Below are 144,179 nucleotides of genomic sequence, written 5' to 3'. Positions count from 1 at the left end.
ACCAAAAAATGTTATGTAATGGTAAACAACAAAAATTCTATGTATTTACAAATTTTTAATGACAACATATCACTCTACAATTTGCTTGTTTTACTCTATAGTTTTGATGTTTACTCTTAACTACTACTTTTTTTTACTACTATATATTATTCCATTGTATGGTTATGTAGCAATTTATCATTCTTAATTTGAGTCTTTCTGGTATTTACAAATTATATAAAAATCAACCAATGCAGATAGTTGAGTTTTACTACTGTATATCTCTAGAATTTGATTTTAGGGTGGTAGAGTGTACTGCACATTCAATACTACCGTAATATGGTTTTACCAATTAAATTCTGTACATAAATACACAGGTTGTACCTCTAAATCCCAAGCAAGCATGAGATTGCTAGGATAAGGATTCATTATCAAATCTGAATGTATCATACACGCAATACACTTACACAGTGTTGGCAATTGTGTATAGAAGGTAAACAGCTTACTTAAACAGTAAACAAGAACAGATTACTTATAGAAGGCAAATAGTAAACAACAGGAACAGATTTGAAGTGAACTGATCTCCTTCCTCTCTACAAGTACTCCACTTAGCATCATAGGGGAAGAACTCACTTATGTATAAAAGGGGACACACTCACCCTTCCCAATTTACCCATGTCCATTTCTGTGTCACCAGGAGGGCATGCCACCACTTGTCTGTCAGTTTATCACATTGTGGTGGCTTACATGTTGCTGTGATGGTGGAAGGTATGTCACAGGTATTTCAAATACCAGCAGGGTCAACCAAGGTGGACAGGTCTCAGCTGAGCTTCCAGACTAAGACAGACTAGGAAGAAGGACCTGGCAATCCACATCTAAAAACAATCGGCAAGGGAAAATCTCATAAACAACAGTGGAACATTGTCTGATATAGTGTCGGAAGATGAGCCCCTCAGGTTGACAGGCACTCAAATTACCACTGAGAAAGAGCTGCCTCCTCAAAGTAGAGTCAGCCTTAATGATTTGGGTGGGGTAAAATTTGCGGGATCTTCATTTGCTGATGTGGTACAACTCAAAATAAGAAGACACAGATGCAAACATCCATTAATAATTGGAACATAGAATACAGGAAGTATGAATCTAGGAAAATTGGAAGTCATTAAAAATGAAATAGAAAGCATAAACATTGATATCCCAGGCATTAATGAGCTGAAATGGACTGGTATTGGCCATTTTGAATTGGACAATCATATGGTCTAATATGCCTGGAATGACAAATTGAAGAGGAATGGCATCACATTCATTATCAAAAGGAACATTTTTCAAGATCTATCCTGAAGTACAACGCTGACAGTGATAGGATAATATCCACATGCCTATAGGGAAGATCAGTTCATCTAAATATTGTTTAAATTTACACACCGACCTCAAAGGCCAAGATGAAGAATGTGAAGATTTTCATCAACTTCAACAGTCTGAAATTGATCAAACAAGCAATCAAGAAGGAATGATAATTACTGGTGATTGGAAAGTGAAAATTGGAAACAAAGAAGAACCAGTAGTTGAAAAATATGGCCTTGGTGGTATAAACAACACCAGGAATCACATGATAGGATTTTGCAATACCAAAGAATTATTTGTTATAAATAGTCTTTTTCCAATAATATAAATAAGGACCTCACCTGATGAAATACACAGAAACCAAATTGACAACATCTATGGGTAGAGACAATGAAGAAGCACAGTATCATCAGTCAGAACAAGACCAGGGGCTGACTGTGGAACAGACCATCAACTCTTCATACATAAGTTCAAGCTGAAGCTGAAGAATATTAAAATAAGTCCACAAAAACCAAAGTACAACCTTGAATATATTCCACCTGAATTTACAGACCATCTCAAGAATAGATTTGACACATAAAACAGTAATGACCAAGAACAGACAACCTGTAAAATGATAATAAGGATACCATACACAAAGTAAGCAAGAGGTCATTAAAAAGAGAAGAAAGAAAGAAAAGACAAAATGGATACCAGAAGAGACTCTGAAACTTGCCATTGAACATAGAGTAGCTAAAGCAAATGGAAGAAATAATGAAGTAAAAGAGCTGAACAGAAGATTTCAAAGGGTAGCTGGAGAAGACAAAGTAAAGCATTATAATGAGATTGCAATGTCCTGGAGTTAGAAAACTAAGAATGAAGAAAACACTTGGCATTTCTCAAGCAGAAAGAACTGAAGAAAAAATTCAAGCCTCTAGTTGCAACACTGAATGATTCTATGGGTAAAATATTTAATGATGCAGGAAGCATCAAGAGAGGATGGAAGGAATACAGAATCACTGTACCAAAAAAGAATTGGCCAACATTCAACCATTTTGTGAGGAAGCATATAATCAAGAACCGATGGTACTGGAGGAAGAAGTCCAAGCTGCACTGAAGGCACTGGGGAAAAACAAGGCTCCAGAAACTGTAGGAATACCAACAGAGATGTTTCAACAACTGAGTGCAACACTGGAAGCACTCACTTATCTATGCCAAGAAATTTGGAAAACGGCTACCCGGACAATAGAATGGAAGAGATCCATATTTGTGCCTATTCCAAAGAAAGACAATTAATTCAACAAAATGCAGAAATTATCAAACAATATCATTAATATCGCACACAAGTAAAATGTTGCCAAAGACAATTCAAAGGAAGTTGCAGCACCACATAAACAGGAAACCATCAGAAGATCAAGCAGGACTGAGAGTAGGATGTGGAATGAGGGCTATCATTGCTGATGTCAGATGGATCATTGCCAAAAGCAGAGAATACTAGAAGGATGTTTACCAGTGTTTTATTGACTATGGGTCATAACAAACTATGTACACAACATTGAGAAAAATGGGAAATCCAGAATACTTAATTGTGCTCATAAAAACAAGGAACCCGTTTATAGACCAAGAGCCAGTCTTTAGAACAGAACAAGTGGATACTGTGTGGTTTAAAATTAGAAAAGGTGTATATGTATCAGGCTTGTATCTTTTCACCATACTTACTCAATGTGTATGTTCTTGTTATTAGGTGCCGTCCAGTATATTCCAACTCATAGTGACACTGCGTACAACAGAACGAAACACTGTCAGGTCCTCCCATCCTCACAGTTGTTGTTATGCTTGAACCCATTGTTGCAGCCACTGTGTCAATCTATTTTCCTTGAGGGTCTTCTTCTTTTTCACTGACCCTCTACCAAGCACGATGTCCTTCTCCATTGACTGGTCCCTCCTGATAATGTGTCCAAAGTATGTGAAACTTAGTCTCACCGTCTTTGCTTCTAAGGATCATTCTGGTTGTACTTCTTCCAATATTCTTCGCCAACACCACAATTCAAAGGCATCAATTCTTCTTCAGTCTTCCTTATTTGTTGTCCAGCTTTCTCAAGCAAATGAGGTGATAAAAAAAAAAAAAAACATGGCTTGTGTCAAGTGCACCTTAGTCTTCAAGGTGACATCTTTGCTTTTAAACATTTTAAAGGGGTCTTTTGCAGCAAATTTGTCTAACGCAATGAGTCTTTTTGTTTCTTGACTGCTGCTTCCATGGGTGTTGATTGTGGATCCAAGTAAAACAAAATCCTTGAAGACTTCAATATTTTCTGTTTATCATGATATTGGTTATTGGTCCACTTGTGAGGATTTTTGTTTTCTTTATGCTGATGTGTAATCCATACCGAAGGCTGTGGTCTTTGATCTTCATCAATAAGTGCTTCAAGTCCTCTTCAATTCCAGTAAGAAAGGTTGTGTCGTCTACCTAATACAGGTTATTAATGGGTCTTCCTCCAATCCTGATACTGTGTTCTTCTTCATACAGTCCAGCTTCTTGGATTATTATCTCAGCATACTAACTGAATAGGTATGGTGAAAGGACACAACCCTGATGCACACCTTTCTTGACTTGAAACCACGAAGTATCCCCTTGTTCTGTTCAAAAAACTGCCTCTTGATCTATGTACTGGTTCCTCATAAGCACAGTTAAGTGTTCTGGAATTCCTATTCTTTCCACTGTTACCCATAATATGTTATGATCCACAGTCAAATGCCTTTGCATAGTCAATAAAGCATAGGTAAACATCTTGCTGGTATTTTCTGCTTTCATCCAGGATCCATCTGACATCAGCTATTATATCTCCAAGCCCTCTTCTGAATCTGGCTTGAATTTCTGGCAGTTCCCTGTCAATATACTGCTGCAGCTACTTTTGAATGATCTTCAGCAAAATTTTACTTGCATGTGATATTAATGATATTGTTCAGTAATCTCTGCTTTCAGTTGAATCACCTTTCTTCAGTTGAATCTGCTTTCAGTTGAATCTCTTCCAGTTGGTTGGCCAGGTAGCTATCTTCCAAATTTCTTGGCATAGACAAGTAAGCGCTTCCAGCACTGCATCTGTCTGTTGAAACATCTCAATTGGTATTCCACCAATTCGTGGAGCCTTGTTTTTCACCAATGCCTTCAGTGCAACTTGCACGTCTTCCTTCAGTACCATTGGTTCCTGATTGTGTACTACTGTCAACCAATTCTTTTTGGTATAGTGACCCTGTGTATTCCTTCCATAATTTTTTGATGCTTCCTGTATTGTTTAATATTTCCCCCCACAGAATTCTTCAATATTGCAACTCAAGGCTCGAATTTTTTCTTCAGTTCTTTCAGCTTGAGAATTGCCAAGCGTGTTCTTCCCTTTTCATTTTCGAACTCCAAGTTTTTGAGCATGTAATTATAATCATTTGTCTTCTCCAGGTGCCCTTCGAAATTTTCTTTTCAGCTCTTCATCATTTCTTCCTTTTGCATTAGCTATTCAAGGTTCAAGAGTAAGTTTTAGAGCCTCTTTTGACATCCATTTTGGTCTTTTTTTTCTTTCCTGTCTTTTTATGACTTCTTGATTTCTTCATGTATGATGTCCTACATGTCATTCCACAGCTCGTCTGGTCTTTGGTCAATGCATCAAATCTATTCTTGAGATGGTCCCTAAATTCAGGTGAAATATTTGCAAGGTTGCATTTTGGCTCTCATGGGTTTATTCTAATTTTCTTCAGCTTCAACTTGAACTTGCATGTGAGGAATCGATGGTCAGTTCCCCAGTTGGCCCCTGGTGTCGTTCTGATGGATATTAGTCTTTTCCATTGTCTGTTTCCACAGATGTAGTTAATTCGATTCCTCTGTATTCCACCTGATGAGGTCCATGCGTATAGTCACTGTTTATATTGTTAAAAAAGGTATTTGAAAGGAAGTCATTGGTCTTGCAAAATTCTATCATGTGATCTTTGGCATCCTTTCTATTACAAAGGCCATATTTTCCAACTACTGATCCTTCTTGTTTCCAACTTTTGCATTCCAATCACCAGTAATTACCAATGCATCCTGATTGCATGTTCGATCACTTTCAGAATGCGGAAGTTGGTAATAATCTTCAATTTCTTCATCTTTGGCCTCAGTGGTTGGTGCATAAATTTGAATAATACAATTATTTGAAAAACAGCAGTTTTAACTAATCTTCCTTGTAGGAGAGGTCCACCACCAAGAACAGAGAGAAGCCAGACTACATGAAGAAGAATGCAGCACCAGGATTGGAGGAAGGCTCGTTAACCACCTTCAATATGGAGATATTATAACATTGCTTGGTGAAAGTGAAGAGGACTTGAAGCAGCTCCCGATGAAGATCAAAGACTACAGCCTTCAGTGTCAATTACACCTCAACACAAAGAAAACTAAAATCCTCACAAGTGGACCAATAAGCAACATCATGATAAATGGAGAAAATATTGAAGTTCTCGAAGATCTTGTTTTACTTGGATCTACCATCAATGCTCACGGAAGCAGCAGTCAGGAAATTAAATGCATTACACAAATCTGTTATAAAAGGACCTCTTTAAAGTGTTAAAAAAGCAAATATGTCACTTTGAGGACTAAGATGCCCCTGATCCAAGCCATGGTATTTTCAATCACGTTACATGGTTGTGAAAGCTGGACAATGAATTAAGGAAGACCTAAGAAAAATTAAAGCCTTTGAATTATGGTGTTGGCAAAGAATATTGAATGGATGGCCAGAAGAATGAACAAATCTGTCTTGGAGGAAGCACATCCAGAATACTCATTAGAAGTGAGGATGGCGAGTCTGCATCTCACATACTTTGCACACGTTGTCAGGAGGGACCAGTCCCTGCAGAAGGACATCATGCTTGGTAAAGTGGAGGGTCAGTGAAAAAGAAGAAGATCCTCAAGGAGATGGATTGACACCGTGGCTGCTACAATTGGCTCAAACATAGCAACAATTGCGAGGATGGTGCAGGACCAGGCAGTGTTTCGTTCTGTTGTACATGGGGTCAGTCTGAATCAGAAGTGGCTCAAGAGCACCTAACAACTTCAACAACAACAAAAATTGATGTCTTTGGATTATGGCATTGGTGAATAATATTGAATATACCATGTACTGCCAGAATGAACAAATGTGTCTTAGAAGTAGTATAGCCAGAATGCTTCTTAGAAGGGAGGAATGTGAGACTTTGTCTCATCTACTTTGGACATGTTACCAGGAGTATCCAGTCCATGGAGAAGTACACCATGTTTGTTAAAGTAAAGGGTTATCAAAAAATAGGAAGACCCTCAATGAGATGGACTGACAGTGGCTGCAACAATGGCTTCAAACTTAGCAATGATTGTGAGGATATCACAAGAGTGTGCAGTGTTTCCTTCTGTTGTGCGCTGGGTCACTATGAATGGAACAGACTCCGTGACACCTAACAACAACAGGACAATATGCTGTGGACCAGATGTTAGCGGGTGTCTCTCTTTCAGCAGGTGTACCTTCAGGTCAGGTCAGGTATTGATGACTGTGTTTGTTCTCTCTTCTTCTCTGTGGCTTTTCTTGGCTGGGTCTGTCTCCTTGTGCTTACTGGTTCAGCTTTGGGATAACCCTGTGACAGTGCCAAGGTTAGGCTGGTATTAGAACATCTTTCAGGGCAAAATTGATTTATGGACAACACCTGTGCAGTGTATGCCCAAGACTCTGCTCCATTGGCCACCTCCTGTCTGGAGGTTCCCAGCTCCATTCCGTGGGATGACTCTACTAAACTGCTATCTATCTGCCAGTTTCCACTGTTTATGCGTGTCCTTATTTCTCTGCAGCTTGGCTCCTGCAGTGTTTGCCACAATTTCTATCAATTTACCGTGTTAACAGCTCAGTGATTATTACCAGCTCAGTGTTAACAGCCCTTATAGGAGGTTCTCAGCACAGGGTCCCATGTCCAAGGGACAGTATCCCCTCCTGGTGCTCCTCTATCAGGAAGCCCAATCTGAGCTTATGTTTTAGTGTTTTTATCAGTCACTGGGAAGGCTTCCCATAAAATCTTGTAAGAGCCAACTATTGGGTGAGGCCCCCCAGCCAGTCTGTGTAAAGGTGGATCATAAACCCACCAATCTTTGCAAGCCATTTATGCAGATAGTAAATGGACCAATCCCTTGGAAGCTGCTTATGTGGGTAACAAACCAACCAATCACTTGTCAGATTGCTGCTCAAGTAATCATTTTGGGAAAATTACAAACCCAAGGCCAGAAAAGTCACATAAAATAAAACACATTGCAATGCACCAATATACTATCCAATACCATTCTTTTAGAGTTCCCAATCCCTTTCATTCACCACCCATCTGTCAGTTTGTCATACTGTGGTGACTCATGTGTTGTTATGATGCTGGAATCTATTTCACTGGTATTTCAAATACCAGCATACTCACCTATGGTGGACAGGTTTCAGTGGAGCTTCCAGCCTAAGACAGGCTAGAAAGAAAGGCCTGACAACCTACTGCTGAAAATTTGCCCATGAAAACCCTATAGATCACAGCAGACTATTGTAACAATAACGATAACTGTTCCATTCATGGCTAATCCTGGGCAATATCAGATTTTTATAATTTAGATAATTTTTATCTGTGTCAATTGGTATTTCATTGCGTTTCAGATTTCATATTCCTGGTTATTAGAAAAATTTAGATTTCTCATATGTTTTTCGGCCAATAAGGTATGTTTTTTTTTTTCTGTGAATAACTTATACAAACTCTTTCACCATTTTTGTATTAAATTGCTTGTCTACTTGTAATTTCTAAAATTTCCTTATATACTCTGGTTATATTTCTTTATTGGTTATATGCCTATCTTTATCTGTGTCTATTTTTAACTTCTAATGGGGACCTTTGTTAGATACTAATTTTTATTTTAATTATTCAAATTATTCTTTTTCTATAATTTTTTGTGCCTTTTGTATTTTATGTAGAAAAAAATTCCCTATACCGATGCCATTAATATACTCATTTTTTTTTAAGTATTAAAATTTTGCTTTCAGTATGTAGGTCTTTAATTCATGCAGAAATTATATATGATTTATGGTTAAAGTAGAGATTTAATTGCAGTATTTCCTATATGGTTAGGAATTATTTCAATTTATTTATTGAATAGGTCATGTTCTCACATTCCTCTCTCATACATCATGATCCCATACACAACTGGGAATGTAGAATCCATTCTCTTCTATTTGTTTATCACTGTACAAATATAATCTGAGCTCTATCATTAAACTCACCATTAAGTCTTCATATCTAGCCAGGCAACTTGCTCCTTTTTCTTAAAAACATACATATTTGCTATGTTGAGCTCTTTCTGCAATTTTTTACAGTTTGCCAAGTTTATCAAAATTTATGGAGGAAATTTGTTTGGAATTATATAACAATTATGGAGGAGAATGGGCATCTTTATAGTATTGAGTTTTCCCATGTGTGGACAAGATATATATATCCATTTCAAGGAGGAAAGGTTTTCTACATATAACCTTAACAATATGTTAATATTTTTCTCTCATAAAAATTTCATACATTGGGGCGGAGCCAAGATGGCGGACTAGGCAGACGCTACCTCGGATCCCTCTTACAACAAAGACACGGAAAAACAAGTGAATCGATCACATACATAACAATCTACAAACCCTGAACAACAAACACAGATTTAGAGACGGAGAACGAACTAATACGGGGAAGCAGCAATTGTTTCCAGAGCCTGGAGCCAGTGTACCAGTCAGGTACGGCACAAGCACAGAGAGCTGCTCCACCCCCCTGAACTAACCCCAGGAGGGGGACCAGCCGGTACCACGGGCGGCGTGGGACGCAGCCGGTAGGAGAAGTCCCTGGGAGGCAGTGACTGGTCTTGGAGCAGAAAGAGCAGCGTCCGAGCCAGGGAACCGTCCCGCAGGGATTTGGACTGGACGCAGCGGATTTTCTGGAAAAACTAGTTTCCCAGTGATGGCTCGGAGACAACAATCCATATCAAACCACTTAAAGAAGCAGACCATGACAGCTTCTCCAACCCCCCAAACAAAAGAATCAAAATCTTTCCCAAATGAAGATACAATCTTGGAATTATCAGATACAGAATATAAAAAACTAATTTACAGAATGCTTAATGATATCACAAATGAAATTAGGATAACTGCAGAAAAAGCCAAGGAACACACTGATAAAACTGTTGAAGAACTCAAAAAGATTATTCAAGAACATACTGGAAAAATTAATAAGTTGCAAGAATCCATAGAGAGACAACATGTAGAAATCCAAAAGATTAACAATAAAATAACAGAATTAGACAACGCACTAGGAAGTCAGAGGAGCAGACTCGAGCAATTAGAATGCAGACTGGGACATCTGGAGGACCAGGGAATCAACACCAACATAGCTGAAAAAAAATCAGATAAAAGAATTAAAAAAAATGAAGAAACCCTAAGAATTATGTGGGACTCTATCAAGAAGGATAACCTGCGGGTGACTGGAGTCCCAGAACAGGGAGGGGGGACAGAAAACACAGAGAAAATAGTTGAAGAACTCCTGACAGAAAACTTCCCTGACATCATGAAAGACGAAAGGATATCTATCCAAGATGCTCATCGAACCCCATTTAAGATTGATCCAAAAAGAAAAACATCAAGACATATTATCATCAAACTCACCAAAACCAAAGATAAACAGAAAATTTTAAAAGCAGCCAGGGAGAAAAGAAAGGTTTCCTTCAAGGGAGAATCAATAAGAATAAGTTCAGACTACTCAGCAGAAACCATGCAGGCAAGAAGGGAATGGGACGACATATAGAGAACACTGAAGGAGAAAAACTGCCAGCCAAGGATCATATATCCAGCAAAACTCTCTCTGAAATATGAAGGCGAAATTAAGATTTTTACAGACAAACACAAGTTTAGAGAATTTGCAAAAACCAAACCAAAGCTACAAGAAATACTAAAGGATATTGTTTGGTCAGAGAACCAATAATATCAGATATCAGCACAACACAAGGTCACAAAACAGAACGTCCTGATATCAACTCAAATAGGGAAATCACAAAAACAAACAAATTAAGATTAATTAAAAAAAAAATACACATAACAGGGAATCATGGAAGTCAATATGTAAAAGATCACAATAATCAAAAAGAGGGACTAAATACAGGAGGCATTGAACTGCCATATGGAGAGTGATACAAGGCGATATAGAACAATACAAGTCAGGTTTTTACTTAGAAAAATAGGGGTAAATAATAAGGTAACCACAAAAAGGTATAACAACTCTATAACTCAAGATAAAAACCAAGAAAAACGTAACGACTCAACTAACATAAAGTCAAGCACTATGAAAATGAGGATCTCACAATTTACTAAGAAAAACGCCTCAGCACAAAAAAGTATGTGGAAAAATGAAATTGTCAACAACACACACAAAAAGGCATCAAAATGACAGCACTAAAAACTTATTTATCTATAATTACGCTGAATGTAAATGGACTAAATGCACCAATAAAGAGACAGAGAGTCACAGACTGGATAAAGAAACACGGTCCATCTATATGCTGCCTATAAGAGACACACCTTAGACTTAGAGACACAAACAAACTAAAACTCAAAGGATGGAAAAAAGTATATCAAGCAAACAATAAGCAAAAAAGAAGAGGAGTAGCAATATTAATTTCTGACAAAATAGACTTTAGACTTAAATCCACCACAAAGGATAAAGAAGGACACTATATAATGATAAAAGGGACAATTGATCAGGAAGACATAACCATATTAAATATTTATGCACCCAATGACAGGGCTGCAAGATACATAAATCAAGTTTTAACAGAATTGAAAAGCGACATAGATACCTCCACAATTATAGTAGGAGACTTCAACACACCACTTTCGGAGAACGACAGGACATCCAGTAAGAAGCTCAACAGAGACACGGAAGATCTAATTACAACAATCAACCAAATTGACCTCATTGACTTATACAGAACTCTCCACCCAACTGCTGCAAAATATACTTTTTTTTCTAGCGCACATGGAACATTCTCTAGAATAGACCACATATTAGGTCATAAAACAAACCTTTGCAGAGTCCAAAACATCGAAATATTACAAAGCATCTTCTCAGACCACAAGGCCATAAAAGTGAAATCAATAACAGAAAAACTAGGGAAAAGAAATCAAATACTTGGAAAATGAACAATACCCTCCTGAAAAAAGACTGGGTTATAGAAGACATCAAGGAGGGAATAAGGAAATTCATAGAAAGCAACGAGAATGAAAATACTTCCTATCAAAACCTCTGGGACACAGCAAAAGCAGTGCTCAGAGGCCAATTTATATCAATAAATGCACACATACAAAAAGAAGAAAGAGCCAAAATCAGAGAACTGTCCCTACAACTTGAACAAATAGAAAGTGAGCAACAAAATAATCCATCAGGCACCAGAAGAAAACAAATCATAAAAATTAGAGCTGAACTAAATGAATTAGAGAACAGAAAAACAATTGAAAGAATTAACAAAGCCAAAAGCTGGTTCTTTGAAAAAATTAACAAAATTGATAAACCATTGGCTAGACTGACTAAAGAAAAACAGGAAAGGAAACAAATAACCCGAATAAGAAATGAGAAGGACCACATCACAACAGAACCAAATGAAATTAAAAGAATCATTTCAGATTATTATGAAAAATTGTACTCTAACAAATTTGAAAACCTAGAAGAAATGGGTGAATTCCTGGAAAAACACTACTACCTAAACTAACACATTCAAAAGTAGAACAACTAACTAGACCCATAACAAAAAAAGAGATTGAAACGGTAATCAAAAAACTCCCAACAAAAAAAAGCCCTGGCCCGGATGGCTTCACTGCAGAGTTCTACCAAACTTTCAGAGAAGAGTTAACACCACTACTACTAAAGATATTCCAAAGCATAGAAAATGACGGAATACTACCCAACTCATTCTATGAAGCCACCATCTCCCTGATACCAAAACCAGGTAAAGACATTACAAAAAAAGAAAATTATAGACCTATATCCCTCATGAACATTGATGCAAATATCCTCAACAAAATTCTAGCCAATAGAATCCAACAACACATCAAAAAAATAATTCACCCTGATCAAGTGGGATTTATACCACGTATGCAAGGCTGGTTTAATATCAGAAAAACCATTAATGTAATCCATCACATAAATAAAACAAAAGACAAAAACCACATGATCTTATCAATTGATGCAGAAAAGGCATTTGACAAAGTCCAACACCCATTCATGATAAAAACTCTTACCAAAATAGGAATTGAAGGAAAATTCCTCAACATAATAAAGGGCATCTATGCAAAGCCAACAGCCAATATCACTCTAAATGGAGAGAACGTGAAAGCATTTCCCTTGAGAACGGGAACCAGACAAGGATGCCCTTTATCACCGCTCTTATTCAACATCGTGTTGGAAGTCTTAGCCAGGGCAATTAGGCTAGACAAAGAAATAAACGGTATCCGGATTGGCAAGGAAGAAGTAAAGTTATCACTATTTGCAGATGACATGATTATATACACAGAAAACCCTAAGGAATCCTCCAGAAAACTACTGAAACTAATAGAAGAGTTTGGCAGAGTCTCAGGTTATAAAATAAACATACAAAAATCACTTGGACTCCTCTACATCAACAAAAAGAACACCGAAGAGGAAATAACCAAATCAATACCATTCACAGTAGCCCCCAAGAAGATAAGATACTTAGGAATAAATCTTACCAAAGATGTAAAAGACCTATACAAAGAAAACTACAAAGCTCTACTACAAGAAATTCAAAAGGACATGCTTAAGTGGAAAAACATACCCTGCTCATGGATAGGAAGACTTACCATAGTAAAAATGTCTATTCTACCAAAAGCCATCTATACATTTAATGCACTTCCGATCCAAATTCCAATGTCATATTTTAAGGGGATAGAGAAACAAATCACCAATTTCATATGGAAGGGAAAGAAGCCCCGGATAAGCAAAGCACTACTGAAAAAGAAGAAGAAAGTGGGAGGCCTCACCTTACCTGACTTCAGAACCTATCATACAGCCACAGTAGTCAAAACAGCCTGGTATTGGTACAACAACAGACACATAGACCAATGGAACAGAATTGAGAACCCAGACATAGATCCACCCACGTATGAGGAGCTGATATTTGACAAAGGACCAGTGTCAATTAACTGGGGAAAAGATAGCCTTTTTAACAAATGGTGCTGGCATAACTGGATATCCCTTTGCAAAAAAATGAAACAGGACCCATACCTCACACCATGCACAAAAACTAACTCCAAGTGGATTAAAGACAAACATAAAGACTAAAACGATAAAGATCATGGAAGAAAAAATTGGGACAACCCTAGGAGCCCTAATACAAGGTATAAACAGAATACAAAACATTACCAAAAATGATGAAGAGAAACCGAATAACTGGGAGCTCCTAAAAATCAAACACCTATGCTCATCTGAAGACTTCACCAAAAGTGTAAAAAGACCACCTACAGACTGGGAAAGAATTTTCAGCTATGACATCTCTGACCAGTGCCTGATCTCTAAAAGCTACATGATTCTGTCAAAACTCAACCACAAAAAGACAAACAACCCAATCAAGAAGTGGGCAAAGGATATGAACACACATTTCACTAAAGAAGATATTCAGGCAGCCAACAGATACATGAGAAAATGCTCTCGATCATTAGCCATTAGAGAAATGCAAATGCAAACTACGATGAGATTCCATCTCACACCAGCAAGGCTGGCATTAATCCAAAAAACACAAAATAATAAATGTTGGAGAGGCTGTGGAGAGATTGGAACTCTCATACACTGCTGGTGGGAATGTAAAATGGTACAACCACTTTGGAAATCTATCTGGCGTTATCTTAAACAGTTAGCAATAGAACTACCATACAACCCAGAAATCCCACTCCTGGGAATATACCCTAGAGAAACAAGAGCCTTCATACAAACAGATATATGCACACCCATGTTTATTGCAGCTCTGTTTACAATAGCAAAAAGCTGGAAGCAACCAAGGTGTCCATCAACGGATGAATGGGTAAATAAATTGTGGTATATTCACACAATGGAATACTACGCATCGATAAAGAACAGTGACGAATCTCTGAAACATTTCGTAACGTGGAGGAACCTGGAAGGCATTGTGCTGAGCGAAATGAGTCAGAGGCAAAAGGACAAATATTGTATAAGACCACTATTATAAGATCTCGAGAAATAGTAAACCTGAGAAGAACATATACTTTTGTGGTTACGAGGGGGGGAGGGAGGGAGGGTGGGAGAGGGTTTTTTATTGATTGATCAGTAGATAAGAACTGCTTTAGGTGAAGGAAAAGACAACACTCAATACATGGAAGGTCAGCTCAATTGGACTGGACCAAAAGCAAGGAAGTTTCCGGGATAAAATGAATGCTTCAAAGGTCAGCGGAGCAAGGGCGGGGGTCTGGGAAACATGGTTTGCGGGGACTTCTAAGTCAATTGGCAAAATAATTCTATTATGAAATCATTCTGCATCCCACTTTGAAATGTGGCGTCTGGGGTCTTAAATGCTAACAAGCAGCCATCTAAGATGCAGCAATTGGTCTCAACCCACCTGGAGCAAAGGAAAATGAAGAACACCAAGGCCACACGACAACTAAGAGCCCAAGAGACAGAAAGGGCCACATGAACCAGAGACCTACATCATCCTGAGACCGGAAGAACTAGTTGGTGCCCGGTCACAATCGATGACTGCCCTGACGGGGAGCACAGCAGAGGACCCCTGAGGGAGCAGGAGATCAGTGGGATGCAGACCCCAAATTCTCATAAAAAGACCAAACTTAATGGTCTGACTGAGACTGGAGGAATCCCGGCGGCCATGCTCCCCAGACCTTCTGTTGACACAGGACAGGAACCATCCCGGAAGACAACTCATCAGAAATGAAAGGAACTGGTCAGCGGGTGGGAGAGAGACGCTGATGAAGAGTGAGCTAATTATATCAGGTGGACACTTGAGATTGTGTTGGCAACTCTTGTCTGGAGCGGGGATGGGAGGATAGAGAGAGAGGGAAGCAGGCAAAATTGTCAAGAAAGGAGAGACTGAAAGGGCTGACTCAAGAGGGGGAGAGCAAGTGGGAGTAGGGAGTGAGATGTATGTAAACTTGTATGTGACAGACTGATTGGATTTGTAAACATTCACTTGAAGCTTAATAAAAGTTATTAAAAAAAAAAAAGTTTCATACATTGTTAGAATTATCCCCAGGTTCCTTATAGAGATATTTCAAAGAATTAGGTTTTGTTTTTGTTTCTTCCTTTTGTGTTGTATTTATTTCATTTATTTTTGCTTTCATTTCTACAATTTCCTATGTTCTATTTTATTTTTTTTTTTTCTGTCATTTGTTTTCTCAGTTCTTAAATGGGATTCTTGGCTCTTTATATTTTATTTTTCTCTAGCAACCATTTAGGGATAAGAATTTCCTTTTAATATCAATTCAGTTACAAGTGATTTGTAAATCTCCATCTTTAAGGGGCAATCAAATTTTTTTTTATTTCTAATTGTACTAAAACGTGTTTCAGAGAACTTGGCCTGCATTATAAATTATTTGATATTTACTACTTCTTGCTTTGTGACCTAGTAAGTGTTCAGTTTTTGAAGATGTCCCTGTTTCTCTCCTTTGGGGACTCAGAGTTTTATATATTTCTATTAGATCAAGCTTACTTATTATGCTTTTTTCAAATCATCTACATTTCTATTTTTTAAATTTGTTTAATGGGTGAATTTCTCTGAGAAATGCATAAAAATCTGTATTTGTCAAATTATCTCAGCTTATAATTTTACAAGTATTTGCTTTATATGTTTAAAATTTAAGTATCTGGTGCCTATGGATGACAGATTATTGTATACGTCAATGAAAGTAATGCTTCTATTGTTAAGTAATGATCCTCTTTATCCCTAATATTGATTTTATCCTACATCTATTGTTACCTAGCTCTATTTTAACTGGCATTTGTCTGCTGTAACTTTTCCAATGCTGTGTTTTTAAAATTTCTTTTATTTTTTAGGAGTATCTCTTTTAAACATCTTATAGCTTTTTTCCATCCAATTTGTTAATCTCTAATTTTAATGGTATTTGATGCATTTAATTCAGACAGATTCAGTTTGATCTTATTGTTTTTTGAATTTTTTGATATATCTGGGTTTATTCCTGGCACAAAATTCTGTGTTTTCTTTTACTGAATTTTCTTTTTTTCCTTTTCCGCTTTCTATTGGATTTACTAAATATTTCTCTTTTTTTTTCTATCTACTCATTTGGAAGTAACAAGGTCTATTCATTTGTATTTACTTCAAATTTGTAACTTTCTAAACCTGATACACTCTAGAATAAATTATCTCTCTACCCTCTTCCAGAGCAATACAAAGACTTTATAATACTTTAACTTTGATCAACTACCTCCCAAATTCCATGTGATTGTTGTCTAGCATTTTAATTCTGTATTATTTCAAACCGCTTAAACTAGTCCAATTTAATACTAGCCAAGTCAGTTTTACAGCCTGTTCTTATTCTGACATGGCCTTTGCACCAAATTCTATCATTTTATTTGTTCACTCGAGCTTTTTATGACCTACTATTTCTTTTGGGCTCAACGGCCTCTTTCCAGAAGTGTATCATTTAATAATTCTTTCACCAAAGGTCTGTGATATATAAAATGTTTTCCCCCGAAAAGGGGTTTATATGACTCTATGGCAATAAAAATTATGTCTACTTCCTCTTTGAAAGTCAAAAGTATATCATTAAGTCTAGTTTCTGCCAATTCATTGATATCTATTGCTTTTCTCTAGAATTTATCCTTTTGCATCAGAAATTAAATGGAGCCCTGGTGGTGCAGTGGTTAAGAGCTATGGTGAGCTACAGCTGCTAACCAAAAGGTCAGCAGTTCAAATTCACCAGCTGTTCCTTGGAAACTCTATAGGGCAGTTCTACTCTGTCCTATAGGGTCGCTATGAGTCAGAATCGACTAGATGGAAATGGGGTTTTTTTTGGTTATGGTGGTGAAATATGTTTTAGAAACTCATAGAAATCCTAATATATATTTAATATAGGTGATAGGAATAGGTCATAAGTGATATTTATCATTTCAGAGGTTACTTAAACTAAATCTAGGACAAACTTACTGATTAACATCATTAGTATTTCCCCACCCAGACCTATGTGCTTTGTTCTCCAGCAATATAAATATTTCACAGCAGCATTTAGTGTTTGCAATGGCTAATTTTCATTTCCTATCTCCCTACAGTATCTGTTTACAAGCTTGAAAAAAAAAGTTATTTGAACTGAAAAACCGGAATGTACAATCTGTAATTAACATTACAGGCAGTTCCTGGGTTACTATCATTCAAATTACAAACAACTCATACTTGACCTTTTACGTTACATAAATTTGCCCTTACTTTGAAATGACAGAACCAGCCCCAACTCACAACAAATTCTTCATCACAATCACCTCCACTTGCTGCATGTGCAGCTTTTATATCACTGGAAAGTCTTTGAGCCTTTTCTTGTACTAAAGTAAGCCTAAATAAGAACTGTATTTACTTGTTCTGACTTACCTACCAATTCTTAAAGACACACTCAGAAACAGATCTCATTTGTAACCTGGGACTGTCTGTATTCAAAATTTTCATTCTTAAAAGAAACTTTAGCTGGGCATAGAAATCTAAATTGTCATCTAATTAGTTTGAGTAAATGATTGTTTTCTCTTTTTTACTGATGAGAAGTCCACTGCCAGCCTGGTTGTTGTCTGGTTGTATATGTACATGTTTTTATTTTTAATTTTGGATTTAGGATTCCGTTTCCTTCTTCAAAGTGAAAATCTACGACTTTCATTAATTCTGGAAAGCTATCATTGAATTTTGCTTTCTTCTGTTATCTCCTTCTGGAATTTCTCTGGGATTTATGTTACAACTTGAATTTATAGCCTCAATATGTTTAAACATTTCAAATGTTCTATCTGTTTCCTTGTTGCTATATTCTGCTTAATTTCTTTACATGTATCTTTCAGTTAACTAATTCCCTCTTCTTTGTGTTTAATTTGCTGCTTAACACAACCACTTAGTGTTTCATTTTAATAATGTTACGCTTCTTTGTTACAGACACTTAAGTTGGTTCTTTTAAAAATTTTGGGTTTTTTTTTTCCCCCATTTTTATTGTGGTTCATTTTCTCATAATTATTTCTTTATTAATTTTAGGCATATATATTTTATATTCTATCAGGATCTTCAATTATCTCAAGTTCTTCCTTGGAATTCTAATCCTGACGTGATGGGTGTGCTAGTTCTCCATCATAGTGCTTTTCTACAGAAATGGGGGATTTCATATTTAGCAAATTTTGTTTCTGCTGTTGGTGTTTCCTTTTAAATATGACTTCTGTGTACCTTGGATTAAAAGAGTGTCCTTGCAGAGTAATTTTGAGTTTTTTTTTTTTAAATCAGGTGCTCCCAAACTTTCATTGATCAGGGGCCAGTTTTTACAATATTCCTCAGCTTTAGGTTCCAGCACATAAAAAAGTAAAAATTCAAATTTCTCTTGCACTTGTAGCACCAACTTGCCTCATTTTTTCTTATGGAATATTTATTACCCTGCCCATTTTTCAAGTTTCAGATAAAATTCTTGTTTCTTTTCTGGGCTGGTGTATCAAGTTTATGCAGGGTATTCTTCACTGAAGGTGTATTCATTCCAAACCCCAGTTTTATTTAGAATTCTCACTTCTAGCTTCTGACCTCATGTGGGCCAAAAGATATGTCTTCTCCAATGCTTAGGAGATAAAACATCAGGCCCTAGCTGTAAGAATCTCAAATAAATAAATTAAAAATTTCTTTATTCATCTAAATCACTGAAGAAACATGTCTAGTAGTGTAAAACTCTTAATGACAAAATATCAGGACGGATGGATGTCAGAAGACCAGTTTTAAGCCATAGTTCTACTATCAACAAACTAGTTATAGCAACTTCCAAAAGCATACAATGTACTTATAAAAAAAAAGAGAGAGATTATGTAGTAAAAAAATAAAAATAAAAGATTATATTATAATTTGTAACAAACTTTCCCACATATTACCTCATGTGATTTTTTTCCCTAAAATTTAGTGAAACTTGAAAGACAGAAATACATATTTTCTTTTGGGTACTCTCCATGTCTTTTGTGTTGTTGTTGTTGCCCACTAATATAGATTTATATACACCATAGTTTTAACAATTTCTGCATGAAATAAATTCCATGTGTGTAGCTATTTGCAGAGAATAGTTTGTAAGGTCTATAAACAGATTACCCTTTCAAGTCATATTTTCTTGAAATTTGTAATAACAGTTTGTATATCTTTTGTCAATGTTCAAAATTTAAACAGAACAGAAATCTGAAGAATTGTTGTACAGAGAAGGGCTAAAGTGCATCTGATAGATTTAAGGAGGTAATCAATGGTAAAACCATTACTTGACATGAAGTCTCATGGTCATTAAAATAAGTTTCTATATACTTAGCATTATCAGTAAATTTCCATTACATGAAAAATCATACTGTGAATGTGATCACCTAATAAGAACAGACTGAAAAGTGATGTTAAGATACAGATTGTACTAAGACACAGCAAGATTAATTATTTGCCTGATTATATTTAGTAACTGCAGTAATACACAGACAATCCAGTACTTAGCTAAATGTCAGGCTATTTGGAATTACATTCTTAATCCAGTTCCAAAACAGAAGTGAATCTATGTGTTTCACAATTTCTACATGTGGCTTTTGACTTTATTTCTTTCCCTTCCTGTCTTTTTTTTAAAAAAAAAAAAAAGGATTTAAATGTTAGCTTTTGTGAAATCATTCTGGGATATAAAAATAAAGTTTCAAAGAAACATCAGGGAAGGAACTGTCTGGAAATGTTGCAAAGAGGATAAAGGGAAAGAAGACATAGAAGATAGAAAATTGTGAAGGCAAAAAGAAGGGGGGAGAAGGTCAGATTACCCTGGGACTGAAGGTGAGACTCTGCTGGGGGAGGTGCCTCAGGTTGCTCATCTTTAACTCCTATCTCAGAAGTCATTTATGATCTCAAAAAGTGCTCTTCGTATGATTGTTATGTTTTATAAGAAGCTTATTTTTTTCTTTAAACAGGTTCTTTGCATTGTAGGGAGCTTTTCAAATTATGTTTACATAATTACCCCCAAATAATAGAAACAATTAATTTCTATCTTGTATTGAATGTTTTAGAGAGAGAATATGGGGACAAATGGCAGAGTAGTCAGACGCTTCCTGTGGGCCCTCTTAAAACAAAGATCTGACAAATAAGTGAATTGATTATACATGACAATCTGGAAGCCCTGAATATCAAAGGTAAAGTTGAGGAATCAGACTGAATGGATGGGGGAGGGGCAGAGAGTTCAGAAACAGCAAGGAGTTGCCAGACCTGACCTGGCGGGAACCAGCACTCTGCAGGTTGGATCGGCTAGCATGCATGGTGTGGCAAACTGTGGTGCTGGGGACACACTTCCCACAGTAGGAAAGATCGAATGACAAAGAGTCTGTTCAACCCTCCAGAACCAGCAAGAAAGGGACCTCAATCAGCCAAAGATAAGTACATGCATCTAATCTACTAGGCAAATCAAAAAACACTCCCTTTGGGAAGAACTTCTTTCCCATTTATCTGTTCCCACCCCACTCTACACAATGTCCAGGCTGGCTTCAGCAATTGCTGTGTCTCCTGGGCTGGGAGTAGGACCTCTTATGCACTCTAAGCCATTCTCCTTTCTTTGGAGATGGAAAAAATAACCTGCCAGCTGGCAGCATTGGGTGCAGAAAGCCTAGCTGCAAAATCCATCCACCTATACACTCTAGGGAACAGGGACATGCTTTCCTCTCAGCCCCAAGCCTTGCTCAGTGCCTGAACGCCAACTACAGCCAGATACTTGTGCCTAGTCCAATCGCCCCTGCCCACCTAAGATTGTAGGTGAAAGCCTCCACCACACAGTTGGTGACTGACTACCTGGACACCTGAGCTGAATCCACATAAGAAAAGTAAATGGACTGTGCTCATGTACCTAGTAACAGCTCCAACCACCTGGTGACAGGATATTAGAGATTCAAAGGCATAAAAATCAAACTATCTCACACAAGCAGCCTATTTGGGCATATCAAAACAAAACACAAAGCTAGACCACAGTACGCAAACATAAAATAAATAAATATAATAACTTATTGATGGCTCAGAGACAATAGCCAATATCCATTCACATAAAGAGGCAGACCACGATGGCTTCAGCAAGCACCCAAAACAAAGAATGAAGAAATCTGCTGGAGGAAGGGAAGTTCTTGGAATTACCAGTGGTAGAATTCAAAAGATTAATATACAGAGCTCTTGAAGAGATCAGGAAGGAAATCAGGCAAAATGCAGAACAAGCCAAGGAACACATAGACAAAGCATTAAAAGAACTCAAGAAGGTTATTCAAGAGCATAATGACAAATTTAACAGGCTGAAAAAATCCATAGAGAGACAACAAACAGAAATCCAAAAGATTAACAAAAAAATCTCAGAATTAGACAACTCAATAGAAAGTCATAGAAGCAGAATTGAGGAAATGAAAGTAGGAATTAGTAAGACTGAAGATAAAGTACTTGGAACCAACTTATTTGAGGAAAAAATCAGATAAAAGAATTAAAAAAAATAAATATACCCTAAGACTAGGTGGGACTCTATCATGAGAATAACCTACAAGTGATTGGAGTGCCAGAACAGGGTGATAACAGAAAATACAAGAGAATTGTTGGAGATTTGTTGGCAGAAAACTTCCCTGATATCGTGAAAGATGAGAAGATTATGTATCCAAGAAGCAGCTAGGGATCGGTTTTTTTTTTTACTCAACAGAAACCATACAGGCAAGAAGGCAATGGGATGACTTATATAAAGAATTGAAGGAAAAAATTGCCAGCCAAGAATCATATATTCAGCAAAACTATCTCTCAAATATGAAGGTGAAATTAGGACATTTCCACATAAACAGAAGTTTGGGGAATTTGTAAAAACCAAACCAAAACTACAAGAAATACTAAAGGGAGTTCTTTGGTTAGAAAATCAATAATATCAGATACCAAGACCAGAACACTGGGCAGAGCAATCAGATGTCAACCCTTTAAAGGAAACCACAAAAAATAAATCAAGATAAAAAAAACGCTTAAAGGGTAACAGCGATGTTATTATGTAAAAGAAGACAATATTAAAAAAATAAAGAGGGAATAAGAAATGTCATAGATCTTTCATATGGAGAGGAAGACAAGGCAATATAATGAAATAAAAGTTAGGTTTATATTTAGAAAAATAGGAGTAAATATTAAGGTAACCACAAAGGAGACTAACTATCCTATACATCAAAGTAAAATACAAGAAAAAAAGGGAGACTCAGCAGAAACAAAATCAACAACGAATAAGAGGAAAAGCCAAAAAAAAAAAAAACTACTCAGCACAAAAAATTAAGTGGGAAAAAGAAACTGTCAACAACGCACAAAAAAGAAATCAAAATGATGGCACTAAATTCATACCTATCTATAAATACGCAGAGCGTAAATGGACTAAATGCACCAACAAAGAGACAGAGAGTGGCAGGACATCAGGAAATAAAAGAATGGTTTAAACTTAGGAACATAGGAGTAAATATTGAGGTAACCACAAAGGAACCCAAAAATTCTGCACATCAAAATGAAAAACATAAAGGCTCAGCAAATACAAAATCAACATCAATGACAAGAATGAAAAGAAAATACATAAATAATAATGATTCAGCCCAGAAAATTAAGTGAAACAAAGAAACTGTCAACAACACGCACACACAAACCATCAAAATGACAGCACAAAACTCTTACCTATCAATAATTATGCTGAATGTAAATGGATTAAATGCTCCAATAAAGAGACAGAGAGGGGCAGAGTGGATAAAAAGGAAACACGATCCATCTATATGCTGCCTACAAGAGACACACATTAGACTTAAAAACACAAACAAACTAAAACGCAAAGGATAGAAAATATATATATCAAGCAAACAATCAAAAAAGAGCAGGAGTGGCAATATTTTTCTCTGAGAAAATAGACTTTGAACTAAAATCCACCACAAAGGATAAGGAAAGACAATACATAATGATTAAAGGGATAATACACCAGAAGGACATAATCATAATAAATATTTACACACCCAACCACAGGGCTCTTAAGTACATAAAACAAACTCTAACAGCATTGAAAAGAGGAATAGACGGCTCCACAATAATAGTAGGAGACTTCAGAAAACCACTTTTGGTGAAGGACAGAACATCTAGAAAGAAGCTCCATAAAGACACAGAAGATCTAAATGCCACAATCAATTAACTTGACCACATAGACATATACAGAACACTCCACCCAATAGCAGCCAAGTTCCAATGCACATGGAACATTCTCTAGAATAGACCACATATTAGGCCATACAGCAAGCCTTAACAGAATCCAAAGCATCAAAATATTACAAAGTATCTTTCCTGACCACGAAGTCATAAAGAAATCAACAACAGAAAAAGCAATGGAAAAAAAAAAAATCAAACATATGGAAACTGTACACCTTGCTCAAAAACTACTGGGTTATAGAAGAAATTAAGGACAGAATAAAGAAATTTACAGAATTGAATGAGAATGAAGACACATCCTACCAGAACCATTGAGACACAGCAAAAACAGTGCTCACAGGTCAACTTCAGCAATAAATGCACACATTCAAAAAGAAGAAAGGGCCAAAATCAAAACATTAACCCTATATCTCGTACAAATAGAAAGAAAGCAACAACAAAAAAAAGCCTTTGGGCACAAGAAGAAAGCAAATAATAAAAATTAGAGCAGAATTAAATGAAACAGAGAATAGAAAAACAATTGAAAGAGTTAACAACACCAAAAGCTTGTTCCTTTAAAAGATCAACAAAATCAATAAACCACTGGCCGAACAGACCAAAGAAATGCAGGAAAGGAAGCAAATAAGCTGAATAAGAAATGAGATGGGCAATCACAACAGACCGAACTGAAATTAAAAGAATCATATTATGAAGTTAAAAGAATCATACTATGAAAAATTATTCTCTTACAAATTTGACAACCTAGATGAAATGGACAAATCTCTAGAAACACACTGCCTACCTAAACTAACACAAACAGAAGTAGAACAACCAAATAAATCTATAACAAGAGATGAGATTGAGAAAATGTAATTTAAAAAATCCCAACAACAACAACAAAAAATAACCCTGGCCCAATTCACTTGAGAATTCTACCAAACGTTCGAGAAGAGTTAACACCACTACTGCTAAAGGTATTTCAGAGCATAGAAACAGAAGGAACACTCCCAAACTCGTTCTATGAAGCCAGCATAACCCTGATACCAAAATCAGGTAAAGATACCACACACACACACACACACACACAATTACAGGCCAATATTCCCCATGAACATAGATACAAAAATCATCAACAAAATTCTAGCCAATAGAATTCAACAACATATCAAAAAAATAACTCACCATGACCAAGTGGAATTCATTCCAGTTATGCAGGGCAGGGCTGGTTCAACATTAGAAAAACAATCAATGTAATCTATCACATAAAATAAAACAAAAGATAAGAACCACATGATCTTATCAATTGATGCAGGAAAGGCATTAAACAAAGTCTAACACCCATTCATGATAGAAACTCTCAGCAAACTAGGAATAGAAGGGAAATTCCTCAACATAATAAAGGGCATTTATACAAAGCCAACAGCCAACATCATCCTAAATGGAGAGACTGAAAGCATTTCCCTTGAGAACGGGAACTAGACAAGGATGCCCTTTATCACCATTTTTATTTCAACACTGTGCTGGAGGTCCTAGCCAGAGCAATTTGGTTAGGAAAAGAAATGAAGGGCATCCAAATTGGTAAGGAAGAAGTAAAAGTACCTCTATTTCAGATAATACGATCGTATACACAGAAAACTCCAAAGAATCCACAAGAAAACTATTAGAACTAACAGAAGATTTCAGCAAAGTAATTGGATACAAGATAAACATACAAAAATCAGTTGGATTTCTCTACACCAACAAAGAGAATGTTGAAGAGGAAATCACCAAATCAATACCATTTACAACAGCCCCTGGGGAAGATAAAATACTTAGGAATAGATCTAACCAGAGACATAAAAGACCTATACAAAAAAAAAAAAACTACAAGATCTACTGCAAGAAACCAAAAAAGACCTGCAGAAGTGGAAAAACATACCTTGCTCACAAGGAATATATTAGCCTGAGGGACAAAAAAACCACCTAAACCAGAGACTCCATCAGCCTGAGACCGTAAGAACGAGATGTTGCCTGGCTACCACTAATGAAGGCCCTGACAGGGAACACAACGAAGAGTGCCTGATGGAGCAAGAGAAAAGTGGGGTGCAGAACTCAAATTCTAGTAAAAGACCAGGCTTAATGGTCTGACTGAGACTGGAGGAAGCCCAGAAGACATGTCCCCCTACTCTTTATTAGCCCAAAACTAAAACCATTCCTGAATCCATTTCCTCAAAGATTAGACTGTACTATAAGACATAAAATGATACTTATGAAGAGTGTGCGTCTTAGCTCAAGTAGATGTTGTTGTTGTTGTTAGGTGCCGTTGAGTCGGTTCCGACTGATAGCGATCCTATGCACAACAGAGCAAAACACTGCCCGGTCCTGCGCCATCCTTAGAATCGTTGTTATGCTTGAGCTCATTGATGCAGCCACTGTGTCCATCCACCTCTTTGAGGGTCTTCCTCTTTTCCGCTGATCCTGTACTCTGCCAAGCATGATGTCATTCTCCAGGGACTGATCCCTCCTGACAACATGTCCAAAGTACGTAAGATGCAGTCTCGCCATCCTTGCCTCTAAGGAGCATTCTGGCTGCACTTCTTCCAAGACAGATTTGTTCGTTCTTTTGGCAGTCCGTGGTATATTCAATATTCTTCGCCAACACCACAATTAGATACATGAGACTAAATGGGCAGCTCCTGTCCGGAGGCAAGATGAAAAGGCAGAAAGGGGCAGGAGCTGGTTGAATGGACACAGGAAATCCAGGGCAGAAAGGAGGAGCGTGATGCACATTATAGGGAGAGCAACTAGGGTCATATAACAATGTGTGTGTAAATTTTTGTATGAGAAAATAACTTGAACTGTAAACTTTCACTGAAAGCACAAAAAAAAAAAAAAGGAAGAGAAAAAAATGTTTTGGAGAATAGGGAAGAGGCAAAACTTTCCAATTCAAATTACAGAAATACAGAAAGGAAGCAAAATGTTACAATTTCTCACCTCACAAAGATAGTCGTTAGCTGCAGTCAATCACCCCTGACTCACGGTAGCCCCATTCACAACAGAATGAATAGCTGCCTGGTCCTGCACCATCACCATGATTGATTGTACTTCTGACTTTTGTGATCCATAGTAGCCCATCCATTTTGTTTTACACTAAGTAATTTTCAGCATTCTTTATCTTGTCTCAGTCCAGCTCTGTTCATTTTTGGAGAATTTCTCTATTATACATTAGTGCATGCACGTCCACACACACACACATATATATCTTTGTAGCAGAGTCATTGAAAGCAATGTTGGTCTCTACAAAGAGCTTGACGATTCTCATGATGGATTTAAGCCTCATCTCAAATAGCACACCTTCCTGTCTTTTCTATGCCTTTACCTCTCGAACATTCTACTCTTTAGGGTGCTGCCCACATTGGCTTGCTCTTTAACTTGTGTTTGTTCCCCCCAACAAGCTCCTTCATCAGCTGGTGTGTTAACACAGAAACTTCTTATATGCATGCATGGTCCCTTAATACATTGTAGGTTAGGGAACAAAGAGGACCATGGGACTCAAGGCTTATATAGTTGAGATGGAAAGGAACTAGGAGAGGTCTATGTGCTGAGGAAAAGGAGAAGGGGAATATAAGAAAGCCTCCTTGATGAAGTCTGTGCTCAAGATATGTGATGGTCTTGTGGTCAGCTTTGATGGAGTCAAAGAAAAAAAAATTACCTACTCTTCTGGGATCTAAGATTAGAATTTGCAAGAATGCAATCATACTGTTAATCATAAATCTCTAGGAAAAGTTACAGCTAAAGCTTTGGGGGAGGGGGTCTGCCTTTTCTAGGGTATATTCTGTCAGTGCAGTTTGTGTGTAAGGGCCATACAGGAAGTGGAGGGCAAAACTGTTTTCTGCTACCCTGCACTTGGCTTTAAAAAGGATATGGGCAGGCGACAACACATGTGCAAGGCAAATACATAGTGAAGGTCTGCGACTCCCAACCCTGACTTCTAAATGCCTAGTCACTCTGCCTTTGGGATTCTTAAAAACATGCTGAATTATCTCATAGGGTGATCATAAGAGATCTTCAAGTACTTGCGAAGTCATTACTGGCAGATCTTATAGCCCTTAGATGACTTTAGAGATAAGGTTTCCTTTGGTTATTTGAAGGAATTTTCCGAAATGACAACTGACTTGTTATTTATGCACACCCTATGGGCAGTTAGGAAACGCTGGTGGTGTAGTGGTTAAGTGCTACAGCTCCTAACCAATGGGATGGCGGTTCAAATCCACCAGGTACTCCTTGGAAACTCTATGGGGCAGTTCTACTCTGTCCTATAGGGTTGCTATGAGTCGGAATCGACTCGACGGCACTGGGTTTGGTTTTTTTTGGAATGGGCATATATCACTACAATGACATCCAGTTAGAACAGGTGATATTAAATGTATTCCTCTCTTTAGATAAAGTATCTAAGATACCAATTCAGTCTTGTATTCAGGTAAGCCTCAGCTTATTGGTCAGGGTTGTTTTTGATGATAAAATCACCCCAAACTTTCTCCTTGTGGGCTAAAGTGGAGTCTGCACAATTGCTAATACATTCTGCCGTACCTGGATTAATGCCTTGAGTCAACTAGGAGGGGAAATGCCGAACAAGAAGTAAGCTCCTGCCATTCTAAGGTACACCCAGATGGTTTAACATATTCATTCAAATGCATAGTCCAGAACACTGGGTGGTATGTTTGAGATCAAATCTGCAGTTTGGTCACATCTTTCTTTTTGGAATCCTATTGCTAGTACCCTCATTTAAATGCTGTTTGGGATGAATAAATTGACTTGGTCCCAGCTTCTGTCAGTCACATTAATCACAGTATCTGACAGAGTTACATACTCATGGGAGAATTCAGCCAAAACAGTGTAGAATTGAGGTTAGATATGGGTGGGACAACATTTTCCATGGGACTTGAGTTTCTGTACATAATGTGATCAGAGGTATATACAACCTTTATTTTATATTATCTCTTCAAAGATATTTCTATATAGAACAATCGTGGAATTTATAGAAAGTGTCTTATTCTGGAAAAAAGGATAGGCTCATTTGAAGCCTTGATGGATAGAGTTATTGGCACCTTTAGAGCAAAGGGAAGGAATGCATACTGCCCATTATAAAATATTTGGGTTCCTTAAACTCAGGGTTTCTTACCTGTAATGCAGTCTACTAAGTATGCAGATGTTGCCTGTCCCTATTTACATTGCTTTTGGAAACTAGGGCTTAAGAAACTTGTGCAAGAAATGCTGATGCTCCGGGTACTGTTATCATGTTTTTACTGACCCAGGAATCTCATGTCTTCTGTCAGCATCCATGAAACTATGCCAAACTAACTTGCTAGCTTGCAAGTAGGGTAAAAGCTCACGCCCTTCCCAATTATTATTAGCTTTTGTGTAAGAAATAAGAAGGAATAAGAAAACATAATGCATAAGCTTTTTTTTTTCAAAAAATAAGAAAAAGGAAAGGAAAGAAAAAGAAGAAACAGGAAAGAAAAGGAAGGATAAGCTAGGAAGTTTCATTACCTATGGGGATGCATGGGTAATGAGTTACATTATTACAGCTTATAGTTACACTACTCCCCATAGTTTTAACTTTTTGAAACGTATTAGTGTTTATATATTAATATAAACTAAAACCAAACCAAACTCACCGCCATTGTGTAGAGGCTGACTCATAGCAACCCTATAGGACACAGTAGAACTGTCTCATAGGATTTCCAAGGAGATTCAAACTGATGGCTTTTTCATTAGCAGCCAAGCTCTTAACTGCTGTGCCACCAGGGCTCCACATATTAATATATTACATATTAAATACTGAATAAAAACCAATAAATAATGGGAAAAACTGAAGATGGACTAAAACCCAAACAAAAATTAACTATATTCACATAAATAATATAAACATACTGAAGGGGTTTTAGGTTTGTTAATATATTCAAAGTGCTTGCCACATTCCTATTATTATTATCAAAGAATTATAAAATGTTGCAATAAACTATAGCATGCCCAAATGATGAAATGTCACTGTCACTGAAATATTTTAACAGAAAGTTAATATTATGAAATAAACAAAAAAGCAGGAAACAAAATTATGAAAACAACCCATTTTACTACTGTTATATATAAGTAGCTATATCTAGCCTGGTGGCGTAGTGGTTACGTGCTACGGTTGCTACCCCAAGGGTCGGCAGTTCGAATCCACCAGGCACTCCTTGGAAACTCTATGGGTCAACTCTACTCTGTCCTATAGAGTCACTATGAGTTGGAATCGACTCAACGGCACTGGGTATATCTAGCCACATGCACTTAGTTTAAAAGACAAAAATATAAAACCTCAAATGATCTTTTCCTCTCACTGTAGCATGTAAAATGTAGAAATATACTTTTCTTTAAATTCCATATTTTATTCATAAGAATACATTGGCCTTGTAATAAAACCAAAAACATTAATAAAGATCAGGGCACTTGTGTGGCATCAGTGTGTCTAAGAAAAACTGATGTCTAATATGAGTTAATGTTTTCCACATTGTCTCAAATTTCCTTGAGTGTTGCTATGTAGAAGAAAATCAGCCTGCTGGTAACTGACAAAATAAAGCCACCATGAGAGCTAAGTATGAAAGAGCAGAGTCAAGACCAGAAGGGTTGTCCTGCTCAAGCTTCAGCATATATAGTCACAAAAACTGAGCAGACTCTTAATACCATATCAAGTGTCCTGTGGTATTTCATTAGTGACACTTATAAGGCACACTCAACATTTAATGACATGATTATTAAACATCGCAACTATGAAGTAATGGAATATTACTTACCCATGAACACGAAACAAGCCTTCTTTGTGTGACCTGCATCTCCCACTGTATACATGTAAAAAACTGCTGACAAAACAGAAAATAAGCAGCTGCTGTATGTTGAATGGAAACCCTGGTGGCATAGTGGTTAAGTGCTACGGCTGCTAACCAAGAGGTAGGCAGTTCAAATCTGCCAGGTGCTCCTTGGAAACTCTATGGTACAATTCTACTCTGTCCTATAGGGTCGCTATGAGTTGGAATCGATTCGACAGCAGTGGGTTTTGGTGGGTATGTTGAATAGCAAAGAAAGGAGCTCAAATAAAACAGAAAGAAATGCTTTAATAATGTATCAAAATAATGTATCAAATGATGTGGTATAGCTTGGAAATCATGAGAGAAAATGAACTAAAGGGGCAGAAATAAAGGTGGTCCACTGAAGCAAAAACACTGAGTGAGGAAAAAATTGTCAGGTTTTTTAAACAGTTGATATTGCTAGAAAACCATTTAAACAACACATGTTTAGAAGAAGAATCTGCTTGTTACAGATTATTCTATTATTTAGTATCATATACAAACATAAAAAGAAAATATGTGTATATATACACATATATGTATGATATATTTTACATGTGTATGTATGATGTGTGTATGATACATTATATATGTATATATATATAGATGTATGTACATATATATACATCTATGTATGTATATGCATGATACAACTGATAAGGTAAATTGATATCAGGAGCCTGAAAAACTCTCTCTGTCAAATTCAATAACATAAATAAACGTAGAATTTGAGAATAAGATCAATACGATGCTAGCACAAAGAAAAAATAATGAAGTGGATTTTTTATTGCAGAGAAGTTTCACATTTGGAAAGAAATCACGCATATTAAACCAACGGGATTCTTTCACATGGGCCACCAGAACGATTAAATTTTAAAAAGAAACCTCTTCACTTTATGAACTATTGCATCATTGTCAGTGCACTTTTTTAAAAAAGCCTCCCTAGACCCTCTTACATAGACGGACCTTGTATTCTGTAAGTCTTTTGTAACTAGGTTGTCATTATGAAAACTATATTCTAATTACTTTACGATACAGCGCTATATTTGTGATTGTCAGGTTTACTATCTAATCAATATCTCTTATATACCAACTTTCGCATAAAATACAAATTTAAAAGACCAAAATGGGTATCTTGGATACAGTTTACATGAGTAGATCAAAATTCTGACTTGAACAACTCCTTATTGTAGAATACATACTAAGCTTTGATCTTTATAAGCCTTAGTTTCCTCAACTGCAAATTGTGGGTAGTACTTCTGCATCTGTTGTAATAAAATTTTAAAAAATTATGTAAATTGCTCAGTATAAGAACTAGCACAAGGAGGACTCAAAACAAATGAGTTTTTATATCTGTGTGTTTGAAGTTTTAAGGAACTAATTTAAAAAAAAAAAAAGGCTCACCTACAGCTCATGCTTACTGTTTAGTCTGCTAGTGAGCCCAAACTGAGAGATTTAAAAGTAAAACTATAATCAGCAAGAGATTAAGAATCTAACTTCATTGAGAATTACACATTAAACAAATACCTATTTCAGGAATATATACCCAAAAGACATAAATACTTCCTGGAATGCTCTCACAGTGCTGGCTTGCTAATCTATACTGAGTTTGGGGAAGACCGTTCAGTTTATTTTCCCTGTCCTGACCACAAACGCGTGGTTTCTCATTACACTTTACTGCTTTCAGGGCCCCTTGAATAGTAAATTACCAATGCTGGCATTTGTGTCACTTAAATTAACTGTTGAGAGTGGGTTGGGAAGGAAGACATATCAGAGACATTCATTCATTAGTTAATATAACTAATCTTTCGATTTGCATCGCTTTATCTAGAGTATTTCCTTTGCTATGTTCTCTTTTACTAACCTTTATAACCGCATGATTGGCACAGGTCGAAGCAGCAAAGAATTTCAATAATAGCATTTCTTCAGAACTATATGTACATCTTTAACTCTTAAAAGAAGCGTAAGATAAGCATAAAAAAAAATTCTATAAAAGAAATAAAACACTGATAAGATAAAAAAGTTCTGATAGTGTTTTTTAAAACTTGCAGTTTCTGTTAAATTTTAGCTTCTTTTAGTCAAAGAAGCTTCTGTATCTTTTCCCTTCCCTCTTAGACAAGCGCCTGCAATCCTAAAGCATGAATCCGGCAATACTTTTGTAAATGAATCTCTATTGCATTCATACCGTTAGCCTCTGAACAGATGTCAGAAAGTAAAGGTTGGCTGCCTCCAGATCAAGTTGCTGCTGCCAACTCTCGCGAGCTTTGTCAGTAACAGTTGATTATAATGTCAGTGCAGTCCAATTTACAGACTAGGGCAGCGGCTGCATCTTGAGTTTCCCTGAAATATTAGATGATCTCAACTCCTTGCAAACTTTATTATCTTTGTTACACCGAGTCGGGTAAGTTGCTCTGAATTTACATCTTCGCGTGGGCAAGTTACTATGAAGCTCGTTCTGTAGGATTGTGATCCTTCACGGGTTTGCTGTGCCGTTTTGGAGCTCTGTGGGGGACAGTCACTGAAGCTTGCAAAGGGGACAAATCTTCCTGTTATTCAGAGTACACAGACTAAGTCCATTTAACTGCTGAAGAAATGATACAAAACCGTAACACTGTAGAATCCCTGTGATGTACGTTCTTATGGAGCTACCTAAGTAGAAAATATTTTATGCTGAGTTTTAACCATAAATGTATTGTTTAGTGACTCTCTCCCTAGAAGAATAACAAAAGCACTGTTTGACTAGTCTTGCGTTCTTTTTTCTTTTTCTTTTTTTTTTTTTTTAATGGAGTGAAAAGAATAGTTCTATTGTCTGGCTTAACTACTTTTCTTAGTCTTCACTTTGTCATTTGAAACTTTAACAGAAAAAAAGGGAGTAGCAAATGAAAGGTCTGAGTTTCTTTTATTTAAAAGAAAAAAATCTGTTTACTACAAACTTTGCCCTTTTGTCTTCTTTGTATTTGTGTTTAAATGGTAGCAACATATTTTACATTTGTTATTATATTTATACTATTTGTAGACATACTAAGCAAATACAGACTTTTTACTTACCTGTCATCTCTTTCACCTACTTTAATGATATTAATTTCTGTTTAATTAGGGGAGTAAATATTAAGAGTGTGTAATGTACAAATAATTAAAACTAAATTGCAGTATGAAAAATGCTATTTGATTATGCTTCTATTTGTAATATTGGTTTTTTAATTGTGAGTACACTTTCCAAATTCTTATGAATTTGCTTTATGTTAATAAGCTTAATTAGGAATCATTATCACAGTCTGTGTAAAGCTTTTCTTAATATAAACTGTCTTCTGTTGTTTGATAAATATTATTATAATTCACTTAAGTTGTTACTTGTTTTAAAGGCACATAGGAGATTTTAAAACCTGGCTTTATGACTTAGAATGAAAATCTCTAGAATTATCTGTCTAGAGGTGAAATGGCATGGCCTTTTGGAGGCAAATTGAATTTTCTAATTGGGTTTGCAAATTTCTGTTCCGTTCCCCTAGTGGTTTGTGTTTTTTAATGTCCTGCTTCTTTAATTGTAAGAAAAAATCCAGGGAATTCACGATTCCATTTTTCACTTTCATAAAAGGTAAGCTAATGCTATCTTAGCCTTCTACATCTGATTTGTAAATTTACTTCCTGCTTTTGATTGGCTTTTTGATAACAGGGTGGTAATATTTAAATTAAATATTCTCTTCATTTTAATGCTTTCATGACAATATCTGCTTGTTCTTAGCGAAACTGGACTGTCCAGATAGATATTTGAGAAGTATAACTGAACACGTTAACTTAAAACCTGCTTCATCTTTTAAAAAGATGCAAAAAAATCTAATTATTAGATGTTCATATTGCTCAGTTGTTCACATACTGAAGAGTTTGTACATCCCACCTAATATATTGTCTCCTATCTGTACCCACCCTTTAACTGCCTGATGAGTGTCTGACGGGTGCCAGAAAGACAGTGGTGTAGTCTATTTATAAACATGCTTCCTCAGTTTCATCCTGCACTTAGCCTGCAACAAAACAAGCTTTTAGGTTTGGCATAAAGGCTTAGTTGTTTTAATTTGACCAAACATATTTTAATGGTGATTGCTCTAGATCATATTAGATTTACTTAGATGACTCTTTTCCCGTCATTTTAAGAGATTTCATTTTCATATAGGAATATATAATTTATTATATTTTTCAATAGGTAGAAAAATCACCAACAGAAGGTGTTCTAAACTCAGAGAAAAATGTTATAAACATTTGGTGGACCATACTTTAAGAAATCTCAGACCAAATATTTTGAAAGTTTGTTAGCTGTCCAATTATGGCAATTAAATGCACATAAATAGCTCTTCATATGAATCATTTTATTATATCTATGTCTTACAGCATAACATTTTATATTTCTTCTTAAAATTGGCCAGAGAATTTTGATGCTGCTTTCAGAATTGAATTAGAAATACAATAAAAAAGGATACATTACTTTTTGCCTTCTCTTTTTTAAGTAATATTTTTAAAGTTTTAGAGTGCTTTCTGAAAATTGCCAGTAGATTTTTATTTTCTAGAATATTGAATAAACTTGGAACACTCTGTTATTTGTCTTCAGTTTTATTCCCCCTCAATTCCCATAATTCACTTTCTTTTGCAATTCCAAGCAGAAGCTCTCTCCTTCCATTAAAGCAATAAACATTATGCCAATATGTTCATTTATCTAAAATCTGATGCATAGCTGTACTTGTGAAAATCTGATTCATTCTTTTGGACAAAAATATTACGTATTATCAGAGTTTATTAATGATGACAGTACAAAACTCACACTAGAACTTATAGGAGGGAAACCATTGAAGTTTTTTGAACATTTTAATTATCAGTATGGATTCAAAGATATATAAATAACATTTTCTTAATCTCCATTTATTTAGTTATTATGCTTTTGATTGTCTGATTTTTTAATAATATGATAACATATACTAAAAATTCAAAATCTCTTAATAGAAAAACTACAGAGTAACATATTGGACTAGAGAGTACCAGATTCTAAAAATGATAGTGATGCTTATTTAATATATTTAAATAAAGTTTTTGGCTACATATAAAAATATTAACCTATATTAATGATCAGTATGTGAACATATGCATATTTTAATATTAAAGTATAGATTTAATTATATAGTATAGAATACTCCCCGGCACATAGCATGAATCCGAATTGTCATTATATTGCTATTCTTGCAATGAGCTCAAAATTACAAAGGTTGTTTTGAACATTATTTAACTACATTATTTACAAGGTAGATAACTCACAGATATCCTTGTTGAAAAAACATTCACATAGGTAACACTATGTAACATTAAGATCTTAGAAGCAATGATGGAGAGACAGTCTTACATACTTTGGAAATGTTGTCAGGAGGGATCAGTCCCTGGGGAAGGACATCATGCTTGGCAGAGTACAGGGTCAGCAGAAAAGAGGAAGACCCTCAACGAGGTAGATTGACACAGTGGCTGCAACAATGAGCTCAAGCGTAACAACGGTTACAAGGATGGCCCAGGACCAGGCAGTGTTTTGTTGTGTTGTGCATAGGGTTGCTTTGAGTCAGAACGCACTAGACCGCACCTGACAACAACAACAACATTAAGATCTACTCAATGCAAAATATAAATAAATAAAAGCTCAAACATTTGTGTAAATAAAAACTAAGTGACATCAGAATTATATAAACTTTTCAGATGTTATATCAACTGTTTTTAAACATATAAAATAAAAATTATCACATTTATTAATTACATATAAACTTAAATATATTTTGGCAGTAATTATGCTTATTTTGGAATAAAATTAAACTATTCATAGAACCAAAGTTTGAAAATTATCAGAGATTAAAAAGTGTTTGAAATTTTTGGTTTATAAAGACAAAATAATATTAAATAGAACCAAGGAGGGGAGGAACAAAAACAGAAACAGACTCAGAGAACACTAAGCTCAGCAAATGGGGGAGGGGGAGGGAGAACGAGCACAACAGGGGGCACTGCAGTTACTCCAATGAAACCACAACTTAGTGGTAGTCATTTTTGAATCTTAGTTTCTACTTCTTTTTAAAAATGGAACCCTGGTGGCACAGCGGTTAAGAGCTTGGATGCTAACCAAAAGGTTGGTGGTTCAAATTCACCAGTTATTTCCTGAAAGCCCTATGGGACAGTTCTACTCTGTCCTGTAGGGTCAGTGTGAGTTGAAATCGACTTCACCTTAATAGTTTGGTTTTGTTGTTTTCCAAAATAGGTTTCTTAAAAAGCAAAAACAATTCCTCACAGCACTTCATTCTTCTCCAAATATCCACCCTGATTACTTAAGGGAAAAGGGCTTATTTATTGTCAGGAAGAAAGAACTATAGTAGCAGTGTCTTTAAAACTCCTAAACTGTCAGAAATACAAAGTTTTATTAGCAAGTATCAAGTCTACAGCCGTCTTTACGTTACTAATACATTTTATTGACTTATTTACAATATAATAAATTATATTTATAATATCTAAATATAATAGTATAGAAATAGTGTAAATATTATGTATTTCAATATTTTATTGATCTTATCCCAAAGCAAATTCTATCAAACTGAGAAAATTAAAAATAATATTCTCATGATTTGAGAAAAATGCCCTTATTATTATAGTAATCACTATACATCTTTACCTATATCTATTTCTCTGCATATGTATCTATAAGTATCAACACTGAAGAAAATACTGTAAATCATGCACTAATTTACTCAGAGATTTCTTGGTGCCAAAAGTTACTTGCTGACCACTAGCTATATAATGAACAACAGTAAATTCATCTTATTTAAAATGTGATGTGAGTATCTAGTTCTGGGCTGTAGTTATAGAGATATTGCCTTATTCTGACTTCTAAAACCATCTAAATTAAAAACAAAAAACACTAATACAAATGTTCAATACTCACAGAATTATGTCCTTGGTCACATAGATAGGATTTACAATCACAGTGTCAAAAAAAAAAAAAAAAAAAAAACCCTGAAAGAAAGACTTTATACGCATGTATCTTTGTTAAATAAATGAGAATCAGTGTTTTTAATTGATTATTTAATTTTTTTTTCAGTTATATACAGTTGTTGTTGTTGTTGTTAGGTGCCATTGAGTCTCTTCCAACTCATAGCGACCCTGTGTACAACAGAAGGAAACACTGCCAAGTCCTGAGCCATTTTCATGTTGTTATTCTTGAGACCATTGTTGCAGCCACTGTGTCAATGGGTCTCTTTGAGGGTCTTCCTCTTTTTTGCTGACCCTCTACTTTACCAAGCATGATGTCCTTCTCCAGGGACTGATCTGTCCTGATAACATGTCCAAAGTAAGCAAGATGAAGTCTCACTATACTTGTTTCTAAGGAGTATTCTGGCTGTACTTCTTCCAAGGCAGATTTGTTCATTTTTTGGCAGTCCATGGTGAATTCAATATTCTTCGCCAACACCATAATTCCAAGGCATCAGTTATTCTTGGGTCTTCCTTATTCATTGCCCAGATGTCCCAAGCATATGAGGAGATTGAAAACACCATGGCTTGGGTCAGGCCCATCTTAGTATTTGAAGTGACATTTTTACTTTTTAATACTTTAAAGAAGTCTTTTGCAGCAGATTTGCCCAAAGCAATGCATCCTTTGATTTCCTTTTTCTTCTTCTTCTTCTTTTTTTTGTGCTTTAGGTGAAACTTTACAGCTCAAGTTAATTTCTCACATAAAAATTTATACAGATATTGTTATGTGACATTAGTTGCAAAGCCTACAATGTGACAGCACACCCCAAATTTCTTGTGTTCATTCAACTGCTTCTTATCCCTTCCTGCCTTCCGATCCTGCCTCTGGATAGGAGCCACCCATTTGGTCTCATGTATCTGATTGAACTAAGAAGCACACTACCACAGGTATTATTTTTTTGTATTTCAGTCCAGTCTAATCTCTGTCTGAAGAGCAGGCTTCGGGGATGGCTTTAGTTCTGAGTTAACAGAGTGTCCAGAGGCCATAGCTTCAGGGGTTCTTCCAGTCTCTGTCTGACCTTTGAGTCTGGTTTTTTTACTAAAACTTGAGTTTAGGTCCACACTTTTCTCCTGCTTCTTCTGAGACTTTCTGATGCATTCCCTGTCAGGGCAGCCATTGGTGGTAGCCAGGCACCATCTAGTTTTTCTGGTCTCAGGCTGATGGATATTCTGGTTTATGTGGACCTTCTGTCTCTTGAGCTAATATTTTCCCTGTTCTTCATTCTTCTTTGCTCCAAGTGAGTTGGGACCAATGCATGCATCTTAGATAGCCACTCCCAAGCTATTAAGACCCTAGACGCCATTCACCAAAGTGAGAGGCAGAACATTTTCTTAATAAACTTTGTTATGCCAGTTGACCTAGATTTCCCCAAAACTATGGTTCCTAGGCCCCAGCCCCAGCAACTCTGTCCCTCAAAGTGTTTGGATGTATTCAGAAAGCTTCTTAGCTTTTCGTTTGGTCCAGTTATTCTGACTTCCCCTGTATTGTGTGCTGTCCTTTGTTTCACTGAAGATACTCCTCCCTCTCCACATTCTTAAGCATCAAATAATGCTTTCTTCTGTTTAAACCTTTTCTGGAGTTCTTAAAATGGTGGCTTCATACAATATTTGTCCTTACGTGATTAATTTAATTCAGCATAACGCCTTCCAGACTCATCCATGTTGTGAGGTGTTTCTCAGATTAATCATCATTCCTTATCGTTGTATAGTATCCCATTTTGTGTATATACCATAGTTTTTTTTAACCATTCGTCTGTTGATGGGCACCTATGTTGATTCCATTTTTTGCTATTGTGAACAGTACTGCAGTGAACATGGGTGTGCATATATCTATTTGTGTGACGACTCTTATTTCTCCAGGATATTTTCTTAGGAGTGGGATTGCTGTATCGTATGATACTTCTATCTCTAGCTTTTTAAGGAAGCACCAAATAATTTTCCAAAGAGGTTATACCATTTTACAGTCCCACCAGAAGTGCATAAGTGTTCCAGTCTCTCCATAACCTCTCTAACATTTATTATTTTGTGTTTTTTGAATTAATGCCAGCCTTGTTGGGGTGAAATGGTATCTCATTGTAGTTTTGATTTGCATTTCCCTAATGGCTAATGATCTTGAGCATTTCCTCATGTATCTGTAGCTGCCTGAATGTCTTCTTTGGTGAAGTGTCTGTTCATATCCTTTTCCCATTTTTTAATTGGGTTGTCTTTTTGTTGCTGAGGTGTTGCAGTGCCTTGTAGCTTTTAGAGATTAGACCCTTATGGGATATGTCATAGCCAAATTTTTTTTCCCAGTCTGTAGGTTCTCTTTTTACTCCTTTGGTGAAGTCTGTTGATGAGCATAAATCTTTGATTTTTTGGAGCTCCCATTTATCTAGTTTCTCTTCTGGTGCTTCTGTATTGTTGGTTATGGTTTGTATTCTTTTTATGCCATGTATTAGGGTTCCTAGTGTTGTCCCTGTTTTTCATTCCATGACCTTTATCTTTTTAGATTTTCTATTTAGGTCTTTAATCCATGTTGCATAATGTGAGGTATGGGTCCTGTTTCATTTTTTTTTTTGCAGATGGATATACAGTTATGCCAGCACCATTTCTTAAAGAGGTTGTTTTTCCCCATTTAACAGACTTAGGACCTTTGTCAAATACCAGCTGCACATAGGTGTATGGGTTTGCATATGTTACTCAGTTCTGTTCCACTGGTCTATGTACTGTGGTTGTATATATAACAGGTTCTAAAATCAGACAGTGTGAGGACTCCCACTTTGTTCTTCTTCAGTAATGCTTCACTTATCCGGAGTCTCATTTCTTTTCATATGAAGTTGGTGATTTTTTTCTCCATCTCATTGAAAAACTGTTGTTGGAATTTGGATCAGAATTGCATTTTAACTGTAGATTGCTTCTGGTCGAATTGACATTTTCACAATGTTGAGTCTTCCTATCCATGAGCATGGTGTGTTTTTCCACTTATGTAAGTTTATTTCAGTTTCTTGCAGTAGCATCTTGTAGTTTTCTTTGTATAGGTCTTTTAAGTTTTTGGTTAGGTTTATTCCTAAGTACTTCATCTTCTTGGGGGTTATTGTAATTGGTATTGATTTGGTGATTTCCGTATCAAAGTTCTCTTTGTTGGTGTAGAGGAAACAACTAATTTTTATATGTTTATCTTGTATCCTGATACTTTGCTGAAATTTTCTATTAGTTCCAGTAATTTTCTTGTAGATCCTTTAGGGTTTTTTGTTTATAAGATCATATCATCTGCAAATAGTGATACTTGTACTTCTTCCTTACCAATTCGAATGTCCTCTATTCCTTTTCCTTACCTTATTGCTCTGGCTTGGAACTCCAGCAGAATGTTGAATAAGATTGGCGATAAAGAGCATCCTTGTCTGATTCCCATTCTCAAGGGCAATGCTTTCAGACTCTTTTGTTTAGAATGATGTTGGCTGTTGGCTTTGTGTAAATGCTGTTTATTATGTCAAGAAATTTCCCTTTTATTCCTATTTTGCTGAGTGTTTTTTATCAGGAATGGTTGTTGGACTTTGTCAAATGCTTTGTCAGCATCAATTGATAAGATCATGTGGTTCTTTTATTTATGTGATAGATTACATTGATTATTTTTCTAATGTTGAAGCATCCCTGCATACCTGGTAGGCATCCCAGTTGGTCATGATCATTTTTTTTTTTTTTTTTTTGATATGCTGTTGAATTCTATTGGCTAGGAATTTGTTGAGAATTCTTGCTTTTTATGTTCATGAGGGGTATTGGTTTGTAATTTGGTTTGTAATTTTCTTTTTTTGTGGTGACATTACTTGGCTTTGGTATTGGGCTTATGCTGGCTTCATGGAATGAATTTGGGAGTATTCTTTCCTTTCTTTGCTCTGATATACCTTTAGTAGTACTGGTGTTAACTCCTCTGAAAGTTGGTAGAATTCTCCAGTGAAAACATCAGGGTGAGGGCTTTTTTTTCTTGGAATTTTTTTTTTTTTAACCTTTTCAATCTCTTCTATTATTTAGCTTTTCTACCTCTCTTTGTGTTAGTTAGGTATGTAGTATGTTTTTGGAAATTTGTCCAGTTCCTCTAGGTTTTAAAATTTGCTGGAGTACAGTTTTTCATAGTGTTCTGTTATAATTCTTTTTATTTCAGTTGAGTCTGTTGTGATATTGCCTATCTCATTTCTTATTCTGGTTATTTGCTTCCTGTCCTGTTTTTCTTTTGTCAGTTTGGCCAATGATTTATTGATTTTGTTGATCTTTTCAATGAACCAGGTTTTGGTCTTGTTAACTGTTTTAAGTGTTTTTTTTCTATTCTCCATTTTACTTTTTTCTACTCCAATCTTTGTTATATCCTTTCTTCTTGTACATGAAGGCTTCTTTTGCTGCTCTCTTTCTATTTGTTCGAATCGTAGGGTTAATGTTTTTATTTTGGCCTTTTTTTCTTTTTGGATGTGTGCTTTTTGCTACAAATTGACCTCTGAGAACTGCTTTTGATGTATCCCAAATGTCCTGGTAAGATGTGTTTTCATTCTCATTTGATTCTGTGAATTTCTTTATTCCATCCTTGATTTCTTCTATAACCCAGTAGTTTTTGAGCAAGGTGTTGTTCAGTTTCCAAGTATTTGATTTTTTTCCTTGCTGTTTCTGTTATTAATTTATACTTTTATGGCTTTATGGTCAGAAAAGATGCTCTGTAGTATTTAAATGTTTTGGATGCTGTTAAGGCTTGCTTTGTTGCCTGGTCCATTCTGGAGAATGTTCCATGTTCACTGGGAAGGAATGTATACTTGACTGCTGTTGGGTGGATTGTTCTGTGTATGTCTATGTGGTCAAGTTGATTGTGGCATTTCGATCTTCCATGTCTTTATTGAGTTTCTTTCTAAATGTTCTATCCTTCATCAAAAGTGTTCTGTTGAAGTCTCCTACTATTATTGTGTTGCTGCCTACTTCTTGTTTCGATGCTGTTAGAATTTGTTTTATGTATTTTGGAGCCCTGTCATTGGGTGTGTATATATTTATATGGTGTATTGACCCTTTAATCATTATATAGTGTCTTTTCTTATCCTTTGTTTTGGATTTTACTTTAAAATCTATTTTGTCAGGGATTAATATTGCCACTTGTGCTGTTCTATGGTTTTTGTTTGCATGATATGTTTTTTTCCATCCTTTCTGTTTTAGTTTGTCTGTATCTTTGAGTCTAAAGTGTGTCTCTTATAGGCAGCATATATATGGATTTTTTTTTTAATCCATTCCGCCACTCTCTGTCTTTTTATTGGTACATTTAGTCCATTTGCATTCAGTGTAATTATTGATAGGTATGAGTTTATTGCTGTCATTTTCAAGTTTTTTGTTTTTTTTTTTTTTTTGGTGGTGTTAACAGTTTCTTTGTTATACTTAATTTTCTTTGATAAGTCATCTTTTTTTAATGTATTTTCTTTCATCTTTTTCATTATTGTAGATTTTGTTTGCTGAGTATGTTTTTCTTCTTTTTTTACTTTGATGGGTAGATTTGTTATTTTTCTGTGCGTTTACCTTAAAATTTACCTCTGTTTTTCCACGTTTAAACCAGTCTTTTATTTCTTGATATTGCCTTAACTTCTTCTCCATGTGGAAGTTCTATGACTATGCTATTTAGTCCCTCATTTTTGTTTTAATTTTGTCATCGCTTACATATTGATGTCTCTGTGTCCCTATTTTCAGTCTTTTAGCTTTGACTTATTTTTGTGACTTCACTATCTGGGTTGATATCTGGTTGTTCTGTCCCGTGTTCTAGTCTTGGCTTGTTGTCTGATATTGTTCATTCTCTAGCCAGAGGAATTGTTTTAATATTTCTTGTAATTTTGGTTTTGGTTTTTACAAATCCCCTTAACTTCTGTTTATCTGGAAATGCTCTAATTCGCCATCATATTTGAGAGACTGTTTTGCTGGATATATAATTCTTGGCTGGCAGTTTTGTTTTGTTTTCCTTCAAGTCTTTATATATGTCATTCTATTGTCTTCTTGCCTGCCTAGGTTCTCCTGAGTGGTTGGAGCTTAGTCTTATTCACTGTCCTTTTTAGGTGACTTTTTTTTTTTTAATCCCTAGATGCTCTTAACATTTTTTTTTTTCTTGGTTTTGGCAAGTTTGGTTATTATATATCTTGGTGACTTTCTTTTGCAATCTACCCTGTGTGGGGTTTGATGAGCTTCTTGGATAGACATCTCGTTTTTCATGATATCAGAAAAATTTTCTGCCAGCAAATGTTCAACAATTCTCTCTGTATTTTCTGTTATCCCCCCTGTTCTGTTACTCAGTCACTTGTAGGCTTTTCTTCTTGATAGTGTCACACATAATTCTTAGGGTTTCTTCATATTTTTTTTTAATTATTTTATTTGATTTTCCTCAAATAAATTAATGGAAAGGGTTTATTTTCAATTTCTCAGTAATTCTGACTTCCATTGCATCAATTCTCCTCCTATGACCATCTGTTGAATTGTCTAATTCTGAAATTTTATTGTTAATTTTTTAGATTTCTAGCTGTTGTCTGTGGTTCCTAGCAGCCTGTTAAAGTTGTCATTCCGTTCCTGTAATATTTCCCTGAATTCCTCTATTGCTTTGTTTGTGTGTTCCTTGGCTTGATTACCTTCCTAATTTCTTGAAGAGCTCTGTATGTTAATCTTTTGAATTCTAACTCCAGTAACTCCAAGACTTTATCTTCCTCTGAAAGGTTTTCTGCTTCCTTGTTTTGGTTGCTTGCTGGAGCCATCTTGACCTGCTTCTTTATGTGATTTGATATTGACTGTTGTCACAAAAAAAATTTTTTTCGTTGTCACCAAGCCATTGATAAGTTATTATATTTATTTAACGTATGTTTAGTTATTGTGCCCTAGCTTTTTGCTTTCTTTTGTTTTAATATGCTCAAGTAGGCTGGGCATGCAACCTACTTTTGTTATTGGCATCTTTGAAGCTCTCACGTCTTGTCACCAGGTGGTTAGAATAGCTACTAGCTGTGTGAAGAGCCTGTTCACTTGTCTTGTGCGGATTCAGCTCAGGTGTCCAGGTCGTTAGTCACTGAGTGTGTGTTTTAGGCTCTCATCTACAGTCCTAGATGGGCAGAGCTCTGTAGGGGTGTTTGAAGCAGGCACAAATATCTGGCTACAGTAGGGGGCTATTTGCTGAGCAAGGGTGGGTGCTGACAGCTGCCTCTGAGTGCCTGGATGGAAGGTGTGTCTCTGTCCCCTAAAGCATGTACGTGGGTGGGTTTTGCAGCCAGACTTTGGGCACCCAAAGCTGTTGGCCATAAGGACTGGGAGGCACCAATTGTTCTCAGATCCCTTCCTGGGTGGATAGATGAAAAGGATGATATCACCAGCCATGAAGCTGCTAATATGGGTGTGTAAGGACCTTTCTTAATGGGCAGAGTGGTGGCAAAGGTCTGCAACTCCACCTTTGGCTTCTGAAGATGAAGCGTCTTTAGGCATATGCCCTGTTTTTCTATGCTAATGAGGGCCTATGCTTTGAATCAACTACACAGGTCTAGGCAGGGATAAAAGTCATTAGAAGTCTGTAGACCCCTTATGTCAGCTTTGGTTTGGACATGAATCATCTTCAGTTACTGGCTTGGGGGCTTGGTGTTTCTTTTTTTCTGTTTTTCTCAAGCTGTAAGACTGGTTTGGGTGTGGGTAGTCCTTAGGGGTGTGGCATTTGTTGAATACTGCCAGACTGCTGTTGGAGGAAGCAGGGAGAGGGCTGGATGAGGGAGAAATGGTACTTCTTTGCTGCAAAAGTCCCAGTGGGGGAGAGGTCATTTTGACCCTACATGGTAGGTTTAGACACTTGCCTAAACTTTCGCAGATCTAGCCCCTCTTTCCCCTGGCTCTGGAGGCTTGTGTAGACTCTCTGCCTCTCTGTCTATCCTGATGAGGCGAAATGCATCACGTGTTGCTGCTCACCTCAGCCGATGGGCACCAGCCGACCCACCCTGCAGGGTGCCAGCTACCTCACAACTGGCACTTCTTTTCTGTTTCTGAACTGTCTCTCCCTCCCCCTGCTACTCAGTCCAATTCCTCAACTTTTTCTTTGATGATCTGGGCTCTTAGATTGTCATATATAATCGATTCACTTGTTTTCTCGGGTCTTTGTCGTAAGAGGGATAACAAGAAGCATCTGACAATTTTGCCACCTTGGCCCCGCCTCCCCATCTTTTGATTTCTCAACTGCTGCTTCCATGGGTGTTGATTATGGATACAAGTAAAATAAAATCGTTGGCAAATTCAATCTTTTCTACATTTATCATGAAGTTACTTATTAGTCCAGTTGTGAGAGTTTTTGTTTTCTTTATGGTAGGTATAATCCATACTGAAGGCTGAGGTCTTTGATCTTCAGCAATAAGTGCTTCAAGTCCTCTTCACTTTCATCAAGATTGTGTCATCTGAATATCACAGGGTGTTAATGAGCCTTCCTCCAATCTTGATTCCTGTTCTTCTTCACACAGTCCAGTTTCTCAGATTATTTACTCAGCATACAGATTGAGTAAATATGGTAAAAGGATACAACGCTGATGCACACCTTTCCTGACTTACAACCATGCTCTATCTCCTTGGTCTGTTTAATTGACTGCCTCTTGATCTATGTACAGGTTCCTCATGATCACAATTAAGTGTTTTGGAATTCCCGTTCTTCACAGTTATCCATAATTTGTTATCAATGCAGTTGAACGACTTCACATAGTCAATAAAACACAGGTAAACATCTTTGTGTATTCTCTGCTTTCATCCATGATCCATCTGACATCAGCAATTATATCCCTCATTTCACATCCTCTTCTGAATCTGGCTTGAATTTTTGGCAGTTCGCTGTCAGTGTACTCCTGTAAATGCTTTTGAATGATCTTCAGCAAAATTTTACTTGCTTGTGATATTAATAATGTTATTCAATAATTTCCCCATTCTGTTGGATCACTTTTCTTTGGAATAGTCATAAATATAGATCTCTTCCAGTTGATTGACAAGGTAGCTATCTTCCAAATTTCTTGGCATAGATGAGTTAGTACTTCTGGGACTGCATCAATTAGTTGAAACATCTCAATTGGTATTCTGTCAATTTCTGCAGACTTGTTTTTCCCCAGTGCCTTTAGTGCTTTTTGAAATTATTCCTTCAATCATTGGTTCTTGAACATATGCTACCTCCTGAAATGATTGAATGTTTCCCAATTCTTTTTGATATAGTGACTCTGTGTATTCCTTCTATCTTCTTTTGATGCTTCTTTTGGCATTTTGTCCATAGAATCCTTCAGTATTGAAACTCGAGGCTTGAATTTTTTCTTCAGTTCTTTCAACTTGAGAAACGCCAGCATGTTCATCCCTTTTGGTTTTCTAACTCCAGGTCTTTGTACATGTCATTATAATACTTTACTTTTTCTTCTCAAGCTGCCCATTGGAATCTTCTGTTCAGCTCTTTTACTTCATCATTTCTTTCATTCACTTTAGTTACTTGACATTCAAAAGCAAGTTCAGAGTCTCTTCTGACATCCTTTTTGGACTTTTCTTTTTTTCCTGTCTTTTTAATGACCTCTTTCTTTCTTCATATATGATGCCTTTCTCTGATGTCATTCCACAACTCATCTGGTCTTCAGTCATTAGTGTTTAATGTGTCATATCTATTCCTAAGATGTTCTCTAAATTCAATTCATACTCAAGGTCATACTTTGGCTCTTGTGGACTTGTTCTACTTTTCTTCAGCTTCTAATTAAACTTGCAAAGGAGTAATTGATGGTCTGTTCTGCAGTCAACCCTTGGCCTTGTCCTGACTGATGATATTGACCTTTTCCATCATCTTTTGCCACAGATGTAGTTGATATGATTCCTGTATACCCCACCTGGTGAGGTCCGTATGTAGCCATTTATGTTGTTGAAAGAAGATATTTCTTGCTATTAAGAAGTCATTAGTCTTGTAGAATGCTGTCATGTGATCTACGGCATCATTTCTGTCACCAAGGCCAAATTTTCTGAGCACTAATCCTTTGTTTTTTCCAACTTGTGCATTCCAATCACCAGTAATTGTCAATACAACTAGATTGCATATTTGATCAATTTCAGGCTGCAGAAGTTGTTAAAAGTCTTCATTTTTTTTCATCTTTGACCTTAGTGGTTGGTGCATAAATCTGAAGAATAGTCCTGTTAATTGGTCTTCCTTGTAGGTATATAGATATTATCCTATCACTGATAGCATTGTACTTCTGAATATATGAAATGTCCTTTTTGGTAATGAATGTGATGCTATTCCTCTTCAGTTCTTCATTCCCAGCATATTAGAGCATATGATTGTCCAATTCAGAATGGTTAATAGTAGTCCATTTAAGCTCACTGATGCCTAGGATATCAATGTTTATGCATTCTATTTCATTTTTGACAACTTCCAATTTTCCTGGATACATACTTCATACATCCCATGTTCTGATTATTAATGGACATTTGCAGCTCTGTCTTCTCATTTTGAGTCATGCCACATCAGCAAAAGAAGATCCCAAAAGCTTGTCTTCATCCACATCATTGAAATTGACTCTACTTTGAGGAGGCAGCTCTTCCGTTGTAGTATTTTGAGTGTCTTCCATCCTGAGGGGCTTCTCTTCCCGCACTATATCAGACAGTGTTCCACTGTTATTCATAAGGTTTTCACTGGCTAATTTTTTTTTTTCAAAAGTAGATTTCCAGGTCCGTCTACTACTCTGTCTTAGTCTGGAATCTCAGCTGAAACCTGTTCATGGGTGACCCTGCCGGTGTTTGAATACCGATGGCATAGCTTCCAGCATCACAGCAATATGCAAGTGACAAAATGACCCATGCATGGAGGATAAAGTTGTTGGTTCCTTAAATTATATTTGCATTAATTTTTGTCTGTTTATCACATGTAGTTTTCAGAGTCTGATTTTTAAAATTTGTTTATTTAACAGAAACTCAAGTACACATAACTTTTTGATAAAACTTTGATCTCCCCTTACTATCTCACCCCGGTATTACTGACACGAATCAAGAAAATAGAAAGTAACAAATATTAGAGAGGTTGCAGAGAGATTGGAACTTTTACGCATCGCTGGTGGGAATGCAAAATGATACAACTGTTTTGGAAAATGGTATGGCGCTGCCTTAGAAAGCTAAAAAGGAAATAGAAATATCACATGACCCAGCAATCCCACTCTTGGGAATACATCCTAGAGAAATAACAGTTGTCACACAAATAGACACATGCACATCCATATTCATTGCAGCATTGTTCACAATAGCAAAAAGATTGAAACCTAGATGCCCATCAACAGATGAATGGATACATAAACTATGGTACATACACACAATGGAGTATTATGCAATGATAAAGGACAATGACAAATCTTCGAAACATCTCAACATGGATGAATCTGGAGGGCATCATGCTGAGTGATATAAGTCAATCACAAAAGGACAAATATTGTATGAGACCATTACTGTAAAAACTCATGAAAAGGTTTACAACCAAAAATAAACAATCTTTGATGGTTATGAGGGAAGGTAGGGGTGGGAATGGAAAAAAACTAAATAGACAATAGAAAAGTGGTAATTTTAGTGAAGATAAGACAGTACACAATACTGGAGAAGCCAGCACAACTTGTAGAAGGCAGGGTCATGAAACTTCATAGACACATTCAAACTCCCTGAGGGACTGAATTTCTGGGCTGAGGGCTGTGGGGACCATGGTCTCAGGGAACATCTAGCTCAATTGGCATAGCACAGTTTATAAAGAGAATGTTCGACATTCTACTTTGGTAAGTAGCGTCTGGGGTGTTAAAAGCCTATGAGTGGCCATCGAAGGCACTCCACTGGTCTCATCCCTTCAGAAGCAAGAGAGAATGAAGAAAATTAAAGATACAAGGAAAGATTAGTCCAAAGAACTAATGGACCATGCCTACCACAGCCTACACTAGCCTGAGTCCTGTACGAGTAGATGTTGCCTGGCTACCACCATTGACTGCTTTGAAAGGGATCACGATAGAGAGTCCTGGATGAAGCTGGAGAAAAATGTAGAACAAAATTCTAACTCATATGAAAACACCAAATGTATATGCCTAACAGAGACTGGAGAAGCTCCAAGAGTATGGCCCCAGATACCCTTTTAGCTGGGTAATGAAGTCACTCCTGAGTTTCACCCTTCATCCAAAGATTAGACAGGCCCATAAGACAAAATGAGGCTAAAGGGGCACAACAGCCTGGGGACTAAAGGACTAGAAGGCAGGAGGAGACAGGAAAGTTTGTAAATAGAAAACCCAAGGTCGAGAAGGTAGAGTGTTGACATGTCATGGGGTTGTTAACCAATGTCATAAAACAATGTATGTACTGTTTATTGAGAAGCTAGTTCTGTAAAACTTCATCTAAAGTACAAAAAAAAAAAAAAAAACTTCGATCTCCCCAAATAGTCTCTTCATATGATCAAATAGAGTTATATCTATTTGATAAATATCAAGTAGTTATTATTTTGACAATCTCAGCTATTACTTTTGCTTCCCCCACTCTTCCTGGTATTTTTCAGCTTCAGTTCTCTGATGTCAGGCATTTCATCCACTATCGAAATGTAACTATCCTAACAGATATAAATATGTATATAGCATATATACATATAAACTTATAAGTTGCATACACTTAATCATCAATCAACAAATTAACATGTTCTTGAGAAATCCCTGAGTGTAAAATTCCTTCTAAGGTAGTATCTTTTGTCACGCATACATTCCCAACCACTGGTTCTCACCATTGAGATTTTAAGTGCAGAAGCCGTTCATGATTATTAAAAGTCAGAAGAATAGTATGATTAAAAAGAATTTTGTGTTTATTCCCAACACTTTTCTATTTTTTCCTCCATAAGCTTTTACAAATAGTGGTAGCATATTCATTGATTTTCATAACTTGTAAACAACTAGTATATTTTTATTACTTAATATTCTATGAATAGAATACCCATATTCTTCTCTCCTGACCATAGATTGGGATCATAGGGAGGAAGAAACCATTAGGCAAAAAGGGTCACAGAAAGTATCATGGAAACATAAAAAGAAAATGATAGAAGCCTACGAATCCTTTAAGGCCCTTCACTTACTTTACAGTTCTTCTAAGAGCTGGCCAGCCATGATTAGAACCATACACATTTCGGAGAAAGCACCTGCTAGTACTTCCTCCTCTAGTCAAGCTTTTAAGTAGAGTACCTCTTAATGTCACCTTTGGTGGGCCTATGTATAGCACAGAATTAATATTATGTATCCCTGGGACAGACTTCCTGTTTTGAATTGGACTATTACTCTGATTATTAACAACCATAAATGGTGTCTCTACCTGGATTTCAATTTTGGATTTTGGTTTTAAGTTTTCTTTCTGACATTCTATCATGTCTTATGTCACATTGAGGCATCTCAACACTCTCCTTCATCTCCAGATTGATATAACATGTTCCTGTTAAGTGTTTGTTTCTCTGTGACTCAATCCTTAAAATACATAAATCTTATATTACTAAAATACTAAATCTTCCTTTGAGAAATTTGATAAGAATTTTTCCAAAGTAAGATAATTTCTAATTTTCCATTCCACTTGTTTTCTAATTTGAAAACTAAAATATATGCAACTCTTTTCTATTCTTTTTCCTACATAGACCTTTATTGTGGTAGAAGATTTATTAGTTTTCATAATTTGAAGGACTAATAAGAAATGCAATATTTACTTAACATCAGTAAATAATAACATTACATGCATGAAGCTGCTAAACTTCCCACTTACCTCTCTTCCAGAAATCAATATGCAGAGCAAGGACACAATCATATGCATCAGATTTCTCTTGTGGTTTCTTTTCCTCTGTGTGCTTATCAAGAAGTCATACACTGAAGAAGACGTCATAATTACAACCAGGAATGGAAGAGTCAGAGGAATGGACTTGCCAGTTCTTGGTGGAACAGTAACAGCATTTCTTGGAATTCCCTATGCACAACCACCTCTTGGTAGACTTCGATTCAAAAAGCCACAGTCTCTGACAAAGTGGTCTGATATTTGGAATGCCACAAAATATGCAAACACTTGCTATCAGAACACAGATCAGAGTTTCCCAGGCTTCATTGGATCAGAAATGTGGAACCCAAACACAGACCTTAGTGAAGACTGCCTATATCTAAATGTATGGACTCCAGTGCCTAAACCCAAAAATGCCACTGTAATGGTATGGATCTATGGTGGTGGTTTTCAAACTGGAACATCATCTTTACAAGTTTATGATGGCAAGTTTTTGGCTCGGGTGGAAAGAGTTATTGTAGTGTCGATGAACTATAGGGTGGGTGCCCTAGGATTCTTAGCTTTACCAGGAAATCATGAGGCACCAGGGAACATGGGCTTATTTGATCAACAATTGGCACTTCAGTGGGTCCAAAAAAATATAGCAGCCTTTGGTGGAAATCCTAAAAGTATAACTCTCTTTGGTGAAAGTGCAGGAGCAGCTTCTGTTAGCTTTCATTTACTTTCTCCTAGAAGCCACCCATTTTTCACCAGGGCCATTCTGCAGAGTGGATCTTCTAATGCTCCTTGGGCAGTAATGTCTGTCTATGAAGCTAGAAACAGAACATTAACCTTAGCTAAGTTTCTTGGTTGCTCAAGAGAAAATGAGACTGAGATAATTAAATGCCTTCAAAATAAAGATCCCCAGGAAATTCTTCTGAATGAAGTATTTGTTGTGCCCTATGAGTCTCTCTTGTCAGTAAATTTTGGCCCAACAGTGGATGGTGATTTTCTCACTGACATGCCAGACACGCTACTCCAGCTTGGACAATTCAAAAAAACCCAGATCATGGTGGGTGTTAATAAAGATGAAGGAACAGCTTTTTTGGTATATGGTGCACCTGGGTTCAGCAAAGATAACAACAGCATCATAACTAGAAAACAATTTCAAGAAGGTTTAAAAATATTTTTTCCAGGAGTGAGTGACTTTGGAAAAGAATCAATCCTTTTCCATTATACAGATTGGCTAGATGACCAGAGACCTGAACATTACCGGGAGGCCTTAGATGATGTTGTTGGGGATTACAATATCATATGCCCTGCGTTGGAGTTCACCAGAAAATTCTCAGAAATGGGAAATAATGCCTTTTTCTACTACTTTGAACATCGATCCTCCAAACTTCCTTGGCCAGAATGGATGGGAGTGATGCATGGTTATGAAATTGAGTTTGTCTTTGGTTTACCCCTGGAAAGAAGAATCAACTACACAAAAGCTGAAGAAATTTTGAGTAGATCCATAATGAAACGCTGGGCAAATTTTGCAAAATATGGGTAAGTGCTGGTTTTGTAATTGTTCTTTAGGGTTTGTTTTGTTTGGTCTTGAGTGTAGACTTCATTAAAAGCACAGATGAGATATAATTTCTTATTTTCTTTTCACCTATGCTGGCTTTACTTTTTATACATAGTGAATTTCAATATCTTGTGTTAGAAGTGCTTAAAAACCCTCACATAACCTTTAGGGAAAAAATTTTCTGATTTCATCTCCAAAATCTGCAAAGTATTTAACCATATTAGCCTAATATCCTACATAAATCTGTGTTTGTTTACCTTGGAAACTCTACTGTGATCGTGGTTTTTAACCTCCAAGTTTACAATGTTCACAAGCTTAGGAAAGAGTGGGAATATATCTTCTCTTCTTGCTGTTATGCAGTGGTATAGTGGTCCTTGATACATCAGGAAACACATATCTGCTCCTGAAAAGGAAAGGGCAAAATGGTGATGGATGGAGTTGGATTTTAGATTGCCCAAAATGCAGAGTTTGCCATTTTATGATTTATTTTTCTAAAAGTTTGTTCAGTGTTCTCTAGTTACTCGGGCTACCCAGGAGTTATGAGGGCCCTCTTGTTCGGCTAAGCAGTTCTCTAAGCAGTCATATGAATGACATTAGATAATTGGAGAAATTATAAAAATACACACATTCCCTTATTTGTTATATATGTTATATATATATGTATGTATGTATATTATTTATGTATGCATGTATGTATATGGATAAACAAAAAAAACCAAACCATTGCCGTTGAGTCAATTCTGACTCATAGCGACCCTATAGGACAGAGTAGAACTGCCCCACAGAGTTTCCAAGGAGTGCCTGGTGGATTTGAACTGCCAAACTTTAGGTTAGCAGCCATAGCACTTAACCACTACGTCACCAGGGTTTCCATATATATGGATATATTTTCTAAATGTGTGTATGTAGAAAGTTTTTGTTTGTTCGTTTCTTTTTAATTCCCACTATACTTGTCAACCAAAAATGAATTTTATATATTGGAGTAATTTCTGGGGTTGTGAATAATGAAAAAAAAAGAAAAGAAATTTGAGCATCTATTTTTTAAAAGGAGTGCTTACAGAAGCTCACAATTTGATTGATGAATTAATCCAATCTGTCATACACTCTTCAATAATTGAAAAATATGTTGACAGTAATGTTATTGTTTTGGGATTTTCTTTCTGCCCTCCATTCCTACTTCATTGTATTCCATGTTATTACATGTGTCTGTCTACAATACAACTTCCATGATTCTTCTCAAAATCTTTTAATACGTGTCTACTGTATATAAAGTTAAAATTCTTCCACTTGGCATTAAAGTTTCTCTACAAGAAACTATCCCTGCAAGAAAAGAAATAGACCATTCCTGGAGCAACTCAGAGATCAGCAGAACTGTTGGAAGATGAATGAGAAGTGAGGCCTTCTTGGTTTCTGAGGGTGGGGCCACTATCTTCTGGATTTCAAAGGTTGGAACCACAGCCTCCTACGTCTCAAAGATTCAGATATTCACCAACTCAGTTTGGAAGTGTGGAGCTGCTGTTAAGATGTGTGAGGGGGCTGGGGCCACCACCCAAAACAGGGTGCAGGGGCGCCATGCCCAAAGGGAAGAAGAATGGGGCCTGCTGGGGCTGAGGAGGTGAGGTCACCACTCAGATGGACTAGGAGAATGGGGACACCTAAAGCTGAGGGACCAGAGTTGCTGTCCCAGAGGGCCTGGAAGGTGGAGCTGAAGCCCAGGGCTGAGTGGCCTCCACCCAGAATCCAGAGAGCATGGCCAGCACTCAAAGTCTGTAGGGCAAGGCCATTGCCCAGATGGTCTCAGTATAGGCAGGATTATTTTCAAGTCTTGAGTGCTAATGTAATTTGTTCTGCTGGGTTTTAGACTTGCTTAGTGCCTGTTATCCCTTCTTTCCCTCCAGTTTCTCCCATTTGTAATGGAAATGCCTACCTTGTACCTGTTCTACCCTTGTACTTTGGAAAAGATAACTTACATTGTAGATTTTACAGGGTCACAGATAAAGAGGAATTTTGCTCCAGGATGGAATACTTCTAAACTTTCACTCATATTTCTTTAGGTAATTCAGAAGATGAGATTTTGGACTTGGAGTTGTTTTAAGACTTACGTGATGAGGTGAATGTGTTTTGCATGTGGAAAGGAGATGAATTTGGGGGGGCCAAAGGGTGGAATGTTATGGGTTGAATTGTGTCCCTAAAAAATATATGTGTTGTAAATCCTAACCTTTATGCCTATGGTTATAATCCCATTTGGGAATGGGTTGTCTTTCTCATGTTAATGAGTCAAGATTAGTGTAGGGTGTATCTTGAGTCAATCTCTTTTGAGATATAAAAGAGATTAAACAAGTGAGCAGAGGAGAGATGGAGTACGATAGATGCCAAGGCACTTGGAGCTCTCCAGGGAACCAGGAAGCAGAAGCTGAAGAAACAAGGACCTTCCTCCAGAGCTGAAGAGAGAGAAAGCCTTCCCCTAGATCTGGTGCTCTGAATTTGGACTTCTAGCCTCCTAAACTGTGAGAAAAGAAAGCCATCATTTGTGGTATTTCTGTTACAGCAGCACTAGGTAACTAAACAGTAAGTGATTTTTTCTGCTTTTTACAGCCCAGATTTGCACGATTTAACAGAGATAATATGTGTTGAGAATTGACTTGATGGCAAATGTAGTGATAATCTGCTGGTGTGCATTATCCTTTTTCACAGTATACCTATGAATACCAGAACTCCATCTAACTACATACACGATGTGCTAACCCTGTTGTTCTCAAAGGAGTGATTTTGGCCCCCTCTCCAGGCGATAGTCAGCAATATACAGCAGATGCCAGAAATACTGCTAAGCATCCCAAGATGCACAAGACAGTCCCCCACAACAAATGATTAATCAGTCCAAAATGTCAATAATGCCAAAGTTGAGAAACCCTGGTAGGTTTTCTACTTCCACCAACCCAAAAGCAATAAATTAAGAAAGTAAAAAAGTAGAACACGGAGCTGTAATTAACATCCGGGAAAATGAGTGTTCAAGTGCGTGATTCATAAAATGTTTTAATAATTTTTGATCTTAAACAGTAAGCCCATGTGTATTATTTATGAATTTTGTTGGAATACAATTTATATATAGTAAAATGCAAACACTTTAAGCATACAGATCAGCAAGTTTTGATGAGCATGTACAACCCAAACATACTACCACCCTATTCAAGATATAAGAATTCCATTGCCTCAGAAAATTTTCTCCGGCCTCTGCATTCAGTACCCCTTTACTCCCCATTCCCAGTCAGCCAAGGATTATATTTCTATCATTATAGATTAGTTTTGTTTTTTCTAGACCTTCATATTACTGGAATGATATAGAATATACTCTTGTATCTGACTTCTTTTGCTTGTTGTTGCTGTTGTTAGGTGCCCTTGAATTGGTTCTGATTCATAGCAGCCCCATATGCAACAGAATGAAACACTGCCCTGTCCTGTACCCATTCTCACAATCGCTGCTACACTTGAGCCCATTGTTGCAACCACTGTGTCAATGCATCTCGTTGAAGGTCTTCCTTTTTTTTTTGCTGAATGTCTATTTTACCAAGCATGATGTCCTCCCCCTGGAACTGGTCCATCCTGATAATATGTCCAAAGTACGTGAGACGAAATTTTGACATCCTTGCTTTCTAAGAAGCATTCTGGCAGTACTTCTTCCAAGACAGGTTTGTTTGCTCTTCTAAGGAGCATTCTGGCTGTACTTCTTCTAAGACAGGTTTGTTATGTTCTTCGCCAACAAAATAATTCCTGATTTGCTTAGCATAACATATTTGTGTTTCATCTGTGTCATTGCATGTATCAGTTTATAACGAAAGCAATGAACCTGTTGCGATAGAGTCAATTCTGACTCAGGGAGTCTCCATTTGCTACAGAGTAGAACTTCCATAAGGTTTTCTTGTCTGTGATTTTTACAGAAGCAGATCCTTAAGCCTTTCTTCTGTGGTGCTATTGGGTAAGTTCAAACTGCCAACCTTTAGATTAGTAGTTGAGCGCAAACCATTTGCACTACCCAGGGAACATATCAGTATTTTAATTGCTATTAATTGCTAAGTACTATTTCCATCGAAGTTGTAAAGGATTTCATTTTACTTGGATCCACAATCAACAGCCATGGAAGCAGCAGTCAAGAAATCAAAAGACATATTGCATTAGGCAAATCTGCTGCAAAAGACATCTTTAAAGTGTTCAAAAGCAAAGATGTCACTTTGAGGACTAAGGTGGGCCCGACTCAAGCCATGATATTTTCAATCACCTCATATGCATGCAAAAGCTGTGCCATGAATAAGGAAGACTAAAGAAGAATTGATGACCTTGAATTATGGCGTTGATGAAGAATATTGAATATACAATGGACTGCCAGAAGAATGAACAAGTCTGTCTTGGAAGAAATACTGCGAGGGTGCTTCCTGGAAGCTAGGATGGTGAGACTTCATCTCATGTACTTAGGACATGTTATCAGGAGGGACTATTCCCTGGAGAAGGACATCATTGGTAAGGTGGAGGGTCAGCAAAAGAGGAAGACCCTCAATGAGATGGACTGACACAGTGGCTGTAGCAATGGGATCAAACATAGCAACAATTGTGAGAACGGCACAGGACGGGGTAGGGCTTCATTCTGTTGTGCATAGGGTCACTATGAGTCCGAACACCTCCATTGGCCGGATTTGCCAGAGTTTGTTTATATATTCACTTATTGATAGGCCTTTAGGTTGCTTTCTGCTTGGGGATACTTTGAATAAAGTTTTTCTTAATAGCCTTGTACCAATCTTTTGTTGATACATGTTTTTACTTCTTTTGGGTAAATAACTAGGAAAGGAAGTACTGGGACTTATGGTAAGTGTATGCTTAATTTTGTAAGAAACTGTCAAACTATGTTCTGTATTAGCTGAGAATTTTACACTCCCAGTAGCAACATTTGAAAGCCTCAGTTGATTCACAGCCTCAGTGACACTTGGAATTGTCAGACTTTTTAAATTTTAGCAATTTTACTTAGTGTGTAGTGTATCATAATGTGGTTTTACTCTGCCTTTCTCTGATGACTAATGATGTTGGACATCTATTCATATGCTTATTGATCATTTATCTTCTAATGTGAAGTGCCTGTTTAAGTCTTTTATATTTTTTTAAATAGGGTTTTTACTTCCCATTAAAATTTAAAGGTTCTTTATATATTCAGGATGTAAGTTCCATATATTGTGAAATTTGTCTCCCGATATGAAGCCTAGCTTTTGTATTTTCACATTGATTTTTTAATGTTCTAATATATTGAAGAGCAGATTTTAAAAATTTTGATGAAATCTAATCCATTAATTTTTTATGATTGTTGCTTTCTGTGTTCTATGTAAGAAATCTGTCTATCCCAAAATTTGTGAAGATTTTTTTTTTTTCTGTATTTTCTTCCAGAAGCTTTAGAGTTTTAGTTTTTGTGTTTTGGTGCATAATCCATTTGAATTATTGCTCATGTACGTTGTAAAGTAGGGGTCAAGGTCCATTTTTTTTTTCCATCTAAGTATCCATATATTCCAAAATTATTTGTTGAAACACTATCATTTCCTCATTGAATTACCCTGACAACTTTATCGAAAATCAATTGATCATATGTATGTAGATCTATTTGAGGACTCTGTTCTGTTCCACTGATTGATCTAATATCTATTCTTAAGCCAATCTCAGAGTGTCTTCAGTAGTGTACTTTAGAGTATGTTTTGGCCTCAGCTTAAAGGAATTCATTTTGTTTCCCTTTTCAAAGCTATGATGTCTATTTTAGGTTTACATTTCCAAACAAATTTCGAATTGGCTTCTCAGATTCTTTAAAAATCCTGTAGTGTATTAAAATTATTGATAAATTTGGGAAGAATGGTCATCTTAATATTTCTGGTTTTCAAATTCATGATCATGATATGTTGTTCCTTTTATTTTGCTGTTTTTTAGTTTCTTAAACTGTCTAGAATTTTATGTGCAGAAGTCTTGCATATGTTTACTTAAGTTTAATCCTAAGAGTTTTATGTATTTTAAAATTTCATTTTCTGACTGTTTTTACTAGTGTGAGAAGTGCAGTTGAGTTTTACATTGACCTTGTACCAGGTAACCTTGCTAAATTCACTTATTGATTTTAGTCACATCTGGAGATTTACTCAGGTTCATTACACTGAAAACAAAACAAAAAGTTAATTGTGGCAACAGATTTGCTTCTTCCTTTTCAATCTTTATGTTTGTTACCATTGTTGTTTTTATTATTTTGCTGTTGGTTCTGCTATTATAAAAAAAAATATACTATCTAGGAATTCAAGCCCATCCTTTTATTTTCAACTTAATGATATTTTAAAAACTCCTGCCTTATAATCGGAGTGATCAGTCCATTTGACATATAACGTAGTTGTTGATTTGGTTGTGTTTAAGTGTCCAACATTGACTTTTTTTTTAATTTATCTTTTCTATTTCTTCTTTATAGCTTTTTTTTTTTGCATCCACTGACTTTTTTTTTTTTAGTATTCCATTTTTTATGTAGACTTTTTAGGTTTTCCATTAATTTTTTTTTCAATGCTTGCTCTAGGGCTAACTATATGCTTCCTTAAATTATAAGAGTATACTCCTGAGTTAATATTAAAAAATGAGTTGATATTGAACTTCATATTTCACACTTGAAACTTTCTATTTTCTTCTTCAGAGTTCAAGCTTCCCATTTTTTACTTCACTCATACCATTTCAGAAATGTAAGGAACTTAAGACAATATAAATCCCATGCATTCACCACCATGATTTTTTATATGTTTACATTGACAAATAATATAAATTCGACCTTAAAATATCATATGTTTACATTGACAAATAATATAAATTCGACCTTAAAATATTATTGGCTTTAAATAGTTTGTTGTATTTTGTAATTTAGGGAGAGAAAAAAAACAGTACTTTATTTTTATCCATGTTTACCATTTCCATTTTTTTTTTTTTTTTTTAATTTTATTAATTCCTGAGATAGTAATTTCTTTCTGCATTATTTCCCTTCATGCTAAAGAATATTCTTTAGGAATTCTCATTGTGCAGATCGGCTAGTTAGAAATTTTCTCAGCTTTCTTTTATTTAAAATGGCTTCAATTTTAAAGGATATTATATTAAGAATAAAGAATTCTGAGATAGCTCCCTCCCTTAATCAGTTTAAAGATGTTCTCTATTATCTTTTTGTCTCTACTATTTATATATATATATATTTCCCCTTCTGGTTAATTTCAAGATTATCTATTTTTGGTTTTCAACACACTATCATTGTAAAGGTGTGATTTATTTGTATTTTTCTTATTCTTATCTAGGTTTCACTGAGGTTGTTGCCTCTGTAAATTGATATTTTATGTAAAATATTGGAAATTTCTGGCGAGTATTTCTCCATTTTTTTTTTTTTTTCTGCCCCACTCTCACGATTATTTCCTACTTGCATGCTCTTGTTTTCGTTGTGTGCCCTCAAGTCAATTCCAACTCCTAGCGACCTTATTGGACAGAATAGAACTGCCCCATAGGGTTTCCTAGACTGTAATCCTTAAAGGTATCACCAGGTCTTTTCTCCCATGCAGCAGATGGTGAGTATGAAACACTGACATTTTGGTTAGCACCTGACCATTCATTGTACAACCATGCTAGACTGTTTAATATTATTTCACAGATCACTGAGATTCTGTTCGTTTTTCTTCAATTGTGTTCCTGTTTTTCAGATTATTGATTTGTCTTAATGCTCACTGACTCTTTTTTGTACTTTCTCCAATCTGTGATTAAGCTTATCCAGGGATTTTTTTCTTTTTTTATTTCACTTAGCTTAGATTTCAGATCTAAAATTTCCTTTTTTTTTTTTTTTTTATTAAATAGTTTATATTTTTCTGCTAAGAGGCCCTCCTAGCCCTGCAGCATTTTCTCTGTGGTCAGCTTCTCATATTCCATTTTGTATTTATGCACCCTAGACCTCAGCCAAAATTCTACGGGGAACCCCTGCAGTGAATTCTAGTTCACACTATTTGCCTAGCTCCGTCTTCTCTGGGATTGTGCCCTGCAGATTTCAGTTTCTTTAGTAGTCCGGAGTTCTGATTTCTGTCTCAGAAGCTCAGTGGTGCTATCGTTCTCTTCTTAGGCTTAAACTTTTTGTACTTTAAACAAGAAATTATCTCCAAGTAAAGAGCCACAGTAAGCATGGGACTTACTTAGGAGTTTCTGTTCTCTCAAAGATTATTGGCTTGTGCTGTTAGCTAGTGCATGGAATTCATTCTCTTGTTTGTTTTGTCCAGTTCTATAATTGTTTATGGTGGGAGGGGTAATCTAGTGTCAGTCACTCCATCATGGATAGAAAGTTGAAGGCTTACATCCTCATTCGTATTTTAAGGAAATTTAAACTCTTAGATTTCTCATTCCATTGTAAAGAACTCATTTATTTTTAGTTACTTTTAAAGTTTATCAATCTCCAACATGTATGAAAAACTTTTAAAGCTGGCTTATTATTAAAAAAAAAAATCTATGAGAACACTAAAGGATGTTAAAATATGAAATCTTCAGTTGCAGTGTTTATGATTCCTAACAAAATAGATGCCACAATATAATTTAGGACTTTGCTGATTGGAATTACTATCTCTCTATATATTTTTTGTTCCTGTTATGCTCCCAATTCATTTATAAACATGAAGTTGAAACTTTACCCAGATTACACACAGACCTCTAAGTGAACTGTATCTAATATCCTATAATAATATAAGTTGAATTATCAGTACAACGTATACATGCACCAGTTACTTATTGAAGCAAGAATCTGAGGGCTAACAAATTAAATTAAGCAGCATTTATGATATATGGCCAGCAATATACCAGTGATATAGGAAATAGGTGTAAACAATTTAGTTGGTTTATCAGAGTGACCAGAACAGCAAAGGATGGAAAATGGGCCAAATACAATTATTAACATAACATAAAATAGAAGCAATCAAAAAACCAAACCCACTGCCGTTGAGTCGATTCTGACTCATAGCGACCCTATAGAACAGAGTAAAACTACCCCATAGAGCTTCCAAGGAGCACCTGGTGGATTTGAACTTCTGATCTCTTGGTTAGCAGCTGTAGCACTTAACCACTACACCACCAGGGTTTCCGTAAAATAGAGGAGGATCATTAATGTAGGACTTCTCAAGTAGCTCCCTGCTGTTGCAGAGCATCTTTGTTTTACTTTATCCTCCTTGGATCCTGTCTTCAGAGTTTTCAGTGTACAACATCAAGAGGAATCATTCACATTGCAGTTACATAGTCTTCCACATGGTATGTACAGCCCAGAATGTGTCCAGTGTTACTCTTTCCACAGATCCTTCATATACATAATCTTAAGCAAGTTGCTTAAACTTCCACTACATCTTTTTTTTTTTTTTTTTTCCTGATCTGTAAAATGGGGAATACGAAGATACCTACTTCATAAGACTGCTGTGAAGATTAAAAAGTACTATCTGTGAAAATTGCCAGCCAAGCATCTGGTGCTATAAACTACTATTAATATTAGCTATGCTTTTTATTCTTTTAATCAGTTCATTCTCATGTGCTTATCATTGACAGGTCATTATATTCTTCCTCTCTATTAAAAAAATCAATATTTCCCATACCAGGCATAAAGCTACTTCAATTTGACCTCACCCAAGATTAAACTTGGTTCCCCCCAAAAACATACAGTTGTTCAATGTTCTTACTCAAAACCGATTAATTAATCAATTAAATTTTCAAACAAAGTAAGCTTCAAAACTGAGGCAATTAACTTCCTTCTATCTGTTTGCTGCCAATTTTTTATTCATGGTCTCTCCAAAGTGGGGAATGTTTCCTATTGCTTTTTAATGGATATGACACAAGTCACTTTTATTCTGACCCTGTTTTGATACCATAAAACCAAAAAGTTAGTAAACAAAGTTTTTTAAGTGTAAATAACCTCACAGCATGTGTGCTGCTATTCTCATGTATTTTATTTATTTATTTATTATCTCCTTACACTTTAAGAAGCTTTAACACATTAGAATAATTTATTAATTTGGCACAAAAAAATATATTACTAAACTTTTCACTTCCATGGTTCAATGATCTGTAAAAAGTAAATAAGAAAAGCTCTTGACTTTTATACTGAGGAGTGAGTTTAAATTAAATGTTAAGTCATATTTTCTTAGTGCACAAGATTTTTTGAAATAATTAGGACACTTTTAAAATATGCATGTTTTTGTGTACTAATTTGCAATTGTAATAATTAAAAATTACAGATCTGACAGATTTCAAAAGCAATGGACTTTGTTTCTGATTTGGAATATAAAAATACAGGTAATTACATGTATTTTTATATTCCAAATCAGGGTGGTTACTTCATATAGCCATAACTTTATTTTTCATATTATAAGGAATGCACTCAATAATAACGCATTCCAACATTATCAGTGTGAAAACTGATTTAATAATGCTTTGTATTTAGTGAATATGACTATCTGGTTTTCTTATATGTCATAAAAAATAATTCAAATAACAATATTTCATCTCTAGTTATTTTCCAAATGGGTATATTTTCTTTGTGTGCTCTTTCTTTTCTTCTGAAATATTTTGTTTTTAAACAGCAGTAGAAAAACTAGGCAAAAAGTCAGAGAGATTGTGAGTGGAGAACTAGTGCTACTTCATTCTATATCTCTGTATAGAACTTTTGCATGTATCTGCAGCAGTGGTTAAGAGCTATAGCTGCTAAACAAAAGATTGGCAGTTCATATCAACGGACCATTCCTTGGAAACCCTAGGGAACAGTTCTACTCTGTCCTATAGGGTTGCTATGAGTGAGAATCAACTCTACAGCAAGGAGTTGTACTCTACTCATTACATTTATGCAAATCTCTTGATTAAGAAATTCGTTATCAAATTATACTTGAATTTATTCTGTATTATATTTATCAATTTATAAAATAAATTTTCCAGAACTTCACTATAACACACTGCATAAGAAATGTCTTTAATACACCAAAGAGAAATCAGTTAATGATGATTTTAACATGAACAGTACCATTCCAATGACAAGGAATGAAGTATATAGGTTCTAAAATTAGAGTGAAAAAATACTGAAAGGATGAGGTTATATAACATTTTCCAGATGAGAAATTGTGGTCCAGAGAAAAAAAGTGACAGTAGCTAAACAGTAATAGAGCAAAGATTAACTATGACTTAAGACTATTAACTTTCATTTCATTGTATTACCCATTCATCAGGCTGCCTTCACCGTGAATTATTGAAAGCAATCATTAAATATGATTAGGAAATGCATTTGGATGCAAACTTGTAATTTCAACATGTTAGCATGCTCATACCTGCGTGGTTAATGTTACAGAGTTAAGGGCAGAGAACAGACTAAAATTAGACATCATGACATACAGAGACAAGTTTAAGCTTGTAAAAGACTGTCATCTGGCCATCCAGTCCAATTATGATCAGGCTTATGATTAGATTCTCTGACAGATAATAGTTCATGTGGTTTGTAAAGTGGAGAAAAAACTTCTTACCCTCTGATTTCATAATTATTTATGGTACAATGTCATAATTAACCCAACTGGAACATTTTGATGACTTTGCAGAAGGGTCAGGACTCAAATCCCCATGGATTTATTTTATTGCTATCATGACAGCAACAGTGTTCTATCACTTCAGGTATTTTTCTACCTTAGGAAGTGAGGAGTTACACAACAATGAATAAAACAAAAAATGCCTACCTGCAGCGATCCTATAATTTACCTCAAGTTTAAACATAAATTAAGTATAAATGAAGGTTTAAAAAAACTGATATGTATTAGCATAACATATTTGAAAAGGAAGAACTACCATATGGGACAATTTAGAGTGTACATAAGATCACTTGTAAAACCATTTCAGAGTGCAGCAATATTTTACCATCAATGACAGTTGAATAAAATAGAGAAATCAGATCTTCCAAAGGGCGACATCTATGAAGATAGCTTCTAAGATTCGCTTGATCAGATATTTCAGAATACTCTATTACAGTGCAGTAAAGGAAAACAAATGCTTTCTTAGTAAAAATAAAGTCTCATTAAAATATGAAAATTCATATTCATAGGAAGCATTTACCTGGAGATGGCTTAGTTGATTTGTTCTCTATTTTTCCAAAAGTTTTCTGTATTTGTAAAAATTATAGTATTGAGTTCCACGCTTATATTTTAACTCCAGTCTGAAAATGAACTAATCAATCAGTTTTAAATTATTTTTTAAATGATAATTTCAGGCATACACATATAAATGTGTTGCTTCAAAAAACCTGTTAGATACAAAATAATAACTTTAAATATCACAAAATAACAAAACCCACCACCATGTGTCTGTCAGTTTGCCCTACTGTGGGGGCTTGCATGTTGCCGTGATGCTGGAAGTTATGCCACTGGTATTCAGATAACAGCAGGATCACCCACGGAGGACAGGTTTCAGCTGAGCTTCCAGACTAAGACAGACTAGGAAGAAGGACCAGGCAGTATACTTCTGAAAAGCATTAGCCAGTGAAAACCTTATGAATATCAGCAGAACATTGTCTGATATAGTGCTGGAAGATGAGCCCCCCAGGTTGGAAGGCACTCAAAAGATGACTGGGGAAGAGCTGCCTCCTCAAAGTAGAGCCGACCTTAATGACATGGATGGAGTAAAGCCTTCGAGACCTTCATTTGTTGATATGGCACGGCTCAAAATAAGAAGAAAAAGCTGCAAACATCCATTAATAATCGGAACCTGGAATGTACGAAGTATGAACCTAGGAAAATTGGAAATCGTCAAAAATGAAATGGAATACATAAACATCGATATCCTAGGCATTAGTGAGCTGAAATGGACTGGTATTGGCCATTTTGAATAGGACAATCTTATAGTCTACTATGCTGGGAATGAGAACTCAAAGAAGAATGGCATTGCATTCATCGTCAAAAAGAATGTTTCAAGATCTATCCTGAAGTTACAACGCTGTCAGTGATAGGATAATATCCATACGCCTACAAGGAAGACCAGTTAATATGACTATTATTCAAATTTACAGACTAACCACTAGGGCCAAAGATGAAGAAAAAGAAGATTTTTATCAGCTGCTGCAGTCTGAAATTGGTCAAACATGCAATCAGGATGCATTGATAATTACTGGTGATTGGAATGCAAAAGTTAAAAACAAAGAAGAAGGATCAGTAGTTAGAAAATATGGTCTTGGTGGTAGAAACAATGCTGGAGATTGAATGATAGAATTTTGCAATACCAACGACTTCTTCATTGCAAATACCCTCTTTCACCAACATAAACAGTGACTATACACATAAACCTCACTGGATGGAACACACAGAAATCAAATTGACTACATCTGTGGAAAGAGACGATGGAAAAGCTCAATATCATCAGTCAGGACAAGGCCAGGGGACAAGAGTGGAACAGACCATCAATTGCTCATATGGAAGTTCAAGCTGAAACTGAAGAAAATCAGAGCAAGTCCATGAGAGCCAAAATATGACCTTGAGTATATCCCACCTGAATTCAGAGACCATCTGAAGAATAGATTTGAGGCATTGACCACTAGTGACTGCAGACCAGAGGAGTTGTGGAATGACATCAAGGACACCATACATGAAGAAAGCAAGAGGTAATTGAAAAGACGAGAAAGAAAGAAAAGACCAAGATGAATGCCAGAGGAGACTCTGAAACGTGCTCTTGAATGTCTAGCAGCTAAAGCAAAAGGAAGAATTAACGAAGTAAAAGAACTGAACAGGAGATTTCGAAGGGTGGATCAAGAAGGCAAAGTTAAGTATTATAATAGCGTGTGCAAAGAGCTGGAGATGGAAAACCAAAAGGGAAGAACAGGTTTGGCATTTCTCAAGCTGAAAGAACTGAAGAAAAAATTCAAGCCTCGAGTTGCAATAGGGAAGGATTCCATGGGGAAAATATTAAACGATGCAGGAAGCATCAAAAGTAGATGGAAGGAATACACAGAGTCATTATACCAAAAAGAATTAGTTGATATTCAAGAATTTCGAGAGGTGTCATATGATCAGGAGCTGATGGTACTGAAGGAAGAAGCCTAAGCTGCTCTGAAGGCATTGGCAAAAAACAAAGCTCCAGGAATTGGTGGAATATCAGTTGAGATGTTTCAACAAACAGATGCAGCACTGGAGGTGCTCGCTCATCTATGCCAAGAAATATGGAAGACAGCTTCCTGGCCAACTGACTGAAAGAGATCCATATTTATGCCTATTCCCAAGAAAGGTGATTAATATCACACGCAAGCAAAATTTTGCTGAAGATCATTCAAAAATGCCTGCAGCAGTATATCGACAGGGAACTGCCAGAAATTCAGGCCAGTTTCAGAAGAGGACGTGGAACCAGGGATATCATTGCTGATGTCAGCTGGGTTCTGGCTGAAAGCAGAGAATACCAGAAGGAGGTTTACCTGTGTTTTATTGACTGTGCAAAGGCATTCAACTGTGTGGCTCATAACAAACTATGGATAACACTGCGAAGAATGGGAATTCCAGAACAGTTAATTGTGCTCATGAGGAACCTTTACATAGATCAAGAGGCATTTGTTTGGACAGAACAAGGGGATACTGATTGGCTGAAAGTCAGGAAAGGTGTGCATCAGGGTTGTATTCTTTCACCATACCTATTCAATCTGTATGCTGAGCAAATAATCCAAGAAGCTGGACTATATGAGGAAGAACGGGGTATCAGGATTGGAGGAAGATTCATTAACACCCCGCGTTATGCAGATAACACAACCTCTCTTGCTGAAAGTAAAGAGGACTTGAAGCACTTACTAATGAAGATCAAAGACCACAGCCTTCAGTATGGATTAAACCTCAACATAAAGAAAACAAAAATCCTCACAACTGGACCAATGAGCAACATCATGATAAATGGAGAAAAGATTGAAGTTGTCAAGGATTTCATTTTCCTTGGATCCACAATCAACAGCCATGGAAGCAGCAGTCAAAAAATCAAAAGACGCGTTGCATTGGGTAAATTTGCTGCAAAGGACCTCTTCAAAGTGTTGAAGACCAAATATGTCACCCTGAAGACTAACGTGCACCTGACCCAAACCATGGTATTTTCAATCGCCTCATATGCATGTGAAAGCTGAACAATGAATAAGGAAGACCGAAAGAATTGACGCCTTTGAATTGTGGTGTTGACGAAGAATATTGAATATACCATGGACTACCAATAGAATGAACAAATCTGTCTTAGAAGAAGTACAGCTAGAATGCTCCTTAGAGCAAGGATGATGAAACTGCATCTTACATACTTTGGACACGTTGTCAGGAGGGATCAGTCCCTGGAGAAGGACATCATGCTTGGCAGAGTACAGGGTCAGAGGAAAAGAGGAAGAGCCTCAACAAGGTGGATTGATGCAGTGGCTACAACAATGAGCTCAAGCATAACAATTGTAAGGATGGCGCAGGATGGGGCAGTGTTTCGTTCTGTTGTGCATAGGGTCGCTATGAGTTGGAACCAACTCAACAGCACCTAACAACAACAACAAAACTGAGTAACCAAATGTAACTTTGAGTGATTCACTGTAAAAATAAATACAATAAAATACTATGTTTTTTTCTGACTGTGCTATGTTCAGATATAATTAAAGTGTGTTTAGTCAGATTGATGCGTTCCAGAGAGCTATTCTGCTTATAATTTTTTCTTTCCTGTCAATAATACTCACGATCAAAGAACTAAAAGGCACAAGTCCACCCCTTTTCATTCCTGAATGTTATAATTTTGCCAGGATTCATTTATATTAATAAAATAGGTACTATTAACCTGATGAGATGGCCTATAGATTTATTATAAGTGAAATGTTAATATAACTTATTGATCGACCTTTATTTTGTAAAAGCAAGGGAGTTTTTGTCTTAAATTGAATTATATTTAGTGTTTTAAATTTTAACTTGGACACTCTAAGGACTGATTAGAAATAACATTTGTTTTATGACTAGAATTAAAAATTGTACTCAAAAATATATTTTGTTTAATAAACCATTATAAAGCAAAATAATAAATCAATGATGTCTGGTATGATAGAATTTCAGGTTTTGAATAAATGCACTAATACCAGTCATGCTTTTTCTGGTTTGACAAAGTTTCTGGAACCATGGAAATTGCACCTTTTATCAAACTCCTTGAAATAAAAATTCACAATATTTACAGAGACTTTGCTATACACAAACAGAAAAATTTGTATGGTTGTGTTGGCTGTTATGGTGATATGCTAATTGATTCATCCATGCATTTATTCAACAAATATTTTTGTAAGTCTGTATCACCAAGCATTACCTAGGTGATGAAGATACAACAGTGAACAACACAGAAAAAGAGAAGGGGGCAACAAACAACAACAACAAAACAATGAAAAAAATTAACCTCAGAGAATATCTCTTCCTTCAAGGATCTTACTATCTAATAGAAATAAGACAATAAACAAATAGATATATAATATTTCTGGTAGTGATGAGACTTCTGAAGAAAAATATTAAGTAGAATTAGAAACACAGATCATGTAACGTGGTGGAATATAATAACACTTTTAGGATAGTCATGAAAAATCTCTGACAAGCTTATATTAGGGTAGTCCAAAACCAAAAAAACCCACTGCTGTTGAGTCGAATCCGACTCATAGCAACTCTATAGGACAGAGTAGAACTGCCCCATAGAGTTTCCAAGGAGGTGGACGTAGCAGAGTAAATTATGTGGATATCTGGGGAAAAGTTTTCTCAGAAGAGAGAAAAGCAAGGACAAAAGCCCTAAGACTAAAGTGCTTAGCATGTTGAAGAAACAGAAAGAAAGCCAGCTGGCTGGAAGAGTGTATGTGAGGGGAAAGTGGTCGGAGGCAAGATGTGAGAAGTACGGGGGCCACATTATATAGAATTTTGTTTCGTTAAGTCTTTGAATCTATTATGAGTAAAACGATCAGCTGTGAGATACCTGGAGCAGTTGAGTTGCATGAATGTGACTTAAACTGTATAATGATTTCTCTGACTCATGTGTGGAAAACAGACTGCTGAAACATAAGGGTGGAAGCAGAAGGAACAGCTAGAAGGTTATAGCAGCAATCCAGGTGAGGAATGATAATGATGTCTTAGGTTAGATGTGAAAGGAATGAAATGCCCACTTCCCAGATATATTTTGAATGAAGATGTGACAGGATTTGCCGATAAACTGGACATGGGATCTGAGAGAATAAATGGAGAGAAGGATGTTCTGAGTTTGCTGACCTGATCCCCCAGAATAATAGAGGTGTCATTTTCTCAGATAGGGATGACTCTGGGAGGACATGACAGGGATAGTGTAATCAAAAGTGCCATTTAAACATCTTAAGTTTAAGGTGCCTATTTTGCATCTATGTGGAGAAGTATAACAGTTATTCAGAGACAGAAGCTTGGAATTCAAGGGAGAAGTAGGGATTGAAGATATAAATTTGGTATTAACCAGCATGAAGATGGTATTTCTAACAATGCAGCAGGATTATATCATTTATGGAGATCATACGTAGAAAAGATGTTTGAGTGCATCAAGGTTCAAAGTTAGCAGAAGAAAGAGGAAGCATCAAAAAAGGATACATAGCCAGTGAGATGGAAAAACAGCTAGGAAATGGAGGCATATCCCAAGGCCAAATGAAGGAAGTGTTTCTAGGAGAGAATGAAGATCTGTATCGAGTATGGAATGAGTACAATGAAAACTATATGAAATTGTGTGTAATTGTCTCTGGCTTTAGAAATATGAGGATTATTAAAGACACTGATGTGTGATTTTTTTTTAATTTTTATTGTGCTTTCAGTGAAAGTTTATAAATCAAGTCAGTTCTCCCATACAAAGATTTATATACACCCTGCTGTATATTCCTAGTTGCTTTCCCCCTAATGAGACAGCACACTGCTTCCCTCCACTCTCTCTTTTCATGTCTATTCTGTATGCTTCTGACCCCCTCTGCCCTCTGATCACCCCTCCAGAGAGAAGATGCCAACATAGTCTCATCTGTCTACTTGATCCAAGAAGCTCATTCTTCACCAGTATCATTTTCTATCCTATTGTCCAGTCCAATCCCTGTCCGGAGAGTTGGCTTTGAGAATGGTTCCTGTCTTGGGCTAACAAAAGGTCTGGGGACCATGACCACAGGGGTCCTTCTATTCTGAGTCAGATCATTAAGTCTGGTCTTTTCATGAGAATTTGGGGTCTGCATCCCACTGCTCTCCTGCTCCCTTAGGTGTTCTCTGTTGTGTTCCCTATCAGGGCAGTCATCAGTTGTAGCTGGGCACCATCTAGTTCTTCTGGTCTCAGGATGATGTAGTCTCTGGTTTAGATGGCCCTTTCTGTCTCTCGGGCTCATAATTACCTAGTGTGTTAGTGTTCTTCATTCTCCTCTGCTCCAGGTGGGTTGAGACCAATTGGTGCATCTTAGATAGCCGCTTGCTAGCATTTGAGACCCAGACGCCACTCTCCAAAGTGGGATGCAGAATGTTTTCTTAATAGATTTTATTATGCCAGTTCACGTAGATGTCCGCCAAAACCATGGTCTACAAACCCCTGCCCCTGATATGCTGGCCTTTGAGCGTTCAGTTTATTCAGGAAACTTCTTTGATTTTGGTTTAATCCAGTTATGCTGACCTCTCCTGTATTGTGTGCTGTCTTTCCCTTCACCTAAAATAGTTCCTATCTACTATCTAATTAGTGAAAACCCCTCTCCCTCCCTCCCTCTTCCCTCCCTCTCATAACCATAAAAGAATATTTTCTTCTATGTTTAAACTATTTCTTCAGTTCTTAAAATAGTGGTCTTATACAATATTTGTCCTTTTGCAACTGACTAATTTCACTCAGCATAATGCCTTCCAGATTCCTCCATGTTATGAAATGTTTCACAATTTCATCATTGTTCTTTATCGATGTGTAGTATTCCATTGTGTGAATATACCATAATTTATTTATCCATTCATCTGTTGATGGGCACCTTGGTTGCTTCCATCATTTTGCTATTGTAAACAGTGCTGCGATGAACATGGGTGAGCATATATCTGGTCATGGAAAGGCTCTTATTTCTCTAGGATATATTCCAAGGAGTGGGATTGCTGGATCATATGGTACTTCTAGTTCTAGCTTTTCAAGCAAGTGCCAAATCTATTTCCAAAGTGGTTGTACTGTTTTACAATGGAATCTCATTGTGGTTTTGATTTGCATTTCTCCAATGGCTAATGATCGTAAGCATTTCCTCATGTATCCATTAGCTACCTTGATGTCTTCTTTAGTGAAGTGCTTGTTCATATTTTTTGCCCAGTTTTTAACTGGGTTATTTGTCTTTTTGTAGTTGAGTTTTTGCAGTATCTTGTAGATTTTAGAGATCAGGTGCTGATCAGAAATGTCATAGCTAAAAACTTTTTCCCAGTCTGTAGGTAATCTTTTTACTCTTTTGGTGAGGTTTTTGGATGAGCATAGGTGTTTGATTTTTAGGAGCTCCCAGTTATCTAGTTTCTCTTCTGCATTGTTGGTAATGTTTTGCATACCGTTTCTGCCATGTATTAGAGCTCCTAATGTTATCCTTATTTTTTCTTCCATGATCTTTATGGAAGATAACATGGTTTTAGATTTTATATTTAGGTCTCTGATCATTTTGAGTTTGTTTTTGTGCATGGTGTGAGATATGGGTTTTGTTTCATTTTTTTGCAGATGGATATCCAGTTATGCCAGCACCATTTGTTAAAAAGACTGCCTTTTCTCCATTTAACTGACGTTGGGCCTTTGTCAAATATCAACTGCTCATATGTGGATGGATTTGTCTGGATTCTCAATTCTGTTCCATTTGTCTATGTATCTGTTGTTGTACCAGTACCAGGCTGTTTTGACTACTGTGGTGGTATAATAGGTTCTAAAATCAGGTAGAGTAAGACCTTCCACTTTGTTCTTTTTTTTTCAGTAATGCTTTGTTTGTCCGGGGCCTCTTTCCCTTCCATTTGAAGTTGGTGATTTGTTTCTCCATCTCATTAAAAAATGTCATCAGAATATGGACCAGAATTGCATTGTGTCTGCTTTTTGTAGAATAGACATGTTTTCAATGTTAATTCTTCCTACTCATGACCAAGGTATATTTTTCCCCTTATGTAGGTCTCTCTTGGTTTCTTGCAGTAGTGTCTTGTTGTTTCCTATGTATAGGTCTTTTACATCTTTGGTAAGACTTATTCCTAACCATTTTATCTTCTTGGGGGCTACTGTAAATGGTCTTGATTTGGTGATTTCCTCTTCGATGTCCTTTTTCTTGGTGTAGAGGAATCCAACTAATTTTTGTATGTTTATCTTGTAACCGGAGACTCTGCCGAACTCTTCTATTAGTTTCAGCAGTTTTTTTGAGGATTCCTTAGGGTTTTTTGTGTATAAGATCATGTCATCTACAAATAGAGATACTTTGACTTCTTCCTTGCCAATCTGGATGCCCTTTGTTTCTTTATCTAGCCTGATTGCTCTAGCTAGGACCTCCAGCACAATGTTGAATAAGAGTGGAGATAAAGGGCATCCTTGTCTGGTTCCCGATTTCAAGGGGAATGCTTTCAGGCTCTCTCCATTTAGGACGATGTTGCCTATTGGCTTTGTATAAATGCCCTTTATTATATTGAGGAATTTTCCTTCTCTTCCTATTTTCCTGAGTTTTTATCATGAATGAGTGTTGAACTTTGTCAAATGCCTTTTCTGCATCAATTGATAAAATCATGGGGTTCTTGTCTTTTGTTTTATCTATATGATGGATTACATGAACTGTTTTTCTAAAGTTGAACCATTCCTACATGCAAAACCAAAAATCAAACCCAGTGCCTTCGAGTCGATTCCGACCATAGTGACCCTATAGGGCAGAGTAGAACTGCCCTACAGAGTTTCCAAGGAGCACCTGGCAGATTCGAACTGCCAAGCCTTTGGTTAGCAGCAGTAGCACTTAACCACTACGCCACCAGTGTTTCCCATCCCTGCGTACCTGGTATGAATCCCACTTGGTCATGGTGAATTATTTTTTTGATATGTTGTTGAATTCCATTGGCTAGAATTTTGTTGAGAATTTTTGCATCTAAGTTCATGAGGGGTATACATCTGTAATTTTCTTTTTTTGTGGCGTCTTTACCTGGTTTTGGTATCAGGAATATGTGGGCTTCGTAGAATGAGTTTGGGAGTATTCTGTCCTTTTCTGTGCTCTGAAATACCTTCAGTAGTGGTGGTGTTAATTCTGCTCTGAGAGTTTGGTAGAACTCTGCAGTGAAGCCATAGGGGCCAGGGCTTTTGTTTTGTTGGGAATTTTTTTTTTTTTTTTTAAATCTCTTCTTTTGTTATGGGTCTATTTAGTTGTTCTACCTCTGTGTTAGGAAACCCTGGTGTTAGGAAACCTCTGTGTTAGTTTAGGTAGGCAGTGTTTTTCTAAAAATTCATCCATTTCTTCTAGGTTTTCAAATTTGTGCAATTTTTTGTAGGCATCTAATATTCTTTTCATTTCAGTTGGGTCTGTTGTAATATTGCCCATCTCATTTCTTATTTGAGTTATTTGCTTCGTCTCCTGTTTTTCTTTTGTCAGTATGGCCAATTGTTTATCAATTTTGTTGATTTTTTTCAAAGAACCAGCTTTTGGTCTTGTTAATCTTTCATTTGTTTTTGTTTTCTATTTCATTTAGTTGTGCTCTAATTTTTATTATTTCTTTTCTTCTGGTGCCTGAGGGTTTCTTTTGTTGCTCTCTTTCTATTTGTTCAAGTTGTAGGGATAATTCTTTGATTTTGGCCCTTCTTTTTTTATGTGTCCATTTATTGATGTAAATTGAGCTCTGAGCACTGCTTTTGCTGTGTCCCAATGGTTGTGATAGGGAGTGTTTTCATTCTCATTGGATTCTATGAATTTCTTTATTCCATCCTTGATGTTTTCCATAATCCAGTCTTTTTTTGAGCAGGATATTGTTCAGGTTCGAGTGTTTGATTTCTTTTCCCTGCTTTTTCTGTTATTGATTTCCACTTTTATGGCCTTATGGTCAGAGAAGATGCTTTGTAATATTTCAGTGTTTTGGATTCTGCTAAGGCTTGCTTTTTGACCAAATATTTGGTCTACTCTAGAGAATGTTCCATGTGGTCTAGAAAAGAAAGTATAATTGGTTGCTGTTCTGTATATGTCTATAAGGTCAAGTTGGTTGATCGTGGCATTTAGATCTTCTGTGTCTTTATTGAGCTTCTTTCTGGATTTTTTGTCCTTCACCGAAAGTGGTGTGTTGAAGTCTTCTACTGTAATTGTGGTGCTATCTCACTTTCATTGCTGATAGAGTTTGTTTTATGTATTTTGCAGCCCTGTCATTGGGCACATAAATATTTAATATGGTTATATCCTCCTGGTAAATTGTCCCTTTATTCATTATATTTGTGTCCTTATCATTTGTGGTTGATTTAACGTTAAAGTCTATTTTGTCAGAAATTAATATTGCCACTCTTGTTCTTTTTGATTGTTGTTTGCTTGATATATTTTTTCCCATTCTTTGTGTTTAGTTTGTTTGTGTCTCTAAGTCTAAGATGTGTCTCTTGTAGGCAACATATAGACAGATCGTATTTTTTAATCTATTCTGCCACTCTTTGTCTCTTTTTGGCGCATTTAGTGCATTTACATTTGGCGTAATTATGGATAAGCATGAATTTACTGCTGTCATTTTGATGTCTTTTTTTGTATGTTGTTGACAGTTTCTTTTTCCCACTTAATTTTTTGTGCTGAGTAATTTTATATATATATATATATATGTATATATATATAGTCTTTTCCTCTTATTCGTTGTTGTTGATTCTGTTTCTGCTGAGTCTCTATTTTTTTCTTGTATTTTATTTTGATGTGTAGGATAGTTAGCCTCCTTTGTGGTTACCCTAATATTTACCCCTATTTTTCTAAGCTTAAACCTAAATTTTATTTCTTTATATTGCTTTGTCTTCCTCTCCATATGAAAGATCTGTGACTACATTTCTTAGTCCCTCTTTATTGTTTTAATGTTGTCTTCTTTTACATAATAACATCACTGTTTCCTTGTTTTAAGTGTTTTTTTATCTTGATTTATTTTTGTGATTTCCCTGTCTGGGTTGACATTTGATTGCTTTGTCCATTGTTCTAGTCTTGGGTTAATACCTGATATTATTGATTTTCTAACCAAAAACTCCCTATAGTATTTCTTGTAGTTTTGGTTTGGTTTTTATGAATTCCCTTCACTTCTGTTTAACTGGAAATTTCCTAATTTCACCTTCATATTTGAGAAACAGTTTTGCTGGATATATGATTCTTGGCTGGCATTTTTTTTTTTTTTTTCCCTTCAATGCTTTGTACGAGTCATCCCATTGGCTTCTTGCCTTCATGGTTTCTGTCGAGTAGTCTGATCTTATTTTTATTGACTCTCCTTTTTAGGTGACTTTTCGTTTATCCCTAACTGCTCTTAAAATTCTCTCTTCATCTTTGGTTTTGGAAAGTTTCATTATACTATATCTTGGTGACTTTCTTTTAAAATCTACTTTATGTGGAGTTCGATAAGCATCTTGTATAGATATTTTCTCATCTTTCATGATAACAGGGAAGTTTTCTGCCAGCAATTCTCTCTGTGTTTTCTGTTATCCTTCCCTGTTCTGGTACTCTGATCACTTGTAGATTATTTCTCTTGATAGAGTTCCACATGATTCTTAAGTTTTCTTCATTTTTTTTTAATTCTTTTATCTGATTTTTCTTCAAATATATTGGTGCCAAGTTCTTTCTCTTCAAGCTCACCAATTCTGCCTTCCACTTCCTCCATTCTGCTCCTTTGACTTTCTATTGAGTTGTCTGGTTCTGTAATTTTTTTGTTAATCTTCTGAATTTCCAATTGCTGTCTCTCTATGGATTCTTGTAACTTATTAAATTTTTCATTATGTTTTTGAATAACCTTTTGAATTTCTTCAGCTCTTTTTTATGTATGTTCCTTGGCTTGATCTGCATATTGCCTGATCTCCTTCCTGATGTCTTGAAGCATTCTATATATTAATCTTTTGTATTCTGCATCTGGTAATTCCAGGAAAGCACCTTAATCTAGGTGATCCCTTGATTCTTTGTTTTGAAAGCTTGTTGAATCAGTCATGGTCTGTTTCTTTATGTGATTTGATATTGACTGTTGTCTCCAAGCCATCTATAAGTTATTAGTTTATTTTATGTTTGCTTACTGTATCCTAGCTTCTTGCTGTGTTTTGTTTTGATATGCCCAAGTGGATTGCTTGAGTGAGGTACCTCAATTATTTTTGCCTTTGAAGATCTGGCATCCTGTCACTAGATGGCTAGAGTTGCCATCAGGTATATCAGTCTAGGAGTCCATTCACTTTCTGGTATGAATTCAGTTCAGGTTCCCTGTAGCTGATTATCAAGTGTGTGGTACAGGCTCTGTCCTACAGTCTTAGAGGGGCAGGGGTGATCGGTATAGGTACCAGTATCTGGTTGCATTAGGGGGTCACGCTCTGAACAAGGCAGGGGGCTGAGAATTGTCCTCCAAGTGTCTGAGGAAAGCACATCTCTCTTCCCTAGAGTGTACAGGTGGGTGAGTTCTGCAGATGGACCACGGGCACCCAATGCTTTTGGTTGTAAGGACTGGGATGTACCGGTTATCCTTGGACCCCTGTCGTGGGTAGCTTGGTGACCTGAATGGAGCCACTAGTCCTTAGGCCCCTGATGTGGGTAGATGAGGACCCTGTTTGATTGGCAAAGCAATGTCAGACATCAAGCACCCACCTCTCCACTGCACAACTTAACAGCTGCAGTCTGCCAACAAGGGCCTATTCTTCCAAAATAGGCCCACACAGGTCCATGCAGGAGGAAAAGTTAATCAAAGTCCACAGACCGTTTATGCCTGGACAGGAGCCACTTCTGTCTGGAACTCCCTCGTTTAGTGGAGCTGGCAAATTATCTGTTTTGCCAGTTGTGAATTTATTCATGCTCCAAGGCTGGGTGAATGGTTCCTGGTGCTCAACAGGGCCTATCTGTGGCCCAGGGAAATCAACAGCCTCTGAAGCTGGCTTGGGGGCAGGGGTGTGATAAAATATACGCAAGTTCTTAGCTTTTGCAGAGAGTGCCATTCTCCTCTAGTTCCAGATGCGTGAGTAGGCTTTGTGGCTGGCTGCTTCTCCCTGAGGAAACTTCAACCAAGTGCTACTACCAGCCCACTGTAGCTGCTCCTGGGAATGGTGCCTGAGGAATCCGGGTGATTCAGGTCCGGCAACTCCTCTCTGCTTCTGAACTGTCTCTCCCTCCCCCTGTTGCTCAGTCTGTTTTCTAACTTTGCCTATGATGTTCAGGGCTCCTAGCTTGTCATAAATATAATTGTTTCACTTGTTTTTTCAGGTCTTTGTTGTAAGAGGGATCGCCAGAAGCTTCTGGCTATCCTGCCATCTTGGCCCTGCCTCCTGATGTGTGATTTTTTGATGAATGGTAGAAACTGAAAACTTAATGGAGATTCAAAACAGGATGGAGGTGAAGAGTTAGAAATTTTGATGTAAGTCAACTCTTTCAAAGAGCTTTCCTAAAGTACCCAACCCAAAAAAACCTAAAGTAGAGAAGAAAACTCAAGTTAGGGGATGCGGGGACTACAGAAGAAGGAAGTTTTTTGTCTGTTTTTTTTTTTTTTTTAAATAATGGATATTCCACATGTTTGTATGCTAGTGAAAATGGTACAATGATTAATCGTGATTAATTTGTGTTGGCATCATAATTATGTAATTTTATATTTTTATTTACAAAACAATACTTATAAATACAATGCAACACACTTGGTTAGAAGTCAGGCAGTTATTGAGGTGGATTATGCAGAGCACAAACAAGGAGAACTGAGATCATAGAAATAAAGAAGAAATAAGCAAAATAACAATCCAAATATTCTGAACATCAGAAAAAAGCTATGATTGAAATATTTCTTTGGTATTTACTCCACAGAAAGAGTAGTATTTCAGCATTTGGACCTGATTGGCTTGTTATGTGCCTTAAATTAGGAAAGAATTACTCCTTTATATTTTAAGATGAGAAATCAGAAGCAATAGTTTTCTGAGAAGGCTAAAGCAGGAGGCACGCAACTTTACAATAGAACTGAGAGACCACAGACTAACAGCAAGACAAGAAGCTGGGGAAGAAAATAACCTCTAGTATGCAAGCTAGTACAAGTAGTGAAAAAATATTGACCCTGAGACCACATAACATGTTTGCCATTCCCTCTATATGTCCTTGAACAATCAGAAAATTATTATGTAATGCCTGTTTGAAAAACTAATGTTAAAATAAAGTGAATATGGCTACAAAAAAATAGCCTGAGCCCTTAAGGAATTCACTTCTTGTGCAATATATAAACAATAGTAATTTGGCTTATTGTGTGGTAAAAATATTCTTAAGAAAGTACTGACATCATTACAGACACATAATCCAATTAGCATTGCCAGTTAAAATACAAGATGCCCAGTGAAATTTGAATTCCACTAAACAATAAATATGAGTAGGGTTTTTTGTTGTTGTCATTGTTTATTTTATTTTTAGTACAAGTATATCCCATAAATCTCATGGAGCATGGTTATACTAAAACAAACAAAAAAAAGGTATTCATTGGTTAGCTGAAATTCAAATTTACTTGGGTGTTCTGCTTTGTTTTTGGTTTGTTTTTAACTAACTCTGGCAACCCTAAGTGCATAGCAGATGGACACCAAAGAGCAGAAATGAGCTCTTGGAGCAGGGGTTTGGCAAAAGCTGAGAAAATATCAGAGTAAGGTTCAGTGAAAGGCCCCCAAATCGATAGGATGAACAGAAGTAAAAATCAGGAAAGTTAAAAGAAAGTTGGTTCTTACAATCCATCAGGGATTGGAGAGTGAAAGTGCTCAAGGGTGCTCTACATTTCTAATGCACTCATTGCTCTGCTCAAGATTGGCTCTGGGGCTAGGCAGGGCTCCATTTCAAATCTCCACTAAGGGTTAATGAGCTGAATAAAGTAAGGGGTACCATTATAAGGGCAAAGCTTGATATAAACTATTAACATTTTATTGGAAATAAATTTTATTTTCCCTTAGCTTGTTCTCTAAATCTATCACTATATATTTCAATTTATTTATTTGTATTTTTGAAATTTTTGTTTCCTGTTTAAGAGAAAGAAACCTCTGGGAGATGTTTGTTTTATCAAATGTATTCCTAGAAACTTATGAATCATATTAATCAACCCTGAAATAAAAAATGAGGGAAATATTACATAAACAGAAAACATATTATTTGTAGAAAGTTCAAGTTAATTCTGTTCATAACACTAGATTTTACAATCTCAGATTTCTTTTTTAAAATATCTATTGCTAAAAATAAATATTTACAATGTTTTACCTACTTATAAGGGGACCCTTGGTGGCATAGTGGTTAAGCACTTGGCTGCTAATCAAGAGGTCAGTGGTTAGAACCCACCAGCTGCTCCACGGAAAAAGACATGGCAGTCTGCTTGCCTAAAGATTGCAGCCTTAGAAGCCCTATGGAACAGTTTTACTCTGTCCTATCAATATTAAGTCGGTATCTACTTACCAACTTTGATTTCTTAGAAAATATATTAATCAAGCTTGTAACATAAGGTGAGTTACTATATTTATTACAAAGTAACAATGTTGTCTGCAGATGCCATCAAGTCGACTCTGATTCATAGTGACCCCATATGACAGAGTAGAGTTGCCCATAAGGATTTCTAGGCTGTAATCTTTACAAGAGCAGGTCACCAGGTATTTCCCCTGTGGAACACCTGGGTATGTTCAAACTGCCAACTTTTCATATAACAGTACAGCCACTGAACCATCAGGGCTCCTTAGAATAACCATGGTGGAAGTCAAGGAAATCTAACAATTATTAAAATTATTAAAATTCAAGAATGTGGAGTGGGGCCAAGATGGCTGACTAGGTAGAAGCTACCTCGGATCCCTCTTGCAACAAAGACTCGGGAAAACCAGTGAGTAGATCAAATACACGACAATCTACGAACACTGACCATTAAACACAGATCTAAAGAGTTAACCTGAGTGACAGAGACTGAGAACGAGCAACCATGGGGAAGCAATGACTGATTTCGGAGCCTGGAGCCAGCATCCCAGTCAGAAAACCTTGGCGCTGGGCTTTGGACTGGGTGCAGGGGGTGCTGAGCATGGCATCCTGAGACGGCACAAACACGGGATGCAGCCCTAGCCCCCCGAAGTGACCTCGGGGGAAGCCCAGCCAGTGCACACAGGTAGCGCAGAGATGTGGCTGACAGGAGGAGAAGCCACCGGGAGGCAGTGACTGGTTTTGGAGCCTGGAGTGTGGCATCCCAGCCGGGGAACCTTGGCCCTGGGCTTTGGACTGGGAGCAGAGGAACTGACCACGGCTTCTGAGACAGCACAAGCAAAGTACGCGGGTCTGACCCTTGGGGACAATCTGCACCCAGCGAACACACACAGGTTACAAACCCCTCGGGAATCTCAGATAAAACACTCATCACCAAACAAGATAAGTAACTTTGTCTATATTCCGGGCTGCTACTCTCTCCTATCTATCTGATCCCACCCCTCCCCTTCCCAGGTGGCTTCATTAACATTGGAATTTCCTGAGCCAGAGAGTGAAGTGCTCTGCGGTTTTTTTTGTTGTTTTTTTTTTTTTTTGGTCTTTTCCTAACCCGTTCTCCTGGCCTGAGAGAAGCAGCTACAAAAAACCCAGGGACCAAAAATTTTAGCCCTGAAATTGGACTAAAAACACAGAACCAGCGCTAGCCAAGCATATAAGAGCCACAGTGTTGGGCTTTCATCCCTACAGGGAACAAGGTGGCTATTGTAATACAAAGACAATTCTCATAGGGATCTGCCTGTAAATGTTTTAGCAGATTACTGGAAAGACAAGTTTGCCAGGTCTGATACCTCTGCTTATTAAACAGAGCCCTCACTGACCCACAATGGGGAACTGAGGGCTGAACCTCCCCCCGGACCACCTAGCCTCCTGCCTTAGTGGTCTGAGGATGGTGAAACCTACCAACCTGTAGAGGTACATGCATTGGGTGTCTAAGGTACAGCTGCAGAGCCCACCCACGAAACTGCTTTAGGAATAGAGACACACCTACCTCACTGGCACTTGGGGGAAGCCTGTCAGCATCTTGCCCCCCTGGAGTGTGACCCCCTGCTTCTACTAGAATCTGGTGCACACAACTATCACCACTACTCCTCTAGGTGGATAGGTGACAGTCTGCACCACACACTTGGTGACCCAAAATCAGATTCTACTCAAGAATAGTGAATGGGCTCTTAAGCTTATATATCTGGTAACAGCCCAAACCAGCTGGTAATAGGACACAAGTGATTCAAGGGCTACAACAATCAAGACAGCACAATCTAGTAGCCCGTCTACATATACTGAAAGAAAACAAAACAAGATAAGTCTCAGTGAGCAAATATAAAATAAATCACTACAATATCTTAGTGATGGCTCAGAGACAGGAGTCGATATCAAACCACATAAAGAAGCAGACCATGATTGCTTCTACAACTCGCCAAATTAAAGAATCAAAATCTTTCCCAAATGAAGATACAATCCTAGAATTGCCAGATGCAGAATATACAAAAATTAATTTACAGAATGCTTCAAAACATCAGGGATGACCTCATAAATGAAATAAGGCAATCTACAGAAAAAGCCAAGGAACACACTGATAAAGCAGTGGAGGAAATCAAAAAGATTATTCAAGAAAATAGTGGAAAAATTAATAAGTTGCAAGAATCCATAGAGAAACAGCATTCAGATATCCAAAAGATTAACAGTAAAATTACAGAATTAGACACCTCAATAGGAAGTAAGAGGAGCAGAATAGAGCAATTAGAATGCAGAGTGGGGGACCTGGAGGATAAGGGAATTGACACCAATATAGCTGAAAAAAAATCACATAAAAGAATTCAAAAAAATGAAGAAACCCTAAGAATCATGTGGGGCTCTATCAAGAAGAATACCTTGCGTGTGATTGGTGTTCCAGAACAGGGAGGGATAACAGAAAACACAGAGAGAATAGTCGAAGATCTCTTGGCAGAAAACTTCCCTGACATCATGAAAGACAAAAGGATATCTATCCCAGATGCTCATCAAATCCCATTTAAGATTGATCCAAAAAGAAAATCACCAAGACATATTATCATCAAACTTGCCAAAACCAAAGATAAAGAGAAAATTTTAAAAGCAGCCAGGGATAAAAGAAAGCTCTCCTACAAAGGAGAATCAATAAGGATAAGTTCAGACTACTCAGCAGAAACCATGCAGTCAAGAAGGCAATGGGATGACATATATAGAGCACTGAAGGAGAAAAACTGCCAGCCAAGGATCATATGTCCAGCAAAACTCTCTCTCAAATATGAAGGTGAAATTGAAACATTTACAGATAAACACAAGATTAGAGAATTTGCGAACACCAAACCAAAGCTACAAGAAATACTACAGGAAATTGGTCAGAAAATCAATAATATCAGATACCAGCACAACACAAGGTCACAGAACAGAACATCCTGTTATCAAGTCAAATAGGGAAATCACAAAACAAATTAAGATTACTTTTTAAAAAGAAAAAAAATGCTCAAAACAGGGAATCAATGAAGTCAATATGTAAAAGATCCCAATAATCAAAAAGAGGGACTAAATACAGGAGGCATAGAACTTCCATATGGAGAAGAAGACAAGGCGATATAGGACAATACAAGTTAGGTTTTTACATAGAAAAATAGGGGTAAATATTAAGGTAAACAAAAAGAGTTATAACAATTCCATAACTCAAAATAAAAACCAAGAAAAACATAATGACTCAGCAAAAATAAATTAACGACTATGAAAATGAGGAACACACAATTTACAAAGAAAAATACTCAGCACAAAAAAGCAAGTGGAAAGATGAAATTTTCAACAACACACACAAAAGGCATCAAAATGACGGCACTAAACACACACTTATCTATAATTACGCTGAATGTAAATAGACTAAACGCACCAGTAAAGAGACCGAGAGTCTCAGACTGGATAAAGAAACACAATCCGTCTATATGCTGCCTACAAGAGACACACCTTAGACTTAGAGACACAAACAAACTAAAACTCAAAGGATGGAAAAAAATATATCAAGCAAACAATAAGCAAAAAAGAGCAGGGGTAGTAATATTAATTTCTGACAAAATAGACTTTAAACTTAAATCCACCACAAAGGATAAAGACGGACACTACATACTGATTAAAGGGACAATTGACCAGGAAGAGATAACCATATTAAATATTTATGCACCCAATGACAGGGCTGAAAGATACATAAAACAAACTTTAACAGAACTGAAAAGTGACATAGACACCTCCACAATTATAGTAGGAGACTTCAACACACCACTTTCGGAGAAGGATGGGACTTCCGTTAAGAAGCTCAATAGAGACACGGAAGACCTAATTGCTACAATCAACCAACTTGTCCTCATAGACCCATACAGAACACTCCACTCAACAGCTGCAAAGTATACTTTTTTTTCTAGTGCACATGGAGCATTCTCTAGAATACATCACATATTAGGTCATAAAACAAACCTTTGCAGAATCCAAAACATCGAAATATTACAAAGCATCTTCTCAGACCACAAGGCCATAAAAGTGAAATCAATAACAGAAAAATCAGGGAAAAGAAATCAAATACTTGGAAACTGAACAATACCCTGCTGAAGAAAGACTGGGTTATAGAAGACGTTAAGGAGGGAATAAAGAAATTCATAGAATGCAAAGAGAATGAAAACACTTCCTATCAAAACCTCTGGGACACAGCAAAAGCAGTGCTCAGAGGTCAATTTATATCGATAAATGCACACATAAATAAAGAAGAAAGAGCCAACATCAGAGAACTGTTCCTACAACTTGAACAAATAGAAAGTGAGCAACAAAAGAATCCATCAGGCACCAGAAGAAAACAAATAATAAAAATTAGAGCTGAACTGAATGAATTAGAGAACAGAAAAACAATTGAAAGAATTAACAAAGCCAAAAACTGGTTCTTTGAAAAAATTAACAAAATTGATAAACCATTGTCCAGACTAACTAAAGAAATACAGGAAAGGAAACAAATAACACGCATAAGAAACAAGATAGGCCATATCACAACAGACCCAACTGAAATTAAAAGAATCATCAGATTATTACGAAAAATCGTACTCTAACAAATTTGCAAACCTAGAAGAAATGGATGAATTCCCGGAAAAACACTACCTACCTAAACTAACACAATCAGAAGTAGAACAACTAAATAGACCCAAAACAAAAAAAGAGATTGAAAAGGTAATCAAAAAACTCCCAACAAAAAAATGCCATGGTCCGGATGGCTTCATTGCAGAGTTCTACCAATCTTTCAGAGAAGAGTTAACACCACTACTACTAAAGGTATTTCAAAGCATAGAAAATGATGGAATACTACCTAACCCATTCTATGGAGCCACCATATTCCTGATACCAAAACCAGGTAAAAACACCACAAAAAAAAGAAAATTACAGACCTATATCCCTCATGAACATAGACGCAAAAATCCTCAACAAAATTCTAGCCAATAGAATTCGAAAAAAATATCAAAAAAATAATCCACCAGGACCAAGTGTGATTTATACCAGGTATGCAGGGCTGGTTTAATATTAGAAAAACCATTAATGTAATCCACCATATAAATAAAAGAAAAGACAAAAACCACGTGATCTTATCAATTGATGCAGAAAAGGCATTTGACAAAGTTCAACAACCATTCATGATAAAAACTCTCAGCAAAATAGGAATTGAAGGAAAATTCCTCAACATAATAAAGGGCATTTATAAAAAAAAAAAATTATTATTATTTTTTTTTAATACAAAGCCAACAGCCAACATCATTCTAAACGGAGAGAGCCTGAAAGTATTTCCCTTGAGAACAGGAAAAAGACAAGGATGCCCTTTATCACAGCTCTTATTCAACATTGTGCTAGAGGTCCTAGCCAGAGCAATTAGGCTAGACAAAAAAATAAAGGGCATCCGGATTGGCAAGGAGGAAGTAAAATTATCTCTATTTGCAGATGACATGATCTTATACACAGAAAACCCTAAGGAATCCTCCAGAAAACTACTGAAACTAATAGAAGAGTTCGGCAAAGTCTCAGGTTATAAGATAAACATACAAAAATCACTTGGATTCCTTTACATCAACAAAAAGAACATCGAAGAGGAAATCACCAAATCAATACCATTCTCAGTAGCCCCCAAGAAGATAAAATACTTAGGAATAAGTCTTACCAAAGATGTAAAAGACCTATGAAAAGAAAACTATAAAGTACTAGTGCAAGAAACTAAAATGGACCTACATAAGTGGAAAACATACCTTGCTCATGGATAGGAAGACTTAACATAATAAAAATGTTTATTCTACCAAAAGCCATCTATACATACAATGTACTTCCGATCCAAATTCCAATGACATTTTTTCATGTGATGGAGAAACAAATCACCAACTTCATATGGAAGGGAAAGAAGCCCCAGATAAGCAAAGCATTACTGAAAAAGAGGAAGAAAGTGGGAGGCCTCACTCTACCTGATTTCAGAACCTATTCTACAGCCACAGTAGTCAAAACAGCCTGGTACTGGTACAACAACAGGCACATAGACCAATGGAACAGAACTGAGAACCCAGATATAAATCCATCCATATATGAGTAGCTGATTTTTGACAAAGGCCCAGTGTCAGTTAATTGGGGAAAAGATGGTCTTTTTAACAAATGGTGCTGGCATAACTGGATATCTATTTGCAAAAAAATGAAACAGGACCCATACCTCACACCATGCACAAAAACTAACTCCAAGTGGATCAAAGACCTAAACATAAAGACTAAAACGATAAAGATCATGGAAGAAAAAATAGGGACAACCTTAGGAGCCCTAATACAAGGCATAAACAGAATACAAAACATTACCAAAAATGACGAACATAAACCAGGTAACAGGGAGCTCCTAAAAATCAAACACCTATGCTCATCTAAAGACTTCACCAAAAGAGTAAAAAGACCACCTACATATTGGGAAAAAATTTTCAGCTATGACATCTCCGACCAGCGCCTGATCTCTAAAATCTATATGATTCTGTTAAAACTCAACCACAAAAAGACAAACAACCCAATCAAGAAGTGGGCAAAGGATATGAACATGCACTTCACTAAAGAAGATATTCAGGCAGCTAACAGATACATGAGAAAATGCTCTCAATCATTAGCCATTAGAGAAATGCAAATTAAAACTACAATGAGATTCCATCTCACTCCAACAAGGCTGGCATGCTGGCATTAATCCAAAAAACACAAAATAATAAATGTTGGAGAGGCTGTGGAGAGATTGGAACTCTTATACACTGCTGGTGGGAATTTAAAATGGTACAACCACTTTGGAAATCTATCTGGCATTTTCTTAAAAAGTTAGAAATAGAACTACCATACAACCCAGAAATCCCACTCCTCGGAATATACCCTAGAGAAATAAGAGCCTTTACAGGAACAGACATATGCACACCCATGTTTATTGCAACTCTGTTTACAATAGGAAAAAGCTGGAAGCAACCAAGGTGTCCATCAATGGATGAAGGTTAAATTATGGTATATTCACACAATGGAATACTACACATCGATAAAGAACAGTGACAAATCTGTAAAACATTTCATAACTTGGAGGAACCTGGAAGGCATTTATGCTCAGTGAAATTAGTCAGATGCAAAAGGACAAATATTGTATAAGACCACTATTATAAGATCTTGAGAAATAGTATAAACTGAGAAGAACACATACTTTTGTGGTTACGAGGAGGGGAGGGAGGGAGGGTGGGAGAGGGTTATTTACTGATTAGTTAGTAGGTAAGAACTACTTTAGGTGAAGGGAAGAAGAATACTCAATACACGGAAGGTCAGCTCAACTGGACTGGACCAAAAGCAAAGAAGTTTCCAGGATAAATTGAATGCTTCGAAGGTCAGTGGAGCAAGGGCGGGGGTTTGGGGACTATGGCTTAAGAGGACTGCTAAGTCAGTTGGCAACATAATTCTGTACCCCACTTTGAAGTGTGGTATCTGGGGTCTTAAATGCTAACAAGTGACCATCTAAGGTGCATCAGTTGGTCTCAACCCACCTGGATCAAAGGAGAATGAAGATCACCAAGGTCACACGATAACTATGAGCCCAAGAGACAGAAAGGGCCACATGAATCATAGACTTACATCATCCTGAGTCCGGAAGAACTAGATGGTGCCCGGCCACAACCCATGACTGCCCTGACAGGGAGCACAACAGAGAACCCCTGAGGGAGCAGGAGGACAGTGGGATGCAGACCCCAAATTCTCATAAAAAGACCAGACTCAGTGGTCTGACTGAGCCTAGAGCAATCCCAGTGGTCATGGTCCCCAAACCTTCTGTTGGCCCAGGACAGGAGCCATTCCAGAAGAGAACTCATCAGACATGGAAGGGATTAGACAATGGTTTGGAGAGAGATGCTGATGAAGAGTGAGCTACTTGTAGCAGGTGGACACTTGAGGCTGTGTTGGCATCTCCTTTCTGGAGGGGAGATGGGAGTGTAGAGAGGGTTAGAAACTGGCAAAAGGGTCACAAAAGGAGAGACTGGAAGGAGGGAGCAGGCTGACTCATTAGGGGGAGAGTAAGTAGGAGTATGGAGTAAGGTGTATATAAGCTTATATGTGACAGACTGACTTGATTTGTAAACTTTACTTAAAGCACACTAAAAATTATTTAAAAAAGAATAATTCAAGAATGTGCCCAGACCTAATCTTGCCGTCCCAATGAACCTTTGGATTCAGCTTTTCTATTACTCAGGTCTATAATAGATTATGTGTAAATTAAATTATTTTTATCTTTACATTAAATGTATAATATACAGGTACAACAGTTTTTCTGTCTTTAGTTATCTGCTTTTTTTTCTACCTTCAGTACAATGGAGTTAATTCATATGTAATGAATGTGTAATGTAAAAGTAAGAACAATTATTAACTTCTCATTATGATTATGAAACATCTTTACAATTATCCCTTCTACTTGAAACTTTTACAGAAAATTTACTACAAACTCTTAAATTTATTTTTATTGTGTTTTAACTTTTTTTTTCTTCATTTTTTCTAACTAGCGGAAGATTTTGGTATAAATAAGTGGATCTAAATGGTAGGATCAACCACAGTTTAACAAAGTATATTCTCAACCAACTTTTTAATATGATTAAAGTATCTATAGGCTTTATTTTTTAGAGCACTGTACACTTTATAAAATATCATTATATATATGTAAATTTCTCCACCCTAAACCTACTCCAGATATAAACATATAATGAGAAATCTGCAAATGGAAAAATTATGAGAAGATAAATACCCAAAATTTATATTCCATGTTTAGTGATTTGTTCTTAGTGAAAGTATTTTAGAATAAAAAACAGTATAAGGAAAAAATATATGATTGTATTAAAATGATGGATATAAATGACCATTTAAATCTTAAAAAAGATAAAAATCAGAAATATTCCATCTAGGTACTCAAGGATTTAAAAATCTATTGATTTGTAGTTGAAGGTCGCTTAATTTTCATTCAACAGAACACACAGTTGTAACCCTGCTACTTGCACTGTAGTGTAATTGGTGTGAAAATAGAGAATATATTTCAATCACTTTATACAATGCCTGTCACATAGAGAGTAAGCACAATAATGAAAGGTAATTTTTAATGATAGCTTATATTCCTAACAATCATAAAAATAAGCCCTTCTAGGAATGTGTAAAACTTTCTCCCACCCCTTTGAAATACCAAAGAAACAGAAGCATTTTTCATTTAGTCATGATAACAAAATAATTTGATAAGACATTCTTTAAAAATTTGACAGCTAAGGAGATTTAACTAAGCGGAATGTCTGTTAGACAAACTTAAAATCAACTTCCCTTACTATTACAAGTTCAGTAATCATAAAATCCATGCCTTTTCTCCTAGTGAACTCGTATGCATTATTGTATTACATACTTTAACTTAAAAGGGTATATTATCAAAGTAGGCTACTCTTAGAGTATGAAAATGCACTTCATTGTGGATGATATTACTACAGGGAAATATAAAAGAATTCATATTTGCTTTAGTATACCTCTTGAAGAAATTCATGGTTAATATGAGCAATGGATATGAACAGTTATGCATGTAGAGCCACATAGACATGTACATAATGGAAAATAGCATTTTAAGGCATCTTGAGTGTCAAAAAAAACTTTAAAAATCTAATTCATCCTGATTTCTTATTACCATATTTTTACACAAAAAATGCATGCCTTTGTTTGCCAACTGCTCTCTCCTCACATGAAGTATTTTCATCAAAGCAGTCTGCTAATTTTTTTCAGCAACATGTGAAAAAAAATTGGCACAGCTGCACTTGTGAAAGCACCCACTGGAGAAGGGACCAGTAGGCTAAGAAACATAGAAGGCGTGTGTTAGTTGCATAAAAATATGGTATATGATAAAAATAAAATCAGAAGTGTCCTGTAAGTTTTTAAGTTAGACTTAACGTGACACAAGAAAGCTGTGAATGCTCAAATTTGGCAATAGTGTGATATATTGGTGTAAAAGCTGAAAAATTTTTTTTATTGAAACCACATGGAAATTTGATTTAGATATTTTTTTTGTACCTGGGCTTTTGCCATTTTGCTAATATTGGCTTAATGTTGCCCACAAATCCAAACCCTTAAGAAGCCAACATAAAATTAAAGTTATATATTCTTTGCACATATAGAAAATATAAGTCCCTATGGTTCAGAATTGGAAATAAATTCATGCAAAATCTGGAGAATGAGAAAAAAAGACAGAAGAATTGGTGCATTCAGATTGTGTTGTTGGCACATATACCATGGACTACCAGAAGAACTAACAAATCAATTTTAGAAGAAATACAGCCAAAATGTACATAACGAGTGAGGAAAGTGAACTTTGGTTTTCTCACTTTAGACATGTCATTAGGAAACAACAATTTGATTGAAAAAGACATCATGGTTGGTGGAGGATCACTGAAAATAAGGGAAACTTTCAAGAATTGACAATATAGCCAAAACAATGGACTCAAACTTATCCTTGATTTGTGAAGATGGCATAGGACCAGGCAACATTTCATTCTTTTATATATAAGGTCACTATGTTAGTGACTTTATATTGCTAGGTGCCTACTTGAAAGCACCTAACAAGAACAACAATATACCAAATGACTATAGATACCCATTTATCATAAAATGAAAGAATTTTATAATATTTTAAGACTAAATAATGATTGTTTACTTTTTAAATATAGAAGGTAAAAATAGTCCATTGCTTTCTTAATGTTGAATCATAATATCCAAAAACCAAACCCACTGCAGTCAAATCAATTCCAACTCATAATGACATTATAGGACAGAGCAGAACTGCCCCTTGGGATTTCCAAGGCTGTAAATTTTTGCAGATGCGGACTGCCACATCTTTCTCCCACAGAGCAGCTGAAGTGTTTGAACAGCTGACCTTTCAGTTATCAGTCAATTGCTTAACCACTGCGCCACAAGAGCTCCCCTTTTTAATCATAATATTACATATAAAATCAAAAGAGATAAGTAACTAAGTATAGCACTCTGTCATTCATGACAGTTTTCATTTTGCCTATGTTTTGCCTTCTTCACTTACTTACTCATAGATAGGAATATATTCAACATTTTCCTGTAGTGGATACCTCTGGTTTTGTAAATATCAATGGTATACTGGAAGGGTGTATGTAGTAATGTAAATACTATTCAAAATCAACCTTCTTGGGATGTAGCAGAAATAAAGTAACCACAATTTAGTCATGGCCTGTAAAATTATTTATTATGTTTGTGCAAAAGAGCAAATTGATATCCAATTATAAAATATTCCCTAAGAGACAATCTTATGGCAGAATAGGTTAGATAGCATTTTTTCATAAAATATCACTGGAGTACTACACATTCCACATGTCAAAAGTTATTAAAGGAATACACAAACTTTTTTTCCATATAATTAAATGCAACTGGTCTACAAAGATTAACTATGTATTTGAAAAGTTAAAAATATTTTTGAGATATATTTTTACCAGCATATATGAATTCATAACAGCATCTGTCAAATCTATAACTCTTTTTTTCAATAGCCAGACTACATAACATTACTCAAAATAGGCAAGGCTTTTTTTTATACCAGATAGTTTGGATTAATGAGATTCAGTTCAACAAAATGTTAAGCATAATAATTTCACTGTTAGTAAGATGTTCTTTTACTTTTAAAATTGCAATAATATAATTTCTTCATTTTGCTCTCATTTTTAAATCAGTATCTTTGTATTCTGTGAAACAGATGATCACTGGATTTTTTAAAACAACTACAACTGTTCTAAGTGTATTAAAATATTACTGTGTTCCAGATAGAGAGAACTTTATATTTCTGAAGGAATCTTATTGGACAAATTAGCTTCTAAAAAATATTACCTGACTTTCTAAATGACCTTTATCATGAGAAATTGAAGCAGTAATAATAATAATTAATAATCTTATGTAACATAAGACAGTTTATGAAAGTAAATAATGTTATGATTCAACTATAATTTACTTTAACTTGCAGGTTTTTTCCTGAAATTTATTTTTTTAAAAATTCCAAACGCTAGAGTATTTTAATAAATTCCTGTTAGGATTTTAATGAATTTCTAATTTTTTCTTCCGTAGTCATTTAGCTCAAAAAATAAGAAATAAATAAAAACTATGTACTACTTGAGTTTTCTTCTCCACTCCCCCACATCTCCCCCTGACCCCAAGAAAAGTAATGACTGTTAAGGAAAATTTGATTGGTCATAGCTGCTGATCAAAAAAAAAAAAAAGGTATTATTTATTTAAGATCTCCTCCCAAGGACATGGCATCATTATTTATAGTTGTTTCTATAGATTGCAGAATTCTAGCCAAGCTATTTTTTCTCTCTCTAATTTAACAACTGGAGTTTGCATAATCAATCAGCTCAGCCATGAATAGGGCCCAATTTGGTCATTAAAATAATCAGAATGATATTTCATCTTTTTTTTTTTTTACTATTATTCAGACAGATTAAAATAAACTACCTAATTATTATCATAAAGATGTGATTATACCATTATTTGGGCATCTGGTTCTAGTCCCTCTTTGTTTTACCCCAGATTTATGAACATAAATGATGATTATAAAAGATTTCAAATGCTTTATATTAAATTTTGCCTAACAACTCTATAATATTTTAAAATTGCATTTATTAAACAAATGTTTATTGAGCATCAATATGTGTTAGGCTTTGTGCTAGATGCTGTGGAGTCAATAGGAATATAGTGCAGAATCATATGCAAACCTACTACCAAAGAGTTTAACACTCACAAATAACCAATTTGTTATACAACAAGATAAAGACTAAAACATGGTTAAATACAGACATCTGTGGAATAAAATATAGGAGAACTTCTAATCCAGTCCTAGGCATTTACAAAATCCTTTCTCAAAGAGATAAAGAGTGCTCTGGGAAAATGAAATTGTATATAAAAAGACCCAGAGGTAAGCAAGACTGCAAGAGCAAGCGTGAAAGAATGAGAAAGCAGGTGTGGGGAGACAGGATTCTGGAGAGGCTGCAGAACTGAAGAAATGAGCTCATGAATTTGTAAACCATTCTAGTTTTGGATTACATCCCAAGGGTGCCATGTGGAAACACTATTTGTTTGAGTCAGGGAAGAATGATACCAAATTTGGATTTTAGAAAGATGTCCTGTCTGCAGAGTAGAGGGTGGCTGAGAAGGGAACAAGAAAGGTAACAGGAAGAAGAATTTGGAGACGGGCTGCAATGATCCAGAGCATTGACAATAATGGGCTAGACTGGGAAGTATGAAAGAATCTGCCTCTAATTATTTCAAGGGAGGAGGGATAAATAATGTTTTGGAGATTCTAATGAGCACTTGGGTAGATGTATATACAAAGGCTGCCACTTGAAAAGACTGAAGTTGATCAACGAGATCAATCAGGATCAACGAGACATCAGTTAAAGCCAAAAAACAAAGTAAATGAAAAGACAAGGCTGAATATGGATTTGATGTTCAGTATAGTATATATATAGTCTTTTAAGATTTTGTGATTACTTATATAGATATGAATAATGTGTAAGACGAAATGGGATATCAACTAATGTTGCTGAGTTTTCTGACTTGACTAGCTAGAGACATTTACAGAATTAGGGACACGTTAAAGCAACAAGCTTATGAGTTTAAGTTGATGAGTTCAGTTCTGGGTAAATGTATTGAGTTAGTGTCTGTGTAACATTCAAGGGGAGAGGTTGAGTAGGAATTTGGGTATAGTTGGCAATTTAATCCATTAAATTGGTTGTGATCATTAAGAGATTTCATATAGAGTGAGAAGTGTAAAGGTCTAGGATGTCTAACAATCCTCAGTATTAATGTAAAAGAAGAGCAAAAGATTCTAAATATCAGACTAAGAAGGAGTGGATAGAAAATTAGAAAACATGAAATTTGTACTATTTCTGTAGGCAATAAAAATAAGTTTGTCAAAAAGAAATGTAGAAAAGTTGCAGAGAAGGACAGAAAAACTGCCTTTGTTTCTAGCCATTTAGGTTATTGATGTCATTCATCTGTCCTGTTTATTATATCTTCCAGAATCATGTGAAGAGAAAAATATCCATCTACATATATATGTACATATTTTTATATATATATATATATATGTGCAAGCATCAAGTTAGATATTATAACAAAACATTTTATGCCACTAAGATACATAGTCTTGTGTTTCCAAGTTCCTTTGAGAATGCATTTCTGGTATGAATTTAACCACTTGTGCCCCTTCCACTGCTACCAGTTTGTTTTAAACAACCATCATCTCTCACCTGTGTTTTCATGCTAGTCTTCTGTTTGGTCTCTGTTTTCTGTGTTTCTCAATTTTGGTCGTTTTCATCACACCAGCCAACAGGTATATGAAAATATGTCAGGTCATATTACTTCTTTGTTCAAAATCCTTCAGTTGTTTTCTTCTCACTCAGAGTAAAATAAAACTTTTATAATGAATTACAGGCCTCCTAAGTAATCTGTATCATCTCTCTGAGTTCATCTCCTCTGCCCTTTCCATCTCCACTTCATTCACTGCAGCCACACTCATTTCTTTGCTGTACCTTGAACATACTAAACACCTTCCCATACCAGGCCTATGACACTTTTCACTTGCTGCTCTCTTTGCCCCTTTCTCCAGATATTTACATGAGTATTTTTTTTTCTTCAGGTTATTCAAAAGTCACCCTCTCAATGAAATTTTCCATGGCCACCTTAACAACTTTATCAACTTCTTACACACATAAACTACCACTCATCTGCCAGTCTGTCATATTGTGGCAGCTTGCCTGTTGCTGTGCTGCTGGAAGCTATAACACCAGTATTTTGGATACTAGCAGGGTCACCTATGATGGACAGGTTTCAATGGCATTTCCAGATTAACACAGACTAGAAATCAGGGCCTGGCAGTCTATTACTGAAAACACTGGCCAGTGAAAACCTTATGAATAGCAGTGGAACATTATCTAAAATTGGGCTGGAAGATGAGCCCCTTAGGTTGAAAAGCACCCAAAATATGACTGGGGAAGAGCTGCCTCCTCAAAGTAGAGCCGACCTTAATGACATAAATGGAATCAGGCTTTTGAGACAATTTGCTGATGTGGCATGACTCAAAATGAGAAGAAACAGCTGCAAATATCCATTAATAATTGGAATGTGGAAGGTACAAAGAAGTATGAAACTAGGAAAATTGGAAGTAATCAAAAATGAAATGGAATGCATAAAGATCACTATCCTAGGCATTAGTGACCTGAAATGGACTGGTATTGGCCATTTTGAACCAGACAATCATATGGTCCACTATGCCAGGAATGACAAATTGAAGAGGAATGGCATCTCGTTCATTGTCAAAAAGAATATTTTAAGATCTATCCTGAAGGACAACACTGTCAGTAATAAAATAATATACATACACCTGCAAGGAAGGTCAGTTAATAGGACTGCTATTCAAATTTATGCACCAACTACTAAGGTCAAAGATGAAGGAATTGAAGATTTTTACCAACTTCTGCAGTTTGAAATTGATCAAACATAGAATAAAGATGCATTGATAATTACTGACAATTGGAATGTGAAAGTTGGAAACATAGAAGAAGGATCAGTAGTGGGAAAATATGGCCTCAGTACTAGAAATGACAGACCACGTGATAGAATTTTGTAAGACCAATGACTTATTCGTTGCAAGTACCATTTTCAACAACATAAATGGCAACTATACATGTGGACCTCACCAAATGGAATACAAAGTAATCAAATTGACTGCATCTGTGGAAAGATACAATGGAGAAACTCAATATCATCAGTCAGAACGAGGCCAGGGACTGACTGCAGAACAGACCATCAATTGCTCATGTGGAAGTTCAAGTTGAAGCTGAAGAAAATTAGAACAAGTTCATAGGTGCCAAAATATGACCCTGAGTACATCCCACATGAATTTAGAGACCATCTCAAGAATAGATTTAACTCATTGAACACTGATGACCTAAGACCAGACTGGTTGTAAAATGGGATCAAGAACATCATACATGTAGAAGTCAAGAGATCATTAAAAAGACAAGAAAGAAAGAAAAGATCAAAATAGAAATTGGGAGAGACTTGTTTCTGAATGTCTAGTAGCTAAAGCAAAAGGAAGAATTGATGAAGTAAAATAACTGAACAGAAGATTCCAAAGGGTGGCTCGAGAAGACAATGTAAAGTATGATACTGATTTATGCAAAGACCTGGAGTTAGAAAACCAAAAGGGAAGCACTTACTCAGAATTTCTCAAGCTAAAATAAATGAAAAAAATTCCAGCCTAGAGTGACAATATTGAATGATGCTAAAAGGAAAATATTAAATGACCCAGGAAACATCAAAAGAAGACAGAAGGAATACAGAAGGGTACAGAGAGTCACTGTACCAAAATGAAATGATCGATGTTCAATCATTTCAGGAGATAGCATATGATCAATAATTGATGGTACCAAAGGAAGAAGTCCAAGTTGCATTGAAGGCATTGGTGAAAAACAAGGCTCCAGGAATTGATGAAATACCAATTGAGATATTTCAACAAACAAATGCAGTGCTGGAAGCGTTCACACATCTATGCCAAGAAATTTGGAAGACAGCTACCTGGCCAACCGACTGGAAGAGATCTGTATTTGTATTCATTCCAAGGAGAAGAGATCCAACAGAATGCAGAAATTATCAGACAATACCATTAATATCACACACAAGTAAAATATTGCTGAAGATCATTCAAAAGTGGCTGCAGCAGTACATCTACAGGGAAATGCCAAACATTCAAGCTGGGTTCAGAGGAGGATGTATTAGGAGAGATATCATTGCTGATATCAGATTGATCCTGGCTGAAAGCAGAGAATACCAGACAAATAACCTGTGTTTTGTTGACTATGCAAAGGCATTGAACTATGTGGATCATTACAAACTATGGATAACATTGTGAAGAATGGGAATTCCAGAACACTTCATTGTGCTCATGAGGAAACTGTACATTAACTAAAAGACAGTCGTTGGAACAGAACAAGAGGATGCTGCATGGTTTAAAGTCAGGAAAGGTGCACCAGGGTTGTCTCCTTTCATCATACTTACTGAATCTGTATGCTGAGCAAATAATCCAAGAAACTGGATTATATGAAGAAGAATGTGGCATTAGGATTGGAGGAAGACTCAATAACAACCTTTGTTATGCTGATGACACAAACTTGCTTATTAAAAAGGAAGAGGATGTGAAGCACATACTGATGAAGATCAAAGACTACAGCCTTCAGTGGATTTCTACTCAACATAAAGAAGATAAAAATCCCCATAACTGGACCAATAAGCAGAATCATGATAAATGGAGAAAAAAATAGAAGTTGTCAAGGATTTCATTTTACTTAGATCCACAATCAATGCCCATGGAAGAAGCAGTCAAGAAATCAAATGATGTATTGCAGTGGGTGAATCTGCTGCAAAGGACCTCTTTAAAGTTTTAAAAAGCAAATGTGTCACTTTAAAGACTAAAGTAGGCCTGACCCACACCATGATATTTTCAATCACCTCATATGCATGTGAAAGTTGGACAATGAATAAGGAAGAATGAAGAAGAATTAATGCCTTTGAATTATGACATTGGTGAAGAATATTGAATATATCATGGACTTCCAGAAGAACAAACAAAAACTGTCTTGGAAGAATTAAACAGCTAGAATGCTCCACAGGAGCAAGGATGGGGAGACTTTGTCTCACATACTTTGGACATGTTATCAGAAGGGACCAGTCCCTGGAGAAGGACATCATGCTTGGTAAAGTAGAAGGTCTTCAAAAAAGAGGAAGACCACCAATGAAAGGGATTGACACAGTGGGTGCAACAATAGACTCAAGCATAAAAGCGATTGTGAGGATGGAGCAGGACCAGGAAGTGTTTGGGTCTGTTATACATAGTGTCGCCATGAGTCAGAACGTATGCGATAGCACCTAACAACAATTAACAATAACACACGTTTTTAAATTTCCTTTTTCCACTTTTTTGCTGCCTTTAGCATGTATCCTTTAGCCAATTTATTTTATTCATCATCTCTTTCTCATAGAATGTAAAATCTAGGAGGACGGAAATTGTTATTTTGTCCTCAGCTATATCCCTATTATGTCCCTATTATGTCACATAGCAGATAGTCAAAGAAGAGTTCTTGACTAGCTAAGTGGATGACTTATTTAATTGATTTTTCTCATCTTCCTCACTTCTAAAGCTCCCCAGAGCTCAGTTCTTAGATTTCTTTCCCTTTCCTTTTCATATATTCTTCCCTAGGTGATCTCATCTAGTCCCATGGTGTTAAACACCATACATATATGCTCATAAATTCCATTTATATCTCTATCAATGTCTACTTAATTTACATATTGCTCAAAACCCAAACCTTAGATATCTTTGAGTAGTAACTTTCTCCATTCTACATTAGCAAATCCTATCAGCTAGATCTTTAGAATAACCTGGATCTCATTGTCTCTATAGTTACTGGTCTCGTCTAAGCCACCAACATATCTTTTACAATATACAATGGCCATTCTTTTTTTTTTTTTGCTTATCTACAGTTTATTCTCCACACTGTAGCTGGAGTGATCTTTTCAAAATGTAAGTCATCTTTTATCCCTGGCTCAATAGTAACTCTCCAGTGATTTCTCATTTTACTTAGAATAAAACTCAAATTCCTTTTCATTATCTCTAATGATCTACATGACATGTTCTTTGCATACCTCTGCTAGACTTTTTTCCCTGCTCACTCTATCCCAGCCAAATATGTCTTCTTGATATCACTTATAAAAAATGTGTGTATACACAGACTGTGAGAAATTTAATAACTTCATGGAATTTCAATCGGCGTCTAGTACCAGTGGCTGGTTGCAAAGCCTGTGATTCCAAATCATGTATCACACAGCTCCCCAGGTGTAATGTGATACTGAAAGTAAGTTGGTGGATATTAATTGAAATGGCGAACACAGAAGGCTTACGCTTTTGTGCAGGAGGGACAATGTTCTTGTTGTTAGCTGCCATTGTGTCAGCCCAGATTCAAGGCAACCCTGTTTACCACGGGATCTAAATGTTGAGATCCATAGAGTTTTCACCGGCTGATTTTTTGCAAATAGATTGCCAGGCCTTGCTTCCTAGTATGTCTTAGTCTGGAAGCTCCACTCTAGCCTGTACAGCATTATAGCAACATGGAAGCCTCCACTGACATACAGGTGGTAGCCTCACTTGAGGTGAATTTTTCAGGAATCGAACCTGGACCTTCTGTGTGGAAGAAGAGAATTCTATTACTGAGTGTTAAATATAATGCAGATCCATAGAGTTGAAGTAAAAAGCAGAATACTATATATAGGAGTGTAAGCAGTGGCTAGCATTTCAAGACTAGAGCCCAGCAAGGTGTTATGGATAAAAGGATATAGGGGGACATATGGGCGTTCACTGTATGTGAGAAAAAATTGTAAGAATGGATACGTTAGCTAAGTTAGCAAATAAAAGCAGAAATGAATTTGGGCCAAGGCTATACCTTGGTAACTCAGACTCTGAATGGTAGTTCTGTTTTTTATTTATTACAAACATTTGAATAGCAAAGTTTTACTTGCTTCTGGAATATTGGATCACAATGACAGTGATTTGAAATATAGAGATCATCTCAATTTTACAAATCATATTTCTTCATCAAAATCTCTAGTAGGTCTTGTGTAGTATTAAAAAGTTCTGCAAATAATTCTGGTACAACTCCCTAAATAGATGTGTCTCCTTATATAACACCATAACTTTTCCCTCAGTTTTATTTCCCTTTCCTTTGAGAACCACTAATTAATAGCATAGGAAGCAAAAACATATCTAAAACGTATACAACATATACATACACAAACACACACACAAAAAGGTTAACAATATTAAGAGAAAATGACAATAAGTAAGTAGCCAGTGAAATAAAGCATAAAAAGATATTATTTTTAATTAAAAGCTATTTCTCGGGCAGCTTTCTTATCAGTGTACATATGATATTAATTACTGGTAAACACATGTCTGAATGTGCTTTCTACAAAAGCATTGGGATGATGATTTTTTTAATTAAAATATTTTTAAAAGATGTAATCTTAGAATTTGAAAATCTAGACACATAAGGAACACATAAAAAATATGAATTTCTCCCTGGAAAATTTTTTTGCTTTCTAATTGAACTTCCAACATACTAGAATGCAGCAGAAAGACAATGGCCTTTAGAGGAAAACAGCCTGGATTTTGAATCCTATCTTTGTCACATATTAGTCAAGTTAATTAATCCCTTGGTGTCTTTATTTCTTTAATAAAACCAACCCCATATGTTTATTGGGAAAACTTGTCTGGTGAGTAATATGTATTCTATTGTGGAAAGGGTACAAGCAGCAGCTAGAATGGCTTCAGTGATTCAGTAATGCCTTCAGTCTTTACTCTTGTCACCATCATCGTTGTCCTTATCTTTCTCTTCATCTTCTTCATCATCATCATAACTTTTTATTATGACCCAGGCATGATTGCAAACATTCTACATAGGTAAAGGCATGTATGCTTTCTAGGCACCCTATGTAAAATGCATTAATAGCTCTATTTTACAAATAAAGGAACTGATGATTGTAAAGTTTAGGCAAATTGTGTAAAGTCACACACCTATCAAGATTTTAATGAATACTTTTCCTATGTCCGTTTGTTGATTTTAAAATTGTTTTTAAATCATGCTACTTAATATAGCACTTTAGAGCTCATAGGTATCAGAAAAATACTTTAAAAATAAGGTGAATATATTGTCAGGAATACTCCTCATCTTCTTATAAAGCTGCCATTCACTATGCAGTAAATACACTTTCATCCCACTCCTCAGATACATGACATTTTAAGAGTCCTAATTTCTAAGAAAAAATAAAATAGGTTTTTATATATCATGATTATGTTTTTATATAAAATATTGAAAATATATCTGATTCTAAAAATATAAATATTTCTGCAATTCTAATCATAATACTAAGTATAAAATTTAAAAGAAATGCTACTTTTGATTCTTAAGCATTGCCTCAGATAGGTATTTCCCTAAAAATTTTAGAGAGATTTTCCAAGGAATGCTACTTTAAATTCACTAGTTATTAAATAATATTCTTCAGTGTAAAATAATTATTTTTGTTGTTTTTATTATGGCTCATCTGCCTTGGACATAAATAAAATCCTGTGACTTAGCTACAATTAGCAAGTCATTTGGGAGTCACATTCATCACTGTCACGAGAGAAGAGTCTGGAAGGAATTGCCTGAGCTGTATTTAGCATCAGTGAGAGCTGTAAAGTCCACTCTGTTCATACTTCTCATGTTTCTTTTTCTAGGTAAAGGCCAGGAAGCTTTGGCTAAAAAGCAGGCAGGAAGGAAGGTTTGCTTTCAATAACTCCTCACTATGACTCAGCAGCCAGTTCCAAATTACCACACGCTCTTTGAAGATACTCGGTTTTCCTTTTTTTTTTTTCCCTCCACGGGCAATAAAAAAAAAAAAAAAAAAATTTTTAAATTTATATATTTACTAATTAATTTATTTATTGTCTATCTCTACCCATTAAATTGATGAATTTCTGAGATTGGGAGACTTATCAGTCCTGTTCGCTGCCATATCCATTGTCCATAGATAAATTTCTGGCACAGGGTAGGCAATAACTTTTTTAAAAAACAAATACAAAATACCTTCCTGAAAAAATCAGTTCAGTTTTTGCCATCATGTATTATATCTCGAGATACAAAAAACCGCATTGTCTTACAAGATAATAATTTTATTCTTGAGGACAAAAGTGAGATGGTCAAATATACTTGATAGTTTCAAGTACAAACCATCGAAGAAAGTTTAAATACATCCTATGTTGTCACAAAGCAGGCAACCTCTGGGTAAAATTTATAGACAGATAATTTTTAATCTTAGTGTAAAAGAGACTTTTTTTTTGGAAAAAAAATAATAATAGCCCTAGTTCCCAGATTCTACATGGCCTGAATACAGGTCTGTTTTATCAGCTAGCATTAAGTAATGAATAAAGTTATCAGGGGTCGGAATGGCCTTGTCTGGAAAGTAATATACAATCCGTGACGGAAAGTGAGCAAATAGAAGCTATAAGAGCTTTATGAAGATACTCTGGAAAGAATAAAATACTGAATCAAGAATTGGACAATATTACTTCAATGAAACCTTAACTTTAGTTAAGGGTATAGTATTTAGCTTTTATTAAGTAAAATAATAATAATAAAGCATTTAAGTAACAGAAAATCCAGGGAAAATGTCCAGGAAAGAGTTAACAGAAACAATTTAGGCATATAAAGTCTATGATTATAAAATATTTTAATTATATGATAATAAAATAGGATGTTTCAATGAGGAATAATTGAAAACTTGAATTGGACATAATAAAAGTTTTCAAATAACACACAATAAACATAGAATAATTTTTAATTCAGAAATGATTAACCAAGGCCAAAATAGAATAAATATTGAAAAACAACATGGCATTCTATTTGATAGGTAACAAATGCAGTGGGGTTTGGTATCAAACATTACCTATCTCCAATGTTGATGTAGACATAATATTATGGGTCAAAGTTTTTCCCTAATTAGTAGTTAAATTATCAAAAGTTGATCACTAAAATACAGTAAAATTAGTTTGTATACATCACCATTATAACGGTTAGAAATACAGTTTGTCTGGATACTTTTTTTTTATGTACACATATTTATTGCAATACCCCATACTTAAAATGTTTGTTGTGCTAACAGTTTTCTCTAAAAATAGTGTAATTATTTTCAGTGTACTTTTTTAGCATAGGGTATTTGTTTCTTTCACCTTACATTCCCTAGAAACAATCTCTAATGTATATATTTTATTATATATATAATACACATATAATAAAATATTCATAGGTATTTAAAAATATTAGTTTGCAATATATTCATCATATTATTTTTTTTTTTTGCACATTGGATATTGTGTATATTTATACATAACAGTAACCTGGGCTCAATACTTTCAAACATTTGCTTTCAATTTAATGAATGATTCATCAATACTAGGCAGGTGTAATAGCTTAAGAAAGGAAGTTCAACCGAAATAGGCAAATAGCTTCTCTAGAAGCATGAAGAATATGTAAGGCAATGCTAAGCTCTCATGATTCTAGAATGGGGTCGGTGCCATTTGGAAATTTCCACAAAACTACATAGAGAGAACAAACTTTAATAACTGGGTTTGGATTTTTGTAAAGACTTCAAATAAAACTGGGGGAGGGGAGATACAACATTTCAACTTAAAATGGGAAAAATATTCTGTTTATCTAAGTTTACTAAGTATACTGTAAGATAATAGGATATGCTTCTTAAATAAGGAATGGATAAATAAGGAGAGAAATTAATCAGTTACGGGCATAAATGTTATGCTAAAAAGTGTATTATTCCAGATTCTATTATTGAAAATAATATATTGTATTACTCATTACATAGTCACATTTGTATGCGACTATGTAATCCAGTTTTCAAGAAACTGTGTAGCAAGAGTGTTTTTTGTTATGAAACAATAACATACACCTTTGAATATTCATATTGATGTGCCTAGTTGAGACCGTGAACATAGAATAGTTATGCCTTTGGAATTTTGGGCTTTGAGGGCACTAAATTCACCCTTTATGAGTTGAAAGTCTAAATCATTCACTATTGTTGGATGATCTTGGGCAAGCTACTAAATCTCTCTATACTTCAATTTATCATCTATAAAATTAGGGTAATTGCATTACTTCCTTCAGAGAATTGTTGTCAAGAGGAAATGTGTCACTATACTTGGGAAAAAATGCTTAGACTGTTGTCTGATACATATTAAGTTTCCAATAAATATTTTGTTCTTACATATTCATGTATCCCTGAAACAGTCCCCAAATAACCTCAAAATATCATTAACTGTGATCTCCTCCAATTGTTTAGAAGAGATAAAAATTAAAAAAAAAAACAAAAAACTTAGAGCTTTCATTTAGAGAGGGGGCTGCAATTTATAATCACAAACTATTTAAAGATTTTCTCTAATCAAGCATTTAATAGCTAACCTATTTAAGAAAGTCCTCAGAAACGTAAAACTTCTACCAAGCAGATTTTATTGAGCCCTTACACTTGCTAGGCTACAAGGGTGAGGAAAACATATGCTCTCTGCCCTTCAGGAGGTTGCAGTCTAATGGATGTGATTAGTTGGATATAGGGAACTCCAGTGAATAGTGATATACAGATAATAGATTTGGATTTAAGAAGAATCATTTGTTATGCTCAAGCTACTCTAAAACTTTTAAATCTCAGTAATTAAGGTTTTGTATGATTTTCTTAGAGCAACTGATTCCCATGTCCTTTCTAATGTTCAAGTCGTTCCTTAAAATCAAGCTGTTACAAGACTTCTATATGCTGCTATAAAACTAAGTTTCTCAGTCTTTTTCTTGGCATTTACTAGGCTTTTTCCTGAAACTATGGGCTTGCTGTCATTAACTTTATGACGCAGACTAGATCAAACTGACATGAAGAAGAGAATTTGGAAGACTCAAAAGAGGAGCCAATTTGGCTCAAGTCTGGGATTTTTCTTCCTTATTCATAACTAATGCTAAATCTGCCCCTTATTAAACAAATGCTCTAGTGCAGTTACGTAAATGTGTATTTGAACTTTTTGCAGACCACTGGGCTATAGCCTTTTTAGGATTCACATTATTGCATCCAAATGATATCAGTTGCTCTGCTGTCAATGGAAAACAAAAATAGGTACAAATATTATACACCTTCACACTTAGACATTAGGCAAGGCAACTGGATGCACTTGCTAGACTAAGGAAGGAAAAGAGGAAAGGTAAGGAGGAAGGAAAGGTGGGAGGGAGGGAGGGAAGGAGGAAATAAAGACAAGGTTTTGCCTCTCTATAAATTGATTCAACCCAGTTCATTTTCTGAAGAGCTAGAGGAGGCTAAATATTGCCTGGTATTCTTTAACTCTCCAGCTAATTAAGCAAACCCTTGTGTCCAAGCAGTGCAGAGGAAAGAAGAAAGAATAATCTTCCAGACCATGAAAGCTTTGTTTATTCATCACACCAATGGTATAGTAAAGATCTTAGAGAGCTTTTGTCTGGCAACCCTTTGCCCTTTCAGCTGATGAATAACTGAAGATGTGCAGTGCAGTTTAACTGCTAAAGGAAAACGGTGCACTGGAAATCAGTTTGTTTTCCTGACTCTATCCAACTACATTACTGAAGTATTTAGGAAAGTAGGTTAAATACATAAACCTCTTTTAGGTACTAATTAAGATTTAAATGTTCTCACAAAAGGTAGAAAATGTGTTTTAAAATGGGTACTTGCTTTCCAGTTATAAATCTAGGGGGGAAAAAAAAACTACATCTGAGCAAAGGTGACAATAATGTGTTGGAAGATTTTCAGTTGAATTAAAAACAGCAGCGCATGTATGAGTGTATTTTGGCATTTTTTACTCCTTTTTTTGTCCCTTAAGTATAATTGAGTTCAACAACATAAATTGACACACTATGTCAAGCTCTTTGTTAGATGCTGGTAATTAAAAAAAACAAAAACAAAAAAACATGATTAGAGGAAGACAAGGTTCTTGATATCAGGGAACACTCAATGATTTATATCATATATGAAGTATTCAGCTTCAATTGTTTTTATCATTATTTAAACCTGATATTTCTTTCTAGCTTACCAGGCATCCACTTTCATAGCATGTATCTAGTAATATTATATCATAATTGGTCTTTGCTTATTGCTAGGCTAGAATCTCATCCCACATTCTGCATGCATCCAGTTACTACAGTTACTAATTATTCTTAAGGTTAGAAGATGTGCGACTAAATATAACTCATCTTCATACTGGTATTTGTTGAACTGAAATCTAATTTGCTCCTCTTTTTTAGTACTGAGTGAAAAGAAATCTTTCTACCCCCTCCCTTTTTTTTTTTCCTTCCCTAGAATTTTTGTCCATTCATGTATTTTGTTTTTGCTCAAACTAGGTAACAAGATAGTGTAGGTTATATATTTTCTTGGGGAACCTCTCTCTCTATCTGTCTGTCTGTCTCTCTTTCCCATCACACCCTCATCTCTGTCTTTCTCATGTCTCACGAAAGCCCGTTTTCCTTATGAAATCTATTTCTCTGTAAAGCTGAGAATGTAGCTCTATTAGTTATGAATGATGAAATAATTAAAAAATTAGTAACCAATTTGATCATGGACTCTGCACAGTATATTCAAATCCAAGAAGTCATCACCAGTAAATTTCTAAATGACTGAAAGTGTCTAAGGTATACTATTACATTATAATTAAATAAGTATAAACTAAATTTCAAATAATCCACCTATAAAAATTTTTTTCTATGCAGAACCTGTTTTATTTTATACCACATTTTGCTTCAGTAGCTAATTTTATTGCCCTCCTTACGTCCAGAGGGAATACAGTCATTAAAATCATTCTAACAAACTATAGTGAGTCAAGATGGAGGACATACGTAAGCCTTGGATAAGAGTTAAGTTTGAGTTTGTGAGTAAGTTTGAAAGAAACGTATGCGTATTGTTCCTCCTAAATCAGCTGATGTAGAACATTGAGGTCAAATGCATTACTGCTTAGGCGCACATGAGTTCATCTTCAAAGTCAATGTAATTTTTCAAGTCTTTAATCTTAGAAGAGTAGTATTTATAAGACTTTTTTTTTTTTTAATCTTAAAACAGGAGAATAAAGTGAATTTTTATCTTGGTGTACAGTGAAAATTTATATGTTATAAATGATACTGAATTGACCCAAAGTAACTGTTTTTTTTATATCCACAGTTGAAGGCTATTTAGTCAGTTCTCATTTCAATAAGCATTTATGCAGCATATATTTTCTGCCCAGAATTATGACAGGTGTTGAGCATGCAAAAATAAATAAGATGTAATTTTTCTAAAATTTACAAAATAATTATTATTTATATAATTTGACATTTTACAGTGAATTGCAAAATGTGCTTTTATGATATAAATTAGATTTTCTATATAAATAATATTTGTTCAATTATTTCTTAGTGTCCTAAATATTTTATATACATGAGTCAGATAAACAGTAATGTGTGGGTGTGCTTGTGTATATGTGCAAAGAAAAAAATATTTGAATTATTGCATTTTTCTTTAAAAATTCATCTTTGAAGTTCAGCATAAAAAGTTTCTTAAAGACAAATCAATCAACCTAGGACATTGTGCTGTAAATTAAATTAGAAACAGAATGACTGGATTATTGGTAATGTGTTAATGAATGAACACTAAGTTTCCTTAATGGAATTCAGTAAGTATTAAACTCACGTTAGTTGGTTATATAATTAAGAATAAACGTTGCAATTAATTTATTAAATTTAATAAAGCTATCATTGGGTCAGTGTTAAAGCTTGCACAGATTTTAGAACACTTAAATAAAATCAGTAATGGAAATTGGTCAAATTTATAAATACAGTATATTACAGTCTTAGAAAGTTTGTCTAGAAGGAACAAAACACTACAATAAAATATATTTAATGCCCATATGTAGGCTAAGGAACTATCTGTGTGCAAAACAGAGCAGAGAATATGATCTTGGAAGAAACAGGATTCTACTTAGTCTGTTCTCTCTATTTAGCGTCACTTTTTCCCTTGTCTCCACATTCTCCTAAAACAGATTATGCTATGAAATTATGTTCATCATCATATGCTTAGATAGGAAGAATGATTTTGCTTACTAAGTAAACACTGCTTGTCTGTCCTTTATATAACATGTCAGAAAAAACAGAAACAAACTTGTGAAAATTTTCATTTGCCAACAACACTACTAATCAAGATATTAACTGAATGTTAAGGATTTAATTGTATCCTCAAAAAATATGTGTTGTAAATCCTAACCCTTGTAAATGTGGGTATAACCCCATCTGGGAATAGAGTTTTCTTTGTTATGTTAATAAGGCTAGATCAGTGTAGGTGTGTCTTAAACCAATTACTTTTGAGATATAATAGGAGCAGTTGAAGCGCAGAAGAAAGGAGGAACAAATGGGGAAAGGTTGATTAGACCTGGAAATCGCCAAGGACCCAAGGAAGAGAAGCCTTTCTAGACAAGGATTTTCTACCAGAGTGGACAGAGAGAGCCTTCCCCTAAAGCTGGTGCCCTGGATTCAGACTTGTAGCCTTCTAAACTGTGAGGCAAGAAATATCTGTTCATTAAAGACACCCACTTGCGTGTGGTATTCCTCTTACAGCAGCAGTAAGAAACTAAAACAGTGAAGGTTTCCATTTTGTGTTCTTTCTGTTAAAATATTATATGAATTAGTTTCTAATATTTTCCTTATGGTCATATATCTGCACATATCAATTTTTAAATGTAAGTCATTTAGGTACAAGTTATACGCTATTTTATTGATGATTCCTTATAGAAAAAAAAATTCCTTATACTGACCGTTAATAATATTATAATCTTATTTTCATTTAAACATTAAATAAAAATAATTTACATGTGAGGCACATGTTAACATTTTTCCATAGCAAGTCATAAAAGGCCTAAGAAAAATTTGAGGTCAACTTTTGTATTATTTAGCTCAAAGTACTGATTTTCCTTGAAAATAGAGAAATTATCATCTGTGAAATACAATCTTATATTCAGGTATAGTTTTTAAATGTGAACATTTAAAGGGAAAAGGGATAACTTAAAATATGAGTTGTGGTGTTTTTTATTTATTTGATTCATATTTCTTTTGTACATACTATAAGCCAGGCATAGTTCCGGGGAGTAAACAAGTTAAACAAATGATCTCTTGCATGGAGCTTATGCTCTAGTGAGAGAGGAGGAAAATTGACAATTAGAGTAAATAAAATACTGAGGAGACAGACGCTAGCTGCTTCAATTAGGTTATCAAGGAGGGCCTTTCTGAAAAGATGGAAGGGCAAGAGAAAGACAAGAAGAAGCTAAGGTCTGGAAGGGAAAGGATACTGTATAGCCTATGAATTAATTTATTGCAATGTGTATGTTTTTGAAATATCATATCTGTATTGAAATGTGTAAAATGAGTCACATTTTCAGTGCTGTAGGAGAAGACTATATGAAGGAGCTCATTAATCCATTTGGAATGGAGGGATTTCATTAGTAAAATAAAGATTACTAACGAAATTCCAACTGCTTGCTTACCATCTCCACTTGGATTTAAAATTTAACCTGTGCAGAGATGATATCTTGGTATTGTTCTCCAAACATGTTGCTTTTCCAGCCTTTGCCATCTCAGCAATGGCAACTCCATTCATCTTTCTAGATTCTCAGATCAGAATCCTTGGTGTCATCCTTGACTCTACTCTTTCTCACCATATCTAATCCATAGGCCAAACACAAGGACTCTACCTTCAAAACATATTCAGGATCTGACCACTTCTCTTTATCTCTACTACTACCTCCATGATCCAAGCAACAATCATATCTTACCTAAATTATCCCTGTAACTAACTGGTCTCCCTGATTCAGGCTGCCCCTCTGTCTCCTTCTCCTACCCATGGTCTCTTCTAGCGTCGCAATCAGAATGATCTTTTAAAATATGTAAGTAAGATCTTGTGTTAGGAATGGGTAGGCAAGGTTTGGATTCTGTAACCCAAAGAAAACTTTATGTATAGAGACTATTGAAAAGTAGTTTTTCAAATTAGGGCATCCTGAGTCAATTAATGCATTTTAAGTGGTTAAGAGCTCAGCTGCTAACCAAAAGTTTGGCAGTTCAAATCCACCAGCTGCTCCATGGAAACCCTATAGGGAAGTGCTGCTCTGTCCTATAGGAGTTGGAATCGACTCTACGGCAAGAGGTTTCTTTTTTTTTTTTTTAATATGTTCATAAAATGAGTTATGAAATCTGTGTTTGAATATGATGACAAGCAGATAATTTTCTGTAACACAGATGTTAAGACAACAATCTCTGCCTTGTCTGGTTAAATAAGCTGTGTCTTAGAACATTTCATACCTAAATTCAAGGAAAAGTGTAATGGATCATCTTTAGACCACTTTTGAATACAACAAAGTAGAAAAAATATGTGATAGTAAAATTAGAGGATAGATGTCTCTATTTCATGGAAAATTTTAGGTATTACCACTTTGAAGTCTTTATTTTGTGACAAGAACAGAAAATGTTTTTGAGACATAGCAAAGACAAGATGTTTAACTTTACATTGTAATTTTGAGATTATAATTTTACAGTGTTTCTGATTATCTGGGAAATGTGTTGTATTTCACAGTTTTTAACTGATACAGATAGAAAGGGAATTCTATTTCTTGTTAAGTTTTCAAGTCTTGGGAAATTTCCTCAAATTATGGAGTAAAATGCACCATCATTTCAATAGTTATTTCAAGAACTTTCTGAAAACTATATTTACATCAATAGGCAAAGGAATTTTGTTATCTCTGAATTACAATTTGGAATGCCATGAGTTATTTCATAGGACAAAGTTTGCTAAATGAACACTTTCAGTGCCACTAGTGTTTTACTCTTGAACTCAAGTACAAGTCAGCTCTGTTTAAGTCATGATTTTCAAAAGCCAGAAATGAACGTGCAGTTAAAATGGTTCCATAAGTTGATTAGAATGGAATTAGAAGGAGAGTGAGCAATTTAGGAGCATAAGAATCGCTGTACCAAATCAGACCCATGGTTCACCTAGTTTACCATCCAGCCTCCAGCAGCTATACTTGTTAGCTTCTAAAGCTTCAAAAAAAAAAAAAAAAAAAAGGAAAAAGACTATATAATTCACCTAGACAAGTATGCCATCTGTAATCTGGAGAAATTTTCTTCATAGCTTCTCTCAAATAATATCCCAAATCAGGAGGTTGCAATCCTGTTATGATATTGGTTTAGCTTGAATAGCTCTGGACATTAACAATCCTTATTAAATCATCCAATTCCTACACAAAATCAACTAATCCATCAGGAAGCTACTTATTTCTAAAGCTCCTGAATTCATGGTTGAATATGTCTGCTTCTTGACAAAGCATTAATTTATGATGTTTATTAGATACAAATACTTCAAGGCAAAATCTGTCTCTAGATAACTATGCTGGATGAATGCCTGCTTCTCTTCCAAAACTCTTCTGAGTGCACAGGATTTTGGCACACACACACACAAATGTATTATATCTATTAATACTAGTGCCAAATGTTTACCCAGTAGTAATCTATAAAAGTTATTCAGATAGTAAATATTTTTGTGTTCTGAACTCTAGAAAGGATAAAATGGAGTTTTTCTTATTTGATTTCATTCAGGGTAGAATGAATCTAAGAGAAGGGAATGAATTACTTATCTTCAACACTTTAGTGTTTCATTTATTGTAGAAGTACCTGTTGCCACATTATAGATTTCTTGATTATTCTAAACACTACCTCCAGGTCAATATTTTTATGACATTATGTTCACAATAAGTCCTTTAGTCAAAAAAATCCCTCAAGAATAGTTAATGCCTACAAGTTACAAGTTAAAGTCTCAACTATTTTCCTAGCCTGTCAGGTCCTAATGTAATAACAGTAATATCCTAAAGGTATAACTTCAATAGCATCTTCTTCTGTCCTAGAAGCCAAGAAAATTAGCTTTCCCAAAGTTATTTGAACTAAGAACTACACTCATTATTTATGCCTCTGGTAATTTAGTTCTCTTTTCCGAGCTTTCCTGACTTTAATTTCTGGTTCACTTCCCTATTCCCTCTTCTTACTTCAACTGGAATCCCACACTTTCAGGTAATTTTCTTTCAAGCTTGTAATGATTTAGTGATTTCTCCTTCCTCTGACAATTTGTGTCATGTCCTTTAGATTTGGTTTAGGCTACTTTATATTGTCATGGTACCTTGCTGGCACAACAGTTCAGCACTCAGTCACTAACCAAAAGGTTAGCAGTAAGAACCCACACAGCAGCTCCATGGGAGTAAGATCTAGTGATCAGCTTCTGTAAAGATTACAGCCAAGAAAAGCCTATGTGGAAGTTCTGTTGTATCACGTGGGGTCACTAAATAATCACGTGGGGTCACTATGAGTTGAAAATTGATTCAATGGCATCTGAAAATAACCAACCACTTATTATTAGTTCGTGAATGTTTCCATGAATGTTCTTGATTACAAATTCCCTGTGGGAAGATATGGTTGTCTATGTTTATTTTTATTTCTGTAATCTAGCCTCTGATTCATAATAACCAACAACAATTGATTCATAATAATAACATAAAAATGTACTAAAGAGAAAACTATAGAATTTCCAGTGACCTGATTACTTACAGCCACTTTTCAAAATAATTGTCGAGTTTCTGTTTGTCTGACCTAGGTAATAATATATTATTGAGTACTATAGTGTATTATTATTATTATCACCTAGGTCAGACGAATAATATATTATTGAGTACTATAGACGGAAACTGTGGTGGCACAGTGGTTAAGAGTTCAGCATCCAACCATAAGATCAGTAGTTTGAATCCACCAGGTGCTCCTTGGCAACCCTATGAGGCAGTTCTACTCTGTCCTATAGGGTCACTATGAGTAGGAATTGACTGGACAGCAGTGAGGTTTTATAGTATAGAAAATGAACCCAAAACTAAGAAAAATTCTAAAAAACAGAAGGAAAGGGGTATTGACTAATTAGTTAGTAGACAAGAATTATTTTAGGTGAAGCGAAGGACAACACACAATATAGAAGAAATCAGCACAACTGGACTAATTCAAAAGCTAAGAAGTTTCCTGAATACAACCAAACACTTTGAAGGACAGAGTAGGGGTGGGGGTCTGAGGACTGTAGTTTCAGGGGACATCTAGGTCAATTGGCATGGCGAAGTGTATTAAGAAAACATTCTGCATCCCACTTTGGTGAGTGACATCTGAGGTCTTAAAAGCTAGCAAGTGGCCATCTAGGATGTATCCACCTGGAGCAAAGGAGAATGAAGAACACCAAAGACACAAGGAAAATATGAGCCCAAGAGAAAGGAGCACATAAGCCAGAGATCACATCAGCTTAAGACTAGAAGAACTGGATGGTTAGATGGTACCCGGCAACCACTAATGACTGCCCTGACAGGGAACACAACAGAGAATCCCTGATGGAGCAGGAGAAAAGTGGGATGCAGACCTCCAATTCTAGTAAAAAGACCAGACTTAATGTTCTGACTGAGACTGGAGGGACCCCAGAGGTCATAGCCCCTGGACTTTCTGTTAACCCAAAAGATTAGACTGGACTATAAGGTGTGAAATGATGCTGGTGAAGAGTATGCTTCATAGCTCACGTAGACACATGGGCAGCTCCTGTGTGGAGGCAAGATGAGAAGGCAGAGGCGGACAGGAGCTGATTGAAGGTAAATGAGAAAAACAGGTGGAGAGAGGGAGTATGCTGTCACATTGTAGGGAGAGCACCTAGGGTCACATAACAATATTTATATAAGTTTTTGTATGAGAAACTGACATGAATTGTAAACTTTCACTTTAAGCACAATAAAAAACAAAAACTCTAAAAAATATAGTCAATGCTTGTAGATTTTAAAATCACAATTAAAGATATGGGAAATATCGCCACCCCCCTCCCAAAAAAAAAAAAGAATATGAAGGTTTTGAATGAGGTTGGTCCCATGAAGCTGAAGAATAAACGAATTGAAAGCAGAAGTAATAGTTGGATCAAAGGTAAGGAAGTGAGAAAAAGGAGAGAATTACTAGGGAACTGTCACTAACTTCTGTTAGCTAGACTGGAAGAGAATATCTGAAAATAAGCTCGGAAATATGATGGTACCATTTTGCTCATTAGCCTTAATCTGAACCCAGTGGGGCTTATTGAAGGATTTTTAAGCAGTGAACAGATATGAAAAAAATGTAAGATGAACTTAAACATGAGATTTAAGGCAGTTTCTAGGGTAATGAGGTTATTAAATAATAAGAAGATATGTAATAAGTCCCATAAGCAGGCAGCAATGATAAGAACAAATAGAAGGAAACAGATGCAAGAGATAGTGAGTAGAGTGAGTAGTTGCTATTAACGTTCACTGTGAAAAGATTGGGTCTAGAATAAGGGAAGAGGATGAAACAAAGCAACATTGCAACACTGCCATTTTAAGCATACTTAAGTTTGAAGAAAACATTAGCATTATTGAAATAGACAATATTTTCTCTCCCTGTATGTTAAACATAAATGCATGTGATAATAATTCTTTGAATTTTAATTCCTACATTTTAACTAACATAATGTTTCAAGCTACCAACCCAGTTCTCTTATGTTTGGCATCATCGAAACAAATGAACATTTTTTTTCTGACTTTTTAAAGCCCTTGATAACAGTTTAAGAGAATAATACTCTTTTTATCCAACAAGATTTTTAATAGAATTATAATGTTTCTTTTTATTTAGAAACCCAAATGGGACCCAGAGCAATGGCACAAGATGGCCAGTCTTCAAAAGCACTGAACAAAAATATTTAACCTTGAATACTGAGTCATCAAGAATATACACTAAACTACGAGCTCAACAATGCCGATTCTGGACACTATTTTTTCCAAAGGTCTTGGAAATGACAGGTGTGTGTTTTCTTATTGTTTGATTAATTAATTGATGATGGGCCATGTAAAATAGGGGAAAGGTAAACAATCTAGGGCATGGTGATGGTGTTAATTAGTATATGTATCTGTAAGTTTACAGTTACTTGTTTCCAATGAGGACATTATTTTTAGCAACTTTTTAAAATGACTTTAGATATATTTTGAGGACCTACAATATGGACAGCACTTAGCAGTTAAATGAAAACTAAAATATAAATTTTCTTCTGGAGGTGAGTAAAATCTAATAGAGAAACTCATACACAGCCACCGTCTGTCTGTTAATGCAGATTTGTGTGTTGCTATGACGGTGAAGCATTTTTATGATGGTGAAGGGGTTTCAAGGGAGCTTCCAGACTAAGATGGATTAGAAAGAATGGCTTGGTGATCTATTTTCGAAAATCTGCCAGTGAAAACCCTATGGATCACAATGTTCTGGTCCCCAGCAGATAATGGGGTTGGGGCAGGACTAGGTACCAATTAGTTCCATTATACATGGATCGCCCCGAGTTGGGGCCAACTCAACAGCAGCTAACAACAACAACCTGCTACTCAGCCAAACTTTGTGGAATTAATTAATGGATAAATGAAAAATATAAATAAACATAATTTATGGAACATAAAGCCAAGTACTCAAAAAGTTTGATAAATAGTAGAAACCTTGATTTTTAGGAGGAAAATACTTCTACATTTACATGTATTAAAAAATCCAGATATTTCTAAATATTCTGAACTTTGAAATACTTATCTAAAAACACTTATTTACATTACATAATATATTAAGCAGACAGTAATTTAGTCAACTAATCCCTCAGGAAGTGATTGCTTAGAAATGTGTATGGAAGTACTGGAAATTTGGTTTAGATTATCAGATTATTTCAAAATCCGTGAGTAAGACAATATTTTCATCTACCTGAGTTAATGAAACATATATAATCTTACTTTGATCTTTTCTGAGAAAATTGGCATAAATATCCAAATCATTGCCTGATTCTAAAATGCTCAGCAATTTATAACCCATCTGGCTCCTCAAGCCTATTTTCTAATTTTATTTTTCCCCAAATAAAAGTAATCAATTTTCAAGCATCAGACACATGGCTGACCAATTCCTTTAGACATTTGTTCATTATAACACTCTGTAATTTTCAGGCTATTTATTAGATATTACAAATAATGGATGCTTTTAGTTTTTTATTGAGAGAGGTTGTGGGTTAGTTTCAGGCAAATGTGGGCATTCAGAGCGGTATTTAATTGTTTAATATGCCTTTTAATTATCAGACATTACTCACCAAAATTATAATTATGTACTCCATCTAGTTGAGAAAGATTTCTGGTATACCAGTGCTCTGTATTAGCAAATGTTCTGTGACATAAGATTTATCCAGAGATGGGCTTCTGCCTCCTTGGCATAGCAACAGTGCTGCCCTTGTGTCCTCCGAGTGTGAATAACAATGAAGTAACACACTAAATCTGCCAAGAGCCCTGAAGAGATATCATTTAACATACCACAGATCACACATCCTTAATCTTTATTTAAAATATTTTAAAATAATAGGGTCGTAATCTGAGGAAAAATAAGCAAGAAGGGAGACAATTTTAAATGACCAATTTATAAGCCAAACTAAGTCATTTTGGTTCATGCACGTGTGATCTATTGCAATTTATTTATCATAAAAATGAAGTTTGAATAATGGAAATATTTGAAGATTTATTTCAAAAAGCTCTTATCTCTGGATACTCAACTGCCATAAAACAGGTTAATTAAACAAGCCCCTAGGTTTTTGGCCAGTTGTTCCTTTTTTTATGGTGCTGAGCAGCTTCCTAATTTGAATAATACTTCTTGTTGTTAGGTGCTGTCAATTTCTGACTCATAGATAGAGACCCCATGAGACAGAGTAGAACTGTCCCGTAGGGTTTTCTAAGCTGTAATCTTTATGGGAGCAAACAGCTAGGTCTTTTTTCTGCAGAGTGATTAGGTGGGTTTGAACTGCCAACCCTTCTATTAGCAGCTGATTTAGCTCTGTGGAAATACCACACCATAAACCCATTGCCATCGAGTCGATTTCGACTCATAGTGACCCTATAGGTCAGGGTAGAACTGCCCCATAGAGTTTCCAAGCCACACCATACTATGGTTTAATATCATGCTCTGGAGTAGATCCAATGTGTCTTAAAAACATAATCTTTATATGTTAGCACTAGTTTTTCCAAGTAGTTCCACCTCGAATTTTATTATATTAAATGTATTTCATAAATTATAAAGGAGATGCATGATATGATTGTTGTAACATTAATAATGTTGTAAAATTAGTAATCCACTAATAATTTTTTAAGGAAGCTTTCAAAGAAAGGGAAATTTCAAAGAATACCTTCTACCTGGCTTTCTAAAAAGGTGAAATGTTTACCTCACTCCATATAGAATTCCAATAAACTTTGCAAGTACCACTTCAGCAGTGTTTTACATTTGAGCAATGAATATTCTCAAAATGACACTTAAAGCTTGTGTAAACACACAGATTCTAGCACTTAACTTTCAGGCTATACTTTGGCACATGACTATGTCGTTATTGCATTCACCTGCAAAAAATAAGTCTACAAATATTTGTGTCAAATATTATCAAATACAGATTTTTACTAGGAGTGTAACTACTGTTGTAGGGGGAAAAAATCACATAGTAAAGCAAAAAGAAAGTTTTATTTGGAATATATTCAAAAAGGCAAAAATGGGAAGTGGAGAAGCATGCTCCCACAGCCATGTTTGCCCAAGTCCAAGGAAATATTACTTATAGACAGTAATGGGAAAATAGACAAGCATACTGCCACAGCCGTGTCTGCCCGAGTCCATGGAAATATTAAAGAATGACCAATATATATTAACTTACCAAATAGGCAAAACCATTGAAAGCTTCACCTTTTCACAGATTGGTAGAAACTGGTCCTACATTTTGAACTGTCTTTCTTAACAATCATTGGTACAGGTTTCAGTAAGGATAGCAAGACAGTTTTCATTGGTCCAACAAATTTTCTATTCACTAAATGCTAATAGAAAAAAATAAGAGTGGAAAGTCTTTTGTGTTCTATTTGAACAGTTTATGTGAAATGTTCCCTAAAAGATGTTTTCCAAGATAATCCTAACTGTTGTCTTTATATCTCAGGGCCCAGTTGATGTGTCTTTGTGAGTCCAGCTTCTGCTGGGTCACATTCTCAACTCTCAAGTTCAGGGAATAATGATACTAACACTATTTTCTAAATCACTACACAATACCTCATAATCATTTGAAAAAAAGCAAGAAAAGGAAGGGTAGAAATGAACCATTCAATATTAGCAAGATATCAATATTTATTTTTTCCACAAAAAATAGGAGCATAAGTTTTTTAGACAAGCAAACAAAAAATTCTTAACTTTCAAGTCATTCCAATAAGAAAAAAAAAAAAAAAGATCCAGCAATTCCTTCTCTGGCTTTGGAATAAATCATGGAGTTTGTTGGTTGCCAAAACCAAAAAAGACAAAATACACATTTAATAGCTGAGCTACCCCTTGGATCGGTCATTTTAGAGAATCACCTGCTGTATTTGTTAATCAGTTAGCAAGACTGGTAACCAAAGTTGAGAAAGTGGAAAGGCAGTTGGGAGAAAAAAAAATATCCAACTGGTTTTGCTGTCTTACTATGTCTGAATTCTCCATTCTTAGTTAAAAAAAACCAACAAACACAAGGCTTTGGTTAACTTCATAAATCATATTGAATATTGTTCATTTTAAAAGAGTCTAGTACTTGAAGTCTTCACAGATCATAGCCTAAGTTTATAGTAGTTCACTCTACCATGCCTCCCCACCCTCAAATTATAGCAGGGCAATACAGAAAGAATTATGTATTCCCTGATAATTATAGTAACTGGTCAGCAAACAGGGAAATAAGTAAAAGAGACTGAAGAGATTTTTAATGAATAAGAAATATGGCGTTATGTATTAGAAAGCTCAATACAGTTCAATGTCAGCTTAATCTCTCCTTCTAACTTCGTATTCATTAAGAATTTTGGGTTAATTCACTTCTCTTGCTTTTTTTCCTACTCCTCAGTCTTGAAAAATTAGACTAAGATCTGGTGAAAAATTTCTCCCTCCTTTTTAAGTAGCAAAACAGAACAAAAAAAATATTTTATTTTTATTACTCTTATTCAAAGAATGAAAACCTGCCTTTTTTTCAAAATAAGACAATAATGTAGGAAAAGCAAAGGTAACAAATGTCCCCAAGAAAGTTGTGTTAATACGTGTGCTATGAACTATTTATATTGATCCAGCTGTTCGTGGGTCTAATAAAGAACAAAGCTAGAAGTAAATACATGTAATTACAAAAAAATAAAAACATTGCCATCTAGTTGATTCCGATTCATAGCTACCTTATAAACAGGTAGAACTTTCCCATAGGGTTTCCAAGGCTGTGATCTTTACTGGAATGTGACTGCCATATCTTTCTCCTGCAGAGTGACTAGTAAGTTTGAACTGCCTTTCAGTTAGCAGCCAACCACTTAACCACTATGCCACCAGGACTTCTCAAAAAAATATTTGTAACAGGGGTAGTGAATGCATTTTTGGAGCACCTGATAATTACATAGTGTTTGAGTTCATAATGGACACAAGGTCTCATATATTCTTCACAGTAAACCCTATTCACAGTTGACACACCTAAGTACTTAAGAAGTTAGGATTTTCTCTATGTCACTTACATAGTAAGTGATCAGGCTGGATTTTCAACCCTACACACCCCAAAGACTGCACCTATACTCTTTTTATGATTGCACACTGCAGTATTTTGTTAACTACAAAACAAATAGTTCTACATCTCCTCAGTGGTAAATCTATAACTGCTTAAGTTGTTATCAATTTTGGAGAGTGATGAAAGTGTCCTAAGTTTTTTTTGTTTGTTGATTTCTGGATTCTAGCTAGCTCCACGCCTTGTTGAGTGTTTCTAATGCAGATTACACTAAACAAGATGTGGAGCTAGCTAGAACTGGAAAACAAAAATAAATAAATAACTTATGACACTTTCATCACTCTCCAAATAACTTATGACAGTGGTTATAGACTTACCATCTAAGAGTTGTAGATCAATTTGCTTTGTAGTTTTCTGAATATTGCAGTGTGTAAGAAAGAAAAGAGCATCGCCATAGTATTTAGTGTGGTTTTAGTGTTTTCTAACGCAAATAACCACCACTTCTCTGTCAGTTTGTCCTGCTCTGGTGGCTTGCGTGTTGCTGTGATGCTGTAAGCTATACCATCAGTATTTCAAATACCAGCAGGGTCACCAATGGTGGACAGTTTTCATCCAAGCTTCAAGACTAAGAAAAATTAGAAAGAAGGATCCTGCGATCTACTTCTAAAAAAAATTGGCCAGTGAAAACCTTATGAATAGTAGCAGAACATTGTCTGATACACTGTCAGAAGATGAGCCCCTCACGTTGGAAGGCACTCTAAATATGACTGGGCAAGAGCTGTCTCCTCAAAGTAGAGTCAACCTTAATAACACAGATGGAATAAAGCTCTTGGGACCTTCGTTTGCTGATGTAGCACAGCTGAAAAATGAGAAGAAATAGGTGCAAACATCCACTAATAATTGGAAAGTGAGATGTACAAAGTATGAGTCTATGGAAATTGGAAATTGTCAAAAATGAAATGGAACACACAAAGATCGATATCCTAGGCATTAGTGAGATGGACTGCTATTGGCCATTTTGAATCAGAAAAATGTATGGTCTAGTACACTGAGAAAGACAAACCGAATAGGAATGGTGTAGCATTCATTGTTCAAAAAAATTTCACTGTCTGTCCTGAAGTACAATGCTATCAGTGATAGTATAATATCCATAAACCTACAAGGAAGATCAGTTAATATCACTATTAATCAAATTTATATACCAACCACTAAGGCCAAAGATGAATGAGTTGAAGATTTTTACCAACTTCTGCAGTCTGAAATTGATCAAACACGCAATCAAGATGTTTTGATAATGACTGATAATTGAGCTTTGAAAGTTGGAAGCAAAGAAGGATAAAACCAAAAAAACAAAAAACAAAAAATCCTTGATAGGGTTTCCAAGGAGTGGCTGGTGGATTCAAACTGCTGACCTGTTGGTTAGCAGCTGAGCTCTTAACCACTGCACCACCAGGGCTCTAGAATAAGGAGTATTTGGAAAATATGGCCTTGGTGTTAGACATGATGCCAGAAATCCATGATAGAATTTTGCAAGAACAAAGACCTATTCATTGTAAAATACCTTTTTACAACATCATAAATGCTAACTGCACACAAGGACCTTGCTAGATAGAGTACACAGGAATCAAATCAACTACATCTGTGGAAAGAGATGATGGAGAAACTCAATTTAATCAGTCAGAACAAGGCCAGGGACTGACTATGGAACAACCATCAACTGCTCATATGCAAGGTCAAGTTGAAGAAAAATAAAACAAGCCCATGAGATTCAAAGTACAACCTTGAGTATGTTTTTGTTGTTAGGTGCCTTCAAGTTGTTTCCAAATCATAGAGACCCTACGTACAACAGAATGAAACACATGCCTGTTCCTGTGCCATCCTCACAATCATGTTACGCTTGAACCGGTTGTTGCAGCCACTATGTCAATCCATCTCATTAAGGGTCTTCCTCTTTTTCACTGACCCTCTACTTTATCAAGCACAATGTCCTTCTCCAGGGACTGGTCCCTCCTGACAACATGTCCAAATAATGTGAGACAAAGTCTTGCCATCCTTGTTTCTAAGGAACATCCTGGCCATACTACTTCCAAGGCAGATCTATTTGTTTGTCCTTCTGGCAGTCCATAATATATTCAACATTCTTCACCAACACTATAATTCACAGGCATCAGTTTTTCTTGGTATTCCGTATTCGTTGTCCAACTTTCACATGCATATGAGGCGATGAAAAACACCATGTTTTGAGGCATGCCCAGCTTAGTCCTTAAAGTGCTTTTTAACACTTTAGAGAGGTCTTTTGTAGCAGATTTTCCCAGTGCAGTAGACTGATTTCTTGACTGCTACTTCCACAGGTGTTGATTGTGTGGATTCAAGTAAAATGAAATACTTCACAAATTCGATCTTTTCTCCATTTATCATGGTGTTGCTTATTGGTCCAATTGTGAGGATTTTTGTTTTCTTTATGTTGAGGTGCAATCCATACTGAAGGCTATAGCCTCTGATCTTCATCAGTAAGTGCTTCACGTCCTCTTCATTTTTCATAAGCAAATTTGTGTCATCAGCATAATGAAGGTTGTTATTGAGTCTTCCTCCAATCCTTCATATAGTCCAGCTTCTCAGATTATTTGCTCAGCATACAGACTAAGTATGGTGAAAGGATACAACCCTGATTCACACCTTTCTTGACTTTAAACTACACAGTGTCCCCTTGTTTTGTCCCAACAAATGCCTCTTGGTCTATGTACAGGTTCCTCATGAGCACAATTAAGTGTTATGGAATTCCCATTCTTCACAATGTTATCCATAATTTGTTATGATCCACACAGTTGAATGCCTTTGGATAGTCAATAAAACACAGGTAAACATCCTTCTGGAATTCTCTGCTTTCAGCCATGATCCATCTGACATCAGCAATAATATCCCTCGTTCCATGTTCTCTTCTGAATCAGGCTTGAATTTCTGGCAGTCCCTGTTGATGTGCTGCTGAAACAGCTTTTGAATGATCCTCAGCAAAATATTACTTGTGTGTTGATATTAATAATAGTTTGGTAATTTCCACATCCTGTTGGATTACATTTCTTTGGAATGAGTACAAATATGTATCTGTTCCAATCAGTTGGCCCGATAGCTATTTAGCTATCTTCTAAATTTCTAGGCATAGATCAGTGAGCAGTTCTAGCGCTGCATGTATTTGTTGAAACATCTCAATTGGTATTCCATCAATTCCTGGAGGCTTGTTTTTCACCAATGCTTTTAGTGCAGCTTGGACCTCTTCCTTCTGTACCATCGGTTTTTGACCGTATGCTAGTTGATGTAATGGTTGAATGTCAGCCAATCGTTTTTGGTAGGGATTCTGCATATTCCTTCCATCTTCTTTAGACACTTTGCCTTTTAATATTTTCCCTGTAGAATCCTTCAATATTGCAACTCGAGGCTTGAATTTGTCTTCAGTTCTTTCAGCTTGAGAAACACCAAGCATGTTCTCACTTTTGGGTTTTCAATCTCCAGGTCTTTGCACATTACAATACTTTACTTGGTCTTCTCGAGTCGACTTTTGAAATCTTCTGTTCAGCTCTGTTACTTCATCATTTCTTCCTTTCACTTTAGCTACTCTACATTCAAGAGCAAGTTTCAGAGTCTCTTCTGACATCCATTTTGGTCTTGTCTTTCTGTTCTGTCTTTTTAATGACCTCTTGCTTTCTTCATGTGTGAAGTCCTTGATGTCATTCCACAACTCATCTGGTCTTCAGTAATTAGTGTTCAAAGCATCAAATCTATGTTTGAGATGGTCTCTAAATTACAGTGGTACATACTCAAGGTCGTTCTTTGTCTCTTAATCACAGAGCCACTAGGGCTCCTAATTGCGAACAAAATCCTAAATATCTTCTTACCACTGCCCCTGCCACCCATCCCCCCTTGATCTCTTTTTTTTACTATTCTTCCTCTTGCTTACGTGTTTCCACCCACTCTAACCTCTGCTGTTCTTAGAATTCACCATGCATACTGCTGCCTGGGGAAGTTTGCCCCTCTTGTTCCTTCCTGTATCCTACCGTAATCCCAATACCTGTTTAGAATTTCTCAGTCACCACTCACCAGGGTCATTTATGCCTGCTAAACTCACTATATCATCCCTGCCTCTTACAGCTTTATACTTCTTTTTCACAGTGAATCATCAAATATGGAAAATTTTAGTTTCTTCTTTTTTATCTCCCCAACATCTGTACACACAATCTATGTTGCCCTCTGTTTTACAGCAAGGAAAAGACTTTGTGCCCTTTGAAATAATTTTAAAGTAGTTAAAACCACACATATTACCAAGTTAGTTAAAAATAAAATTTTATTTTATTGTTCTTATACATAGCATAATAAAAAGAATAATAAAAACAAATCAAAAAGTCTTAAGTCAGTATAAGTTTTAATTGATTTATATTTATAACCTATATAACCTCTTATTAGGTTTATGTGCCATTAGTATGACTTACAGATTTGTACTGAAAATTGTTAGCCTGAATATATAGAACTAGCCTTTTCCCTCATGAGCCCTGGTTGCACAGTTGTTAAGTGCGCAACTGCTAACAGAAATGTTGGTGGATTGAATCCACCAGCTGCTCTGCCAGAAAAAGTTGTGGCCAGACTGCTTCCGTAAAGATTACAGCCTCGGAAACCCTACAGGGCAGTTCTAGTTTCTCTAACAGGGTTGCTATGAATTCACAACAATGACCTATTCCCAATAAATACTCAGATGACAATACATGTGAAGTTAAATTTATTTATCAGTTTCTATCATACATTTTTTTTTTATCATACATATTTATGTTTTCTGTGTACGGCATGTGACTTATATGGTATTTGACAGTGTCCCATTAGGCAATTTTTTTAAAGAAAACTGAAAATATATTACTTACTTATTACACATAATAAAAATTTTTAATGCAAGCATTTCAGTCATGCATACCTAGCCATTAATTATTTATAGAATTTTTTAAAATAGCTTCTTCTCTTTTAGAGTTTAAAATTTACTTGTAATCGAGCATGAGATTAATATATAGCTTAAACTACCCATGAGTATAAGTAATGCTGGTATAGCCTGCCTTCCAAATTATCACAAAAATATTGGTTCAATCCAATGTAAGTATTGTTGTGGTATTGTTTTGTTTTTTGGGGGAAAGCTGCTTTTGAAAATGGCATTTTTTGTTTTTTAATTCTTATCGTGCTGTAAGTGAAAGTTTACAAATCAAGTCAGTCTCTCACACAAAAAGTTATATATATCCTGCTACATAGTCCCAATTGCTCTCCCCCTAATGAGGCAGCCCACTGCCTCCCTCCACGCTTTCCTACTATTATTGTGGAGCTGTCTATCTCATTTTTCAATGCTGATAGAGTTTGTTTTATGTATCTTGCAGCCCTGTCATTGGGTGCATAAGTATTTAATATGGCATATTGTCCCTTTAATCATTATATAGTGTCCTTCCTTATCCTTTGTGATGGATTTAACTTTAAAGTCTATTTCGTCAGAAATTAATATTGTCACTCCTACTCTTTTTTGATTGTTGTTTGATTGATATATTTTTCCATCCTTCGAGTTTTAATTTGTTTGTGTCTCTAGGTCTAAGGTGTGTCTCTTGTAGGCAGCGTATACACGGATCGTGTTTTTTAATCCATTCTGCCACTTTCTGTCTCTTTTTTGGTGCATTTAATCCATTCAGATTCAGCGTAATCATGGATCGGTATGAATTTAGTACTGTCATTTTGATATCTTTTTTCGTGTTGTTAACAGTTTCTTTTTCCCCACTTAACTTTATGTGCTGAGTAGATTATATATTGTTCTTTCTTCATATTTGTTGTTGATTTTGTTTCTGCTGAGTCTCTATGTTTTTCTTGTATTTTATTTTGATGAGTAGGATATTTGTCTCCTTTGTGGTTCTCTTATTATTTACCCCTATTTTTCTAAATGTAAACCTGACTTTTATTTCTTTGTATCACCTTGTCTTCCTCTCCACATGGAAGATCTATGACTACATTTCTTAGTCCCTCTTTACCATCTTAATGTTTCCTTCTTTTGCATTATAACATCATTGTTTCCCTGTTTTGAGAGTATTTTTTATCTTGATTTATTTTTGTGATTTCCCTGTCTGGATTGACTTCTGGTTGCTCTGCCCAGTGTTCTAATCTTGGGCTGATACCTGATATTATTGATTTTCTAACCAAAGAACTCCCTTTAGTATTTCTTGGTTTGGTTTTTACGAATTCCCTAAACTTCTGTTTATCTGGAAATATCCAAATTTCACCTTCATACTTGAGAGACAGTTTTGCTGAATATAACATTCTTGGTTGGCAATTTTTTTCCTTTAATTTTTTATATAAGTCATCCCATTGCCTTCTCTGCATGGTTTCTGCCAAGTAGTCTGAGCTTATTCTTATCAACTTTCCTTTGTAGGTGACTTTTCATTTATCCCTAGCTGCTCTTAAAATTCTCTCTATCTTTGATTTTAGGAAGTTTGATTATAATGTGTCTTGGTGACTTTCTTTTAAAATCTACCTTATGTGGAGTTCAATGAGTATCTCGGATAGATATCTTCCCATCTTTCACAGTATCAGGGAAGTTTTCTGCCAACAAATCTTCAACAATTTTCTCTGTATTTTCTGTTATCGCTACCTGTTCTGGTACTCCAGTCACTCATAGGTTATTTCTCTTGATAGAGTCCCACATGATTCTTATGTTTCTTCATTTTTTTTTTTAATTCTTTTATCTGATTTTTCTTCATACATATTAGTGCCAAGTGCTTTATCTTCAAGTTCAGAAGTTCTGCCTTCCATTTGCTCAATTCTGCTTGTCTGACTTTCTATTCAGTTGTCTACTTCTGTAATTTTATTGTTAGTCTTCTGAATATCTGATTGCTGTCTGTTTATGGATTTTTCAAGTGTATTAAATTTTTCATTATGTTCCTGAATAATCTTTTTTATTTCTCCATTTGCTTTATCTGTGTGTTCCTTGGCTTGTTCTGTGTATTGCGTTATTTCCTTCCTGACGTCTTGAAGGGTTCTGTATATTAATCTTTTATATTCTCCCTCTGTTAATTCTAGGAATGCACTTTCATCTAGAAGGTCGCTTGATTCTTTGTTTTGAGAGCTTGTTTACGTGATCATGGTCTGTTACTTTATGTGACTTGATATTGACTGTTCTCTCTGAGCCATCTTTAAGTTATTGTATTAGTTTATTTTATGTTTGCTTACTGTGTCCTAGCTTCTTGCTTTGTTTTGTTTTGATATGCCCAAATGGGTTGTTTGAGTGAGCTAGCTTGATTATTTTCACCTTTGGAGCTCTGACTTCCTGTCCCCAGATGGCTAGAGCTGTTATCAGGTATATCAGTCTAGGAGTCCATTCACTTTTCTTGTATGAATTCAGCTCAAGTGTCCAGGTAGCTGATCATCAAGTGTGTGGTACAGGCTCTGTCCTACAGTCTTAGAGGGAAAGGGATGATTGGTGTAGGTACCAGTTTCTGGTTGCAGCAGGGGGTCACTCTCTGAACAAGGCAGGGGGCTGAGAATTGTCCCCCACATGTCTCTGAGGAAAGCATGTCCTTGTTCCCTAGAGCATACAGGTGGGTGTGTTCTAAAGACAGACCATGGCCACCCAATGTTTTTGGTTGTAAGGACTAGGAGGTACCAGTTATCCATGGGCCACTGTCATGGGTGGCTGGGTGACCTGAATGGAGCCACCAGTCCTTAGGCCCCTGATGTGGGTAGATGAGGACTCTGTTTGATTGGCAAAGCAATGTCAAACATCAAACACCCACCTCTCCACCACACAGTTTAAATGTTTGGAGTCTGCCAACAAGAGCCTATTCTCCTGAAATAGGCCCACACAGGTCCATGCAGAAGGGAAAGGTACTCAAAGTCCATGGACCTTTTATGCCTGGACAGGAGCTGCTTCTGGCCTGAGCTGCCCTGGTTAGTGGAGCTGGCAAATTAACTTTTCCCCCAGTTGCAAATTTATTCCTTCTCCAAAGCCAGGAGGATGGCTCTAGGTGCTCAACAGGGCCTATCTCAGGCCCAGGGATACCACCCACTGAAGCCAGCTTGGGAACAGGGGGTGAGGGGAGCACAGTAAAATATATGCAAGTACTTAGCTTTTGCCGAGAGCACCATTCTTCTCTGGTTCCAGAGGTATGAGTAGGCTGTGTGGCTGGCTGCTTCTCCCTGTGGAAACTGTGCCCAAACACTAGTACTAACTCACTGCATCTGCTTCCGGGAATGGTGCCTGAGGGCTCCCCACAATTCAGGTCTGGTAACTCCTCTCTTCTTCTAAACTGTCTCTTCCTCCTCCTGCCCCTCAATTCATTTTCTAAGTTTGCCTTTGATGTTCAGGGCTCCTAGCTTGTCATAAATATACTCTCTTCACTTGTTTTTTCTGGTCTTTGTTGTAAGAGGGCTCTCTGGAAGTGTCTGTCTATTCCACCATCTTGGCTCAGCCTCTCAAAATGGCATTTTTAAAGATATTAACCAAAACAAAAATTGCATAATATTTATAAATATATTACGATACACAAAATTACTTGGAAATTTTAAAAAATTACTTAGAAATAAAGAATTTTTTTTTTTTATCTTCAGTTGCCTATCAAAATGTAAAAAAAATGGAAAGAAGAATACAATACCTAAACAACTAGATGTTTTTGTGTTATTTTGAGGGAATTATTTAACAGTTAATTAATTTCTTTACACCATGTTTCATCTAGTAGGAAGCCCTGGTGGCACCGTTGTTAAGAGCTCAGCTGCTAACCGAGCAGTTCAATAGGAATAAGAATATCATATGGCATCAACATAATATTTCTTAGTTTTGAGGTAATGCCATTCATCCGAACAGCTACTTTTGTGTGCTGGTTTATTTGTACTAGGAATATGTTTTCTTTACATCTATTTAATTATTCTTTTGAATATTGGTCTAAAGAGTACTTTTCTTTTTCAACATGAAAGTATTTAGCATTCACTTTTGCCTTTGAATGCAAATTTGGCAGCATTCCATATGTCTGTATATCTATTATTCAGATTTTATCTTCATTTGCACATTTGCCTTTTTCTTGCATACAAAGATTTGCTTTGGAGAGATCTGTTTGTATGTCTATTTATACATAACCAAAAAAAAAAAAAAAACCAAACCCAGTGCCATCGAGTCGATTCCGACTCCTAGGGACCCTACAGGACAGAGTAGAACTGCCCCATAGAGTTTCCAAGACATAGATGTTATAAATATCCACACACTTCCCTAGTTATTAGAGGACTTTTTAGGTTATGTGTTTATTTGATCATTTACTATTTTGACATAAATTTTTGTTTTACAGAAATAGATTATATAGTTTCTCATTTTACAGATCAAATTTAATGTTTTGTTTGTTTTTTAGAGAAAGGTGTTTAATATGATAGTACTTTTTGAAACATATTTTTCTTTTGAATAAAGAATAAATTACCTGTTTTTCTCTAAGGTTAAGTATATATTTTTAAATCAATCAGATCCTTACTTGTTATATTATTAAGGTACTTAAGAAATAACAGAAATGGATTAAATTCTCCAGCAATTAGCATATTGATTTTAATATATCTTTATATTTTGAATACATTTTTGTTACTTTTTTACCTCCTATGTTGCAATGTTCTTAAGAACAAGATTCATGAGAATTTTAAGTTTTATCAACATTGAAGGTGATTTATCTTATTTACATGATTATTTACTTTTTTGACCATGTGTTTTGCCATGCCTGCTTTTCGTAATTCAACCCTTATTTTTCTTCTGTATTTATGTGTGCTATGTATTTGCCCTTGTCCTTTTACTTTTAACTTTATTGTGTTACTTTTTTAAAAGATATTATTTAAAATGCTTTATAATAGTACATTGAACTTAAAGAAAATTAATAAATACTGTGTGTTCCGTTGTTAATAATATGAATGAAAACAAGACACTTTTTCCTTACATATTGTCATGAATTGAATTTTGTCCCACCAAATATGTGCCAACTTGGTTAGGCCAGGATTCCCAGTACTAAGTGATTGTCCACTATTTTGTCATCTGATGATATTTTCCTGTGTGTTCTAAATCCTATCACTGTGATGTTAATGAGGTGGATTATTAGCAAGATTAGATTGTACCTTAAGCCAATCGCCTTTGAGATATAAAAGAGAGAAGCCAGTAGAGAGATGGGAGGACCTCATAGCACCAAGAAAGCAGTGCTAGGAACAGAGTGCATCCTTTGGACTTGAGGTTCCTATGCGGAAAAGCTCCCAGACCAAGGGAAGATTGATGACAAGACCTTCCTCCAGAGCTGTCAGAGAGAGAAAGACATCCCTGGAGCTGATACTCTAAATTTGGACGGGTAGCTTACTAGACTGTGAGAGAATAAATTTTTCTTTGTTAAAGCCATCTACTTGTGATATTTCTGTTATAGCAGCACTAGATAGCTAAGACACATATTATTATACAATATGGACATCATATAGAATGAATAAAGAGGACTTTAATACTGTTTACATAAGAACTTTGGAAGATCAATGAACTGATTCAAGTTTTTTTTTCATAAAATTAATTAAATCATAATGTATTGTGTTAAATGTTCCATTATGTTTACAGCTCAGAACACAAAATATTGGAACTGGAAGAAGAAACATAAAGAATAGAAAATAAATGGAAAAAAATATTCTGCAAGTTATACTTTTTTCTAAAATAAATTTAAAGAGGGCATTAGAAGTCAAACTATTTGAGGAAAACAAGAGTCCAATATTTGATGGACCTGTTCAACATTTGAACATTTTAATTTAATACCAACCCTCTACATTCTTTCTCTCTTTGTTTACATGTTTCCTCTTGTTCGGATTTTTGTTCTCCTTTTCTAGTACATTCAGTTAAAATACTGCCTTTTAGTTAAGATTACAAGTTAGGAACTTACCATATTGATTAGGCAGTATGAAACTGGTCTAAGACACAATTATGTTTTAATTAATCAACTATAGAGTGAAGACATTGCTTATTTTAATGGTGTTTCTTCCCTCAAGTTTTAAATAAATTAAAATTTACTTATCAAGTTTATTCCTCTAAATATGTAGTTTGTGACATGCCAGCTCACTTAAGTCACATGGTTTCATCATTAATATGATATGTTAATAATGGAAAACATTGAAATGTGACCACAGATTTGTCCTCTCACCAATAAACAAGCCAATATGAGAGAAGAAGTAAAGAAGAAACAGAGGAGGAAAAGAAAGGGAAGAGAAAAACTTCTACTCTTGGTTTTGATTTATTTCATGACAATCAAAAAATTTTATCTTCTTTTTATAATGCATTCACTTCCTCTGGATTCTGTTAGATAATAATTGTTTTGTATTTTATTGTCTCTGTCAATGACCAGCACTTTTGAAGGAACAAGTACTCAGGTTAAAGTATTTGAATGTACTAAATTTTATAGACTTTTGATTAGGATACCTGAAGAAACAAAGTTATATCTATTTCAATCAATGGACTTGGTATCATTCCATAGACAAGGAAAGGAAATCAGATCTGGGAACTTTTCTCTAAATATCAAGTTATGGTCCAAATGCTAAATTATTAGTCATTTATTTGTTATAACAGAAACTTTGTTCTTTCTGAGCTTTACAGCCCTTACTTTGTATAATATTTAAAACAGAAATCAAATATCATACAAGTAAGCTTAAAGTGGATCATGTGGTATATTTAACGTCTTTCTTCCACATCTATACTTTCTCACCATTTAGAATTGTTCTATTATTCACACACAAAAAAATATGGTCATTGGCCTTTTAAAAATCATTTTTGCATAAAAGTGGAACATTTTTCAATAAATTCACAAATATTTATCTAATGTCCACACAGTATGAACATTTTATATCTAAGTATATCCTAAGTGCAGGTAAGATTTTAATGGCTGTACAAGTGTTGTAAATGTTTTTTTTTTGCATATAAACTTTAAATTAATCAGAATTATCTTCTCCAAATTAATATCTTACAAAGTTACTATTAATTTCAAAGCTACCTAACTGAAAAGTGTATGTTAAAAAAAAAAAAAAAGTCACTGCCTACTTTCAGGACAGTTGAAATCACTTGAAATTTTATTTCTCATTTAACAACTACAATTTAACATCCTAAAAGTTCAAAAAGAAAAAGAAGCTCAAATGTAAAAATTCTTGTAGTCTTAAATAATGTCAACTGTCCTATATCCTTATCATATCTATTTATATTGGGCACATAAATATATGCTTTAAAAAGTTTGCAATTTAAGAGCTTCTATTGTTCAAAAACTTTATACCTTAATATACTTAATAAATCAGGATTGCAAACTTCTTATAGTACATAGACCTTTTTTTGGTTCATTATCTCAAATTATTCCTGAATAAACATTCCTATCACCTGACACACCTGGGTACTTTGCCAATTCTTTGAAAGCAGAGACAGCCTTATCTTTTGTCTTGCAAAGTAATAACAATGACTAGATATTGTTGCATATTAAAATATATTGGAATGAGTGAAAAATCTATAGAGAATGCAATTTGCAAAGTTATCCTTAAGCATTAATATTCATATATAAGCATTTTGATCAAAATAAACAATCCATATAAATATCTATACAAATGAGATGCATTGAATGAGTTTTTTATGCATAAGGCAGTCAAGAGAAGAAAGTAATGTCTGTATATCACCTTGGAAATTAAAACTAATATAATAAAATGTGCTATAATGTAATTTAACATAATGTAACATATAAACCCATTTTTTAATTTTATACTTTTACGCATTTTATTATATACTTTTATATATATTTTTGTATATATTAGATACATTTTTATAAGGTATATAGCTTTTTTATTAAAGTTTTTCAGATAGATAAAGAAGCTGATAATAATGAAGAATAAAAAACTTGTGCAGTATATTTGGAAAAAATGGCATCTGTAATCAAAATTACTTTTCAATTAATGTTAATAGAGATTAAAACTTAGATTAATACAGCTTATTCCATGTTTTACAGGAAATATTGATGAAGCAGAACGAGAGTGGAAAGCTGGATTTCATCGCTGGAATGATTACATGATGGACTGGAAAAATCAATTTAACGATTACACTAGCAAGAAAGAAAGCTGTGCAGGTCTTTAATTAATAGACTTACCGTTTATAGAATGTTCATTTTCCTATAGATCAAGGCAAAAATATCAGTAGCTCTCTTACATACCTAGTAAGAAAGCTATTATATAGCTGAAACAAAAATGCCAGGAGGGTGATATTGATTCCTCATATCTTTCACTTAGTATTTTACCTAGCATTTCAAAACCCAAATGGCTAAAACATGTTTAATTAAATTTCACATGTAAAGTTTGACAATTATATGCATTTTAAAATGATTTGCTCCTTCAAACTCTCTTTCCAGAACGATTTTGAGCTATTCTTTTTCCTAGTATCTTATCTCTGTTCTAAGTCACACCTGTATTTTATTACCACTCATAGTATGTAACTTTTTTTTTTTAATGGATTAGACCTTGAAACACTGGATACTCTGATTTACAATGCCATTTCCTCTAATTTATTTATGAATAATGTCAATATGAGATATTAAAGAAGAAACACAGAAAGCAATTGACATCCCTTGCTTTTTATAAGGGGAGAAGTAAATCTTAAAATAAGAGGCTCAGTCAATTGGAAAAACCTTATGATAGAAACAAAATGTTGTTACCAAGAGACAAATTATAAAAGAATATAATTATTTCTATTGTGAATTTTTAAAAATCTGTATGCTTGGAGTCCTCACACTACAGTCCTCTTTCTTTCAACTCTTACTCTTGTCCACTCTCACCACACCCCTACTCTCCCAAAACATGTATGTATGTGAATTGCCCTTCCTGTGACTCAGAACCAAAAAAAAAGTGCATGAGCAGACATCTGAAACAGGGTTTCATTTTGGTTTGAATCTCTGCTAAAAATTTGCATTTCTAACAATTTCCCAAGCTGTGCTAATACTGCTGGTTCAGGACCACATCTGAGAACCACTAGTACAGCAGTGGTTCTCAAAATTTATTATACATAAGAATCACCTGGGGATCTTGTTAAACTGTAGATTCTGATTCAGTACATCTGGGATGGAAATGCAAATTCTCCGCAGGGGTTTGAATGGAAATGAACCAGTTTTGAAGCCCTGATCTGAAGTCAGAAATTGTATACCAGGTGAGATGAGAGAACTCTTGTTTGGGCCCAAAATATTAGGATTTTAATAGAAAAAGAAGGAGATAAATAGTTATACTTTCTGCAGACAAAAGATTATTTGGTTGTGTGGTTAAAATTACATAACTGCATTTTTAACTTGCCTGGCAAGAAAGCACATAAGCCAAACCTAACCTATTGCCATCAACTCAATTCAAACTCATAATGACCCTATAGGACAGAGTGGAACTGCCCCAAAGGGTTTTCAAGGCTATAATCTTTACAGAAGCAGACTGCCACATCTTTCTCCTGTGGAGCCACTGTTGGGTTTGAAGTGCCAACCTTCTGGTTAGCAGCCGTGTGTTTAACCACTGCTCCACCACAGCTGAGAATAAATTCACTGATGAGTTCACTAAAAAGAAATGGTCAGGGGAGTTTAAATGTTAAAAAAGAGGATTACATGGGAGTTATGCTAATTAAGCATTGAAAACTCAGGCTAGGACAAAATGACTCCTTTGGTCTGTACACTGATGGTTACAACAGGTTCCATTGTCCATGAGACTGAATTGTCTACAGTTAAATGCAGTATGGGTCTGCAAACCCAGGATCACTAAACATTTGTGATATTTTATCAGCTTCAGCTAGTTACAGACAGTTGTGATAAAAGCCAAGCCAGTTTTTGTATCACTTGAGTGCTGCTGTAAATGGACATTTTTGCTTTATAGTCTCTCCCTCATCTTGAGATGAAGAATCTACCACACAAATGATATTCTACACCACCATCTTTGATTTAGGTGCCATTCTTCCAGGAACCCATTATGTTTCTGAATAACTTGAGTCACATTTTGATATAGAATCATCTAATGTGTGAGCCAACAGGAATGTGCCTGCACAACATTGAAGACCCTTGAAAAATACACTTGTTGAGAACACCTGTGCACTGACTCATATGACAAGCCCCAGCTGTAGGGTAATGCTATTCAGCTATATGCATCCCCTTCTAATGGAATCAGCTTTTCTCTTCCCCCGAGGAATGCTGGGGATGAATTTGGGATGGATTCAGGCTGAGATACGATGCTAGGAGCGGCATGACTAAGCCAGCAGCCACTGCCAAGGAATGCCTTAGCAACAGGAAGGAAAACATCTGGGCCTAGACCTGAAGTCCCTGGGAACATTGATTGCCCAAGATGGTGGGAGAAAAACAATGAGACTTGAGTAAGTAAGCTTCCCAAACAAAATACATGTCATGATCGCTGGTTCCGGAGTCTTTCTTCAGTCTCTTGGATATGCAGCTGACCTTGGGCTCAGGTGCCGCTGGGCTGTTAACCAACAATTGGCGAGTTAGCCTGGAGCCTGAGGAAACCTCCGTGAGTGCCAGGCATATGGCGGGGAGAGGGACCTTGACGGGAGGAACCTCGGGATGGCCCCTGTCCTCCATGTGGGTGGGGGCGATCGTGGCTATCTTGGATAGCTGGAGCCCACCGCGTGAGTACGGTGATGCCCTGAAAACGCCTAAGGGCATTGAAGATACGCTTTATCAGCTGGAGGCCCCAAAGAGAAAGCCAGATTGCCATGCTAAGGCGGCTAGTGTGAGTGGCTTCTACTGGCAGCATTGAGAGGGGCATCCGATGGGAGTCAGCCACTAGGGCCCTAATTCGGCAGCTGGAGGCAGAGCTGGAACTGGAGGAGCGTGCAGCATATTCCTCCTCCACTGAAACATTAGTGTCCCCTTTGCGGAAGCGAGAGGCATCTTCAAGGGAAATCCCGGGGTGGCCAGCGACCTCAATGGGGGGAGGTCTGGCCTGTGTGCTTTTCTGTGGAAGAAATACCAGGTTTGTCAGCGAAGCCCGGCTAGCTGAATCGGTACAGCAAGGGACTGGAGCTAGTCGGAGGGGCTAAACAGTTCCCTGGTGCTGAGAACACCTGGTAACACCCACTGCAAAGAAAGAGTTAAAAACAGCACGGAAAAAAGAAAATAAAAAGGAGGAAAAAGTCCTTCAGGATAGCTTGTGTTGAGCAATCTTGAAGAGACCTCAGAATTCTGTGATAGCTGCCCCGGCCAAGATAACTGAATAACAACATAGCTGCAGCTGCAATGGTAAGGGGAAAACCAAGAGGGCCCACCTCCAGGTTACCAGGCAACTGGGTTGGACCCATGCTTGCGCTTGGTGTGGTGGAGGCCTGGTCCCACAAATGAGTGAGGGCTCTGCCAACTTTTCCCAGATCTTCTTTCAGAAATAATTAAGAATGATTATTTCTTCATTGAGGATTAAACCTAATTTTTCTCTCACCAGCAAGGAGCAAAGGCCTCTTGTTACAATCAAAGTCCAATGAGGTATACTTTGGGTCTGAGGTCATTATCATTGAGACACTTGCCCCAGACTATGGATAGGTCCCTTGGGGCCCCTGTAAATCCTTATTGTGTGTACTGATGATGTTGTTGCATTAATGCACACCTTTGTAAACTTTTGCCTCCAAGTCCTGATGGGAATTGCTGCAGTTAGGGCTGTTTTTAGAGGGGCACAAGGAAACTGTGACATGGGCTATAGCAAATAGCCTGGCCATTCACTCTAGCCACTGACAACCCTCGGACTGACATATAATGCAAGCCCCTACAGAAATGAGACATCTGGGAAAAAAAAATAACAAAATCATTTCTGCTCCTGAAAATCTTTTGTTACTTGTGTGGATAGTCATCAGAAATGCCCCCATGCTGACGGTGGAAAACAGCCAACTAGCCGACCGGTCTAACCAGTTGACTGCAGAGGCTGAAGCAGTGTCTGCTCCAGAGTAAAGAGATGTGCAATCCACCACCTCCGGGATGTAAGAGAGGACCGTCCATGGAGATCCCATCATCCTTAAGTGGGCCTACACGCATAGACTGCCACTGTCCAGAAAATGCTGGATAGCACAGGACAGCTGACACACCTACGAGACCCTGGCCAAGGCTAAATCCTGTGCAGGGACAGATTCCCAAGCCAACAGGCCAGGGTGTTCTCAGCAGGTAAATCATATCGGGACTGGATCTTGAATGAACTCTTCACACTCTTTATCACCCCAAGACATAGGGGCAATTGAGCACTTCAGTGGACAGGTTTAAATGGATTATGGGAGGGGACAAGACAATCCCAGCCTGGACCATGCATCTCAGACAAGTAGTTTGGGGTCTCAATGCAGCAGTTCCTTGCAAGGGCATTTCTTATTTGTGCCATATGTTTGGTCAAACTGCCTATTCTATAAAATGTGTTTCTTTTGTGTAGAATTGTTCCTCACAAAAGATCTGGGTTCCACAAAGACACTGACCAGAGCCCATGAGAGGAGGACAAGCCTACGGCTCCCCCTGACATGGGGTGGTAGTCTCCCTCACCCCTTGATTAGGGGTGTGGCCAAGGTGTACCGCAGGTACAAGAAGCCCTCCGCTGGATGACAGGGGACTGGAGGCCACACATTGAAATGATCATACGCTGGACCCCCACTAACAAGCAACGTGGTTTGGCTTTGGTGGACGCCAGAGCAGAATGCACCCTGCTGTATGATAACCCAGATAGGTTTAAAGGGCCACTAACAGCTATTAATGGGTATGGGGTTGGAGCCATCAGGGCATGCCAAATCAAACTAGTCTGCAGATTGGATGAGTACCCTCAAAGGCCTACCAAGTATACATAGCACCGATACTGGAATACATTCTGGGCAGAGATATCTTGGAGCTGGAACTGTAGACTTCCGGTGAGTTCCACCTGCAAGTGAGAGCCATAAAAACTGTAGTACAAGGTAATGTTAAATGGTTCCCTGTGCAGTTGCACTTGCCAGCTCAGGTCATGGCCCATAAGAAGTACCACCTCCCTGGCAGCACCAAGAAATCACTGAGGCCGTACAGGAGCTACACCCAGTGGGGATTCTGAGACCGGCCAAGAGCCCCTTCAATAGTCCTGTCTGGCCAATGCACAAGCTGGATGGCTCTTGGAGAATGATGGCAGACTACTGGGAATTGAATAAGGTGAACCTCCCCCCCTTGTTTGCAGCTGTCCCCAACATCGCACAGATGATGAGGCAAATAGGGGAGACATTGGGCACTTACAACTTTGTGCTCAACTTGGCTAATGCTTTCTTCAGCATCCCTCTACACTCAGACAGCCAGAACCAATTTGTCTTCACTTGGGAGTTGAGGCAGTGGGCTTTCACCATGCTCCCACAAGGGCGCCTGCATAGCCCCACCATATGCCACGGCATGGTTGCCACTGACCTCAAGCGGTGGATTCCTCCTGCTGAGGTGGCCATATTCCACTATATTGATGATGTCATGCTGACCTCTGACTAGCTTGCTTCTTTGCAGACTGCAGCTGGTGAGGTAGTCACATACCTTCAGTAGAAGGGATGGGCAGTGAAAGGCAGAAAAATGCAGGGACCTGGTTTGTGGTCAAGTACTTGGGTGTTATCTGGTTGGATAAGATGCAAGTGATGCCTGAAGTGGTGATGGATAAGATTCAAGCCTACCTCCACCCAGAAACTGCAAAGAAAATACAGGCTTTAGGAGTGTTAATTCAAGGTCAGCTGTGCAAATTGGACATAGCCTGTATAAGTGGGGCCTGTGGCAATGGCAAAGTAACAAGAGAGTGACGCTGGGATTTTGGTCCCAGTTGTGGCAAGGAGCAAAAGAGAGGTACAGCATGTTGGAGAAACAGTCATGCACAGTGTATAATGCCCTACTGCAAATGGAAGCAAAAGCCAAGTTCCCCTTCACTGGGGGTGTCAGAATGGGACTAATACCACTCGTCCCCTCAGAGTGATGAGTTGGACCCCTGACAACAGTGTGCTAGAACCATGCAAGTTGTTGCCAATTGTTGGTTAGGGAAGCAAAAGCAAAGCCTAGGGGCAGGGGCATACCCAACACGCAAGGGGTGGCTTTAGACATGTGGCTTGCATGGGTGGCTATAACTGCCCTACCACTGGGTGGGGCGCTGCACCTGAGGGCGGCTGTACATAGCTGCTAATATTATACTGCCCTCCCCAGTGTTCCCAGCAATTGGCAAACTGTAACATCCCGGCACAGATACCAGCGCACATCATGGTGGTTTTGCCCCTTGTTCCTTTTCTCACCCCAGGCCACCACTATAGATGTAGAGTGGCTGGTAGAGGTGATGGCCAGACACACCACAGCTGCACTTAACTACACCACAGGGAGACTCAACAAATACGGAAGGTTGTCCTCCAGAGTAGGATGGCTTTTGACATGCTGACCACCACCCAGGGTGGCACCCGTGCCATGATAAAAACTGAATGTTGCATGTATAGCCCTGATGCCTCTAAAAATGTGTCTTTGGCTCTGCAGGACTTGCAGCAACATATCACTTCTATCAAACATGACACCGCTGACCTGTCTCCAACTGGCCGCAATCCCTCCGGTCTGCCTGGTGGACAGGCTTCTGGGTGATATTGGGACTCTTATTACTATGTCTTTTTCTGTGATACTGGCTATACTGAGTATGTGGTCTGGTTTTGCAATACTCCTCTGCATACCAAGTCTAAGGGCTATCATGGAAGAGGAAGCGGTAAGATTGTAAGGACATTAGGAGGGTATGCAGGGGTGGAGTTCAGGGTAATGCTATTCAGCTATATGCATCCCCTCCTAATGGAATCAGCTGTGCTCTTCCCCGAAGCATGCTGGGAATGAATTCAGGATGGACTCAGGCTAAGGTAAAACTCTGGGAGTGGTATGACTGGGCCAGCATCCAACACTGAGGAACGCCTTAGCAACAGGAAGGAAAACATCCGGGCCTCTACGTGAAGTCTCTGGGTACACTGACTGCCCAAGGACATGGGAGAAAAACAATGAGCCTTCGTCCCCAGCTGGAATGGTATATAAGCTTGTGTCCCTTGCTAGGTGGTTGTGGAGTGCTAAACTGGTCCAGCTGCTGTCCTGGGCCATGGTCCTGTAAGTAAGCTTCCTAAATAAACTATGTCATGATCGCTGGTTCCGGAGTCTTTCTTCAGTCTCTTGGATACGCGGGGCTGGCCTTGGTTTCGGGTGCCATTGGGTTGTTACCCAACACCAGCCATATGAAAAGATTCTAGGAATGACTTTTACCCACCTTGAATGACCAATTAGTTTATTCTTGAATTTTACCTAGAGATTGTTTGGCTTACCCTGAAACACTTGCCCAAATGCAACAAGATGTGTTAGCCAGCACATAAACCTTCCGTATATGATCTGTATATAAACTAAATTGATTCTACTGTGTCCAGCATCATTGCAGCAAGTTGGGTTAAATGTTTTTTGTTTTAACACCTTATAACAGAGTCTATACAGTTTAATTTACTGTGATTATAATTTAAAAGGCAACTTAAATGTAGGACTCTAATTCAGGAACCCCAAGCCAAGGGAGAAACCGGTGAATGAAGTGATAGAGAATAGTAGCTCTGACTTCTTAGAGAGTTGCACTTCATTAGGCTCATAGATAAAAAAGAAGGCTATGTCATTTGAGATATTAGCAGGATAGAAGTATTAAAACCCAGGAATGACGTAAAACCCTTCATAAAGCACATAACATGAGCAATATTACCTCAACATAAATACACAAAGCCATGGGAGCATCACCTAATTTTGGTAAAATTTTTCAGTACGTTTCTCAACTATGTGAGTCAATTGTGTCTTGATCAGTGAAAGGATGCTTTCCTGATTAATTATTTAAGTCAATATGTGTTATTATTTCTTCGATGTTATACCATCAGTAAGACTTTATATAAGTAAGACTTTACATAGCTTTATGGAAAAGTTATCATTTATGGTTAGGTATCCAGGGAGTATATAAGGATTAAGGTAAGAGAACTCATATATTAAAAATAATAATAACTTGTTTTTCATAAAAATTGGTTGCTGAATACTATTAGCATGAAGAAAATATTTTTTTTAAAGTAATGTTACTAATTTCTGGCCATTTGGAAACAGAAATTTAATTTCATGGATAAATTTCAACATAATTATAGCTGTGACATTTTTAGTAGAATACTCTAGTAAATTGCATCTTCCCAACAATCCAGAAGAAGTGTGAGAAACTCAACAGTAAAATTTCCAACAAATGAGTCCTTTTTATAAAGAGTTTGTTTTAAAATTGGGATGGTCAGAAAAAATAAGAATGTAAGTTTTTTGACTAAATGTACTTAGCTATGTAATAGAATCCAGTAGTGCTGTTTTTCAAAACAATCTCAGAGGAGCTTCCAGACTATTCAAGAATAGAGCAAAGACCACCAGAGATAAAATTACATATATACATGCAGGAGTCTGTTAATGTCGAACAAAAAAACACAGCAAAAATGTTCATTGAGTTGTTCCATGAGAGAAAACTATCAGGGGGTTTTGAGTACTACAAAATGGGAGTGCAGGATGCTCAGCTAATTAGGCATTACAAAGTAGCCATTTTAATAGGATGGAATGAATTCATACGTCTGTAAATAATAGGTTAAAACAAGATCCATTTTCCATTTGTTAGGAAAGGGTCATCATTTATGTCTCATAAATGTCTGGCATCCCAAGGCAAATCAAAGTCTCTAGTTATTTATCAGCTTCAGTTGGTTAAGGCCAGTTGTTATAAAACACAATAGTCATTTTTGATAAGTGATTGGCAACTCTTCCTGTAGGTAGAAAACATTTTCTTTACAAATTAACCAAAGAGAAATACAGATCAATTGTATAGACAGTAACAATGAAAAATATCATCAACCAAAATATGAGTAAAGCATTACATGTTTACAGTGGGCGAAAAAAGTAAAACATCTATATATTCAGACCACAATTCTAATACTATAACCCATGAGGACATGTAAAATTCACAATTTTCTTGGACAGAAAGAAATAAGCAAGGAAGGAAAAAAAAAATTCAGTTTGCAATTAGCCTTCACCATCCTTAAGGTTAGCTTGCCTTGTTATCTCGTCCCTGGTCCAAGGTCTCATCAGGAGAATTGCCGATAGGTAAAATGATAAGGCAACAAAGTGGCACAATGATTTTAGGGGTGAATGAATGCTAAAACAACCATGTACACACAACACAAAGACTCATTTACCTTGCAAAAGAAGACTGATGTCTCCTCTAGACATTGCTCATTTTCTTAGCATTATCATTTATGGTTACTTAAACCAAGCCCAAATCCATTGCTGTGGAGTTGATTTTGACTCATAGTGACCCTATAGGTCAGAGTAGAACTTCCCCGTAGGGTCTCCAAGGAGTAGCTGGTGGATTCAAACTGCCAACATTTTGGTTAGCAGCCATAGCTCTTAACCACTGCACCACCAGGGCTCCATGGCTCCTTAGGACTGTGAGAAAAACTGGATTTCAAAGGCAGTAAACAGTCAATGCCTTCACGGTGGGAAATCAGTCTCATTCATCTCTGGATTCCCGGTTAGCAACTGCTTGCACAGTTCTTGCACACTGTGTTTGTTGTTTGTTGATTAAGTGGATGAATGGAAAGGTAAGATATAGCAGGGTTTGCTTCCACTACTGGGGAGGAAAATTGCATTGCAAATATTTGAGGAGCCACAAGGAAATGGAAAAAAAAAAAAAAAAGAAGGAAAAAAAACAGGAAGATGAGGGAAGGGCAGGGAGGAGGAGAAGGAAAAGTAGCAAAGTAGAAGCAAAAGCCACTGCCTGGAACTGAATTTATCCAAATTGGTTGTTTCCATACTTGAGGATTCCAGTGTAGAAGAGGTGGTGAGATGGAGAATTGCCCATATATAAAGTGGGTAACTTCATATAGGTATATGGCATATTTAACTCAGTGATTCCCAACCTTCAACCCTGAATGCACATTAGAATTCCTGGGGAAAGCTGTGCTCTACTACATTCCAGGTCAATTAAATCAGATCTCTGAGAGTGGTGCCTAGGCATCAGTATTTTTGTAAGTTCCTTAAGTGAGTCTGTTTTTGTCAGTTGAGATGGGCTCACTGATTTTCTACTTTTTTTTTTTTTTATTTATATGATAGCACTGTTTGTCTTGACTAAACTTCAAGGGCAATACCTTCTAAAAAGAAGAAATTTTTTTTTTCCCTAGGTCAGTAGTTCCCCAACATTTTTACATGTGAGAATCACCTGGGAAACTATTAAAAGTCAAATTAAATTGCAATGTGAAAATGGAGGCCAGGTATCTGTATTTTTTAATAATCCCCAGTTGTTTCTAATGTACAGCAAAGTTTGGGGATGGATGGTCCATCCTAGATAGATAATTTAAAGAACTAGGGAAATATTCCTTTTGTTTTAATAATCATAAGTGGTTAACTATAAAACTTGAAATTTTATGTCAGAAAGAAATAATCATTACTGACATCTCAGAAACTAAGTGTTTTGGTTTGAACAAGAAACTAACAGAAATTACTGAATAATGTTTAGAATAAATGTGGCATAATACATTCTTCTAAGACCTATACACAAGTAAAATATCTTTTGAGGATATCATTTTTACCAATAAATATATGAGTTTGGGGGATAAGGTTGCTATGAGTCGGAATCAGTTCAATAGCAATGGGTTTGGTTTTGTTTTAGGTTTGAAAAATAAGTAAGAGGAGTGCCGTCGAGTCGATTCCGACTCATAGTGACCCTATAGGACAGAGTAGAACTGCCCCGTAGAGTTTCCAAGGAGCGCCTGGTGGATTTGAACTGCCAGCCCTTTGGTTAGCAGCCATAGCACTTAACCACTACGCCACCAGGGATTCCAAAAATTATATATATATATATATAGTTTTATATATATATATATTTTTTTTTATGTTGACTTACATTTATCTTATCAACTGTGTGGATCATAACAAATTATGGATAACATTGCAAAGAATGGGAACTCCAGGACACTTATTTGTGCTCATGAGGAAACTGTGCATAGACCAAGAGGCAGTCATTTGAATAGTAGAACGAGGAGATACTCTGTGTGTGTCAGGATTGTATCCTTTTACCATACTTATTCAATCAGTATGCTGAGCAAATAATCTGAGAAGTTGCACTGTGTGAGGG

General features: G+C 36.2%; 1 protein-coding gene across 1 annotated transcript; it reads left to right on the top strand.

The window, feature by feature from the left end:
• Positions 1-32,771: 32,771 nt before the first annotated feature.
• On the top strand, positions 32,772-133,915 carry BCHE (butyrylcholinesterase). Its single transcript, XM_003416257.4, has 4 exons — positions 32,772-33,022; positions 51,429-52,953; positions 115,103-115,269; positions 133,022-133,915. The coding sequence occupies exons 1-4, from the start codon at positions 32,974-32,976 to the stop codon at positions 133,144-133,146; spliced, it is 1,866 nt and encodes a 621-aa protein (XP_003416305.2). The 5' UTR covers positions 32,772-32,973; the 3' UTR covers positions 133,147-133,915.
• The last annotated feature ends 10,264 nt before the right edge of the window (positions 133,916-144,179 follow it).

Source organism: Loxodonta africana, chromosome 23, assembly GCF_030014295.1.
Source record: "Loxodonta africana isolate mLoxAfr1 chromosome 23, mLoxAfr1.hap2, whole genome shotgun sequence".
In the NCBI taxonomy this organism is placed as follows: domain Eukaryota; kingdom Metazoa; phylum Chordata; class Mammalia; order Proboscidea; family Elephantidae; genus Loxodonta; species Loxodonta africana.
This window is presented reverse-complemented; position numbering and strand designations above follow the sequence as displayed.

Excerpts from the sequence above, each read along its gene's own strand:
- BCHE (XM_003416257.4), top strand. The coding sequence starts at position 32,974 with ATGATCTCAACTCCTTGCAAACTTTATTATCTTTGTTACACCGAGTCG. Across the intron at positions 33,023-51,428 it reads TCTTTGTTACACCGAGTCGG|AAATCAATATGCAGAGCAAG; the intron begins GTAAGTTGCTCT and ends CCTCTCTTCCAG. Across the intron at positions 52,954-115,102 it reads GCAAATTTTGCAAAATATGG|AAACCCAAATGGGACCCAGA; the intron begins GTAAGTGCTGGT and ends CTTTTTATTTAG.